This window comes from Haemaphysalis longicornis, unplaced genomic scaffold, assembly GCF_048455015.1.
Source record: "Haemaphysalis longicornis isolate Haplotype H1 unplaced genomic scaffold, Haemaphysalis longicornis Haplotype H1 scaffold_1, whole genome shotgun sequence".
NCBI lineage: Eukaryota > Metazoa > Arthropoda > Arachnida > Ixodida > Ixodidae > Haemaphysalis > Haemaphysalis longicornis.
The window spans coordinates 50,318,345-50,462,523 of record NW_027526203.1 but is presented as its reverse complement, the minus strand read 5'-3'; the positions used below and the strand labels follow the sequence as shown (position 1 = coordinate 50,462,523).

The 144,179-nt window shown below is 51.0% G+C and overlaps 1 protein-coding gene across 1 annotated transcript; it reads left to right on the top strand.

Moving 5' to 3' along the window:
* The first annotated feature begins 55,935 nt into the window (after positions 1–55,935).
* On the top strand, positions 55,936–141,922 carry LOC144176234 (serine/threonine-protein phosphatase 2A activator-like). The gene is made up of 10 exons (XM_077705201.1): positions 55,936–56,090; positions 56,154–56,236; positions 63,611–63,697; positions 69,570–69,695; positions 88,330–88,447; positions 92,985–93,084; positions 103,400–103,524; positions 115,830–115,930; positions 134,376–134,483; positions 141,757–141,922. Exons 1-10 carry the CDS (start codon positions 56,021–56,023, stop codon positions 141,838–141,840), a joined length of 1,002 nt encoding a protein of 333 aa, XP_077561327.1. The 5' UTR covers positions 55,936–56,020; the 3' UTR covers positions 141,841–141,922.
* The last annotated feature ends 2,257 nt before the right edge of the window (positions 141,923–144,179 follow it).

Below are 144,179 nucleotides of genomic sequence, written 5' to 3'. Positions count from 1 at the left end.
AAGTGACGCCAACGGCGAACGATGCCTCCTTATGTAGCCCGTTACCTGCCGTGATGCCGTCGTTGTGTCCGCCGCTGACGAATGGAAACGCCTCCTTTCGGCAACTTATCCTGGCTTGCGCGTAAGGGTCGCACCACCTTCGGCGTCCAGTGCAGCTGCGGAAAACGGCGATCTGCGGCAGGAAAAAGGCAGCGCGTGCTCAGTCGTCACTCCGGGTGTCATCGCTACCGTCAAGTGACGCAAACGGCGAACGATGCCTCCTTATGTAGCCCTTGCCTGCCGTGATGCCGTCGTTGTGTCCGCCGCTGAAGAATGGAAACGCCTCCTTTCGGCAACCTATCCTGGCTTGCGCGTACGGGTCGCACCACCTTCGGCGTCCAGTGCAGCTGCGGAAAACGGCGATCTGCGGCAGGAAAAAGGCAGCGCGTGCTCAGTCGTCACTCCGGGTGTCATCGCTACCGTCAAGTGACGCAAACGGCGAACGATGCCTCCTTATGTAGCCCTTGCCTGCCGTGATGCCGTCGTTGTGTCCGCCGCTGAAGAATGGAAACGCCTCCTTTCGGCAACCTATCCTGGCTTGCGCGTACGGGTCGCACCACCTTCGGCGTCCAGTGCAGCTGCGGAAAACGGCGATCTGCGGCAGGAAAAAGGCAGCGTGTGTTCAGTCGTCACTCCGGGTGTCGTCGCTACCGCCAAGTGACGCCAACGGCGAACGATGCCTCCTTATGTAGCCCGTTGCCTGCCGTGATGCCGTCGTTGTGTCCGCCGCTGACGAATGGAAATGCCTCCTTTCGGCAACTTATCCTGGCTTGCGCGTACGGGTCGCACCACCTTCGGCGTCCAGTGCAGCTGCGGAAAACGGCGATCTGTGGCAGGAAAAAGGCAGCGCGTGCTCAGTCGTCACTCCGGGTGTCGTCGCTACCGCCAAGTGACGCCAACAGCGAACGATGCATCCCTATCGTTGCCTGCCATGATGCCGTCGTTGTGTCCGCCGCTGACGAATGGAAACGCCTCCTTTCGGCAACTTATCCTGGCTTGCGCGTACGGGTCGCACCACCTTCGGCGTCCCGTTTAGCTGCGCAAAACGGCGATCTGCGGCAGGAAAAAGGCAGCGCGTGCTCAGTCGTCACTCCGGGGTGTCGTCGCTACCGCCAAGTGACGCCAACGGCGAACGATGCCTCCTTATGTAGCCCGCTGCCTGCCGTGATGCCGTTGTTGTGTCCGCCGCTGACGAATGGAAACGCCTCCTTTCGGCAACTTATCCTGGCTTGCGCGTACGGGTCGCACCACCTTCGGCGTCCAGTGCAGCTGCAGAAAACGGCGATCTGCGGCAGGAAAAAGGCAGCGCGTGCTCAGTCGTCACTCCGGGTGTCGTCGCTACCGCCAAGTGACGCCAATGGCGAACGATGCCTCCTTATGTAGCCCTTTGCCTGCCGTGATGCCGTCGTTGTGTCCGCCGCTGACGAATGGAAACGCCTCCTTTCGGCAACTTATCCTGGCTTGCGCGTACGGGTCGCACCACCTTCGGCGTCCAGTGCAGCTGCGGAAAACGGCGATCTGCGGCAGGAAAAGGCAGCGCGTGCTCAGTCGTCACTCCGGGTGTCGTCGCTACCGCCAAGTGACGCCAACGGCGAACGATGCCTCCTTATGTAGCCCGTTGCCAGCCGTGATGCCGTCGTTGTGTCCGCCGCTGACGAATGGAAACGCCTCCTTTCGGCAACTTATCCTGGCTTGCGCGTACGGGTCGCACCACCTTCGGCGTCCAGTGCAGCTGCGGAAAACGGCGATCTGCGGCAGGAAAAAGGCAGCGCGTGCTCAGTCGTCACTCCGGGTGTCGTCGCTACCGCCAAGTGACGCCAACGGCGAACGATGCCTCCTTATGTAGCCCTTTGCCTGCCGTGATGCCGTCGTTGTGTCCGCCGCTGACGAATGGAAACGCCTCCTTTCGGCAACTTATCCTGGCTTGCGCGTACGGGTCGCACCACCTTCGGCGTCCAGTGCAGCTGCGGAAAACGGCGATCTGCGGCAGGAAAAGGCAGCGCGTGCTCAGTCGTCACTCCGGGTGTCGTCGCTACCGCCAAGTGACGCCAACGGCGAACGATGCCTCCTTATGTAGCCCGTTGCCTGCCGTGATGCCTTGGTTGTGTCCGCCGCTGACGAATGGAAACGCCTCCTTTCGGCAACTTATCCTGGCTTGCGCGTACGGGTCGCACCACCTTCGGCGTCCAGTGCAGCTGCGGAAAACGGCGATCTGCGGCAGGAAAAAGTCAGCGCGTGCTCAGTCGTCACTCCGGGTGTCGTCGCTACTGCCAAGTGACGCCAACGGCGAACGATGCCTTCTTATGTAGCCCGTTCCCTGTCGTGATGCCGTCGTTGTGTCCGCCGCTGACGAATGGAAACGCCTCCTTTCGGCAACTTATCCTGGCTTGCGCGTACGGGTCGCACCACCTTCGGCGTCCAGTGCAGCTGCGGAAAACGGCGATCTGCGGCAGGAAAAAGGCAGCGCGTGATCAGTCGTCACTCCGGGTGTCGTCGCTACCACCAAGTGACGCCAACAGCGAACGATGCCTCCTTATGTAGCCCGTTGCCTGCCGTGATGCCGTCGTTGTGTCCGCCGCTGACGAATGGAAACGCCTCCTTTCGGCAACTTATCCTGTCTTGCGCGTACGGGTCGCACCACCTTCGGCGTCCAGTGCAGCTGCGGAAAACGGCGATCTGCGGCAGGAAAAAGGCAGCGCGTGCTCAGTCGTCACTCCGGGTGTCATCGCTACCGCCAAGTGACGCCAACGGCGAACGATGCCTCCTTATGTAGCCCGTTGCCTGCCGTGATGCCGTCGTTGTGTCCGCCGCTGACGAATGGAAACGCCTCATTTCGGCAACTTATCCTGGCTTGCACGTACGGGTCGCACCACCTTCGGCGTCCAGTGCAGCTGCGGAAAACGGCGATCTGCGGCAGGAAAAAGGCAGCGCGTGCTCAGTCGTCACTCCGGGTGTCGTCGCTACCGCCAAGTGACGCCAACGGCGAACGATGCCTCCTAATGTAGCCCTTTGCCTGCCGTGATGCCGTCGTTGTGTCCGCCGCTGACGAATGGAAACGCCTCCTTTCGGCAACTTATCCTGGCTTGCGCGTACGGGTCGCACCACCTTCGGCGTCCAGTGCAGCTGCGGAAAACGGCGATCTGCGGCAGGAAAAAGGCAGCGCGTGCTCAGTCGTCACTCCGGGTGTCGTCGCTACCGTCAAGTGACGCCAACGGCGAACGATGCCTCCTTATGTAGCCCGTTGCCTGCCGTGATGCCGTCGTCGTGTCCGCCGCTGACGAATGGAAACGCCTCCTTTCGGCAACTTATCCTGGCTTGCGCGTACGGATCGCACCACCTTCGCCGTATAGTGCAGCTGCGGAAAACGGCGATCTGCGGCAGGAAAAAGGCAGCGCGTGCTCAGTCGTCACTCCGGGTGTCGTCGCTACCGCTAAGTGACGCCAACGGCGAACGATGCCTCCTTATGTAGCCCTTTGCCTGCCGTGATGCCGTCGTTGTGTCCGCCGCTGACGAATGGAAACGCCTCCTTTCGGCAACTTATCCTGGCTTGCACGTACGGGTCGCACCACCTTCGGCGTCCAGTGCAGCTGCGGAAAACGGCGATCTGCGGCAGGAAAAAGGCAGCGCGTGCTCAGTCGTCACTCCGGGTGTCGTCGCTACCGCCAAGTGACGCCAACGGCGAACGATGCCTCCTTATGTAGCCCGTTGCCTGCCGTGATGCCGTCGTTGTGTCCGCCGCTGACGAATGGAAACGCCTCCTTTCGGCAACTTATCCTGGCTTGCGCGTACGGGTCGCACAACCTTCGGCGTCCAGTGCAGCTGCGGAAAACGGCGATCTGCGGCAGGAAAAAGTCAGCGCGTGCTCAGTCGTCACTCCGGGTGTCGTCGCTACTGCCAAGTGACGCCAACGGCGAACGATACCTTCTTATGTAGCCCGTTGCCTGTCGTGATGCCGTCGTTGTGTCCGCCGCTGACGAATGGAAACGCCTCGTTTCGGCAACTTATCCTGGCTTGCGCGTACGGGTCGCACCACCTTCGGCGTCCAGTGCAGCTGCGGAAAACGGCGATCTGCGGCAGGAAAAAGGCAGCGCGTTCTCAGTCGTCACTCCGGGTGTCATCGCTACCGCCATGTGACGCCAACGGCGAACGATGCCTCATGTAGCCCGTTGCCTGGCGTGATGCCGTCGTTGTGTCCGCCGCTGACGAATGGAAACTCCTCCTTTCGGCAACTTATCTTGGCTTGCGCGTACGGGTCGCACCACCTTCAGCGTCCACTGCAGCTGCGGAAAACGGCAATCTGCGGCAGGAAAAGGCAGCGCGTGCTCAGTCGTCACTCCGTGTGTCGTCGCTACCACCAAGTGACGCCAATGGCGAACGATGCCTCCTTATGTAGCCCGTTGCCTGCCGTGATGCCGTCGTTGTGTCCGCCGCTGACGAATGGAAACGCCTCCTTTCGGCAACTTATCCTGGCTTGCGCGTACGGGTCGCACCACCTTCGGCGTCCAGTGCAGCTGCGGAAAACGGCGATCTGCGGCAGGAAAAAGTCAGCGCGTGCTCAGTCGTCACTCCGGGTGTCGTCGCTACTGCCAAGTGACGCCAACGGCGAACGATGCCTTCTTATGTAGCCCGTTGCCTGATGCCGTCGTTGTGTCCGCCGCTGACGAATGGAAATGCCTCCTTTCGGCAACTTATCCTGGCTTGCGCGTACGGGTCGCACCACCTTCGGCGTCCAGTGCAGCTGAGGAAAAACGGCGATCTGCGGCAGAAAAAGGCAGCGCGTTCTCAGTCGTCACTCCGGGTGTCATCGCTACCGCCATGTGACGCCAACGGCGAACGATGCCTCCTTATGTAGCCCGTTGCCTGCCGTGATGCTGTCGTTGTGTCCGCCGCTGACGAATGGAAACTCCTCCTTTCGGCAACTTATCCCGGCTTGCACGTACGGGTCGCACCACCTTCGGCGTCCAGTGCAGCTGCGGAAAACGGCGATCTGCGGCAGGAAAAAGGCAGCGCGTGCTCAGTCGTCACTCCGGGTGTCGTCGCTACCGCCAAGTGACGCCAACGGCGAACGATGCCTCCTTATGTAGCCCGTTGCCTGCCGTGATGCCGTCGTTGTGTCCGCCGCTGACGAATGGAAACGCCTCCTTTCGGCAACTTATCCTGGCTTGCGCGTACGGGTCGCACAACCTTCGGCGTCCAGTGCAGCTGCGGAAAACGGCGATCTGCGGCAGGAAAAAGTCAGCGCGTGCTCAGTCGTCACTCCGGGTGTCGTCGCTACTGCCAAGTGACGCCAACGGCGAACGATACCTTCTTATGTAGCCCGTTGCCTGTCGTGATGCCGTCGTTGTGTCCGCCGCTGACGAATGGAAACGCCTCGTTTCGGCAACTTATCCTGGCTTGCGCGTACGGGTCGAACCACCTTCGGCGTCCAGTGCAGCTGCGGAAAACGGCGATCTGCGGCAGGAAAAAGGCAGCGCGTTCTCAGTCGTCACTCCGGGTGTCATCGCTACCGCCATGTGACGCCAACGGCGAACGATGCCTCCTTATGTAGCCCGTTGCCTGCCGTGATGCCGTCGTTGTGTCCGCCGCTGACGAATGGAAACTCCTCCTTTCGGCAACTTATCTTGGCTTGCGCGTACGGGTCGCACCACCTTCAGCGTCCACTGCAGCTGCGGAAAACGGCAATCTGCGGCAGGAAAAGGCAGCGCGTGCTCAGTCGTCACTCCGTGTGTCGTCGCTACCACCAAGTGACGCCAATGGCGAACGATGCCTCCTTATGTAGCCCGTTGCCTGCCGTGATGCCGTCGTTGTGTCCGCCGCTGACGAATGGAAACGCCTCCTTTCGGCAACTTATCCTGGCTTGCGCGTACGGGTCGCACCACCTTCGGCGTCCAGTGCAGCTGCGGAAAACGGCGATCTGCGGCAGGAAAAAGTCAGCGCGTGCTCAGTCGTCACTCCGGGTGTCGTCGCTACTGCCAAGTGACGCCAACGGCGAACGATGCCTTCTTATGTAGCCCGTTGCCTGATGCCGTCGTTGTGTCCGCCGCTGACGAATGGAAACGCCTCCTTTCGGCAACTTATCCTGGCTTGCGCGTACGGGTCGCACCACCTTCGGCGTCCAGTGCAGCTGAGGAAAACGGCGATCTGCGGCAGAAAAAGGCAGCGCGTTCTCAGTCGCCACTCCGGGTGTCATCGCTACCGCCATGTGACGCCAACGGCGAACGATGCCTCCTTATGTAGCCCGTTCCCTGCCGTGATGCCGTCGTTGTGTCCGCCGCTGACGAATGGAAACTCCTCCTTTCGGCAACTTATCTTGGCTTGCGCGTTCGGGTCGCATCACCTTCGGCGTCCAGTGCAGCTGCGGAAAACGGCGATCTGCGGCAGGAAAAGGCAGCGCGTGCTCAGTCGTCACTCCGGGTGTCGTCGCTACCGCCAAGTGACGCCAACGGCGAACGATGCCTCCTTATGTAGCCCGTTGCCTGCCGTGATTCCGTCGTTGTGTCCGCCGCTGACGAATGGAAACGCCTCCTTTCGGCAACTTATCCTGGCTTGCGCGTACGGGTCGCACCACCTTCGGCGTCCAGTGCAGCTGCAGAAAACGGCGATCTGCGGCAGGAAAAAGGCAGCGCGTGCTCAGTCGTCACTCCGGGTGTCGTCGCTACCGCCAAGTGACGCCAACGGCGAACGATGCCTCCTTATGTAGCCCTTTGCCTGCCGTGATGCCGTCGTTGTGTCCGCCGCTGACGAATGGAAACGCCTCCTTTCGGCAACTTATCCTGGCTTGCGCGTACGGGTCGCACCACCTTCGGCGTCCAGTGCAGCTGCGGAAAACGGCGATCTGCGGCAGGAAAAAGTCAGCGCGTGCTCAGTCGTCACTCCGGGTGTCGTCGCTACTGCCAAGTGACGCCAACGGCGAACGATGCCTTCTTATGTAGCCCGTTGCCTGATGCCGTCGTTGTGTCCGCCGCTGACGAATGGAAACGCCTCCTTTCGGCAACTTATCCTGGCTTGCGCGTACGGGTCGCACAACCTTCGGCGTCCAGTGCAGCTGCGGAAAACGGCGATCTGCGGCAGAAAAAGGCAGCGCGTGCTCAGTCGTCACTCCGGGTGTCGTCGCTACCGCCAAGTGACGCCAACGGCGAACGATGCCTCCTTATGTAGCCCGTTGCCTGCCGTGATTCCGTCGTTGTGTCCGCCGCTGACGAATGGAAACGCCTCCTTTCGGCAACTTATCCTGGCTTGCGCGTACGGGTCGCACCACCTTCGGCGTCCAGTGCAGCTGCGGAAAACGGCGATCTGCGGCAGGAAAAAGGCAGCGCGTGCTCAGTCGTCACACCGGGTGTCGTCGCTACCGCCAAGTGACGCCAACGGCGAACGATGCCTCCTTATGAAGCCCTTTGCCTGCCGTGATGCCGTCGTTGTGTCCGCCGCTGACGAATGGAAACGCCTCCTTTCGGCAACTTATCCTGGCTTGCGCGTACGGGTCGCACCACCTTCGGCGTCCAGTGCAGCTGCGGAAAACGGCGATCTGCGGCAGGAAAAAGTCAGCGCGTGCTCAGTCGTCACTCCGGGTGTCGTCGCTACTGCCAAGTGACGCCAACGGCGAACGATGCCTTCTTATGTAGCCCGTTGCCTGATGCCGTCGTTGTGTCCGCCGCTGACGAATGGAAACGCCTCCTTTCGGCAACTTATCCTGGCTTGCGCGTACGGGTCGCACCACCTTCGGCGTCCAGTGCAGCTGCGGAAAACGGCGATCTGCGGCAGGAAAAAGGCAGCGCGTGCTCAGTCGTCACTCCGGGTGTCGTCGCTACCGTCAAGTGACGCCAACGGCGAACGATGCCTCCTTATGTAGCCCGTTGCCTGCCGTGATGCCGTCGTTGTGTCCGCCGCTGACGAATGGAAACGCCTCCTTTCGGCAACTTATCCTGGCTTGCGCGTTAGGGTCGCACCACCTTCGGCGTCCAGTGCAGCTGCGGAAAACGGCGATCTGCGGCAGGAAAAGGCAGCGCGTGCTCAGTCGTCACTCCGGGTGTCGTCGCTACTGCCAAGTGACGCCAACGGCGAACGATGCCTTCTTATGTAGCCCGTTGCCTGTCGTGATGCCGTCGTTGTGTCCGCCGCTGACGAATGGAAACGCCTCCTTTCGGCAACTTATCCTGGCTTGCGCGTACGGGTCGCACCACCTTCGGCGTCCAGTGCAGCTGCGGAAAACGGCGATCTGCGGCAGGAAAAAGGCACCGCGTGCTCAGTCGTCACTCCGGGTGTCATCGCTACCGCCATGTGACGCCAACGGCGAACGATGCCTCCTTATGTAGCCCGTTGCCTGCCGTGATGCCGTCGTTGTGTCCGCCGCTGACGAATGAAAACTCCTCCTTTGGGCAACTTATCTTGGCTTGCGCGTACGCGTCGCACCACCTTCGGCGTCCAGTGCAGCTGCGGAAAACTGCGATCTGCGGCAGGAAAAGGCAGCGCGTGCTCAGTCGTCACTCCGGGTGTCGTCGCTACCGCCAAGTGACGCCAACGGCGAACCATGCCTCCTTATGTAGCCCGTTGCCTGCCGTGATGCCGTCGTTGGGTCCGCCGCTGACGAATGGAAACGCCTCCGTTCGGCAACTTATCCTGGCTTGCGCGTACGGGTCGCACCACCTTCGGCGTCCAGTGCAGCTGCGGAAAACGGCGATCTGCGGCAGGAAAAAGGCAGCGCGTGCTCAGTCGTCACTCCGGGTGGCGTCGCTACCGTCAAGTGACGCCAACGGCGAACGATGCCTCCTTATGTAGCCCGTTGCCTGCCGTGATGCCGTCGTTGTGTCCGCCGCTGACGGTTGGAAACGCCTCCTTTCGGCAACTTATCCTGGCTTGCGCGTACGGGTCGCACCACCTTAGGCGTCCAGTGCAGCTGCGGAAAACGGCGATCTGCGGCAGGAAAAAGGCAGCGCGTGATCAGTCGTCACTCCGGGTGTCGTCGCTACCGCCAAGTGACGCCAACAGCGAACGATGCCTCCTTATGTAGCCCGTTGCCTGCCGTGATGCCGTCGTTGTGTCCGCCGCTGACGAATGGAAACGCCTCCTTTCGGCAACTTATCCTGTCTTGCGCGTACGGGTCGCACCACCTTCGGCGTCCAGTGCAGCTGCGGAAAACGGCGATCTGCGGCAGGAAAAAGGCAGCGCGTGCTCAGTCGTCACTCCGGGTGTCATCGCTACCGCCAAGTGACGCCAACGGCGAACGATGCCTCCTTATGTAGCCCGTTGCCTGCCGTGATGCCGTCGTTGTGTCCGCCGCTGACGAATGGAAACGCCTCATTTCGGCAACTTATCCTGGCTTGCGCGTACGGGTCGCACCACCTTCGGCGTCCAGTGCAGCTGCGGAAAACGGCGATCTGCGGCTGGAAAAAGGCAGCGCGTGCTCAGTCGTCACTCCGGGTGTCGTCGCTACCGCCAAGTGACGCCAACGGCGAACGATGCCTCCTAATGTAGCCCTTTGCCTGCCGTGATGCCGTCGTTGTGTCCGCCGCTGACGAATGGAAACGCCTCCTTTCGGCAACTTATCCTGGCTTGCGCGTACGGGTCGCACCACCTTCGGCGTCCAGTGCAGCTGCGGAAAACGGCGATCTGCGGCAGGAAAAAGGCAGCGCGTGCTCAGTCGTCACTCCGGGTGTCGTCGCTACCGTCAAGTTACGCCAACGGCGAACGATGCCTCCTTATGTAGCCCGTTGCCTGCCGTGATGCCGTCGTTGTGTCCGCCGCAGACGAATGGAAACGCCTCCTTTCGGCAACTTATCCTGGCTTGCGCGTACGGGTCGCACCACCTTCGGCGTATAGTGCAGCTGCGGAAAACGGCGATCTGCGGCAGGAAAAAGGCAGCGCGTGCTCAGTCGTCACTCCGGGTGTCGTCGCTACCGCTAAGTGACGCCAACGGCGAACGATGCCTCCTTATGTAGCCCTTTGCCTGCCGTGATGCCGTCGTTGTGTCCGCCGCTGACGAATGGAAACGCCTCCTTTCGGCAACTTATCCTGGCTTGCACGCACGGGTCGCACCACCTTCGGCGTCCAGTGCAGCTGCGGAAAACGGCGATCTGCGGCAGGAAAAAGGCAGCGCGTGCTCAGTCGTCACTCCGGGTGTCGTCGCTACCGCCAAGTGACGCCAACGGCGAACGATGCCTCCTTATGTAGCCCGTTGCCTGCCGTGATGCCGTCGTTGTGTCCGCCGCTGACGAATGGAAACGCCTCCTTTCGGCAACTTATCCTGGCTTGCGCGTACGGGTCGCACCACCTTCGGCGTCCAGTGCAGCTGCGGAAAACGGCGATCTGCGGCAGGAAAAAGGCAGCGCGTGCTCAGTCGTCACTCCGGGTGTCGTCGCTACCGTCAAGTGACGCCAACGGCGAACGATGCCTCCTTATGTAGCCCGTTGCCTGCCGTGATGCCGTCGTTGTGTCCGCCGCTGACGAATGGAAACGCCTCCTTTCGGCAACTTATCCTGGCTTGCGCGTTAGGGTCGCACCACCTTCGGCGTCCAGTGCAGCTGCGGAAAACGGCGATCTGCGGCAGGAAAAGGCAGCGCGTGCTCAGTCGTCACTCCGGGTGTCGTCGCTACTGCCAAGTGACGCCAACGGCGAACGATGCCTTCTTATGTAGCCCGTTGCCTGTCGTGATGCCGTCGTTGTGTCCGCCGCTGACGAATGGAAACGCCTCCTTTCGGCAACTTATCCTGGCTTGCGCGTACGGGTCGCACCACCTTCGGCGTCCAGTGCAGCTGCGGAAAACGGCGATCTGCGGCAGGAAAAAGGCACCGCGTGCTCAGTCGTCACTCCGGGTGTCATCGCTACCGCCATGTGACGCCAACGGCGAACGATGCCTCCTTATGTAGCCCGTTGCCTGCCGTGATGCCGTCGTTGTGTCCGCCGCTGACGAATGAAAACTCCTCCTTTGGGCAACTTATCTTGGCTTGCGCGTACGCGTCGCACCACCTTCGGCGTCCAGTGCAGCTGCGGAAAACGGCGATCTGCGGCAGGAAAAGGCAGCGCGTGCTCAGTCGTCACTCCGGGTGTCGTCGCTACCGCCAAGTGACGCCAACGGCGAACGATGCCTCCTTATGTAGCCCGTTGCCTGCCGTGATGCCGTCGTTGGGTCCGCCGCTGACGAATGGAAACGCCTCCGTTCGGTAACTTATCCTGGCTTGCGCGTACGGGTCGCACCACCTTCGGCGTCCAGTGCAGCTGCGGAAAACGGCGATCTGCGGCAGGAAAAAGGCAGCGCGTGCTCAGTCGTCACTCCGGGTGTCGTCGCTACCGTCAAGTGACGCCAACGGCGAACGATGCCTCCTTATGTAGCCCGTTGCCTGCCGTGATGCCGTCGTTGTGTCCGCCGCTGACGGTTGGAAACGCCTCCTTTCGGCAACTTATCCTGGCTTGCGCGTACGGGTCGCACCACCTTAGGCGTCCAGTGCAGCTGCGGAAAACGGCGATCTGCGGCAGGAAAAAGGCAGCGCGTGATCAGTCGTCACTCCGGGTGTCGTCGCTACCGCCAAGTGACGCCAACAGCGAACGATGCCTCCTTATGTAGCCCGTTGCCTGCCGTGATGCCGTCGTTGTGTCCGCCGCTGACGAATGGAAACGCCTCCTTTCGGCAACTTATCCTGTCTTGCGCGTACGGGTCGCACCACCTTCGGCGTCCAGTGCAGCTGCGGAAAACGGCGATCTGCGGCAGGAAAAAGGCAGCGCGTGCTCAGTCGTCACTCCGGGTGTCATCGCTACCGCCAAGTGACGCCAACGGCGAACGATGCCTCCTTATGTAGCCCGTTGCCTGCCGTGATGCCGTCGTTGTGTCCGCCGCTGACGAATGGAAACGCCTCATTTCGGCAACTTATCCTGGCTTGCGCGTACGGGTCGCACCACCTTCGGCGTCCAGTGCAGCTGCGGAAAACGGCGATCTGCGGCAGGAAAAAGGCAGCGCGTGCTCAGTCGTCACTCCGGGTGTCGTCGCTACCGCCAAGTGACGCCAACGGCGAACGATGCCTCCTAATGTAGCCCTTTGCCTGCCGTGATGCCGTCGTTGTGTCCGCCGCTGACGAATGGAAACGCCTCCTTTCGGCAACTTATCCTGGCTTGCGCGTACGGGTCGCACCACCTTCGGCGTCCAGTGCAGCTGCGGAAAACGGCGATCTGCGGCAGGAAAAAGGCAGCGCGTGCTCAGTCGTCACTCCGGGTGTCGTCGCTACCGTCAAGTTACGCCAACGGCGAACGATGCCTCCTTATGTAGCCCGTTGCCTGCCGTGATGCCGTCGTTGTGTCCGCCGCAGACGAATGGAAACGCCTCCTTTCGGCAACTTATCCTGGCTTGCGCGTACGGGTCGCACCACCTTCGGCGTATAGTGCAGCTGCGGAAAACGGCGATCTGCGGCAGGAAAAAGGCAGCGCGTGCTCAGTCGTCACTCCGGGTGTCGTCGCTACCGCTAAGTGACGCCAACGGCGAACGATGCCTCCTTATGTAGCCCTTTGCCTGCCGTGATGCCGTCGTTGTGTCCGCCGCTGACGAATGGAAACGCCTCCTTTCGGCAACTTATCCTGGCTTGCACGCACGGGTCGCACCACCTTCGGCGTCCAGTGCAGCTGCGGAAAACGGCGATCTGCGGCAGGAAAAAGGCAGCGCGTGCTCAGTCGTCACTCCGGGTGTCGTCGCTACCGCCAAGTGACGCCAACGGCGAACGATGCCTCCTTATGTAGCCCGTTGCCTGCCGTGATGCCGTCGTTGTGTCCGCCGCTGACGAATGGAAACGCCTCCTTTCGGCAACTTATCCTGGCTTGCGCGTACGGGTCGCACAACCTTCGGCGTCCAGTGCAGCTGCGGAAAACGGCGATCTGCGGCAGGAAAAAGTCAGCGCGTGCTCAGTCGTCACTCCGGGTGTCGTCGCTACTGCCAAGTGACGCCAACAGCGAACGATACCTTCTTATGTAGCCCGTTGCCTGTCGTGATGCCGTCGTTGTGTCCGCCGCTGACGAATGGAAACGCCTCGTTTCGGCAACTTATCCTGGCTTGCGCGTACGGGTCGCACCACCTTCGGCGTCCAGTGCAGCTGCGGAAAACGGCGATCTGCGGCAGGAAAAAGGCAGCGCGTTCTCAGTCGTCACTCCGGGTGTCATCGCTACCGCCATGTGACGCCAACGGCGAACGATGCCTCCTTATGTAGCCCTTTGCCTGCCGTGATGCCGTCGTTGTGTCCGCCGCTGACGAATGGAAACTTCTCCTTTCGGCAACTTATCTTGGCTTGCGCGTACGGGTCGCACCACCTTCAGCGTCCACTGCAGCTGCGGAAAACGGCAATCTGCGGCAGGAAAAGGCAGCGCGTGCTCAGTCGTCACTCCGTGTGTCGTCGCTACCACCAAGTGACGCCAACGGCGAACGATGCCTCCTTATGTAGCCCGTTGCCTGCCGTGATGCCGTCGTTGTGTCCGCCGCTGACGAATGGAAACGCCTCCTTTCGGCAACTTATCCTGGCTTGCGCGTACGCGTCGCACCACCTTCGGCGTCCAGTGCAGCTGCGGAAAACGGCGATCTGCGGCAGGAAAAAGTCAGCGCGTGCTCAGTCGTCACTCCGGGTGTCGTCGCTACTGCCAAGTGACGCCAACGGCGAACGATGCCTTCTTATGTAGCCCGTTGCCTGATGCCGTCGTTGTGTCCGCCGCTGACGAATGGAAACGCCTCCTTTCGGCAACTTATCCTGGCTTGCGCGTACGGGTCGCACCACCTTCGGCGTCCAGTGCAGCTGCGGAAAACGGCGATCTGCGGCAGGAAAAAGGCAGCGCGTGCTCAGTCGTCACTCCGGGTGTCATCGCTACCGCCATGTGACGCCAACGGCGAACGATGCCTCCTTATGTAGCCCGTTGCCTGCCGTGATGCCGTCGTTGTGTCCGCCGCTGACGAATGGAAACGCCTCCTTTCGGCAACTTATCCTGGCTTGCGCGTACGGGTCGCACCACCTTCGGCGTCCAGTGCAGCTGCGGAAAACGGCGATCTGCGGCAGGAAAAAGGCAGCGCGTGCTCAGTCGTCACTCCGGGTGTCGTCGCTACCGTCAAGTGACGCCAACGGTGAACGATGCCTCCTTATGTAGCCCATTGCCTGCCGTGATGCCGTCGTTGCGTCCACCGCTGACGAATGGAAACGCCTCCTTTCGGCAACTTATCCTGGCTTGCGCGTACGGGTCGCACCACCTTAGGCGTCCAGTGCAGCTGCGGAAAACGGCGATCTGCGGCAGGAAAAAGTCAGCGCGTGCTCAGTCGTCACTCCGGGTGTCGTCGCTACCGCCAAGTGACGCCAACGGCGAACGATGCCTCCTTATGTAGCCCGTTGCCTGCCGTGATGCCGTCGTTGTGTCCGCCGCAGACGAATGGAAACGCCTCCTTTCGGCAACTTATCCTGGCTTGCGCGTACGGGTCGCACCACCTTCGGCGTCCAGTGCAGCTGCGGAAAACGGCGATCTGCGGCAGGAAAAAGGCAGCGCGTGCTCAGTCGTCACTCCGGGTGTCGTCGCTACCGCCAAGTGACGCCAACGGCGAACGATGCCTCCTAATGTAGCCCTTTGCCTGCCGTGATGCCGTCGTTGTGTCCGCCGCTGACGAATGGAAACGCCTCCTTTCGGCAACTTATCTTGGCTTGCGCGTACGGGTCGCACCAACTTCGGCGTCCAGTGCAGCTGCGGAAAACGGCGATCTGCGGCAGGAAAAAGGCAGCGCGTGCTCAGTCGTAACTCCGGGTGTCGTCGCTACCGTCAAGTGACGCAAACGGCGAACGATGCCTCCTTATGTAGCCCGTTGCCTGCCGTGATGCCGTCGTTGTGTCCGCCGCTGACGAATGGAAACGCCTCGTTTCGGCAACTTATCCTGGCTTGCGCGTACGGGTCGCACCACCTTCGGCGTCCAGTGCAGCTGCGGAAAACGGCGATCTGCGGCAGGAAAAAGGCAGCGCGTTCTCAGTCGTCACTCCGGGTGTCATCGCTACCGCCATGTGACGCCAACGGCGAACGATGCCTCCTTATGTAGCCCTTTGCCTGCCGTGATGCCGTCGTTGTGTCCGCCGCTGACGAATGGAAACTTCTCCTTTCGGCAACTTATCTTGGCTTGCGCGTACGGGTCGCACCACCTTCAGCGTCCACTGCAGCTGCGGAAAACGGCAATCTGCGGCAGGAAAAGGCAGCGCGTGCTCAGTCGTCACTCCGTGTGTCGTCGCTACCACCAAGTGACGCCAACGGCGAACGATGCCTCCTTATGTAGCCCGTTGCCTGCCGTGATGCCGTCGTTGTGTCCGCCGCTGACGAATGGAAACGCCTCCTTTCGGCAACTTATCCTGGCTTGCGCGTACGGGTCGCACCACCTTCGGCGTCCAGTGCAGCTGCGGAAAACGGCGATGTGCGGCAGGAAAAAGTCAGCGCGTGCTCAGTCGTCACTCCGGGTGTCGTCGCTACTGCCAAGTGACGCCAACGGCGAACGATGCCTTCTTATGTAGCCCGTTGCCTGATGCCGTCGTTGTGTCCGCCGCTGACGAATGGAAACGCCTCCTTTCGGCAACTTATCCTGGCTTGCGCGTACGGGTCGCACCACCTTCGGCGTCCAGTGCAGCTGCGGAAAACGGCGATCTGCGGCAGGAAAAAGGCAGCGCGTGCTCAGTCGTCACTCCGGGTGTCATCGCTACCGCCATGTGACGCCAACGGCGAACGATGCCTCCTTATGTAGCCCGTTGCCTGCCGTGATGCCGTCGTTGTGTCCGCCGCTGACGAATGGAAACGCCTCCTTTCGGCAACTTATCCTGGCTTGCGCGTACGGGTCGCACCACCTTCGGCGTCCAGTGCAGCTGCGGAAAACGGCGATCTGCGGCAGGAAAAAGGCAGCGCGTGCTCAGTCGTCACTCCGGGTGTCGTCGCTACCGTCAAGTGACGCCAACGGTGAACGATGCCTCCTTATGTAGCCCATTGCCTGCCGTGATGCCGTCGTTGCGTCCACCGCTGACGAATGGAAACGCCTCCTTTCGGCAACTTATCCTGGCTTGCGCGTACGGGTCGCACCACCTTAGGCGTCCAGTGCAGCTGCGGAAAACGGCGATCTGCGGCAGGAAAAAGTCAGCGCGTGCTCAGTCGTCACTCCGGGTGTCGTCGCTACCGCCAAGTGACGCCAACGGCGAACGATGCCTCCTTATGTAGCCCGTTGCCTGCCGTGATGCCGTCGTTGTGTCCGCCGCAGACGAATGGAAACGCCTCCTTTCGGCAACTTATCCTGGCTTGCGCGTACGGGTCGCACCACCTTCGGCGTCCAGTGCAGCTGCGGAAAACGGCGATCTGCGGCAGGAAAAAGGCAGCGCGTGCTCAGTCGTCACTCCGGGTGTCGTCGCTACCGCCAAGTGACGCCAACGGCGAACGATGCCTCCTAATGTAGCCCTTTGCCTGCCGTGATGCCGTCGTTGTGTCCGCCGCTGACGAATGGAAACGCCTCCTTTCGGCAACTTATCTTGGCTTGCGCGTACGGGTCGCACCAACTTCGGCGTCCAGTGCAGCTGCGGAAAACGGCGATCTGCGGCAGGAAAAAGGCAGCGCGTGCTCAGTCGTAACTCCGGGTGTCGTCGCTACCGTCAAGTGACGCAAACGGCGAACGATGCCTCCTTATGTAGCCCGTTGCCTGCCGTGATGCCGTCGTTGTGTCCGCCGCTGACGAATGGAAACGCCTCCTTTCGGCAACTTATCCTGGCTTGCGCGTACGGGTCGCACCACCTTCGGCGTCCAGTGCAGCTGCGGAAAACAGCGATCTGCGGCAGGAAAAAGGCAGCGCGTGCTCAGTCGTCACTCCGGGTGTCGTCGCTACCGCTAAGTGACGCCAACGGCGAACGATGCCTCCTCATGTAGCCCTTTGCCTGGCGTGATGCCGCCGTTGTGTCCGCCGCTGACGAATGGAAACGCCTCCTTTCGGCAACTTATCCTGGCTTGCGCGTACGGGTCGCACCACCTTCGGCGTCCAGTGCAGCTGCGGAAAACGGCGATCTGCGGCAGGAAAAAGGCAGCGCGTGCTCAGTCGTCACTCCGGGTGTCGTCGCTACCGCCAAGTGACGCCAACGGCGAACGATGCCTCCTTATGTAGCCCGTTGCCTGCCGTGATGCCGTCGTTGTGTCCGCCGCTGACGAATGGAAACGCCTCCTTTCGGCAACTTATCCTGGCTTGCGCGTACGGGTCGCACCACCTTCGGCGTCCAGTGCAGCTGCGGAAAACGGCGATCTGCGGCAGGAAAAAGGCAGCGCGTTCTCAGTCGTCACTCCGGGTGTCATCGCTACCGCCATGTGACGCCAACGGCGAACGATGCCTCCTTATGTAGCCCGTTGCCTGCCGTGATGCCGTCGTTGTGTCCGCCGCTGACGAATGGAAACTCCTCCTTTCGGCAACTTATCTTGGCTTGCGCGTACGGGTCGCACCACCTTCAGCGTCCACTGCAGCTGCGGAAAACGGCGATCTGCGGCAGGAAAAGGCAGCGCGTGCTCAGTCGTCACTCCGGGTGTCGTCGCTACCACCAAGTGACGCCAACGGCGAACGATGCCTCCTTATGTAGCCCGTTGCCTGCCGTGATGCCGTCGTTGTGTCCGCCGCTGACGAATGGAAACGCCTCCTTTCGGCAACTTATCCTGGCTTGCGCGTACGGGTCGCACCACCTTCGGCGTCCAGTGCAGCTGCGGAAAACGGCGATCTGCGGCAGGAAAAGTCAGCGCGTGCTCAGTCGTCACTCCGGGTGTCGTCGCTACTGCCAAGTGACGCCAACGGCGAACGATGCCTTCTTATGTAGCCCGTTGCCTGATGCCGTCATTGTGTCCGCCGCTGACGAATGGAAACGCCTCCTTTCGGCAACTTATCCTGGCTTGCGCGTACGGGTCGCACCACCTTCGGCGTCCAGTGCAGCTGCGGAAAACGGCGATCTGCGGCAGGAAAAAGGCAGCGCGTGCTCAGTCGTCACTCCGGGTGTCATCGCTACCGCCATGTGACGCCAACGGCGAACGATGCCTCCTTATGTAGCCCGTTGCCTGCCGTGATGCCGTCGTTGTGTCCGCCGCTGACGAATGGAAACGCCTCCTTTCGGCAACTTATCCTGGCTTGCGCGTACAGGTTGCACCACCTTCGGCGTCCAGTGCAGCTGCGGAAAACGGCGATCTGCGGCAGGAAAAAGGCAGCGCGTGCTCAGTCGTCACTCCGGGTGTCGTCGCTACCGTCAAGTGACGCCAACGGTGAACGATGCCTCCTTATGTAGCCCATTGCCTGCCGTGATGCCGTCGTTGCGTCCACCGCTGACGAATGGAAACGCCTCATTTCGGCAACTTATCCTGGCTTGTGCGTACCTGTCGCACCACCTTAGGCGTCCAGTGCAGCTGCGGAAAACGGCGTTCTGCGGCAGGAAAAAGTCAGCGCGTGCTCAGTCGTCACTCCGGGTGTCGTCGCTACCGCCAAGTGATGCCAACGGCGAACGATGCCTCCTTATGTAGCCCGTTGCCTGCCGTGATGCCGTCGTTGTGTCCGCCGCAGACGAATGGAAACGCCTCCTTTCGGCAACTTATCCTGGCTTGCGTGTACGGGTCGCACCACCTTCGGCGTCCAGTGCAGCTGCGGAAAACGGCGATCTGCGGCAGGAAAAAGTCAGCGCGTGCTCAGTCGTCACTCCGGGTGTCGTCGCTACTGCCAAGTGACGCCAACGGCGAACGATGCCTCCTTATGTAGCCCTTTCCTGTCGTGATGCCGTCGTTGTGTCCGCCGCTGACGAATGGAAACGCCTCCTTTCGGCAACTTATCCTGGCTTGCGCGTACGGGTCGCACCACCTTCGGCGTCCAGTGCAGCTGCGGAAAACGGCGATCTGCGGCAGGAAAAAGGCAGCGCGTGCTCAGTCGTCACTCCGGGTGTCGTCGCTACCGCCAAGTGATGCCAACGGCGAACGATGCCTCCTTATGTAGCCCGTTGCCTGCCGTGATGCCGTCGTTGTGTCCGCCGCTGACGAATGGAAACGCCTCCTTTCGGCAACTTATCCTGGCTTGCGCGTACGGGTCGCACCACCTTAGGCGTCCAGTGCAGCTGCGGAAAACGGCGATATGCGGCAGGAAAAAGTCAGCGCGTGCTCAGTCGTCACTCCGGGTGTCGTCTCTACTGCCAAGTGACGCCAACGGCGAACGATGCCTCCTTATGTAGCCCGTTGCCTGTCGTGATGCCGTCGTTGTGTCCGCCGCTGACGAATGGAAACGCCTCCTTTCGGCAACTTATCCTGGCTTGCGCGTACGGGTCGCACCACCTTTGGCGTCCAGTGCAGCTGCGGAAAACGGCGATCTGTGGCAGGAAAAAGGCAGCGCGTGCTCAGTCGTCACTCCGGGTGTCGTCGCTACCGTCAAGTGACGCCAACGGTGAACGATGCCTCCTTATGTAGCCCATTGCCTGCCGTGATGCCGTCGTTGCGTCCACCGCTGACGAATGGAAACGCCTCCTTTCGGCAACTTATCCTGGCTTGCGCGTACGGGTCGCACCACCTTAGGCGTCCAGTGCAGCTGCGGAAAACGGCGATCTGCGGCAGGAAAAAGTCAGCGCGTGCTCAGTCGTCACTCCGGGTGTCGTCGCTACCGCCAAGTGACGCCAACGGCGAACGATGCCTCCTTATGTAGCCCGTTGCCTGCCGTGATGCCGTCGTTGTGTCCGCCGCAGACGAATGGAAACGCCTCCTTTCGGCAACTTATCCTGGCTTGCGCGTACGGGTCGCACCACCTTCGGCGTCCAGTGCAGCTGCGGAAAACGGCGATCTGCGGCAGGAAAAAGGCAGCGCGTGCTCAGTCGTCACTCCGGGTGTCGTCGCTACCGCCAAGTGACGCCAACGGCGAACGATGCCTCCTAATCTAGCCCTTTGCCTGCCGTGATGCCGTCGTTGTGTCCGCCGCTGACGAATGGAAACGCCTCCTTTCGGCAACTTATCCTGGCTTGCACGCACGGGTCGCACCACCTTCGGCGTCCAGTGCAGCTGCGGAAAACGGCGATCTGCGGCAGGAAAAAGGCAGCGCGTGCTCAGTCGTCACTCCGGGTGTCGTCGCTACCGCCAAGTGACGCCAACGGCGAACGATGCCTCCTTATGTAGCCCGTTGCCTGCCGTGATGCCGTCGTTGTGTCCGCCGCTGACGAATGGAAACGCCTCCTTTCGGCAACTTATCCTGGCTTGCGCGTACGGGTCGCACAACCTTCGGCGTCCAGTGCAGCTGCGGAAAACGGCGATCTGCGGCAGGAAAAAGTCAGCGCGTGCTCAGTCGTCACTCCGGGTGTCGTCGCTACTGCCAAGTGACGCCAACGGCGAACGATACCTTCTTATGTAGCCCGTTGCCTGTCGTGATGCCGTCGTTGTGTCCGCCGCTGACGAATGGAAACGCCTCTTTTCGGCAACTTATCCTGGCTTGCGCGTACGGGTCGCACCACCTTCGGCGTCCAGTGCAGCTGCGGAAAACGGCGATCTGCGGCAGGAAAAAGGCAGCGCGTTCTCAGTCGTCACTCCGGGTGTCATCGCTACCGCCATGTGACGCCAACGGCGAACGATGCCTCCTTATGTAGCCCTTTGCCTGCCGTGATGCCGTCGTTGTGTCCGCCGCTGACGAATGGAAACTCCTCCTTTCGGCAACTTATCTTGGCTTGCGCGTACGGGTCGCACCACCTTCAGCGTCCACTGCAGCTGCGGAAAACGGCAATCTGCGGCAGGAAAAGGCAGCGCGTGCTCAGTCGTCACTCCGTGTGTCGTCGCTACCACCAAGTGACGCCAACGGCGAACGATGCCTCCTTATGTAGCCCGTTGCCTGCCGTGATGCCGTCGTTGTGTCCGCCGCTGACGAATGGAAACGCCTCCTTTCGGCAACTTATCCTGGCTTGCGCGTACGGGTCGCACCACCTTCGGCGTCCAGTGCAGCTGCGGAAAACGGCGATCTGCGGCAGGAAAAAGTCAGCGCGTGCTCAGTCGTCACTCCGGGTGTCGTCGCTACTGCCAAGTGACGCCAACGGCGAACGATGCCTTCTTATGTAGCCCGTTGCCTGATGCCGTCGTTGTGTCCGCCGCTGACGAATGGAAACGCCTCCTTTCGGCAACTTATCCTGGCTTGCGCGTACGGGTCGCACCACCTTCGGCGTCCAGTGCAGCTGCGGAAAACGGCGATCTGCGGCAGGAAAAAGGCAGCGCGTGCTCAGTCGTCACTCCGGGTGTCATCGCTACCGCCATGTGACGCCAACGGCGAACGATGCCTCCTTATGTAGCCCGTTGCCTGCCGTGATGCCGTCGTTGTGTCCGCCGCTGACGAATGGAAACGCCTCCTTTCGGCAACTTATCCTGGCTTGCGCGTACGGGTCGCACCACCTTCGGCGTCCAGTGCAGCTGCGGAAAACGGCGATCTGCGGCAGGAAAAAGGCAGCGCGTGCTCAGTCGTCACTCCGGGTGTCGTCGCTACCGTCAAGTGACGCCAACGGTGAACGATGCCTCCTTATGTAGCCCATTGCCTGCCGTGATGCCGTCGTTGCGTCCACCGCTGACGAATGAAAACGCCTCCTTTCGGCAACTTATCCTGGCTTGCGCGTACGGGTCGCACCACCTTAGGCGTCCAGTGCAGCTGCGGAAAACGGCGATCTGCGGCAGGAAAAAGTCAGCGCGTGCTCAGTCGTCACTCCGGGTGTCGTCGCTACCGCCAAGTGACGCCAACGGCGAACGATGCCTCCTTATGTAGCCCGTTGCCTGCCGTGATGCCGTCGTTGTGTCCGCCGCAGACGAATGGAAACGCCTCCTTTCGGCAACTTATCCTGGCTTGCGCGTACGGGTCGCACCACCTTCGGCGTCCAGTGCAGCTGCGGAAAACGGCGATCTGCGGCAGGAAAAAGGCAGCGCGTGCTCAGTCGTCACTCCGGGTGTCGTCGCTACCGCCAAGTGACGCCAACGGCGAACGATGCCTCCTAATGTAGCCCTTTGCCTGCCGTGATGCCGTCGTTGTGTCCGCCGCTGACGAATGGAAACGCCTCCTTTCGGCAACTTATCTTGGCTTGCGCGTACGGGTCGCACCAACTTCGGCGTCCAGTGCAGCTGCGGAAAACGGCGATCTGCGGCAGGAAAAAGGCAGCGCGTGCTCAGTCGTAACTCCGGGTGTCGTCGCTACCGTCAAGTGACGCAAACGGCGAACGATGCCTCCTTATGTAGCCCGTTGCCTGCCGTGATGCCGTCGTTGTGTCCGCCGCTGACGAATGGAAACGCCTCCTTTCGGCAACTTATCCTGGCTTGCGCGTACGGGTCGCACCACCTTCGGCGTCCAGTGCAGCTGCGGAAAACAGCGATCTGCGGCAGGAAAAAGGCAGCGCGTGCTCAGTCGTCACTCCGGGTGTCGTCGCTACCGCTAAGTGACGCCAACGGCGAACGATGCCTCCTTATGTAGCCCTTTGCCTGGCGTGATGCCGCCGTTGTGTCCGCCGCTGACGAATGGAAACGCCTCCTTTCGGCAACTTATCCTGGCTTGCGCGTACGGGTCGCACCACCTTCGGCGTCCAGTGCAGCTGCGGAAAACGGCGATCTGCGGCAGGAAAAAGGCAGCGCGTGCTCAGTCGTCACTCCGGGTGTCGTCGCTACCGCCAAGTGACGCCAACGGCGAACGATGCCTCCTTATGTAGCCCGTTGCCTGCCGTGATGCCGTCGTTGTGTCCGCCGCTGACGAATGGAAACGCCTCCTTTCGGCAACTTATCCTGGCTTGCGCGTACGGGTCGCACCACCTTCGGCGTCCAGTGCAGCTGCGGAAAACGGCGATCTGCGGCAGGAAAAAGGCAGCGCGTTCTCAGTCGTCACTCCGGGTGTCATCGCTACCGCCATGTGACGCCAACGGCGAACGATGCCTCCTTATGTAGCCCGTTGCCTGCCGTGATGCCGTCGTTGTGTCCGCCGCTGACGAATGGAAACTCCTCCTTTCGGCAACTTATCTTGGCTTGCGCGTACGGGTCGCACCACCTTCAGCGTCCACTGCAGCTGCGGAAAACGGCGATCTGCGGCAGGAAAAGGCAGCGCGTGCTCAGTCGTCACTCCGGGTGTCGTCGCTACCACCAAGTGACGCCAACGGCGAACGATGCCTCCTTATGTAGCCCGTTGCCTGCCGTGATGCCGTCGTTGTGTCCGCCGCTGACGAATGGAAACGCCTCCTTTCGGCAACTTATCCTGGCTTGCGCGTACGGGTCGCACCACCTTCGGCGTCCAGTGCAGCTGCGGAAAACGGCGATCTGCGGCAGGAAAAGTCAGCGCGTGCTCAGTCGTCACTCCGGGTGTCGTCGCTACTGCCAAGTGACGCCAACGGCGAACGATGCCTTCTTATGTAGCCCGTTGCCTGATGCCGTCGTTGTGTCCGCCGCTGACGAATGGAAACGCCTCCTTTCGGCAACTTATCCTGGCTTGCGCGTACGGGTCGCACCACCTTCGGCGTCCAGTGCAGCTGCGGAAAACGGCGATCTGCGGCAGGAAAAAGGCAGCGCGTGCTCAGTCGTCACTCCGGGTGTCATCGCTACCGCCATGTGACGCCAACGGCGAACGATGCCTCCTTATGTAGCCCGTTGCCTGCCGTGATGCCGTCGTTGTGTCCGCCGCTGACGAATGGAAACGCCTCCTTTCGGCAACTTATCCTGGCTTGCGCGTACGGGTTGCACCACCTTCGGCGTCCAGTGCAGCTGCGGAAAACGGCGATCTGCGGCAGGAAAAAGGCAGCGCGTGCTCAGTCGTCACTCCGGGTGTCGTCGCTACCGTCAAGTGACGCCAACGGTGAACGATGCCTCCTTATGTAGCCCATTGCCTGCCGTGATGCCGTCGTTGCGTCCACCGCTGACGAATGGAAACGCCTCATTTCGGCAACGTATCCTGGCTTGTGCGTACCTGTCGCACCACCTTAGGCGTCCAGTGCAGCTGCGGAAAACGGTGATCTGCGGCAGGAAAAAGTCAGCGCGTGCTCAGTCGTCACTCCGGGTGTCGTCGCTACCGCCAAGTGACGCCAACGGCGAACGATGCCTCCTTATGTAGCCCGTTGCCTGCCGTGATGCCGTCGTTGTGTCCGCCGCAGACGAATGGAAACGCCTCCTTTCGGCAACTTATCCTGGCTTGCGTGTACGGGTCGCACCACCTTCGGCGTCCAGTGCAGCTGCGGAAAACGGCGATCTGCGGCAGGAAAAAGTCAGCGCGTGCTCAGTCGTCACTCCGGGTGTCGTCGCTACTGCCAAGTGACGCCAACGGCGAACGATGCCTCCTTATGTAGCCCTTTCCTGTCGTGATGCCGTCGTTGTGTCCGCCGCTGACGAATGGAAACGCCTCCTTTCGGCAACTTATCCTGGCTTGCGCGTACGGGTCGCACCACCTTCGGCGTCCAGTGCAGCTGCGGAAAACGGCGATCTGCGGCAGGAAAAAGGCAGCGCGTGCTCAGTCGTCACTCCGGGTGTCGTCGCTACCGCCAAGTGATGCCAACGGCGAACGATGCCTCCTTATGTAGCCCGTTGCCTGCCGTGATGCCGTCGTTGTGTCCGCCGCTGACGAATGGAAACGCCTCCTTTCGGCAACTTATCCTGGCTTGCGCGTACGGGTCGCACCACCTTAGGCGTCCAGTGCAGCTGCGGAAAACGGCGATATGCGGCAGGAAAAAGTCAGCGCGTGCTCAGTCGTCACTCCGGGTGTCGTCTCTACTGCCAAGTGACGCCAACGGCGAACGATGCCTCCTTATGTAGCCCGTTGCCTGTCGTGATGCCGTCGTTGTGTCCGCCGCTGACGAATGGAAACGCCTCCTTTCGACAACTTATCCTGGCTTGCGCGTACGGGTCGCACCACCTTTGGCGTCCAGTGCAGCTGCGGAAAACGGCGATCTGTGGCAGGAAAAAGGCAGCGCGTGCTCAGTCGTCACTCCGGGTGTCGTCGCTACCGTCAAGTGACGCCAACGGTGAACGATGCCTCCTTATGTAGCCCATTGCCTGCCGTGATGCCGTCGTTGCGTCCACCGCTGACGAATGGAAACGCCTCCTTTCGGCAACTTATCCTGGCTTGCGCTTACGGGTCGCACCACCTTAGGCGTCCAGTGCAGCTGCGGAAAACGGCGATCTGCGGCAGGAAAAAGTCAGCGCGTGCTCAGTCGTCACTCCGGGTGTCGTCGCTACCGCCAAGTGACGCCAACGGCGAACGATGCCTCCTTATGTAGCCCGTTGCCTGCCGTGATGCCGTCGTTGTGTCCGCCGCAGACGAATGGAAACGCCTCCTTTCGGCAACTTATCCTGGCTTGCGCGTACGGGTCGCACCACCTTCGGCGTCCAGTGCAGCTGCGGAAAACGGCGATCTGCGGCAGGAAAAAGGCAGCGCGTGCTCAGTCGTCACTCCGGGTGTCGTCGCTACCGCCAAGTGACGCCAACGGCGAACGATGCCTCCTAATCTAGCCCTTTGCCTGCCGTGATGCCGTCGTTGTGTCCGCCGCTGACGAATGGAAACGCCTCCTTTCGGCAACTTATCCTGGCTTGCGCGTACGGGTCGCACCACCTTCGGCGTCCAGTGCAGCTGCGGAAAACGGCGATCTGCGGCAGGAAAAAGGCAGCGCGTGCTCAGTCGTAACTCCGGGTGTCGTCGCTACCGTCAAGTGACGCAAACGGCGAACGATGCCTCCTTATGTAGCCCGTTGCCTGCCGTGATGCCGTCGTTGTGTCCGCCGCTGACGAATGGAAACGCCTCCTTTCGGCAACTTATCCTGGCTTGCGCGTACGGGTCGCACCACCTTCGGCGTCCAGTGCAGCTGCGGAAAACAGCGATCTGCGGCAGGAAAAAGGCAGCGCGTGCTCAGTCGTCACTCCGGGTGTCGTCGCTACCGCTAAGTGACGCCAACGGCGAACGATGCCTCCTTATGTAGCCCTTTGCCTGGCGTGATGCCGCCGTTGTGTCCGCCGCTGACGAATGGAAACGCCTCCTTTCGGCAACTTATCCTGGCTTGCGCGTACGGGTCGCACCACCTTCGGCGTCCAGTGCAGCTGCGGAAAACGGCGATCTGCGGCAGGAAAAAGGCAGCGCGTGCTCAGTCGTCACTCCGGGTGTCGTCGCTACCGCCAAGTGACGCCAACGGCGAACGATGCCTCCTTATGTAGCCCGTTGCCTGCCGTGATGCCGTCGTTGTGTCCGCCGCTGACGAATGGAAACGCCTCCTTTCGGCAACTTATCCTGGCTTGCGCGTACGGGTCGCACAACCTTCGGCGTCCAGTGCAGCTGCGGAAAACGGCGATCTGCGGCAGGAAAAAGTCAGCGCGTGCTCAGTCGTCACTCCGGGTGTCGTCGCTACTGCCAAGTGACGCCAACTGCGAACGATACCTCCTTATGTAGCCCGTTGCCTGTCGTGATGCCGTCGTTGTGTCCGCCGCTGACGAATGGAAACGCCTCGTTTCGGCAACTTATCCTGGCTTGCGCGTACGGGTCGCACCACCTTCGGCGTCCAGTGCAGCTGCGGAAAACGGCGATCTGCGGCAGGAAAAAGGCAGCGCGTTCTCAGTCGTCACTCCGGGTGTCATCGCTACCGCCATGTGACGCCAACGGCGAACGATGCCTTCTTATGTAGCCCGTTGCCTGCCGTGATGCCGTCGTTGTGTCCGCCGCTGACGAATGGAAACTCCTCCTTTCGGCAACTTATCTTGGCTTGCGCGTACGGGTCGCACCACCTTCAGCGTCCACTGCAGCTGCGGAAAACGGCGATCTGCGGCAGGAAAAGGCAGCGCGTGCTCAGTCGTCACTCCGGGTGTCGTCGCTACCACCAAGTGACGCCAACGGCGAACGATGCCTCCTTATGTAGCCCGTTGCCTGCCGTGATGCCGTCGTTGTGTCCGCCGCTGACGAATGGAAACGCCTCCTTTCGGCAACTTATCCTGGCTTGCGCGTACGGGTCGCACCACCTTCGGCGTCCAGTGCAGCTGCGGAAAACGGCGATTTGCGGCAGGAAAAGTCAGCGCGTGCTCAGTCGTCACTCCGGGTGTCGTCGCTACTGCCAAGTGACGCCAACGGCGAACGATGCCTTCTTATGTAGCCCGTTGCCTGATGCCGTCGTTGTGTCCGCCGCTGACGAATGGAAACGCCTCCTTTCGGCAACTTATCCTGGCTTGCGCGTACGGGTCGCACCACCTTCGGCGTCCAGTGCAGCTGCGGAAAACGGCGATCTGCGGCAGGAAAAAGGCAGCGCGTGCTCAGTCGTCACTCCGGGTGTCATCGCTACCGCCATGTGACGCCAACGGCGAACGATGCCTCCTTATGTAGCCCGTTGCCTGCCGTGATGCCGTCGTTGTGTCCGCCGCTGACGAATGGAAACGCCTCCTTTCGGCAACTTATCCTGGCTTGCGCGTACGGGTTGCACCACCTTCGGCGTCCAGTGCAGCTGCGGAAAACGGCGATCTGCGGCAGGAAAAAGGCAGCGCGTGCTCAGTCGTCACTCCGGGTGTCGTCGCTACCGTCAAGTGACGCCAACGGTGAACGATGCCTCCTTATGTAGCCCATTGCCTGCCGTGATGCCGTCGTTGCGTCCACCGCTGACGAATGGAAACGCCTCATTTCGGCAACTTATCCTGGCTTGCGCGTACGGGTCGCACCACCTTAGGCGTCCAGTGCAGCTGCGGAAAACGGCGATCTGCGGCAGGAAAAAGTCAGCGCGTGCTCAGTCGTCACTCCGGGTGTCGTCGCTACCGCCAAGTGACGCCAACGGCGAACGATGCCTCCTTATGTAGCCCGTTGCCTGCCGTGATGCCGTCGTTGTGTCCGCCGCAGACGAATGGAAACGCCTCCTTTCGGCAACTTATCCTGGCTTGCGTGTACGGGTCGCACCACCTTCGGCGTCCAGTGCAGCTGCGGAAAACGGCGATCTGCGGCAGGAAAAAGTCAGCGCGTGCTCAGTCGTCACTCCGGGTGTCGTCGCTACTGCCAAGTGACGCCAACGGCGAACGATGCCTCCTTATGTAGCCCTTTCCTGTCGTGATGCCGTCGTTGTGTCCGCCGCTGACGAATGGAAACGCCTCTTTCGGCAACTTATCCTGGCTTGCGCGTACGGGTCGCACCACCTTCGGCGTCCAGTGCAGCTGCGGAAAACGGCGATCTGCGGCAGGAAAAAGGCAGCGCGTGCTCAGTCGTCACTCCGGGTGTCGTCGCTACCGCCAAGTGATGCCAACGGCGAACGATGCCTCCTTATGTAGCCCGTTGCCTGCCGTGATGCCGTCGTTGTGTCCGCCGCTGACGAATGGAAACGCCTCCTTTCGGCAACTTATCCTGGCTTGCGCGTACGGGTCGCACCACCTTAGGCGTCCAGTGCAGCTGCGGAAAAGGGCGATATGCGGCAGGAAAAAGTCAGCGCGTGCTCAGTCGTCACTCCGGGTGTCGTCTCTACTGCCAAGTGACGCCAACGGCGAACGATGCCTCCTTATGTAGCCCGTTGCCTGTCGTGATGCCGTCGTTGTGTCCGCCGCTGACGAATGGAAACGCCTCCTTTCGGCAACTTATCCTGGCTTGCGCGTACGGGTCGCACCACCTTTGGCGTCCAGTGCAGCTGCGGAAAACGGCGATCTGTGGCAGGAAAAAGGCAGCGCTTGCTCAGTCGTCACTCCGGGTGTCGTCGCTACCGCCAAGTGACGCCAACGGCGAACGATGCCTTCTTATGTAGCCCGTTGCCTGCCGTGATGCCGTCGTTGTGTCCGCCGCTGACGAATGGAAGCGCCTCCTTTCGGCAACTTATCCTGGCTTGCGCGTACGGGTCGCACCACCTTCGGCGTCCAGTGCAGCTGCGGAAAACGGCGATCTGCGGCAGGAAATAGGCAGCGCGTGCTCAGTCGTCACTCCGGGTGTCGTCGCTACCGCCAAGTGACGCCAACGGCGAACGATGCCTCCTTATGTAGCCCGTTGCCTGCCGTGATGCCGTCGTTGTGTCCGCCGCTGACGAATAGAAACGCCTTCTTTCGGCAACTTGTCCTGGCTTGCGCGTACGGGTCGCACCACCTTCGGCGTCCAGTGCAGCGGCGGAAAACGGCGATCTGCGGCAGGAAAAAGGCAGCGCGTGCTCAGTCGTCACTCCGGGTGTCGTCGCTACTGCCACGTGACGCCAACGGCGAACGATGTCTCCTTATGTAGCCCGTTGCCTGCCGTGATGCCGTCGTTGTGTCCGCCGCTGACGAATGGAAACGCCTCCTTTCGGCAACTTATCCTGGCTTGCGCGTACGGGTCGCACCACCTTCGGCGTCCAGTGCAGCTGCGGAAAACGGCGATCTGTGGCAGGAAAAAGGCAGCGGGTGCTCAGTCGTCACTCCGGGTGTCGTCGCTACCGCCAAGTGACGCCAACGGCGAACGATGCCTCCTTATGTAGCCCGTTGCCTGCCGTGATGCCGTCGTTGTGTCCGCCGCTGACGAATAGAAACGCCTCCTTTAGGCAACTTATCCTGGCTTGCGCGTACGGGTCGCACCACCTTCGGCGTCCAGTGCAGCTGCGGAAAACGGCGATCTGCGGCAGGAAAAGGCAGCGCGTGCTCAGTCGTCACTCCGGGTGTCGCCGCTACCGCCAAGTGACGCCAACGGCGAACGATGCCTCCTTATGTATCCCGTTGCCTGCCGTGATGCCGTTGTTGTGGCCGCCGCTGACGAATGGAAACGCCTCCTTTCGGCAACTTATCCTGGCTTGCGCGTACGGGTCGCACCACCTTCGGCGTCCAGTGCAGCTGCGGAAAACGGCGATATTCGGCAGGAAAAAGGCAGCGCGTGCTCAGTCGTCACTCCGGGTGTCGTCGCTACCGCCAAGTGACGCCAACGGCGAACGATGCCTCCTTATGTAGCCAGTTGCCTGCCGTGATGCCGTCGTTGTGTCCGCCGCTGACGAATGGAAACGCCTCCTTTCGGCAACTTATCCTGGCTTGCGCGTACGGGTCGCACCACCTTCGGCGTCCAGTGCAGCTGCGGAAAACGGCGATCTGCGGCAGGAAAAAGGCAGCGCGTGCTCAGTCGTCACTCCGGGTGTCGTCGCTACTGCTAAGTGATACTAGACATCAAGCCAATACTAGACATCAAGCCAAGAAATTAGTTTTCGAAAGCGTAAAATTATGTATAATTTATCACTGATCAGAAATTATACCAATTATAACACGGGCGTCAAACATTTTCGCAAATTAAAGCGGAATCATTATCATCATAATCATTATCATTATTAGGCCCCAAGGACGTAGTAGCCCCGGGCCCCAAAGTTTCCTGATCCGGCACTGCGCAGAGGTGATGTTTCTGCGTACCGAGTCATGTGGTCTACCGCCGTCACAATCCAGCGATAGGCAGCAGGTGTTCGCGGAAGTGGCCCATACAGATCAATGCCCACTGTATCAAACGGCGAAGGCGGACAGGGAGCTGGTTGTAGCAGACCAACTGGGGGAGATGTAGTGCGTTTCCTGTGCTGGCATTTGTCACAAGATGAAACGTATTTTGCCACGCTGGTCGACATCCCAGGCCAATAGAAACGACTGCGGATTCGGTCATACGTTTTGTCGAATCCTAGGTGTCCAGCCGACGCGTCATCGTGGAACGCCTCTAAGATGACTTCCCTGAGCTTCCGAGGTAAAACAGTTACCCGTCTACTGCCTGCAGGATGGTGGCTGTAGCGGCAGAGGGCTCCATTCACAATTTTATAGTTCCTCAGCTGTCGGCGTAGGCGGCTGTTTGGTGGTCGTACGGAGCCTTCAATTCTCTCTATTATTCGACGACAGTTACTATCGGCACGTTGCAGGGCGGATAGGTTGACTGTGTCCGAAGCCATGGCATGAGGAATGGGTGCGATGGGCAGAGCAGGCTGGGTCGATGCGGAGGCAGGGGCTGGCGATTTGGACAACGGACAACGTGAAAGGACGTCTGCATCCAAATGTTTCTTCCCGGACTTGTATGTAACGGAAAAACTGTACTGCTGTAGACGAAGAACCCAACGGCCAAGGCGTCCGGAAAGGTTCTTGAGTGTCGACAGCCAGCACAACGCGTGGTGGTCGGTAACGGCAGTGAAATGCCGGCCGTATAGGTAAGGGCGGAATTTTTGGATTGCCCAAACAACGGCGAGGCATTCCTTCTCTGTTATGCTGTAGTTTTGTTCCGCCGCCGTAAGTGAACGACTGGCATAGGCGACCACCCGCTCCTTCTGTTGAGCATCCAGTTGTAGCAAGACGGCACCGATGCCTTTCCCACTGTGTGCAGTATCGTTGGAGCGCTGTCATTAAAATGGCAAAGCACGGGGCGCGATGTGAGGGCGTCTTTGAGCACCTGAAAAGCCCGTTCACAGTCTTCTGTCCAAACGAAAGGGATGCCAAGACGGAGAAGGTTATGTAGAGGCGAAGCAACTGTTGCGAAATTTTGGATAAATCTGCGGAAGTATGATCCGAGTTCGAGAAAGCTGCGGAGGTCTTTCTGCTGTTGTGGACGGGGAAAATTTAAAACGGCCGAAATCTTCTCTGGGTCAGGTTGTATTCCGTTGTTGCTTACGACGTGTCCTAATACTTTAATAGATTTGCTGGCGAAAGTGCATTTCTTTGTGTTGATCTGCAGTCCCGCATTTGAAAGACAGCTGAGTACTTCGTCCAGACGTTGTAAGTGTTGTTCAAATGTAGTTGAGAAAACAATGATGTCGTCCAGGTAGCACAGGCAAGTTTTCCATTTAAGGCCACGAAGTACGGTGTCAATCATTCGTTCAAACATTGCAGGCGCATTACAAAGCCCAAATGGCATCACGTTGAACTCGAAAAGCCCGTCTGGGGTGGAAAAGGCCGTCTTCTCTTTGTCATCTTCTTGCATTAAGATCTGCCAATACCCGAACGCAAGTCGAGGCTCGAGAAGTATTCCGCTCCTTGGAGACTATCCAGAGCGTCGTCGATGCGAGGCATCGGATAAACATCTTTCCGAGTGGTTTTATTCAACGCCCGGTAGTCGACACAAAAGCGAACGGACCCATCCTTCTTCTCGACTAACACTACCGGTGATGACCACGAGCTCGACGATGGGCGGATAACGTCGCGCTTGAGCATTTCAGCGACCTGCTCCTCAATAATTTTTCTTTCATGTGACGACACGCGGTATGGTCGCCGGCGCACAATCGCCGAGCCTTCCGTCTCAATTCGATGGGCAGCCACAGTCGTCCGTTTGAGAGTGCTGGAACTCACGTCAAAGGATGCAACATGCTTCGCGAGTATCGTGAGCAGCTGTTCCGTTTGCTTCGTCGTAAAGTCGGGGCTGATAGTTGCAGCGATACTGGACATACCAGCCGAAGAAGCAAAGTCACGCTTTCGCGAGGAGGGTACTGGACTGGAGAGGACTGAGACAGGCTCTCTATCAATCACAGAAGCGACGGTCATGCCTTTAGGTAGTAAAATCGGCTCTCGGGTGGTGTTCACAGCGGCCAGAGCTGCAGATCCTTGGGAAAAACGGACGAGGCATGCGGACAGAGCGATTCCCCTTGAAAGCAAGCGGCTTGAAGGAGACGCTACTACATCACCTTCGAAAATGCTGCTGGAAGACACTACAAGAACTTGCTCCTCACCGGGTGGTAAAACATAGTCCGTGCGCAAGGTTAAGAGCTGCTGTCGTGAGTTCGGTGCAGGGGGAGGCTCTGTGTTGGAAATGCGAATGGCTGGTTGGCGACAGGTTATAACCCCAGAAGCTGATGAAAGGAAGTCCCATCCAAGAATTAACTGATGAGCACACTCTGGCAAAACAGCAAACTCAATATGGTGACGTTCATTCCCGATTTTAACACGTGCTGTACAAGATGCGGCAGGCTCTATGAGATTCATATTTGCACTACATAACGAAGGGCCATTGTAGGGTGTCTTCACCTTGCGTAGTCGAGCGCACAGATCACTATGCATAACAGAAATGCTGGCTCCAGTGTCCACTAACGCTTGTACAAAAATTCCTCAACGATTACAGGTAAAGTGTTCGAGGGGCGCGCCGGAGGAGTTGTGAACAGTTCGCACGATGCAGTTTCCCCTCCGTAAACTGCAGCATCTAGTTTTCCGGAAGGTGGTTGGCGTTGTTCGAAACGGGGCGAAGAGGCGAGACGAAACGACGTCCGGGCGAAGGGGAACGGCGTCTGGGATCCAGTTGACGGCGCGAACGGTCTGGAGAAAACTGAGGCGACGGGGAGCGGTCGTGAGGTGGATATCCAGGTCGTCGAGGTCCGTAGCTGTAGCGAATGTCGCGCTCGTAGGGTGCGTAGCCTCGCCGCTCATCTTGCTGGCGCCGTCGGCAAAACCGCGAGATGTGGCCGCGGATTCCACAATAGAAGCAGACCGGCCGTTCGTTACGACGGAAATCCTGAAGAGGTCGCCAGTTGTAATACGCATTCGAAGCAGGGGGCAGTGAGAAAATGGCCGTTAACTGGCCGACCATGGGCGGAGGCACAGGAATTCCAATCGGCGAGACCGGCGCATGCGAAACTACGTCCGCGTACGAGGGCGTGCCGAGAACCACTCCGGGGGCGCTTCGTGGACTACACGTCATCGACGCCAGCTCCTCTTTAATCATTCCCCGCGGATCACTGGCAGGCTTGGTGCAGCGGTCACCATGAGGACACGATGGGCCTTGCTGTTTCTGCTCCTCGTGGATAACATCGCGTATAAGGGCACGCAGCTCCGACTCATGAGGAAGAGGAGCTGATTCCTGCCTTGGCTGCAGGCGAATTGCTTTTAGCTGGTCCAAGCGCTGACAGGTGGTCCGAACATCATCCACACAAGTTGGATTTCTAAGGGCAAGCGAGTTAAATGCAAACTCTGCGATGCCTTTGAGGAGATGACGAACCTTGTCAGCCTCTGACATGTCTGGGTTAACCCGACGGCAGAGAGAGAGGACGTCTTCAATGTAAGACGAATATGTCTCGTCTGGTCGCTGCCAGCGGCAATCTAGTGTCCTCTTGGCCTCATCTGACCGAGCAGACGGTGTGCCAAATATCTGGCGGATCTTTTCAGTGAAAGAGGACCAATCGGTTATGGTGTGCTCTTGGTTAAGATACCACCTCTTCGCAACTTCATGCAGGGAAAGACCGACGTTCTCTACGTTGAACTTGTCGTCCCACCTGTTAAACTGGCAGACCCGGTTGAACTGGTCAAGCCACTCTTCGACGTCTTCCCCACGACGTCCAGCGAAGGATGGAGGGTCGCGCTGGGGGCAAGTCACCATCCATGCCGGCAAGGTAGAAGCGCCAGCATTCGGTGCGCCTTCTCGCTCCATTGGTTGGGTTGGCGGTAGCACACGGCGGCCGGAACGGAGCTCCAGGGGTGCAGCTTGGTCAGGGAGAGGTCAGGATCGAAAGAAGCAACCTCCACCACTTGTAAGGCGAGGGAAGACCCCACACAAGTCGGCAGCAGTACCAGCAGTCTGGGTTTTAATCCGCCCGTCGGTGACTCGACAGCAAGCCACTCGTGACGATGATTATCTACAGATGATGATTATAATGGGTATGCACAGATGAGAGATTGGCCCTACCAACTCACGGCGATTGGCCACAGCATATATAAGGGTCCTACAGCGAAGCAAGTGCTCATTAACGTTGAATGCACTCACCCACGCCCACATATATATATATATATATATATATATATATATATATATATATATATATATATATATTGTCACGTACAGAAAATGCGCGTTGGGGGCGTTGGTGAGCTTTACTAAACCGCTAATAGAAGAAGCAGCGGAGAAGAACGCCCTTGACCGCGAAGCACTCCAGCTGCCAGAGCAAAACAATGATGATGATCGGTTCCGGGTAGCACTCGTTCGTCGTCGTCGTCGCCTTGGCTGGGCTGTCGCAAATTAAAGGCCAACTGCACTCAGATTTTTTTTTGTACAAATAAGTAGTCTATGCTCTTAAAATCACCATGGCGAAATCCTTAGCTTCGTAATCACACAGAGCGCTAGGTACCGCCGTTCAAAGTACCTCCGAGCAGACGACGTTTGCACCTGGCGGAAAGTCGCCGTAACAAGTTCCGAGCGGCCTGTGACGGAGGTTGGGGAACCTGTCCCGTGAAGCTCGCGCTTCTCCGGCGACTTGCAGGGCGCTCCGCCGGGCGCAGGGATGCGTTCACCCGGGGTTTCTCTTCTACACCAGCGCGCTGTACCGGCGTCGCCATCAAATGTTTAAACTAACCGCATAGGCAGTAATATCCCCCATTTTTCTCAATGCAAAAAAAATTATTAGAAGCCTAAACCTATTCAGGCGCTTGCGAATGTGTTGGAGTTAGCAAAACTCTTTTTACTTGAAAATAATATTTTTACTCAAAGAAAAAAATACCGCCAAAGGAGCACTTGCCTTACATTTGTCATTCCTATTGCATTTACCACAGAAAAAAAAGATATATTATAAATTATTGACCACTTGCACTTCCGCGTCCAATATTGGCCTCATTTGGGCTGGCCCAACGCCACCTCTATCCTTTAGACATTTCCAAAAGTTTTACGACCCAAATATAGTTCTTGTACACGCGGCTATAAACATTTGTGCGACTTTTGTCTCCCTAGCTAAGTGAACCAAAATCAGCCTTTCTCGTAGTAACAAATACACGTGCACAAATATTGGCCGTCGTATTTGGGAAGTGCGAAACCTAAGCTACTTCTCTCCTAAACAATAGATTATATTTTTGCTCGATTCCCAAGTGAAGTATTTACTTTGAGCGTTAGATTTAGTTTATTTGATAGTAAAACGTTTTCAACAGTACCTGTCTCTGGTTAAAGTAGAAAACAGCGGTAGATAGGAAGTGTTTTCGTGTTTTAGTGCGTCATTTAGCTCTGGTGGCGGGCTTATAGTTTCAGATCCCTTTTATAATTCGATTCTCCATGTGCACACAGGGGAAAAATACTGGGCCGATATTCACGAAGCTGTTTGCATGTAATGTATAGTGTAAATAGGGATTTATCTCCGCCCGCGTGCGATTTGTTCCGTTCAGAGATGGCGACGTGATAGCCGAGGGGTCGGCTATAATAAAACCTGCTTTTCGATATCGTATACGAGCAAATAGCTTTGTAAATCAGGGTCCGTTTTCTACTTGCAATGCCAAAAATTGCTATTCCGGCAGTTATTATCATGGAAAAAATTACTGTCGGGCGGTCTACTTCATCTCGATTGATAGCAACGGGATGCCGGAATTGCGCCCAACTCCATTATCATGGGCAAGCGTTAGTGGAAGTTCTTCTGTGGAAATAAAAATGCGAAACGCGGCGCTACCGCGCGTATTTGAAGGCGGCTCTGAGCGGCCGCCGGCTCTGGCGCGGTCGCTTCCGTTCCCTCACGTACGTCACATCCGGCCGCCGCTATGGCCGCCTTTTCTATTCAGTTTCGGTTCCGAAAACGCGAATGTCACGAGCCGTTTGCGTCGCGCGCGTTGATGTTTGAAGCGCAGTATTTTGCATTTCGAACCCTTTTTATATGAACTGTTAGGTGACATTATTTTTACGTTGTCGAAAATTTGAGTGCAGTTGGCCTTTAAATGTTCATTCAGATGCTTGGGGGTACGTGACAGTTTAGCTCCCCTCCAAGGGAAGCATCGTCCCGATGCTAAGGCAGAAAGGAGCGGAACTTCATTAGCGACCCGTCACGTCCTCTTGAAGAATGGTTTCATGCGGACTATGTGGACGACCTCGGGCCGACGACGACGGCGCATTGTGGAAACGCTGTCCACCGGAGTAACTGCATACGTGACGTCGCTAAGTTGCTGTAGTACTCTGTAGGGCCCGAAGTAGCGCTTCATGAGCTTCTCGCATAGCCCTCTTCGTCTGATAGGGCTCCATACCCACACGTTGTCACCAGGCTGGAAAGCGGCGTGCCTGTGGCGAGCATTGTAAGTAGTAGCATCATGCAGCTGTTGTTGCCTGATTCGATGTCTTGCGAGCTGACGCGCCTCTTCCGCGCGCTGGGCGAACTCTTGCGCAGTCGTGTCGTCACCCCCACCGTCGTGAGGGAGCATATGGCATCTAACATTGTGGTTGTCTCCCGACCGTACACAAGAGCGAATGGCGTCATGCGCGTGGTTTCTTGCCTGGCGGTATTTTTTTGTAGGCAAAAGTCACGTATGGTAGAACTTGGTCCCAGCTCTTGTGTTGCTCGTCGACGTACATGTCTGCAAGTGTTTTGTTTAACCTTTCTGTCAGTCCGTCTGTCTGCGGATGGTAAGCTGTCGATTTTCGGCGGGAAGTAACTGTGAGGTTCATGACGGCGCGCACCAAATCTGCGTTGAATGCGGTACCCTGTCTAATCACAATTGCCGGAGCTCCATGGCGCAAAACAATGTTTTCGATGAAAAAGTGGGCCACGTCGAGAGCTGTGCAACGCTGGAGGGCTTTCGTTTCCGCGTATCGTGTAAGATAGTCGGTGGCTACAAGTATCCACTTGTTGTCGGCATGAGACGTAGGAAAGGGGCCCAAGAAGTCCATGCCGATTTGTTGAAACGGTGTTTCCGGTATTCGGACAGGTTGAAGTAAACCGGCTGGGCGTCCCGGTGGTGTTTTACGTCGCTGACAGTCACGGCAGGTACGGATGTATTGCTTCACTGTCGAAGGAAGTTTGGGCCAGTAGTAGCTCTGTTTAATTCGGGACATCGTACTTGCATAACGTAAGTGACCAGCGGTTGGGTCGTCGTGGCAGGCCTGTATTTCTTGTCTAAGGCTCGCGGGAATAACGAGGAGAAAGTCTCTTCCATTCGGGGCGAAGTTTCGCTTGTAGAGGATATTGTTTCTCAAAGAAAAAGACTGGAGTCCACGTATAAACAGCTTTGGCTTGTGCGTAGTTCACCCTTCCAGAAAATCGAAAAGTGGCTGCAACTCAACGTCATCTCTTTGCTGATCGGATAAAGTTGTGGCGTCGATTGAACTAAGAAACGCCGCGTCCTCATCATCTTCCGGTACAGGACAGTCGACTAGAGCTAGAGACAGGCAGTCGGCGTCAGAATGTTGTTTCCCGGCTTAAAAGGACACTGAAGTGATATGTAAACATTGCGGGATTACTAGCGCAAATTGTAGTCCGGAGTCCCCAGGCCATGTTTCGACCACTATAGGCGCGTTTACGCGATTTTATTTAGTAGAAAAAATAATTAGAAAATGCTGTCCTCCTCTCTTTACGCTCGCCCATTTTCTGTGGCGTTTTCGTGTGACGTCAGGAGGGGATGAGCTGGCAATTGGCTGTGCCACGGCTGCGCTACTGCACGGCTCCCCGGCCGACAGAGTCAGTCGGCCCAGCGTTTCGTCCACCGGCCGCCGGCGGGTCGTCGCAATCAAGGAGGTTAAAAAAATAGCTTGGTCGCAATTCGTTCGCTTAGTTGAAACGAAGCCAGGACACGTTTGTGAATGGAAGAATGTGCCTTTCTTTACTTGGTTTGTTTGTACACTGTATATCTAGCTCCAAGTCAAGGTCGCTTCACACAAGCGCTGCACAAGCGCACATGCGACGCTTCGACTGGTACGCCAGTAGGAAAATATAAGGCCTCTTGAAGGCGGGACAAGAGTCAGCGAAGTCAATATAGGTACTAAGGAAATAAATTTCACGAGGGTGCTGCTTTGGGCCTGTTGGTATGACATGACGGAATCTTGAAGCGCTAGGACACTCGCTTGTCCCTTGTGTCCTAGCGCTTCAAGATTCCGTAAGGAAATAAAATCAACTGATATTTTTACCGTACAGCGTAAAACTTGGGCGCGGGAAGCACTTTTTTGCGCTGGGCGAACAAGCACAGCGGTCAGCAGCATGACTACGCATCTGCGAACGCTTTTCCGTCTACGAAATGCAATTGCTAGACGTGAGCTACTGTGGAAACTCGGGCGACGCTTACTGCACGATCGCAGTACAACAAATAGTCACCTAAGCTGCTTAAAATGCCAAAACTAAATAAAAGTGTAAACTGGTTGTACAATATATACCCTATATTAGCAAGCCCTTCGCGTCCCGCTCCGGGGCTCAGTGGTCTGGGGCGCTAGGTATGTCACTGCATATGTTTTGCAAGTCACGAGTTCGAATCCGCGCGGGTACGTGCTTTTTTTTGTAAGTTAACTTTTTTGTTTTCCGCCGATGTTTTCTGTATTGAATTGACCTTTTTTTGGGCCGCAACGTTCATGGCTACACGAACTAGTTCACAAAACGCGCGCAGGCTGGCACTGGCGCGCTAGCGAGTTCTCGTTGGCGTGCTCTTGACATAAGCACCGACTGCTTGCAGGCAGTGGGCACAGGCCAGAATGAACAGACCCTTGGCCTGGTGCGAACACGCTTTTTACGATACAGGCATGAGGGAGGCAAGCTCCAAATATGGGGGAAAAGCGCATGACATTTGGGCGTCTGTGGGTACGCGGAGGGCGTTCATGCACTGCGTAGGTCTCGGCTGGTGAATGCTACGACTACAAGCCGTCCTGGGAGGCTTATCTTGTGCATTTTACAGCCGACAACATGGCAGAAGCGCGGTACGATGATTACTGAGATATTGAGAATGCCCATCCAACAACGCCATTGGTTATGTTTTACAGAACCGAAACCGAAACTTGTGTGATTGCTAACCTTGGGCATCGTCCAATCACGGCGCCCCTCCTCCCAACGTCACAGCCTTAGTTGGTGCGGCCGCCGCAAACCGCGCATGGTAGTTTTTCTTCTTTCGCGCTTTGTAAAATAATTACCGATTTGTCAACCGGATAAACGATGAAAAGTGTGCTAATTTGAGCCAGTCTACGCAGTGCAAGCAAAAACGGGAGCTTGACAAATTCACTTCAGTGTCCCTTTAAAGACAATTAACCGTCATAACAAATTCCTGAAGTCGAATTAAGGCTCCAGCGGGCGAGGCGACCAGTAGGGTTTTTCAAACTGGCCAACCAACAAAGAGAGTGGTGGTCGCTAACAACTCGAAATCGGCGACCGTAGAGGTACGGCCGGAATTTCAAGACCGCTCACACAACAGCCAGGCATTCCTTCTCTGTAGCTGCAGTAGTTTGACTCCGCGCGGGAGAGTGTTCGGCTTGCGTAAGCGACAACTCTCTGCGCGCCGTCTTGCCACTGAATCAGCACTGCCCCAAGGCCAACGTTGCTGGCGTCTGTATGGATTGTGGTGGCCGCATCTTCATCGAAATGGGCGAGCACAGGCGGCACTTGTAAGCGACGCCGCAGGTTCTCGAAAGCAGCCTGCTGCTCAGTGATCCAAACGAAGGCGACGTCATTGCGGGCGAGGCTTGTTAGCGGAGCCGCGATGTGGGAAAAGTTTGGGATGAAGCGCCGGTAATAGGAGCATAGGCCTAAAAATCGCCGTACGGCCTTTTTGTCGGCAGGCGTCGGCAAGTTGGACACGGCGGATACTTTGTCAGGATCGGGCTTGATGCCGGCGTGGCTGACAACGTGGCCCGTGACAACGTGACAAGGTTGCGGGGTACGACAACCCCATGCAAAGGACCCCTTCGGCCAGCCCGGAACGGCCTCGCCCTGTCCACACACCTGTCCATCGGGCTAGTCGTCGCCAACGCGGACTGTCTCCAGAGTGCGGTTACCTTGACTTCACCGCACCTAGACGTCAAGCCCCAGCACCCCAAGTAATGGCGCAACAACTCACCTCCAAGGCAACTCTCCAACAGCCGCGTACGCCGGCCATTTTTCTCGGTGAGGTATTTGAGGACGTCGAGGACTGGCTGGAGCAATTTGAGCGGGTCGCATCGTTCAACCAGTGGGACGCTCGTCAAAAGCTGCGTGAGGTCTATTACTCGCTAGAACATGGTGCAAGGACGTGGTTCGAGAACCGCGAAGAGAGGTTATCTACTTGGGAAGAATTTTGCCAGGAGCTGCTGGAGTCATTCGCCAGCACCGACCGCCGTGACCACGCTCAGCGCCTTTTGGAGCCTCGCATCCGAAAACCGAACGAGACGGTGGCGATGTTTGAAGAGGACATGGCACGCCTCTTCCGTGGAGCCGACCCTGAAATGTCAGAGCCGAAGAAACAACGGCATCTAAGCATGGCGTGAAGGAACAACTGTTCGCTGGCCTCGTACGAAATCTACCCCGCACCTCCACCAGTGTCACGTACAGAAAATGCGCGTTGGGGGTGTTGGTGAGCTTTACTAAAACGCTAATAGAAGAAGCAGCGGAGAAGAACGCTCTTGGCCGCGAAGCACTCCAGCTGCCAGAGCAAAACACTGATGATGATCGGTTCCGGGTACGTAGCACTCGTTCGTCGTCGTCGTCGCCTTGGCTGGGATGTCACAAATTAAATGCCCATTCAGATGCTTGGGGGTACGTGACAATATATATATATATATATATATATATATATATATATATCAAGGTTGCGTGCTATTCGGCTTTTTTCGAAATATTTAATAGGGCCGAATGACGTGTACTTGTCGCGTTTCTTTGATACATTGATAAATAAGCGAAAATATACGTCGAGAAAAAATCCGCCGTTTTTCCGGGAGCGGGACTCGAGCCCACATCTCCGCATAACCGGTGCGGTGCGTTCGCCATTACGCTATCCCGCAGCAGCTTCTCTCTCGACTTTAAAGCGGGAGCTCTGAGGCCGGTCAACTAGCGCCGCCCCTCGACTACCGCGGGAGACGTAGAACGTCTGCTTTCCCAGCGGCCGCCACGTAGACCGTGGTCGGAGGTCGGGGTTAGCAATTGGCATATCCGAACTGCTGGAGCCAGTGCCTCGTAATGCATGTAGCAGAACAGAAAGATACGGGACGAGGGACTCGGTAAAGATACATATCAATGTTGCAGTCGTCATTGCCAGTGCTATTCGGCTTTTTTCGAAATATTTAATAGGGCCGAATGACGTGTGCTTGTCACGTTTCTTTGATGCATTGATAAATAAGCGAAAATATATGTCGAGAATATATATATATATATATATATATATATATATATATATATATATATTAAACTCCCCGTTTTAAACTCTCCGTTTAAAAAACGGGAGTTTAAACAATTGCACAAAGTACGAATACATATTATCACACATATGAGTAAACAGTTAGCCCGGTAAAAGTAGGCATTATGTCATGCCTCACTAACACTTGTTTTCAGTCATTCATTCCTCGTACATCGATCGAATGGAACCACCTCCCCGGACCAATTTCTGGCATTCAAGATAATTAACGAGCGCTTCCGCACTAAATGTAATTCAGATGTTAGGTGTACATGTTTAGTTGTTGTTGCTGCTGCACTTTGTTTTATTTCTTTGTTGTATTGCTCCCCCTACATGAACGCCCACTCCCCTCTGTAATGCCCTTGGCCGTGAGGGTAAAATAAATAAATAAATAAATAAATAAATAAATAAACATCAAAAAGACACCTACACACACAGCTGACGCAACACACACACGTACACATACACACACAGAAAAGCTGCACCAGCAGCCACACTCCACTGCAACCTGGGCGGTTACATGGTGTAGCGGAGTGCGTTAATTGTGGAGCCCCCAGGCTGGAGGTATGCACTCAGGGCCTAGAGCACTTGGTTCCGCTCCCTGGCACTGCCTGGGGGGCAGTGTTGTACGTACGGTGTTGGATATACGCTGCAGTGTGGACATGTTGGTGGATGTACTGTGGGGTGCATGATATGCAGGAAGCTAAGGTGGGGGTGTGTAGTTGCCGCCGGGCTGCAGCCTCCTCTCGGGTGAGCTTCTGGTGCGGTGGTGTGTATAGGTTGTTGCGACGATAATTGGAACACTTTAAACAATTTTTCTGAGCGAACCGCCGCTCGGTTCGCGCTTAAACTTGCCACGAAGGTCGCAATTTGTGCTCTATTTTGTTTGATACCGGGAGCAACGAGGGTACTTGGCTGTGTATTCTGAAAATAAATAAAAACGATTTTCTCCTATTGGAAAATGGCGTCTGATTTGGACGTGAGAGCCAGCGCAAGTTGATGTTGGAACGACGGAACCACCAGCAGAGTGAAACGCATGTTTGGGATTCACGTACGGAGCCAAATGGTGCAGCATATGATCAGAAAATGCACCTACAAATGAGCTAACAGACGATCAGAAAACCCGGTTTTCGGGCTCGCACGTTCAAATGGCCGCCGTTTTCTCATAGGCGAAAATCGTTACCACGAGAAAATATTCTGCTGGTTTCTGCTGGTCCCCGTTAAGGTGGTTATGGCCAAATTCCCAGCTGGGACCAGCAGGCTGCTGGTCTTAGTTGGGACCAGCAAGCAGCTGGGACCAGCAGGCTGTTGGTCCCCATTGGGACCAGCAAGCTGTTGGTCCCAGCAGGCTGTTGGTCCCCGTTGGGACCAGCAAGCTGTTGGTCCCAGCAGGCTGTTGGTCCCCGTTGGGACCCACAGGCTTGCTGCAGCCAGTTAAAATTAGTCACTTTGTGGGCAAAATATATATCGCCAGTGGCATGTGCCTCCAGCTAGAACAGCATGATGTACACATTACACATGATGCATTCAGATGCATTTTATTTACCAGCAAATGTTGCAACTGCCATGCACACTTCCCTTGTCGTTTTTACAGCGAATTAATTTCCTGGTGTCTTGAACTCCTCTGGACAACTTATACAATGGATATTGAACAGCATTCCCATTATAAATTTATATCAGAACGGCATTCACCTTTGCACAGCAAGCGATGCAGGTAGCGTCTTTTCGTCGTCATCAGGAATTTAGTACACAGGACCATAGCCTCCCGCAACGAGTTCTTTTCTTGGAGAATCGCACGTTGCTTCTCCTCCACGTGCAATGTTGAGTACCTGCACCCTTTAGTGCATGGTTCTTTCGTTTCGGACGCCGGATGGATGTGGAAGAAGTCCTGTCATCACCAGGAAGTCCAGTAGTGATCCCATAGAATCTCTGTTCGGCACTTTGCGGAGATCACTGCGTTCCAATGACCAGTTAGATGTTCGTTAGGCAGCTGTCAGCGAACAGCAGCTGTCGCACATGTGATGTGCGACAGCTGCTGTTTGCTGAGTATACGGAGCCACTGTCCGATCAGCCACTCCAGCAATTAACACGGAACCAAGACAGAGGCGGACTGCTGTACCCTTCTGATAAGCTCGTCTATGTCTTGGACATGTCCTGCGCCTATTCATAGAAACTGCCCTGAAAGAGGAGCCCAAGCTGAAGAAGCCATTGAGGACACTTCAGGAAGCGGCTATACTTGCAATTGTTGATTCTGGCCTACTCAGCTGCCATCACAGTGAACAGCTGCACCACAAGGAGCTGGCACAGCTGATCTGCCTGAAATTTATCAGGCCACTACTTGTGAACTATACCTGTGCAGCCACCGACAAAAATGACGTGTATAAATCATTTTCAAAAAAGCCTTTTTCAAAAAAACCAGCAAGCAGCTGGGACCAGCAGGCTGTTGGTCCCCATTGGGACCAGCAAGCTGTTGGTCCCAACTGGGACCAGCAGCCTGCTGGTCCCCGTTGGGACCAGCAAGCTGTTGGTCCCAGCAGGCTGTTGGTCCCCGTTGGGACCCACAGGCTTGCTGCAGCCAGCTAGAATTAGTCACTTGGTGGGCAAAATATATATCGCCAGTGGCATGTGCCTCCAGCTAGAACAGCATGATGTACACATTACACATGATGCATTCAGATGCATTTTATTTACCAGCAAATGTTGCAACTGCCATGCACACTTCCCTTGTCGTTTTTACAGCGAATTAATTTCCTGGCGTCTTGAACTCCTCTGGACAACTTATACAATGGATATTGAACAGCATTCCTATTATAAATTTATATCAGAACGGCATTCACCTTTGCACAGCAAGCGATGCAGGTAGCGTCTTTTCGTCGTCATGAGGAATTTAGTACACAGAACCATAGCCTCCTTTATACTTTCTGTGCCTGCGACGTGCGCCGCCAGCGACCATCGGCGGTCCGCTCGCCGACTGCCACCGGCCGCCGAGTGGCGGCGCTAGTCACGTAGGGCTGGCACTTCAGCCACTTCAGGGCTGGCACTTCAGCCACCAGGGCTGGCACTTCAGTCACGTAGGGCTGCACTTCAGCCCCAGGCTAGGAAATAAGGTGGGGTGGCGCTTAGGTGGGAGAGCGGTAGCTTTTTTAGGGGGCCCCGCGCAGCTAAGGAAGACAAACTAGGAGACAAAGGGGAAGCAAGAGACGCATGCACACTCAATGCGAGGAGGCAGCCAGGCCTAGAGCTAAACGGAGAACCCACGGACGTAATTGAGAGCGTTGACAGAAGCCATTTAAGTGAAAACAATGGAGCAAACAATTCTGTAAAAGACAAAAACAGACCCCGTAAGCGGAAAGGGAAAAACAAATGCAATAAATATTTAATCAGCTACATAAATATGCAGGGAGGCAGAAAGCCAGATAAGTGGGTGGAAATTCAAAAGCAACTTGAACGGGAAGGAATAGACGTGTACGCTTTAGCCGAGACTCACCTCCGGGACCTAGAAGCCCCACCTATCATAGACAATTATGTCTGGGAAGGTTGCAACAGGACCACAGGAATGAAGAAAGGGGGAGGTGTTGGCATGCTTATTAAACAAGGGACCGACTGGCAGAGAGTGCATGAAAGTTGTAAAGAGCATCTATGGGTAAGAGGCACCATAGAGGGGAAACATACATGGTTAGGAGTGGTGTATCTGTGGACCGGAAGTAGTGCTAGGGAGGAAAATGAGGAAATGGTAAACTGTTTGAGAAGAGATATAAACGAGTTCAAAGATTCGGGCGAAATAATCATAGTTGGAGATATGAATGCCCATATAGAAGGTTTGGATGGATACACAGACCACAACGGTTCTCTAGTGATAGATCTATGCCAGGAAAACCGGCTTGTAATAGTAAACACGGAAAGCAAGTGTGATGGACAAATAACGTGGGAAAGCGGTAACAGACAGTCTAGCATAGACTACAGTTTAGTATCCGAGACAGTATACGGAAGGCTGCGGGAAATGAGGATAGATGAAAATGGAACAGACAGCTTAGGAAGCGACCACAAGTGATTTAGCTTGCACTTTGGAGGCGCAACCCGGAAAAATGCAGAAATAGGTACAATAGGAGGAAATAATTCGAATAATGAGCAGTTAAAGATCATCGCTGATAAATTGGAAGATGAAATCAATAAATACCCAGGCAAAAATTGGGATTACGACGAAATGATTGCGTTCATAAAGGGTAAGATGAATGAAGCAAAGGAACGAAACCGATGGAAAGGGAAGAGAAAGCCGAGAAGCTGGTGGAATAAGGAAATAAAAGAGGCTATTGACCAGCGAAGAAAGGCGTCGAGAGAACATATAGAAGCAAAAAGAACTGGTATGGAACCGGAGGTAGTGCAGGAGAAGTGGGAGGTCTACCGTGAAAAAAAACTAGAAGTGCAGAAAATGGTGCAAACAAAGATCAAGCAGAAAAGCGAACAATGGATGGCAGAAATACTGAAAAAGGACAAAAGCGCATCCAAGAAGTTTTGGAACCATGTAAAATCACTAAGCTCAAAAAACGATAACCATCAAAAATTCCTGATTGATGAAGAGGGGGAACATTTAGAAGGAGAGCACGCGTTGGCGCATTTTCATCGAGTGATTAGTGAGAAGTTTAGGACAATAGTGGTAGGGAAACCTGCACCGATAACATCAGCGCCACAAAAGACTGCGGAAAGGGAAATAAGTTTGAGCAACCTTGATTGGAAAAAAGCAGAACAAAAGGTTTCCCCCCAGACAGCAGTGGGCCCGGACGGAATACCAATGCAACTGATAAACCTACTTGGACCTAAAAGTAAGGATTCCTTTATGAGGGCAATAGATAAGGTGATAGAAACCAAACAAATACCAGAGGACTGGTTAGAAAGTAGGATGAATTTAATATATAAAGGCAGAGGAGACAAAGCCAGTATTGATTCATACAGACCACTCACAGTAACGTCAGTGGTGTATAGATTCGTAATGCAGGCGATAAAATCAGAAATTCAAGCATGGATGGAAGAAAATGAAATACTTGGGGAACTGCAGAATGGATTTAGACAAGACAGGCGACTGGATGACAATCTGTTCGTGATAACGCAGTGCATTGAAATTGCGAAAGCACAGAATAGACCACTATGGATTACGTTCTTGGACATTAAAGGGGCATATGACAACGTAAACAGAGAACAGCTGTGGAGGATGCTGAAACTCCAGGGATTAGATGACGAGTTAGTACAGTTCCTTTAGCAATCTATAAAGACAATTGAGTGCACCTTACTTGGATAGGACAGAAATGCGCCCAGCAGGTCAACATCCATCGGGGACTGAAACAGGGATGCCCTTTGAGCCCAATACTGTTCATGCTTTACATGGCAGGGTTAGAAAAGAAAATGGAAGAAAGTCAAGTAGGGTTTAGCCTAACCCATATGCTGCAAGGCGAAGTGGTACAACTGCATATTCCGGGAATGTTATACGCAGACGACATTGTTCTTTTAGCTGATAACCAAACCGATATGCAGCGGCTAATAAATATTTGCGGCCAGGAAGCCACTGACCTCGGATTACATTTCAGTGCAGAAAAATCAGGAATAATGGTTTTCAATGACGCTACCACCGACGTAGTGTCTATCCAGCAAGGCGAATTACCTAGAGTGAAGGAATATAAATATTTGGGAGTGTGGATAAACGAAGGGGATAACTACTTAAGTACTCACGAGGAGCAACTTAAGGTTAAAGGAAAGCGAAACGCAGCTATAATGAAGCATAGAGCACTGTGGGGGTATAACAAATATGAAGTAGTAAGAGGAATGTGGAAAGGAGTAATGGTTCCGGGTCTCACGTTTGCGAATGCTGTACTCTGCTTAAAATCAGACGTTGTATCAGGCCTTGAAGTAAACCAGAGAACGGTAGGACGTTTGGCCTTAGGCGCGCATGGAAAAACAACTAACGAAGCAGTTCAGGGAGATATGGGCTGGGCGTCGTTTGAAGTTAGAGAAGCTCAGAGTAAAATATGCTTTGAGATGAGGTTGAGGGCAATGGATCAACGAAGGTGGGCAACTAAGGTTTTTAGGTACCTATACTTGAAAAGCGTGGACACGCAGTGGTTAAGAAAGACTAGAAGGCTAACGATGAAATACGGAAAGAACAGTGGGGAATCCAAAACAGCCAAGGTAACCAAAAAAGAGACAAGGCAGATTGAAACGAATAAATGGAGGGAAAAAATGGAAGCTAAAACGTCGTTAGAGATGTACAGGGCTGAGAAGATGAACATCAGAAAGGAAAATTTCTACGATAATTCCCAGGGCAGTGCTTTGCTTTTTGAGGTTAGAGCAGGTTGCCTGCGAACTAAGAGTTTTGTGGGGAAGTATTCACAAAATGGTGGGGTATTCGTGGTCTGCGGAAAAGAAACAGAAACTATGCGGCACATCGTATTAGAATGTGAGGGTATCCATCCAAATCTACTTGAAGGGAATATTGGGCTTTCAGAAGCCCTAGGATTTAAGGGTATCACAGAGGAAGGTACCTTCAAGGCTGTCGAGGGGACGAAAAGAAGATTAGAATGCTGGTGGACGAAAAGCAGAGAGGGGAATATTGCCTAGGACAGTTACCACCTGTAACAGGAAAAAAAAAGTATTTTGTGCCTAATAAGCTTTTTGTGCCTGCCCTAAGCAGCGCTAGTATTAAACCAAAAGTGTAAAACATATGTATATTAGTCCTTTTTGGTAAGATGACATGTCATCACCCCGATACAAAGGGGAAACCAATAGAAATCAATCAATCATGGCGCCGCGCCGCCGCTGCCCCCACCGATATCTGTTCCCGCACTAGCCACTCCGAGCGGGCTGGCGTGCTGCTCCCGCAACGAGTTCTTTTCTTGGAGAATCGCACGTTGCTTCTCCTCCACGTGCAATGTTGAGTACCTGCACCCTTCAGTGCATGGTTCTTTCGTTTCGGACGCCGGATGGATGTGGAAGAAGTCCTGTCATCACCAGGAAGTCCAGTAGTGATCCCATAGAATCTCTGTTCGGCACTTTGCGGAGATCACTGCGTTCCAATGACCAGTTAGATGTTCGTTAGGCAGCTGTCAGCGAACAGCAGCTGTCGCACATGTGATGTGCGACAGCTGCTGTTTGCTGAGTATACGGAGCCACTGTCCGATCAGCCACTCCAGCAATTAACACGGAACCAAGACAGAGGCGGACTGCTGTACCCTTCTGATAAGCTCGTCTATGTCTTGGACATGTCCTGCGCCTATTCATAGAAACTGCCCTGAAGGAGGAGCCCAAGCTGAAGAAGCCATTGAGGACACTTCAGGAAGCGGCTATACTTGCAATTGTTAATTCTGGCCTACTCAGCTGCCCCCACAGTGAACAGCTGCACCACAAGGAGCTGGCACAGCTGATCTGCCTGAAATTTATCAGGCCACTACTTGTGAACTATACCTGTGCAGCCACCGACAAAAATGACGTGTATAAATCATTTTCAAAAAAGCCTTTTTGCAGAAAGTATGTAAAGCTTTAAAAAGCAGCTTTTATTTGTTGTCTCTTGTTCTTGAGAATAAAATGTTTCAGTGCTTTTTGGTTTCCACTGAATGAGTTAATTGCCTGGTCTTTCGCGCTGCTTAGCACGATGTCGCGGGTTCGATTCCCGGCCGCTTTTCTGATGGAGGCGAAAAGCAAAAAACGCCCGTGTGTACGAGATTTCGGCGCACGTTAAAGATCCCCAGGTGGTCAAAATTAATCCGGAGCCCTCCACTACAGCGCGCCTCATCGTGTCTCATTGCCTGCGTTGCGTCGGCGCGTTCAACCCTACAATCAATCAATCAGTTGCCTGGTCTTGTTTTCTGCCTACTGGGTTGCACCCCATTTCAACTTAACATGCTTTCCTGCCTGTTTCATTTGTTTCACTTAGCATGCCGCACGCTCGAGAAAAAAAAAAAAAGACGTGCGTCACGACATCCATCACGGGCTTCTCCAACAAAAAAATGCGATGCTGTTAGTAACAGCACGTTTATACCATTTATACGCACTTCAGCATTTTATTTTCCTTCTATTATAGTATTTTTTTGGGTCGTGGTAATCGTAAGCCAACTCCGCACAGTGCCCACCGCAGTCTGTGAAGGCTTCGTGCTGCTACGCATAATTTTGGTGTTCAGTGTTCATGTGTACGCAAGTGTTCATTAAATATTACTCTTACGTTTGGCACCACTTGAACCCTTTGAATAAGGGCTGTACCTCTTCCTGTATTTCCACCAGTGGAGATTTTGTTAGAAAGCACGCAACCTGCACGCAAGAGAGCTATATAACGGTGCGTTAACGGGTGCACGCTGGCACTTTTGCGCGCTCGCCATCGGCGCGCCCACGGCTCCGGCACTCTACGTAAGTGGCGCCCCCACCAAAGTGAGCGGCCGCTCTCCGCAACTCGAGCGACGGAGCCATCCTATTGTTCTCCCGGCGACGTCGCAGGCACAGAAAGTATAAAGGAGGCTATGACAGAACACACGACCTCTAACAAAGACACACGAAGCGGCGAGTCCTACGTACCACACCATGACGCCGCGACATGCGGCCGTGTTCACGCTCACAAAAGTTCGGTGGGCAAAAAAAAAAAACGTCTTCGGCAACACTCGATGACATGACGCCGACTGTTTTGATGTCGAATTTCGAGATGCTCAGTTGGCGCCGTATTCGTCCCGCGCAAGCACACGATCACCGCACACCTACAGTGCGCGCGGAGGTGGCCCCGACCGTGATGACTGGCGGCGGCGCCCGCTTGGGGCGCTGCTGTGCGAGAGGGTGCATGTGCGCGCCGTCCGCGCCAGCCCGCGCAGCGTTCCGCGTGCTCCCCAAGCGCTGCGAAGCTTCAAGTTAGCCGAGTAGCGCGAAGCGGGCGTTTACTTTTTTTCGTGTGTTTGGAGCGTTCGATACAAAACGCCATGCTATATAAGAACTACGCGAGTACTTTTACAATGCACGTATTTTGCTAAAGCTAATGTAGATAAATGTGTGGCGTAAACTTCGCCGTCTCCTCCCGCCCTCAAAAAACTTTACTTGTCAGTAACCACCCAACCGATTTTTTATTTACTTTGCTTCTGAGAGCAGAAATATCACAGGAAGTTTGAAACCCCTTACCACATGGCCTGCATTCTGCCAGAGATGAAATGAAAACAAAATAGTAATGGCAAGTATGTCAAGCAAATAACCGGACACTAAAGCAACGTTTGAGATTCTGCGCTGCGCTGATTATTCTGGGCTGGTGACGTTAGTTTGCGACACTCTCTCAATAAAAAAAAAAATAAGATAACATGTGCGGCAATATCTGAGGTGAAATAGAAAACATTATGGCAGCGACATTTAAAGCGACACCTTCGATTTGTTTAAAATGAACATGGATATTTGTAAATGTCTCCAAAGGACAGTCGTTGCCGAAGACATAATTAACAACCTACAATTCACCTATTACGGCATTAAATAACTACACAGAACATGAATTATATTTCAGAACTTCTGTCGTAATGACAATAAAAATTTCCCCGCATTTCCCCGAGGGGAAGAATGTGAAAGTGCGAATGCACGAGTTGAATTTGCGCGGTTCGGTAATGTTCGCGAAAGAGAGATCACACACACACACACACACACACACACACACACAACTACAAAGAAAGAAAGATGCATTTATTCACAGACACCTATTTGTGTTGTCGTTGTACTTGATTGCTAGAGCGGATCTCAGCTTTGAAATTTCGTGTCAGTACTCCTTTAAGCGGGTGCATTAGCCCTTCTCACGCCCGATTCCTGGCCAATCCCCCACGTGGGTATGTGCCATGGGAGCGGCCAGGCAGCGCGCGCCCATCTCCCCCCGTTGCCAAGGAAGACGAGGAGATTCCTGGCCAATCCCCCACGTGGGTACGTGCCATGTCAGCGGCCAGGCAGCGCGCGCCCATCTCCCCCCGTTGCCAAGGAAGACGAGGAGCGCGCGCACCCGCAGCTGTTGCTATGTGGACGGACGGCGGTCGCCGGAATTCAGGGTCGCTTATAAAGTGCATTCGCACTTAATATTGGCGTTCGAAATCTCAAGGCAGCTATTGTGCTTCACCAGGCAGTAAATTAAAAACATTGTTATATCTGCTACTTTAAATTGTCTTTCACAAAGGGCCTGACCAACGATATAAACCACGATTTATTACACGTTAACCAATTCCAGAAGTTTCCTCGTGATTCAACTAACCTACTTAGCAGGTAGCTCAGTGTGATGTTAAGAACTGAAGCACTGTGTTCAATGCAGCATGTAGAGGCTGGTGTAGAAGCAGCATGTAGAAGCATTCATCTATTACAAAATGAATGCTTCGAAAGGGCTGTTTAATTGTTGCATAGTGTGCATATATAGTCATAGTCATAATCATAGTCAGCTCACAGTTCATCAGTCTGAGGGGAAAACGTTGCAATCGCCCAGAACCATGCATCGCGTACAGCGGAGAAGCTAGTTTAGCTGATGGACACAGATAACAGCCGGACTGGGATTTTGAGCAGCTGCGGTCCAACAATTTCGGAACGCGCATAGCGCACAGAGAGCAGTTTCTGTTTGAAACCTGTTTTAATGCGCTGAAAAAAAAGAAAACTGGAAATAAGGTAACGCAGAGGTTTCTATGCTATATTATGCTTTCATGATAGCTTAAACAACGCCCAATTAAATACTTATACGGTATGGAATTCTCTGATTATGGAAGGACTCCGAAGGGGTGGTGGTTTGATTTTTCGTTCGGATTCAGAGGGTGGGTCGGGATGTCCTGCCCCCCCCCCTTCCCCCCCCTTTAATTTTTGGATTTATTTTCCCAAGTAGACGATGAGGTCGTAGAAAAAGTGTAGTTGATTTTTTTTCTATTGTACAATTAAATGTGTTACTTCTACCAATTATGCATTTTTGTGGAAATGCAAGGCATAACTTTTGGGTCATTCTCGCTATTTTTAATGCGTATTCGCATCGTCTTTTTCGAGCTTTTCTAGTTCAGGCCTATAATGCATATTTTTCATCTTTACATTTTTGTATAAAATTTCTATTTTTTTATTTTTTGGTTTCTCTGTATTTTGTCTGTGCAATTATCTCTATTCATGCTAAATAACGATTTAGTGTGTTAGTGCGCCCAATTACGAATTTTTGTGCAAACGCAGGGCGCTACACGGTCCCCTGTAGGGGCGGGGGGAGGGGGTGCTCGTCAGTGCTGTGCTGTGCAGTGAGTGCCTTGTTTCACGACCACTCGGGCTGGAAGCTTCTCATTGATGTAACGTTTCTCATTGATGTAACGTTTAATCCAGGCCCGCCTTCACTTGCTAGTTGCGCGCGCGCGCGTGCGTGCGTGAAAGCAATACATTACTTCAACCATTGTAGCAACTTCGTTCAAATGTCGTACACCGAAGTATCCTCGCAGTTTGCTGTTATTAAAGATTGGAACTGCTTTTCCCCAGTTCGAGGAGCCTGCAGGCACTGGACATGGACATTGCAAAAAGTATCCGTCCGAGACTGGCTGACACATATTTTCCGATAAGCTTGGGCAGTTTATTTCATATGCGAGCAACGAAGGCTGCTCTTCTGTGACAGACATGGCGAAACTTCAAATCCGTGAAAACTTTGAAGGTTCATTCCCAAATGTTTATGTTGCTGTTATATTTTTTTTTGTGCTTGTCGGTAATGAATTTCACTTGCGATGGTCATTCAGCCAGCTGAAATTGACAAAAAACCGCTTTGATCAGTGGTGACTGACAGCTGCCTCGGCGATTTGTCGCTGCTCAGCGTGGGGACAGAGATTCTTAAAAGAGTCAATGGTGAGGATATCATCAACAAACTAGCAAGTGAAACGGAAACGCTTGTAGAAACGTGCAGAACTTTTTATCTATTCCTAAAACACGAATAAAAACAGAAAGCATATGCTAATACGTACACATGCCCGATTTCAAGGTTGGATTTCGTCGAAACGCGCGTAAGGTAGAAAATTTTGTTTATTTATTTAGTCATTTAAGAGGAAAAGAGCCGCATGCAATAGGAATGTGTTTTTTTTTCTGTTATAAATATAATAGTGCGTGAAAATGTAAAATCTGTTATCTGTTTAACAGTGAACGATGTTTTATTATTAAAATATTTTTGTGATGTTCGGTATCCATCTCATTTCCTGTAAGCGCCACTTCTTCTAACAGATTTAGCTCCCCGCAGGTTCAGAATATTTTATTAATAAACCATTCAAATTAAATTTCCCGCTCAGTCGGAATATACCATATACTGCCTTAGAAGCTTAAATTTAGGTTTCTGGATGAAATCACAAAATAGCCAGGCGATTGGTAGCTTATTTACAGTAAGGATGGGCGAACAGTTTCTGAAAAAGGACTACCTGTTTACTTCGGCAGTTCTTACACGCCGCCGACCAAAGCGTGGGCTGCCGAATACGCCGCCGCGACAGAGGAGCTTGGCGGCTTTCATGCACCCTCTCGCCGAGCAGCGCCCCTTGCGGCCTCTGCGCGCAGTCATCGCAGGCGGAGCCACCCTCTCCCGTAGAGAATGCGCGCGCTCCGCACACTAGCCAGTATATTCCAGGCACTATAGCACACCGCACTTGGTAATCGTCGCCATGTTGGCTAGGAAACAACTAGCTTGGCATGGCTTCAGTTGGCTTCGCGGCCGCCTTGTTAAAAAAACGTTGCCGGTACGTTAACGAACAATCAGCGGCAAAAACACATTTATACCTTGAAGCTGCAAATTCAGGTTCCTTGTACAATTGTCAGCTTTTAGGTCCGCTCCGACTTGGCTGCTTTATGAAGGGCATAAGTGTGGGTTAGGGCATGGCCGATTTTTGCAATTGTTGGTGGGCGAGGGTCCGTTTTTCTTTCTCTTTCTCTTTGGTTAGAAAATAGAATATTCGGCGAGTATATTATGCCTAGAAATAGCTATAAAACCAGGACTCAAGGACCGAAGTGGGCACATACACAGCTCTCCAACTGTTTCGGAACCAGGCTTATATTTATTCGTTTTAAGAGCACAAAGTTGAGCTGTAGACGTCCTAGACGACCTTCGGCTAATGATTTGCAGATTCCATAGGTCCTATAGCAGAGACCATCTGGGTACCAAGAAGTCCTGGGAGGAACTGTTGGTCCCAAATGCATGCCATTATGGTCCCAACAGCAGCCCAGCTGGTCCCATCTGAAGCCTTGCTGGTCCCAATAGCAGCCCAGTTGGGACCAACTGAAGCCTTGCTGGTCCCAACTGAAGCCCTGTTGGCACCAACAGTGGCCTAGCTGGGACCAGGCACCCTATCTGGGACCAGCCCAGCTGGGACCAGCAGCAGCCCAACTGGGACCAGCAGAAACCAGCAGCGGCCCAGCTGGGACCAGCAGAAACTAGCAGAGACCAGCTAAAACCAGTTCAAATATTTTCTCTTGGGTTTTTATTTATTGTCAGGATAAACAGGTAAGTACCGTCGTTGTTCCTGGCGTCAAACAAAATAGACCACAAAATGCGACCTTCGTGGGAAGTTGGAGGGCGAACAGAGCGGCAGTTCGTTCAGGAAAATTTTTTTAAAGTGTTCCAATTACCGTCGCAACACACTGGCCACCATACATCTGGCAAGACGGTATTGTTGCTGAAGGGCACGGTACCGCTAGGCTAGTACCGCTGCTGGATGGGCTCTGGGTGACGGAGTGACTGGTGGGGTGTCCGGAGGGGTCATTCTCGGGCTGTAGCGTGTGCTCGCTCGTTTCCGTCGAGCTCTGCGTGACCTGGCGTCCATATTATTACAATAGGTTTTAGGTGAAAGGACTTTAGCTGGGTGCTAGACTTTAGGATCGCCATATCCGAAACCGAAACTGGCCGAAGTCGCCGAGCAGTGCTGCGGCGGCAACCTGGGTAAGGTGACCTGGGGTCGCTGTCCAAGCCAAGAGTAGACCACGGCAGGCGCCTTTTTTCTGTTGCTTCCTCTCGTAGCGAAGCGCTTCGTTTTCAGCGTGTGGTGCGTCCCTGTTCTGTGGGTGCGTGCGATTGCACCGGAACGCTGCGCTACGTCGTGCAACTGGTGCAACCTTGTCTAGAGACATGACCGATGATGCTGGGTCGGTAACGGAGCGTTGCGCGCGAGGCTGCTCGAGCAGTTCCGCCATGTCAGGTAAAGAGGGATGGCGCTGCTGCAACTTGTGGCGCCTGAGCGAGTGCGTTCACTGTGGCGCAGAGAACAGTGAAGAGGCCGAGTACGCGGAACCTCGGCGGATGGTCCAGGTGCCGGCAGATATGGTGAAGTGGACCAAGAGCGAGGTAGGCCCTGGGGCGCAGTCGCAGGTGGTCGGCCTGAGCCGGGGAGCGCCAACAAACGTAGCCGCCGCAACTGGCGAGACGAGCTCGTTCTCTCGTCACCGGTTCTCCCTCGTCGTCCGCGACAGCATCAGCGCAGGCTCATCGCACGTCACGAACATGGCGCAAAGGCGGCGGCCGCAGGTTGTCACCCGTACTGGCCGTCGGGTTGTCACCCGTACTGCCGCAGAGCACCCTCACTACGAAAGCATTGCTTTGGCGGCTGACCACATTCGCGCTCCGAGCTAGAATGAGGTTGCGTTGGTTGTGTGTCATCTGCACTCCTCGATTGTCCACACTCCCGGGGATTCTGATTTTGTCTCTCTCTTCAAGCCGGACATTCCAGCTTCACGTGCGGTTGCGTGTGTAGTATTCGGACTCGCTTGGTTAGCGAAGTGGCCGGGTTGCTTGCAGTGCCTGCTTTAAGCGCTAAACACAATGCTGCTATCCTTCGCGCTGTCCCTGTTTTCCGCCATGGGCAGTTAATGGGACCTGCTCTTAACACATCAAAACAGGAGCGGCAACGGCTCTACACCGCGCTGCCTCGATCATAAATCACCCCGCTGCCTTTGTGCTTTGTCCACAGAGTAAGATGAGGCTGTGTACTGTGACGTAGGAGCAGGGAGAACTGTTCGAGAGTGAATGTGCGCGTCTCCCAAGGAAAGTCGTTGCACAGCATGCTACTCACCATGTGGACTGCGTAACTGTCAAGAGGTTGTGTTGCTTCTTATGGTTTGAAGGGCAACGAAACAACGCGTACGGTGAACACAAAGCAGATGGGGCAGGCGCTAAGTTCAAACTAATTTTGCTGCACTTGACACGAGCTTTCTGCCCTGCGTAAGTGCTTGTGCTTGTGCATACCGGGTGGATGTAAGGAAGGCTGTGGGAAGAAGCCCTCAAATTGCTACGTGGATTGTGCCATCGTTGAAATCCTGCTATCTTGTGGAAGGTCTTACTTTGGCCAGACGGACCGTTGCGTTAATGATAGAGCCGGAGAACATGATTTATCTTTTAGAAATAGTCAGGGCACACATTTGCTTAATCACTGTCATGCCTGCAGTTGGGAACCATGGTTTAGAGGACTCAAGATACTGAACAGAACCAAGGACATGGCTGGGAGGACATTAGTTGAAGCGTACTGTACCAAAAAGAGAGCAAGCGAGTGTGTGAGTGAGAACGCAACAGACCTTTTCCACGACCTATATCTGCTCATGTACTTGCGGAACCACCATTTGCTGGCTTGCTCTTATCGGAATCGCTGCTTCTGACGGATGCCGTGGGCATGCCGGGCCCCACTCCAAACCTGTTATGGTTGGCATTCGGCGGCTACTGCCAAAGCGCTAAGTCATTGGACTGCCATTCCTTGGCATTGAAAAACGTACTAAACTTCGTCAACAGCACACTCAAAGGACAAATTTCGCGCATGATGTTAAAAACAGAGCATGATGTGAATGCAAAGCAAGCCCCTTAGCTATCACCCGGTTGCACCCTGGGATTAGCAGTATTGGACTACAGCATCACCGGCAATGATAGTCGAAAAAGCTACTTTTGTATTCACTGCTACTAGTGCTGCTCTTAAAGTGAAAAAGGTCCACTGCACTGTACGCTAGCGAAATTGGCTTTCTTGAAGATGTGCTGTGAACTTCTTTTAACTTTGTTATCATATATTTGTCAGTTTTACTTTTTTCCTTTCTTCTATTGGACAATCGGGAGTTAAGGCTATGTCAAGTGCAAACAAATTATTTGGAAGTTAGCGCCTGTCCGGTCTGCGCTGTGTTTACCGGCCGTCCGTGTTTTTTCGTTATGCTTGAAACCATGGGAACTGCTCACAAAGCAGCCCAGCAGGACGTTCTACTAAGTTGTGTTGCTCGTTTGCGTCTCCCAGTGCTGGCTGTGGTGCTTATTCAACCCGACACCGGTACTGTGCCAGTGACAACACAAGCGGTACTCTCGACTAGTTGCAACACAGGTTTATGCTAGTAGGCAAAATGTATGGTCACTGCACTAAAAATTAAGCAAGTTTATTACATGCCAAAATACCCACCTGTTCATCATACCTGGAAGTCTGTGGGTAGCTGGGGGGATGTGTCGAACCACGGCTGACTGCTTTCTGGAAGCAGTAGTTATCCTTTACCTGTAGCTTATCGTTTTCAAGTTTTTCACACGCTCGAGCCATGGTGTGCATTCGAATTTAAAATGCAGTCTGTGTACTATCGTGATCAGAGTTGGGGTGAACACGGAGTGCTTGTCTTTCTGTATGCGTGAAAAGCCTGGAGCCAGAAAAGCTGGGGCAACGTTTGATTGCTTGCAAAAGGGGGGAGTCAGCACAGCCAGCCAATTAGTTTCTCCAGGTTTCATCAGAGTCGGCATGTGCTTGTCAAAACATGCGGCGTTGTCTTTGTGAAAGCGGAAAAGGCCTTGGAATGATCATTGAATACCCGGATGTCTGGTTCGGTATCAAATGTTGTCTGGCAAGTGCATCTGGTATCTGATGTCAGAGATGCAGTGGGCTTGGGCTTCCAGTTAAAAAGTGGAATGGCAATTGCAGAATTTCTTTAATAATTCTCGAAGGTTTGTAGATGGCTAATGACATGCGCTTTAGGAATGTTATTGGCGGTGAATTTAGCCTCCCTGGTATTTAAGCTGAAATTGTTCTATATGCAGCACCAATACATTGCAAGACTGTTTTGCGGGTGCCTAGTGTGTGCTTTCTGCTTTGAAAGGTGGGGTTTTCATACAAACTGGGAACCACTTCAGCCCATGGGTGCAGCGATACAATGCCACCATTTGTGGCTGTCATTGATCCGAATAGATGTAGTAAGAGGAAAAGCACGACCCGGGTGCCCCGTTCTCGTGACGCTGAGCGCGAGGCAGTGGGTGCAGCTTCGTCCACCTCTTTACCACCCGCCATCGCCCCCTGCCTGCTCCCATCTTACTCTTTATTGACAACCACACCCGCCTTAGCCAAAGTGGCTAACTGGCCTTTGAATAGGGCACCTGATTTTCTTCTCAGTGATCAGGTGGAGTGGAATGTTGCCGGAGTGTTTGCATCAGCAACGAATGGCGGGAGATTCGAAGAGGCGCGCAAGCAGTGGCATGAGCGATTTTGATAAAAAGACCAAGGCGAGTGCCGAGAGCACAAGTGACATTGCCTTCTGTCACCCGACTGCAATCTACGTCGTTGCTGCTCAATGCAACCATCCTCGTCTGGCACACTTCGTCAGAGAGAACCCGCGGTAGGACGGGGATAGGCCTCTGTGCCACTTCTGGAAACGTAATAAGATCACTGCACTTCGTACACTGGGAATAAGCTAGCTGCACCGGCACCATTCCTCGTTCTTCTGGCCTGTGCACAAGAGGAAGACCTGCAGCCTCCCACTTCGCTACGTTTGCCTTGCGGTAGTGTCACAAACTCCCGCCTACAGCTCTAATTTAATTAGTAGAAATTCTTGGTATTATTATACACCATCTAGTAATTATAATATAGTGTTTTTATTAATGTGGCACAGACGCTGTGCTTGTGGCATTTTCCTTTTCTATTCCCCCTGAGAGCCTTCGAGAAATTTCTCGAACTGAGCCTCTAGCAGCACAGGACAGGAGCGGTTGGAGGTCAGTGGGAGGGGCCTTCATCCTGTAGTGGATCTGAGTAGGCTCGTGATGGTGGTGATGATGAACGTCTATTAATCATCGCTCGGCCACCAGTGTGAACCTGAGACGCAGAGGATTCACGCGCGTCAGAGTGCAAAGTAAATAACACAAAATAAATGGCCACTGCTTTGCGACCATAAAAAGGTTCGAGATTGGCCCGGAAGCCACATAGTCTTACCAGCATCAAACGGCACCGAACCTTTGAGAAGGGGAATATTCCAGCCGACAGCACTGGCCGCTTTGTGCTGTTTTTTATTCACTGTGTTAGCGCGGGTATAAAAGCAGCGCCCGCACACAGACAAACCAGTGGCGTTGGAATGTCGTGCTAAAACAACATCTGCCCGGGCGTGCGTCGTCATCAACAACCAGCATCTCGGAAGACTCCAACGCACTCCCCGGCTCTTGAATCACCGTGCTCGTCATCGGACTTCCTGGCCTACACGGAAGCAATACTTCATAGGTAGCGGAATCGCCTCCGGTCAGTGGCGCATCATCAGGCCCGGTCGGTGAATATTGTAGGACTTTTGTCTTACATATGCCTTGAACTGTTTGTTTTTTATGTTCATTTGACTCCTCTTCTCTTTAACGTTCATTGTTAATGCTCCTTGTTTGTATCTTCTGTAGCATTTAGCTCTTGCAGTTGTACTGTTTTTAGTTACCTCGTTGATGTTTCATGCTCTCGTGCCTGCACAGTTACTTGCCTGTTGAAATATAATCCTCTGCTATGTTGTTCCATTCAAGGCTTTGTCTCATCCTTTCTGCTCTTGTCGGAGAAAGCCACGCATCAGACGGCCACCCCCTCGTTACCCTGTGGATTCGGAGGGATTGTTCCCTCGCCCAAGTTGACTCCCCACATCTTCTTGACAGTGCATCCTCTTAAGGAAATGGTGCCTGGTAGCTACCGGGGTCATATTGGTATCGATCTAGCAGGGTGGCTCCATGTGCTCCTTGATGGCAGGGTTGTGCCTGGTGCTGCGCTGATCGGGCGGTAGGCAAATGGCAGTGGCGGTGGCAAACAGGAGGCCCAATTCTTGGGGGTAGGTCGGCTGCCATCCCAGTTTCTTGTGTTGCATACTTTGCTTTCGGGCTGTGCCATATTTTAAACTTCAGGGGGAGGCATCAGATTTGGAACTGGGTGCCCACTGGAGCTTGAAAACTGACAGAGTTGTTGGTCCAAGCAGGCCTGTGCAGCTGCAGTGAAATATCTGGCGTGTAGCTAGGAAGCAGTCGCTGTGAGCTACGGCATGACATAGCACGTGACTATTAAACTTCTTTTGGCATGGCGTGTGACCATTTAACTTCTTTCGGCGCTTCTTCACAAGGGCGGTTTCCTGGTCTTTAGGACTGTCACACAAGCGAGCTCAGAGGTCCATGTCAGCAGGTGGCATAACCTTGGGTTGACGAGGAAGCTCGCTCACCTTGCTCTCTTCGTGTTCACTGAGCAGCTAGACCTGTCGCGGAAGCGGATATGCCTTGCGAGCAGGAAAGGCATGGCCATCGGTTCACGAAGAGGATGACAGGAACACGTCGGCCTCATCGTCACTCTGCGTCTGTCATTTTTGTTGTTTGAAAGCAGCATGCTTTTGCCATTAGGGATGTGGGCTAACGTACGGGATAGCAGAGGACCCCGGCTAGCTTTGCTAGAGAACGCTACGCGCCGTACACTAGCCCTGCGGAATCCGAAGACTCACGCACGGGTTCGAGTACTCACATGCGGTAGACAGGCTCCGGCAATCCAAAGTAAGGCTTTATTGCCTGGCAGATACAGTGCATACACCAGACAACACGACTATCGCTCGCGGGGAGACAGTGGCTCCTGTCGCTCGCTCAAGCCGCTGGGCTCAGACCTCGATATCCGTCATCACGGTCGCGAGAGCAAGGGAGGCATCCCGAGGCGACCGATCAGGGCAGAATCTCTCGGCAGAGTCCCCGCGGACCATTCGCGCGTCCCGCAGGTCGGCTCGGGGGGAGAGGAGGTCTCCCCCGGCGCTCGAGGAGAGGGCGGCGAGGGAGAAGGCGACGACCGGTCTTCCTTCCCCCTCGCCCTCCGCACACGTTCGCGGCAAGCCGGTTCGGCGCGTCGCGCGGGGTCATGAAGAGGACACGACCTACGTGACGCGCCGGCTACCCAAAATGGCGGCACCCAGCTCGCGGAAACATGTGCAGGCGAGGCGTAAGGAAACAAGGGTCCCCACAGGGAAGACATTGAAGCCGGTACCTGGCGGGCAAATCGGGACCATTATCTGATGCTGGGCGAAGTCCTCTGCTTGCGTTGTGCATGGTTTTATGAGAGGGGACTCATTGTGAGTGGCGTTCACAGCGGAGTTGCCATGCTGCAATACAGTGGACGCACTCATGTTAGCTGCGTGTTTGTCGTTCATGGGGTTCTCGAGCTGCGCATGTCGCGTCTGAACTGTGGGGAGAGCGACAAAGTGGGTGCCTAGTGGTATGATGTTGTTGAATCAACCACTGTGGTTGTTGTCGATGTTGTTGTCGAACCAACCGCTCATGCAGAGCACGCCTCCTCACACAGTGGCGTCGCCACAAGTGTGGATGAGTAGCGCCACCCAGCGGCAGCCATGGAAGACCAGAAGCTGTGTACGCTTAAAAATCTTGAAAATACTGACTTAATAAGCGTCTCGTGTTTTTTTCAGCACAGCAAAAGCATGCAGAGGGTCATACTAAAAGTGGCTATGCACGCAGTACTGTACAAGGGTCACACAATTATTTGGCCGAGTATTGCACCAAGTGTTTGGGAGTGTACAGAGTGAAGAATTTCAAACAAAAAAATTAATGAACCCCTTCCCTCCAGAAACGGGGGTTCACGCTAAGCTTGACCTTGGTGAAAAGAAAAATGAATCCCTCCTGCGAAAATCAGACCACAAAACCATTGACCGACCACAACTAAGCCCTTTGAACTCAGCGGAAGCACTGAGCTTACCCGAATGCAATGCACGGCGGAGTGAGCCTATCCATGCCACAGCTGACGGCGAACTGGTTGACACGCCTTCTACAGAGTGCACCTGCGGTGGGGCGTAATGCACCGTGCATAGTGTGCATGTCAGGTGCACTGGGGAGTGACAGCTGCGGACGAGGAGGGAGATAGAGAGTGGGAATCCCAAGGAGCAAGGTTTTGCACGACGACACCGACAGCACAATCCGTTGTGAGGTGCACCAGCTGCAAACGAGGAGCGACAGCTGTGGGTAAGGAGGAAGGGAGAGTGGTTTTTAGACGAACGTCACTGACAGCGTAAGTCAGCCAATACAAGCTTCGCTTGAAAGTTTCCATGGTTCCGTGCAACCACCAATAGATTGACAAAAGGGAGCTTAGGTATGGTGTGCAGGTGGCTGTTTTGGCACTGAGTAAACTGGGAAGAGTATTTGCTCATGTGTACTTGTGGAAGGCAAGGGCACAGCCGAACAACCAATACCTGGTTGTTCGAAATGACAGGAAGGTGACAAGCTTCTGTTAAAGGGCGGAACACAGATTCCTTTGGCCGCAGTTCGGGCTGGTTGTAAGAACGGAAGTTTAGCCCATTGTATGCCGTGCATGTTGGCTGGGCAGATATCATCCTGAGGTTTGCACTAGCCGTAATTGTATGGCTACTTGGCCCCAAACTTCCCACTGAACCTCCCTCCCACGTGACCGGATGAGCACCTTTACTGAGCGAGTGATCCTTTTCCCCTCAGGCATACAGCGAGTACGTGGGCTTTATCCTGGCCCTCAACAAGAGCGTCCAGGGCAAGACGCTCACTGGTGACTCGATCGTTTCTCAGGTGAGCTTTCCATCACACGCCCGTCGATTGGCTAGTTTCACATCTGCTTCTGCTGGGTGGATTGAGTGTTTCAGACATGCATTGAATAAACTCTTTATTGGGTGCATTAAAACGGGCCAGTCAAAGTTGGCAAACCATCGAGGGGCACTGCAAGTTTTACCCTTCCGAGCCCTCCTGGTGTAGTGGGTAAAGTACTCTGCCTGGAATCTGGGTTGAGGTAAATTCTTTTTTTATGTATATATTATTATTGCCATTATTAAATTAGTACAAGTGTGCAAATAGTAAAGTGAATGACACGGCATCCCATTGACCTTTGAATCGAATAACAGCTTTTGAGGATTTCAAATTTTCTGAGTAAACCTCGATGTAATGAACTTCAATGTAACGAAACCCTCGACGTAACGAACCCCGGAATTTTTTGTAACCTCAAGTGTATGCTGTCACGGCAATTAGCTGGGCAAACTGGACGCAGAAAAAACGAGATGTTTAATATGCAATGAAAATAACACGCGCGACTCCACACATCACAGCGCTCCTCACTGCAGTAGCGTGAAACGATCGGGGCACAAGCACTATACACAGTTAATTTCCGCTCACTTTCCACTTGATGTTCGTTGCTGGTTGCAGCTGTAGTCACTAGGGTCCGGTAGTCGATGACCACTTGAGAGGGTTGACCCGCCGCGGTGGCTCAGTGGCTAAGGCGTTTCGCTGCTGAGCACGAGGTCGCGGGTTTGATCCCGGCCGCGGCGGCCGCTTTTCTGATGGAGGCGAAAAGCAAAAACGCCCGTGTGTACGAGATTTCGGCGCACGATAAAGATCCCCAGGTGGTCAAAATTAACCCGGAGACCTCCACTACGGCGCACCTGATCGCCTGCGTTGCGTCGGCGCGTTAAACATTTCAATCAATCAATCAATCAATCAATCAATCAATCAATCAGTAAATCAATCAAATCAATCACTTGAGACGGTTGCCGTACACGCTGCCAGAGACCAGGGTGCGTAGCCCCGGGTGCCGTGGGGACCTTGTTTCGGGTGCGCAGCCCGAGCGTTCAAGCCAGGTAGCTCCACTGGTGGTCGTCTCTGAAGCCGCCAAGGGTGCGTTGTTGCGCTCAGGATCGTTGCTGCGCTCAGGAGGCCGGCTGGGCGCCTTTCTAGGTTCGGTGCCTAGAGCTTCCGTGCAGGCGCCGCCATTCCTCGCTCTCCTCTGTCCACGCGCCTCTCTTCTTCTTTTCCTTCTTCCAGTCCCCTCCTTGAGGGGGTTGCCCATGACATTCTCCATGTCGCCTTTTTACTCTTCTTCTACTAATCTTCTTTGGGAAGTTAGTCTCGTGGGGGGATTGCTCGTGACATATGCACACCATGTATTTTCACCCTCTGCGTAACGAAGTCCCGTTTGCCGAAATTTCAATGTAACAAAGTTTCATGGGAACTAGGCACGAAATTTTAATTGTAGAAGTAGATTTGTGGAGACGCAAACGCCGAAGCGGGGTCTTAATAAAACCCGAACGGCGACATGGGCCGCCCAATGCCGCGGATGCAGCAAGCCACGGAGTCCGTGAGCGAGCTCCTTGCCTACAAACAGCGTGGCGCACATACACGGCTGACGCGCTGTTTCTGTTTCTGTTGGAGCTTAATCGTCTACGCGGGCATCAGCATGAACCGCATGGGGCGTTTTCTTCCCGCAAAAACGCGCCCCGCAAGCCACAAGCACGCTGACGCAGCCGCGGAGACTACCCGCGTGATGCCGGTAGATTCAGCGACCGCTTCGAACCACTCGCTGAAACCTGAAACGCAGCTCGAGGGGCAAACGAGAGGGGCATGAGGAAAAAAAGCGGATAACGTGGGCAAAATTTTCACTAAAACGTCATACGCACCGCTTACAAAATCGCCCACCAAATACCGTAATTACTCGATTCTAACGCGCACCCGATTTTCCTGCCAAATACCGAAAAAACTTGCACCTCCGATTGTAATGCGCACGGAACTTTGTGAGCTAGAAAAACGAATGCGAGAGAAACCGGTGATTGATTTCTCGAAGTTATCTCACTCATCTCACTCCCTGTCGCTCTCCGCTGACCACAACATCTCGTCCTTGGTGCCGTCAAGCGCGTTCGCGATCCCACACTTCTGAATGAACGTTCAACCATGGTTGATGGAATAGTGGCCAATGCCTCACACGCCCATTCCACCGGCTTCTCCAGAGGGGCACGCTTCAGCCGACCACTCGTTTTCAAAGCGTGAGAGCCGCTGCTGCCATTGCTGTTATCAAGCGCGCAAGTGGAACGATTTGGCGATTTGTGTGAATGCCGGTAGAAAAAGCCTGGGCGTCTATGCTTCCTGCGTCCGAAAAATTGTTGCTAAAAGCTTTGGCGCCATCTTGAGATGGCGATGGCGGTGGGTGGGACGAAATTTCCCCTGTTTCAGCAGTTTCGGTTTCGTATCCGATTCTAACGCGCATGCGATTTTTCGACCTATTTTTCCGGAAAAGAAGTGCGTGTTAGAATCGGGTAAATACGGTATCCTCCGCGGTGGAAAGCCTAATCGTCTATGCCGGGGCCGCCATTGCCGCATGCCGCCGCTTTGCCCTTTGTTCGAGTTCGCTCATGCTGGTTGGGTTCCATCGTTCCAGCAAGCATTTGTGAATCTTTAGGATCCTTGCGCGGGCGTTTTTTTCACGCCCACGTCCGTGATTGCGCACTGGCGGCGGCTTCTCCCAGAAAGCGTGCACCCTATGGCGGGAGCTTCGAGGCGCTCGGGGATGCCGGCTGGCCCCGCCAGAGATGATTAGGCCGCGGAGGATATTTGATGGGCGCTTTCGTAAGCGGCACGTATGACGCTTTACAGTGAAAATTTCGCCCACGTTATCTGCTTTTTTTTCTCGCATGCCCCTTTCGTTTGCCCCTTGAGTTGCGTTTCAGCAAACAGTTCGAAGCGGTCGCTGGAGCTACCCGCATCGTGCGGGTGCTCTCCGCGGCTGCGTCAGTGTGCCGGTAGCTTGTGGGGTGCGTTTTTGCGGGGAGAAAACGCTCCATGCGGTTCACACTGATGCCTGCGTAGACGATTAAGCTCCGACAAAAACAGAAACAGTGCGCCAGCCGTGCATGCGCGCCACGTTTTCGTTTGCAGGAAACGCTTCACGCGATAAACACTTCATTTTACCGTGAATTTCAATGTAGCAAAATTTCAATGGGACGAAGTAAATTACGAATTTTAGCGACTTCATTACATCGAGGTGTAACTGTATTTAGAAGTTTGAAAATACAATGAACAGTTTCAATGGACACATAAAAGTATGCATTGTTGAAAATGAGAAAGAGCCCAATTTCTTGCAATGTGTGCGAATCAGTTGTGCAGGATGTGCTACCACACTTTGGACACTTCAGATGCACTGTTGCACACATGCACCGAATTATGCTCCCTGAGCGGTGGCGGGCTTTCCTGCAACGCACCAGTGATGTGTGGCTAAACGGGGCAAGGGAAGGAATGATGGAATGGGAAAGAGTGGTGTTTGGATTTCGCGTTTCTTTTTGCGCTGTTTGACATGGGGAAGACGGTAATAACGCCACATTCATAGGAACCATGGCAAGGCGTTCTTTGATGCTGCGCATTGGCGAAGCTAGTTTGCCGATCGTGCACGTTCATTCGTTTCACACACTTGCATCAGTTTTGGTCTCTACTCTTTTTACACATTTATATCATGCATGAAAGGCACTTCATGAAACACATATTTAGTGTACTTGTGCGTGTGGTGCTAGTGTGTTTTGAAAGTGAAGTTCAGGCATTTTAGCGCATGGAAAGAACCTGCAAGCAAAGGGTGGACTCTACATCATAACCAAAATGTTCTGCAAAGCACTGACGAGGTTGCAAAAAGGTATTAATGCACTGTTTACACTTGAGACAGTGCAAAACACAGCATCGTGTTTCAGCGAAAGCCAGCTCTTCAGCATCCCGCGGGAGGGCTTTTCCAGGGGTTTTTAAGTAAGGCTGGTTTTTTTAGGCTATGCACTGCCCCAGTGTCATTGCATTGTTATCCAGGAGCCGACAGGAAAGTTTATGGAGCTGCCATTTACATTTGTTTCACAAGGAAATTATGTTACATAGTTATGCTACATTGTTATGCTACAGGGATACATAGTTATGTACTGTAATTACACTGAACCACTAAGCTCACCGAATGAAATGGTAGTTGCCCTGTGTAACAAACAATATTGTTACAAGTACAATGATGGGTAACAGTGCTTTAAGCGCAGAGGCTGCGCTTAAAAGAGTATGTGGAGAACTGCTGCGATCAGAAATGGTGGAACTCTCACTCCGGTCTTTTCAGTTCAGATTATTTTGCCCGAAGAACATACCCAGCCTGATATTGACCATTTCTGTAAATGCTCAAATCATAACTGACAATATTATTGGTTAAGCTAAAGGCAACACAATAGCTTCTTTGTGTAAAACAAACACAAACTGTTTAAATGAGCCCTTTATTTTTCTACAGGCTAGTTACCGAAGGGTGCTTGAGAAATAGCTAGATGTTTGCTTTGATTTGAAAATACTATTCGCTTCGATTCTCAAGTATTCCAACAAAATTATTACTTGTTTCTTATTCACCGTGAAAGCAAAAATCACTAGTTGCACATCCCATTTTAAAATTAGTTTTTGGTTGGAAATGTCCGTTTCGCATGCATTAAGCTTCTTTTCTAGGGTACTTGGGCAACACAGTGAAAAAAAACCCTTTGTGGAACGCCGACTGCCAGTTTCCTTCCCACACTAGGGGGTTGCAGTTCACTGCAACAAGGCGTTCAGGCCTCTAGGTGTACACCATGGGTTTTAACTCTTTCGGGACCGCTGGAAAAAGTGATGAAAAAGGGAGGTCTCGGTACAAATTTTTTATTACATAAAGCAAAGGCACCATCCTGCCTTAGCATGTACCAAAATGCAGCTAATTATAGGTTCTTTGACATACAATACCGAGTTTTACTTCAACACTGACGATAGAACCATGAAAAAAATCTGAAAGTAAGAACTTCGTGAAAAAACTACAAAAAAAGATAAAAAGCGTAAATATAAAAATATTAAAAAAGAATAAAATTATTTCAGGATATGCAAAATCTAACACAATGCTTTGTTTCTTCACCGCGAAAGTTTCATACGGCTAGTTGTAGCTGGTTTTTTGTTTTGTCTCTTTGGCACTAGGGCCATGGCTACGTCGTCGCTTAGGTACACTCCGGGCTCTCGTCTCAGCGAAAACTTGATCCGTTTCTGTGCTGGTGGCTGGAGATCACCACCATAGGTAGTTAATACCCTAGCGAACAAATATAAACCAGCCAGAACATATTTGGAGCGCACATACTTACTCCAGAGCCAATTGAAACCGAAACCAACACCCACCTGTGAGCGCGATTTGATGTTCCAGGCTGATCGACACCCGAATCCTCACTCGAGCTGAAATCCGATCTCTAAAGTCGCATTCCGACTCTTCACTGCCACTCTCATCGTTAAAATCCATAGTAGAAGGCGAAGATATGCGAGACGAGACGAGGCAGATTTCTTATCGTGCTCGCGTGAGTATGACGCCATGTTTGTTTACATTCGAAACCACTGCCCATCAGAATAAAATATCTGATGTGTTCCTGCCTGGCGATAAAAAAAGAAACTTCACAAAAGAGAAAACTCCAGTTTTCAAACTATCTGCTAGATGTCGCTAGGTGTTCCATCAAGCGAAAATTTGTATTCTGCAGGCTCGCGAAACCATCGATCATATGTGATCGATGGCCTATGGAGCGGTCCCGAAAGAGTTAAGCGCAATGAGCACAGGCATCCTGCTGTTGTTTGCCCACTGTTGGAGGTGTGCTGAAGACTGTCTCCTGGCCGAGCGCAGGTGACGTCGAAGGTGCTGGCCGTGCTGGATGAACTGGACGGCTGGGTGCGCGACATTCCGCCTGTCGACCAGCCACAGCGCTTCGGCAACTCGGCCTTCCGCACCTGGCTCAAGAAAGTGCAGCAGGTGAGGGGAGGGCTGCATGTTGGACCCACGGATACCTTCACTATTTTTGCTTCCTTTCACTCTTCTCCGCTCCTTTCAATCTTTCCTTTCACTCCTTTCACTTCATCAGTGCTGTTGCACTGTCCAAGTTGCATTTACGAAGGTCGGGGGGACTTTTGTAAGTGTGGCTGGAAAAGTGTGCAACTCGGTGCATTTCAGCAGCAGAAGTGCATTGTGGGTGCGCACTATCGCATGGAAAGTTTTTCCCGGAAAATGTGCAGAGATTGAACGGCCTGCAGCAAGTGGTAAATGACCGATTTATGCTGCTTGCTGCGTATATTACTTGTGCTCCTAATGATCTCTTCAGCTGCGACACTTACCAAACAAAGGAGTGTGTAGGACCCCGAGCCCCCAAACATAAGCTGGATCCAACCGTGGCGATGTGTTTATAGGTGGAGGGTTAGAAACCATGAACGGTGGCCGTCGGAGCCCAGGTCAAGCTCCGGCGGATGGGCTCCCTGTCTGTTTACCAGGCAGGGAGCTCCGGGACCTCTTTGACCATCAGGGTAAAGTCAAAGAAGAAAGTACCCCCGTCCCCTGCTTCTATACTATGATATATGGCATTTTCTAAACACCCCCCCAGATGTGACCGGCCCCCGAAAAGGGGCCGCACCGAAGTTTCATTCCCACCTCTTGCAACAACTGTCTTTTCAACAAACGTGAATAACTATGCTCGTTTTCTTGTGATCGAGTCAGCTGACCCAACGAGATCCGTCGCTTCACTGTTGGTATTCCTGGTCTCGAAATTTCTGCAAAGCACATTAGGTGAAAAGTATGAAGCCAAAAAGCTCAGGACAGGAGAAATCCTTGTCGAACTCAACACTAAAAAGAATCCCGCACATTTCTGGCCCAAACTCGCATCCATGACCTGGACATCAGGATCACGCCCCACCGGATCTCCTTACAGAAACAGATTCCGACCTTCTTGAAGGGGCAAAGGACCAGGGCGTCACAGCCGTGCGCCGCATCACGATGCGCAGGGACGATAAGATGATCCCCACCAAGCACATTATCCTTACCTTCGACCGATCGACACTTCCGCAATATATAAAGGCAAGCTACATCCGATGCTCTATTCGCCCGTACATACCGAACCCGCGCCGCTGCTGTAAGTGCCAACGGTTCGGGCACAGCACAACCTCTTGCCGCGGCAAAACAACCTGTGCGAAATATGCAGGAGGCCCAGAACAAGGCTTGGGGTACCCTTCGTCGGTACCCCACGTTGGGAAACCTCCCCTTGTTCAAAAGGGCAAAGGCGATGGGAAAACGTGTGCGCCGTGAGGCAAAACGAGAGAGTTGGCGCACCCCCGCACGGGGCACCTTGAGCAATCTTGGTGACGGTACTGGCGATACCGCGGACCCCGAGCCCCCAAACATAGGCTGGATCCAACCGTGGCGATGTGTTTATAGGTGGAGGGTTAGAAACCACGAACGGTGGCCATCGGAGCCTTGGTCAAGCTCCGGCCGATGGGCTCCCTGCCTGTCTACCAGGCAAAACGAGAGAGCTCCCTGCCTGTCTACCAGGCAGGGAGCTCCGGGACCTCTTTGACTAACAGGGTAAGGTCAAAGGAGAAAGTACCCCAGTCTCCCTGCTTTTATAGTATGCCCTATGGTACTTACAAAACCCCCCTCCCAAACGTGATCGGTCCCTGAAAAGGGGCTGCACCGAAGTATCTTTTCCTTCATTGCCATCTTTAACATTTCCTGAACCGGATCATTACTCTCGATTTCTTGTCATGGAATCGCTCAATCCAACCCAACCTCTTGTATCGCAGTCAGTCTTCTTTATCGCAAAATCTCTTGAAGCCATAATAGGAAAATCATATAAGTGCAAAAAACAAAGGACTGGTGAACTACTAATCGAGGTAAATGAAAAACTGCAGTCCACGAAGCTTCTAGCTCAGACTAGACTGGCTGATCTAGACATCAGGGTCACACCACATCGGAGCCTCAACAGCTCGCAAGGTGTGATATCCGAGACGGATCTCTTGGACGAAACAGATGTGGATCTCCTTGCCGGCTTGAAGGATCAGGGCGTCACTGCCGTGAGACGCATCACTATCCGCAGAGACGACAAGAAGATTCCCACCAAGCACATTATCTTGACGTTTGACCGCGCAGTTCTTCCACAACACATCAATGCAGGTTTTATCCGTTGCTCCATCCGTCCCTACATCCCGAACCCGCGGCGCTGTTTTAAGTGCCAGCGGTTCAGGCACGGTACAAACTCCTGCCGTGGCCGAACGACGTGTGCAAAATGTGCGTCGCATGACCATCCCAGTGACAACTATACATCCGACACCCTCTCTTGTGTGAACTGCGGGGGGGCGCATGCAGCCTACTTCCGCAAGTGCGAAAAATTTTAAACTGAAAAAAAGATAATCAACATCAAGGTTACTGAGAACATCACCTTCCCAGAGGTGCGGAAGAGGTTCGCCTCTTTCCCCCTGGGGAGGTATGCCGACGCAGCTCGCCGGGGGGCGGAGCGGCGTCTCGTTTCCACAGGGACCCAGTTCAGCGAGTCTGACCTGGTCCCTCCCCCGCCCCCCACCTGGGTTGCCTCTGGCAGCCCAACCCACCACCACGCCGCTTGCTGAGGCAGCAGCGGTTGTGGTGGCAACCTCTTCCGTCGGGACCGGTGCCGCTCCCGCCTCTGTCTCCCCGTCCTCCAGTGCGTTGGAGGGTACCGAGGTGATGGACACCACGGGCCCCGCATCGGTTCCCACCGCCACCGCACCGCCCCTGCCACCTCTGGCGCGCCGGGCGCCCTCAGTGGTGGCGGCTCAAACGAAGGGCTCCCGAGGGGGGGCCAAGTCCGGCGGGCCCGGTCCGTCAGGCACCCCTCGGACATCCGACGAAGAGATGGATGTCGGGCCGTTCCTGCCTGCAACGCAGCGCAAGGAACGCGTCCCGACGCCAAAGCCTCCCGACAAGCCAAAAAAGGCGAGAGGCACAGCCCCGAAAGACGACACATAAACAAACACACACACTCAGTAGCTCTCACACTAAATAATGGGAAGAGAAAACATAATTCAATGGAACTGTAGAGGCCTTCTTAAAAATCTTGACGATGTATACGAAATACTGCATGCTAATCAGCCAAGTGTAATGTGTGTTCAGGAAACACATTTGAATTCCAAGCACACAAATTTCTTGAATAGTTACGTGGTCTTCAGAAAGGACAGGGATGGCTGCACACACTCTTCTGGCGGTGTCGCCATAATTGCCCGGAAATCCTTAGCCTGCCACCCTGTCACCTTGAACACTGTCCTTGAGGCTGTAGCAATTCGAACAATATTATTTAATAGGTTGATAACGGTATGCTCAATATATATTCCTCCTGATCTTGCACTTTCCAGCTCTGACTTCGAGGCGTTGGTTGACCAGCTGCCCAAACCATACATATTAACAGGCGACCTTAATGCTCACAACTCTCTTTGGGGCTCTTTACGCACGGATGCCCGAGGTCGCCTGATAGAGAAATTCTTAACATCTTCAGGAGCATGCCTTTTCAACAATAAACAGCCTACATACCATAGCATAGGACACAACACATACTCATGTCTTGACTTGGCGATTGGCTCCGCAGTTCTCTTTCCTCTCCTCGAGTGGGGTGTGGGCACTGACCCATACGGTAGTGACCACTTCCCCACCTCACTCACATACATAGGTAAAGGCCCATGCAGTCCATCTTCCCAAAACAGGTTCAATGAAGCAAGAGCTAACTGGAATACATTTACAGAGACATCCAAACTACACCACACATCCATAGGACACCTACAGGTTGAAGAAGCTACCCAACTGCTCACGGCGCACATCCTCGACGCCGCCGAAAGGTCCATTCCCCAAGCCTCTGGTGCCCCGAGAAACCAGCGGAGGCCGTGGTGGAATGAGGACTCTAGGCGGGCGCGAGAGGCCCAGAACAAGGCGTGGGGTATCCTTCGTCGGTACCCCACGTCGGGAAACCTCCTGTTCAAACGGGTCAAGGCGTTAGGAAAACGTGTGCGCCGTGAGGCAAAACGAGAGAGTTGGCGTACATTCATAACATCAATAAACTCCTACACAGACACACGGAAAGTATGGACGAGAATACGCAAACTAAAGGGACAACAAACACACAGCCTGCCTCTGGTCAGCACTACAGGGGACACACTCGAAGACCAGGCTGACACACTCGCACAACACTTCTAACACGTGTCCAGTTCAGCACACTACACGAACACTTTCCTGAGGTATAAAGACTCTAGTGAAAAGAAGTCACTACACGACAACAACAAATCACAGACTTCTTACAACTCCCTGTTTTCACTACATGAGCTGAGGGCTGCCCTGAGCACGTGTAAACCCTCAGCTCCAGGCCCAGACAACATTACATATACAATGATACAACACCTACACGCAGACACTCTTCTAACACTCTTACACCTATATAGCAAGATATGGCTTTCGGGGCACATTCCAAACTCTTGGAAGGAGGCTATAGTTGTAGCTTTCCTGAAGGAGGGAAAGGACCCGTCATCCCCCTCAAGTTACCGTCCTATTGCCCTGACGAGCTGCCTGTGCAAGCTCTTCGAGAAGATGATAAATCGCAGGCTCGTGTACTTCCTTGAGTACAACGGTCTTCTCGAGAGCTGCCAGGCAGGCTTCAGGGTGGGGCGATCGACGAACGATCAACTGTTAGCTCTTGACTCGTACATCAAGGATGCCTTCGCGCACAAGCAGTATTGTTTAACTGTGTTTTTCGACCTGCATACGACACCGCTTGGCGTTATGGGATCCTTAGGCACCTCAAGTCATTCGGTGTTTCGGGTAACATGTTGAACGCTCTTGTCAGTTACTTGTCAGACAGAACGTTCCGAGTAAGAGTCGGTGGTGCACTCTCAAAGGTTCACGTGCAAGAAAATGGCGTGCCACAGGGTGGCGTGTTGAGCTGCACACTCTTCATAGTAAAAATGAACTCTCTTGGTAAGGCACTGCCACCTACAATCTCTTATTTCATGTATGTAGATGACGTCCAGATATCCTATAAATCATGCAATATGTAAATCTGCGAACGTCAAGTCCAGCTTGGTGTAAAGAAACTTGCCGGCTGGGCAGACAAGAATGGTTTTAAATTGAATCCTGTAAAAAGCTCCTGCGTTGTGTTCTCCAGGAAGCGCGGTGTCCATCCGGACCCAGACATTCACCTTAATGGCGTGTCGCTTCCTGTGAACAAGGAGCACAAGTTCTTAGGTGTTGTGTTTGATCACAAACTCACATTCATTCCCCACATCAAGGAACTTAAAAATAAATGTCTCAAAACAATGAATATACTTAAGGTTCTCTCCCACCAATCCTACGGTTCCGACAAAGAACTCCTGCTTCGCTTGTATACTGCGTTGGTTGGGTCTCGTTTAGACTATGGCAGTGTGGTGTATGGGTCGGCGACTAAGACAGCCTTGCGAATTCTGGACCCAGTGCTACACTTGGGGCTTCGTCTTGCTTCGGGTGCTTTTCGCGCTAGCCCTGCCGAGAGTCTTTATGTCGAGTGTGATAAGTGGAGCCTTGAGAACCAACGAACGTACATGGACTTGCTTTATGCTTTTAAAATTTCGTCGCTGAATAATCATCCGTTTTATCCTGTCTTTAACGATACAGCAACATCTGTGCTCTTTGTAAATCGCCCATCCGTTCCTCGGCCCTTTTCACTTAGAGTTAGAGAGCGAGCCTCGGATCTCAGTGCTTCGTTTTTAGATGTGTACAGGTCATCCTTTTCTAACAGTTTACCGCCTTGGCAAGTTCGCCCTGTGTCGTGCGACCTTTCTTTTATGAGACTTGACAAAAATCGTGTACCACGAGCTGCAATACTGCAGCACTTTCTGTCTTTGCAGTTTAAATACATATGTGCAGAATTTTATAGTGACGCTTCTAAAACCTCCACTATGGTGTCGTGCGCTGCTCATGGTCCAAATTTCAATGCAGCCAGAACCATGAGCGTGCACACAACAATTTTTTCAGCAGAAGCGTATGGAATTTTACTGATTGTACGACACATTCTTGAAACTCAAATTCCCAATTCCATCATCTATACAGATTCTTTGAGTGTTGTTCGCGCACTGTCATCGCAGAAGCCCCCCAAAAACCACATAGTTAATCTTGTATTCAACACTATCATGTCCGTATATGCATAAAAGCATGAGCTGGTCCTCTGCTGGGTCCCAGGACACGCAGGGATCGCTGGGAATGAGTTGGCAGACGAGAGGGCCACTGCTGCTGCACTCAGGAACACTGTAGACATTACAAAGATACCCTACACAGACCTCAAGCCACACATAAGACAACACCTGCGCAGAACATGGCAAACACACTGGGACGAAAAGACGGACAACAAACTACATGTAATAAAGCCACACTTGGGACGGTACACATCTGACTCACACAACAGACACATGGAAGTCGCCTTGGGTAGGCTACGGATAGGGCACACGCATGCAACTCACTCGTATCTGCTGACGGGATCTCCTAGGCCCCAGTGCAGCAGGTGCAGAGAGGCCCTATCCGTAGTACACATACTAATAACATGCAAGGCACTTCACACAACACGACACAAACACTTCAGAGAACTCTACAGACAACATATTCCCCTACATCCATCGTTTTTTCTAGGTGACGATGCCATTGTTTCCGTGAAACGCGTGTTTGAGTATTTGTCGGAAGTCAAGTTTTTAAACCTCATTTCCTATCACGCATCATGAAATCTGGCCCTATACACCAGCCATGCTCATTGTCGTTCTGTGATTTTACTTTTGTTTTTCCTGACTTTACGTAGTGTTTAAGGTTTCACCCCTCATATATGACTTGTTTTGGCGCTCTTTGCCCCAGTTGGCCTTGCGCCATAAACATCCAACCATCATCGAGAGTTGGCGCACCTTCCATTAATTCATACACGGACGCACACAAAGTCTGGACACATATACGCAAGCTGAAAGGACAACAGACACACAGCCTGCCCCTGGTTAGCGCAACAGGGGACACACTCGAAAACCAGGCCAACACACTTGCACAACACTTTGAACATGTGTCCAGCTCAGCACACTACACAAACACTTTCATGAAGCACAAAACGTCTGCGGAGAAGAAGTCACTGCGTGATAGCAACAAGTCGCACACTTTATACAATTCTCTTTTTTCAATTCATGAGCTGAAGGCAGCCCTGGCAACATGTAAGCCTTCAGCTCCAGGTGCAGACAAAATCACATACACCATGATACAACACCTACACTCAGACACCCTTGAAACACTTCTATATCTATACAATAACATATGGCTTTCGGGGCACATTCCTCGCTCTCTGAGGGAGGCCATAGTAGTGGCTTTCCTGAAGGAAGGGAAGGACCCTTCTTCTCCCGCTAGCTATCGGCCCATCGCCCTTACAAGCTGCCTGTGCAAGCTCCTTGAGAAGATGATAAACAGGAGACTTGTGTACTTCCTTGAGTACAACGGTCTTCTCGAGGGCTGCCAGGCAGGCTTTAGGGCGGGGCGATCTACAGAGGACCAACTTATCGCCCTTGAATCATACATAAAGGACACTTTCATTCACAAACAGTTTTGCACAACAGTGTTTTTTGACCTTGAGAAGGCATATGATATGACACCGCCTGGCGCTACGGGATCCTCAGTGACCTGAAGTCATTTGGTGTCTCAGGGAACATGATGATCATTCTTGTTAGTTATTTGTCTGAAAGAACTTTTCGTGTGAGAGTTGGTAGCGCACTCTCAAGGGTTCATGTACAAGAAAACGGCGTTCCGCAAGGTGGAGTTTTAAGCTGCACTCTTTTCATAGTTAAAATCAACTCCCTTGGGAAGGCATTGCCACGTACAATTTCTTATTCCATGTATGTAGACGACGTCCAGGTATCTTTTAAAGGGACAGACAACCGATTTTTGTCGCGTATATGTTCTCTAGCTGATATGAAAGCCAGCGTTTTATATAGCCCGGTAACCACAAGCAATTTCTAAACAAACTGGCGGAAATAATTTTAATTTGGCATCAAACTTCCTGAAATCGGCAGGGTGGCGGTTCGTAGTGTCGAAACTTGACACTACAATATGTGTCCCTGTCACGTGACCTGCAAACCTAGCAGCTACTGTAACTGCTGAAACGTTTATTTACGTATTGAAAATCTTTTAACACAAGTATTTGTACAAGGTTAAATATTATATGTATTTCTAAACATTACTTTTAAAATTCTAAAGACATGCCGCCCGCCGCCGCTGGGTTGCTCTCAGTGTGGCTAACTGAGCCACCATGCCCAGAATCAACGGCAGCGTTCAGTAAACAGACCCAGCGAAGGAGCTTTGACGATTCTGTCTGAGTCAGGGGCGTTTGTTCTGACAAAATATTTGATTTCAGTTTCCAAATACGCCAACGGCAGCTTAAAAAAAGAAAAAAAAAAAGTCGCGCCCGGGAAGAATCGAACTTCCCGCCTCCACAACGTGAAGCCAGATTCTACCTATCGTCTATCCCAACAGATGGCGCATTCGCGCAAAATAGACCCTTGCATTAAAAACAACACATAAAGGAAGAGGAAAGCCTGCGGTTCAAACTTTTTTAGCTGGGAACAAGTTTTTAAATATCGTTTTTTATTTCACATACAAACAAAAGAATGTTGCCGAGCTACTCTATGTCATGGTTGCCAGCATTAGTTTTGGGAGGGACACATATGGCTCGTAGATAAAAAAATTCGATTAAAAAAGTTCCAGACCGTTATCAGCAAAACCGTTTCTCGTCAAGGTGCTTTAAGTTGTGCCCTTGCATTTGGGATAGAGAATACATACTCGACAAAAATCAGTTGTCTGTCCCTTTAAATCATGCAATATGTCCATCTGTGAGCGTCGAAGTCCAGCTCGCTGTCAAAAAACTTGCCAGCTGGGCAGACAAGAATGGGTTTAAACTTAATCCAGAAAAAAGCACCTGTGTTGTCTTCTCCAGGAAGCGTGGGATCCATCCAGACCCAGACATTACACTTAATAGCGTTTCGCTTCCTGTGAGGAAGGAACACAAGTTTTTAGGAGTGGTGTTGGATAAAAAACTTACATTCATCCCTCACATTAAGCAATTGAAACATAAATGTCTAAAGGCTGTCAACATTCTTAAAATCTTGTCACAGCTGTCCTATGGAACGGACAAGTAACTCCTCTTACGGATTTTTACAAGCCTAGTGGGGTCCCAATTGGACTATGGAAGCGTCATTTATGGGTCTGCCACAAAAACGGCACTGAAAATGCTCGACCCAGTGCTGCATCTGGGTCTGCGCCTTGCATGTGGTGCTTTTCGCACTAGCCCAGTCGAGAGCCTCTACGCAGAGTGTGATAAATGGTCCCTATGTCACCAGAGGATTTACATGGATTTGTTGTATGCCTCGAAAATCATGGCCCTGACTAACCACCCTTTTAATTCCACCATTAATAACACATCCTCACAACAACTGTTCTTAAATTGTCCATCCATCTCTCTGCCTTTTTCACTTAGGGTAAGAGAGGAAGCCTCTGAGCATGAGGTACCCTTTTTATTAGACATTCACAAGACACCCATCACTGAGTTTATACCACCATGGAATCTGCGCCCTGTGCTCTGTCACCTGTCTGTTACGCATCTTGATAAGAACAGAGCACCCAGAATTGCGATTCAGCAGCATTTCATGTATCTGCAGGATAAATACAGGGCTGCAGAGTTTTTCAGTGATGCTTCCAAAACGTTCACTGCGGTGTCTTGTGCTGCTCATGGACCCAATTTTAAAGGAGGTAGAACCATGAATGCAAAGACAAGTATTTTTTCGGCAGAGGCATATGGCATCTTTCTGGCTGTAAATCACATAGCTGAACATACCGTATTTATTCGAATATAGGTCGACCTTTTTTTTCCGAAAATGTGCTTAAAAATTGAGGGTCGACCTATAATCGTGACCGAAGAACCTCGACCTATAGTCGTGATCAAAAATGGCGGGCGCAACGAGCGATCCGTTTCTCCGTCGCGCCCGGCGCTCCTCAATTTGAGGCGGCAGCGCGGAGCATCTAGAACAAAGACAGGCAAGAAAATAAAGGAAAAAATAACAAAACAATCAGCGTAAGAAAACCACCCACAGTCACTGCCGGCTATCGCGCATTACCTGCGGCCGAACCGGACACGAGCGAGCTTACGTACTGGCTAGAGAGCCAGATTGGCTTGGCTTGGTGTCTTTGGCTTGGCTAGGTGACTTTCGCCACCTAGCGTAGCCACCTCGTGAACGGAACGGCGTTGCCTGCTTCGCTCGCTGTCTCTACTATCTCCCGTTCTCCGTTTCATGCGTTTTCTTTGTGTTTGCTTCGTTGTGATTTCCGCACACAACGTTTTTCTCGTGCGCATTTCGCGATGTCACGTCGGACATTAAGCGGCGGGTGATCCTGTTTGCTGAGAACTTGAACAACTGCGCCGCTCAGCGAGAGTTAGTCGTTAATGAAAAGCTGATCAGGGGATGGCGGAAACAGCGGGACGAACTTTTTGCTTGTAGGGGACTGCGTCGTGCGTTTCGTGGTGGGAGGCACGATGCTCTCGAGAAAAAACTCCGGCTGCACGTGGAAGAGAAGCGTGCGAAAGGACACCGAGTGTCCTGCGAAGATATGACCAAAGCTCAACAGTTAGCGCTGCGAGGCGGGATTGGCCGTTCAGCCTTCAAAGCCAGTCGGGGGCGGGGGTGGGTAATGAACTGCGGCGCATGCGGCGCAAGTTCCGACGACGATGCATTGTGTGGCTCCGACCACGTTGTAAATAAATGGGAGTTTTAAAAAGTTTCCTCAAGTTTTTTTCTTAAAAGTATGGGTCGACCTATAATCGAATATATTATTTTTTTTTTTCGGCGACTTCAATTTTTAGGGGGTCGACCTATATTCGTGCTCGACCTATTTTCGAATAAATACGGTAATATTCCTAAATCCATCATCTATACAGATTCGCTGAGCGTCGTCCGTGCATTAACATCCGGAAAGTCATCGAAAAACCATGTAGTTAACCTTGTCTTCAAATCAATTATGCTGGCGTATTCTTCAAACCTTGGGGTGACTGTGTGTTGGGTGCCAGGCCACTCTGGCATCGGCGGAAATGAACTGGCGGATGAAATGGCTGCCGATGCTGCACTCCGAAACACAGTAAACATAACATAACTTACACAGACCTCAAGCCACACATAAGACAGCAACTCCGTAAAACTTCGCAAGCAGACTGGAGCGAACAGACAGACAACAAACTACACGTCATAAAACCACACGTGGGACAATACACTACTGACTCACATAACAGGCACATTGAAGTTACCTTAGCTAGATTACGGATAGGCCATACACATGTAACCCACTCGCACCTGCTCACGGGATCTCCAAGACCCCTGTGTAGCAGGTGTGGGGAGGGCCTATCCGTAGTCCACATACTCATACATGCAAGGCACTTGACACAGCACGACACAAACACTTCAGAGAACTCTACAGACAACATATTCCCCTACACCCATCGTTGTATATGGGTGACGATGCCATGGTTTCTGTGAAACGCGTGTTTAAGTATTTGTCAGATGTTAAGTTTTTAAACTTAATTTCCTATCATGCATAATCAAATCTGGCCCTATACACCAGCCATCACCATTATCTTTATTGATCTATGTCCAGTTTACACGTTTTCAGGGTGTCTAGCGACCGGGAAAACCGGGAAAAGTCAGGGAATTTTGAGCCGCCGGGAAAAGTCAGGAAATTGTCAGGGAATTTTTTAATCAAGTAGTACCAGTCAGGGAAAACCACTTTGGGGCCAGCCCACACAGTTTTAGAATAGGGGAAACCAGTGTTGGAGGCCCCCAAGAAGTTGCCGAACACAACACGTTCGCGCGCGACGAAAGCGTGAACCGCATGAAACGCTTTTTGGTTTTTCTGCAAGGGAAAGCGCTGCGCGTACGCCCAAGGTGCGCTGATGCCGCCGCGCAAACCACCCGCACGGTGCGTGCCGAGCGGTAGGCATTGGCAACATGGCGGCAGCAACGGCCGCGGAGTCGTGCGGTAGCTCCAACGGCCGCTTCTAACCGCTCTTTAAAATGCTACTCAAGGCACAAACGCACTTGCTTGTGCAGGAAAGGAGCCACCGCAGGCACGAAATCGTCGACGCGGCCGTGAAAATACCGCGCACGAATCGCGTGCAGAAACTCGCCGTGCGGTTCACGCAGCTGGCTTAGGTTGCTGGGTGCATTTGCGGCAGAGGGACGTCTAGGTGGTGCCCAAATCGCACGCAAAACGGGCTTTTTTTTAGCGAATTTTAAAAGGCAGTGCTTTTTGGGAGCTAATCTTGAAAGAACTTCCTTATGACATCAGGAGCCAGAATTACATAATCAAAAAGGAACATGGTTTAGCGCGAACCCAGTGAACCGCATGGGGTGTTTTCTGCTCGCGAAAACGCGCCGCGCACGTCACAGGCGCGCTGACGCTGCCGCGGAACTAGAGTTCCTTTATATATAGCTATGTATATAGCTTATATATATAGCTATATAGAGGAACTCTGCGCGGAACTGCCCGCACGCTGCGCGGGGTGCTGCCGGCGGCGGCAACATGGCGGCGGCTTCGACCGCGAAGTGGTGACGGGAGTTCGAGCGACCGCTTCTAAGCGCTCTCTATAATGCCGCACAAGGCACGCACGAAGTTGCTTGTGAGGTAAAAGAGCTTATAATGTGGGAGAAAACGGTACAATAAAACATCATCCGCGCCGCTACTGAAAGGGCCCATGCAATACCTGCCGGCGTGGTAAGCCTTAACATCTCTGGCGGAGCCAGCCGGCTGCCTCGAGAGCTTCGAAACTGCCGCCATGAGGCGCGCGGCTCCCCATTGGCGCAAGTCGTCAGGCTCCTCCCACTGCCGCGCGCGACGCGCGTCATTTTCTGAGCGAGGCAGAAGCTGCCGCGCGCGCGAATAGTCGACGCGGGCGTCAAAAAATCGCACGCGCAACGCACCATGCGGTTGACGTTGCATGTCAAGCCAGGACAATCAAGAAAAGAAGCAAAAGGTGCTTGCTGAAGCGCAACTTGAAGCTTCTATCCCGCAAGATGAAATAAACTATCTGAAGCCGTAACTGAAGGCAAGCAAACCTCAAACAACAAACTGAAATTAATCAAAGTGGATTTTGAGAATTAGGGCACTTGCAACAAATGTGTTTTTCCGTATGATAGAATGTGTTTTCTCTACGCTTTTTATATGCTTCACGGACCGTTTCCACAAAATGGCGCGTGTTGTATTGGTCAAGGAATTTCAACTAAAATGGTCATGGAAAACCTGGAAAAGTCAGGGAAATTGAATTGGGCAATTTGCTAGACACCCTGGTTTTATACCTACCCTTTGTGGTAATCACTTCTTTTCATTAAATAACTTCTCTGGCGCTCTTTGCCCTCGTCAGGCTTGCGCCATTAAACACCAACCATCATCATCAGGACTTGCATGAAAGCATGCCAACGTAAAAAATAATTAAAAAAAAAGGTTTGGGGGAAGGAGGGGGGGGGGGGAGGGGGGGGGTGAAGCGCAACGGCAGGCTCGAAACTAGTCCCGCATGGCAAAGTACCAGCTTACTGATGCAGTGACGGTTTGCAGGCAGGAGTGCTCCGTTGAAAATACAGGACAAGAAAACAGCTCACTTTGTGACCTTTTAAGTCCTGCACATGTTATTTGCTTGGTGACTGTGCCTGTGACCAATTATAGCTGGGCAAGAAGCGGCCTCGCAGTGTGCTTTCATTGAGAAATAAAGAAAACGATGTACAAAACTAGCATTCTTACCTTGTTCCATGGTTATCCGTGGTTCCTTTTTGTGTACAGCAAGTTACAAAGCAGTGTTTAGGTGTCTTGGGCAATGGTAAATGCTGACGCCGCTAACTCGGGGCTATCATGCATACCGCAGTATTCAGAGATCTGGAAATCCCCCAACATGGTGAAAATGTGCGTGGGCACCACAAGGTGGCGCCACTAAGGTTTATGACATCATCGCTCACTTCCCCTGCATGTACAATATCAGTGGGTTTACTGTTATGGCTTTTGTTAAAGGCCAACTGCAACAAAAGTTTACCTGCCCCAAATTTTGTTTCAACGTGTAGTAAAGTCTCTTGTGACCTAGTGTTAAGGTCCATACGTGGGGAGTATTTTTATTAAAACCCTTTGAAAACACGCCGCACCAGTTCACGTAGCACCTAGCGTAGTGTCGCCACAACTGTTTTCCACTGCAGCGAACTTCTGTATGTGACGTTACAGTCAGGGTCTAGTGCTGCCGTCGTCTCTCCTCAGTAGCCCAATTAAATCGGTACGAGGTTACTTTTCCTAGTTCCTCTTTGATTTTCCCGCTCCAAGTCGTATTAAGAATGGAAAGTTGGGCTAGGTGGTTAGACGATAATGGGTACATTTTACCAGCGCGAAAGACGGACCACACGAGTAAGAAAAACACAGGATGAACACTAGACATCAACTGGATTTATTAGAAATACACATACACGCTATGACAGCGGCGCACGCACAGGGGGAAAAGGAGAAAGAGAGAGAGAGAGAGACACTTATTCATCAACACGTGGGCGGGTTAGTTTTTGCTGCAGGAACCTCAGTTCTTTGGTGGTACACTCGTTGCCCTCTTGATGGATAGAATATGCCTCATAGATTTCACGTTCGCGTTGGGAGCATGCGCAGGACCTGCGCATGCGCCGTTTTTATAGTGTGTATGTGTATTTCTAATAAATCCAGTTGATGTCTAGCGTTCGTCCTGTGGTTTTCTTACTCGTGTGGTCCGTCTTTCGCGCTAGTAAAATGTACCCATTATCCAAGTCGCAGCGGCGCGGGGCAAGTATAACCCTCCTTCTCTCACTGTTTTTCTCTCTCTGCCTCTTCCCGGTGCACCCAGAGCCGCACATGTGCGACAGTGGGATAACGGTCGCCGCTGCTGCCAGAGCAACAGTGGAGCGCTAGAGGCACCATCGGGCTTGGGCACGTTTCGCAGCATAGTAGAAATATTGTGTCAGCGTTCTGAAGACCACAGAGAAGGGTATGCCCCATCATCCACAGGGAAGAATTACAGCAAGAAGTGATTTTGCTTTGTGTTAGCAAAAGGTGAGACACTCTTTCGTGAGACACTCGTTCAGTCGCATTTTCGTTACATGAATAAAGTGTGGAAGTGCGATTTCGGCTGCCGTCGTAGTGCCCGAGTAGCATGCGTCTTCACAGCTCCCTAGTATGTGGCGCGGAGGGCGCTGGGCCAGCACCAAAGCGGTGGGGAGAGGGGAGGGAATGAAAGCATCAACCCCCTCCATGGTCTGCACCTCCTTGCAGTGTTGCCATGGCAATTTTTACGACTCCAAGCTCAAGATGACGGCGACGTTGCTATGGAAATTACAACTCACTTTTTCCCACCCAGGCTCACCAAGGAGGATTAGGCACTAGTCCCAAAATTAGCCGGGATGCTGGGTTGAAGGCTAAGAGGCCGCCGACTTTACGTGTGGCCTCACGCGAGTGAGCGGCATAATTTGTGCTCCTTGCATGAATAATTGCTTTCACGCGTTTCCGAAATGCGAGAAGCTGAAGGAGCTGTGGGTTGCCGAGACAGAGAGCAAGTTTGAAGAGAGCGAGGGCTGGTTGACGCGACATGATATGCCGTCGGCGAGCGAGTATGGCAGTTGCACAATGGCCGATTTTGTGATTGCGACAGCTGAAGCAGGCTCTCAGTGGACTCTGAAATTGAGTACGCAAGACATAAGTGCGGCTGACACGAGATGGTACGCTGTTGCCGCAGCTGGTTGGGGTATGGCAGCTATGTGGTGCACTGTGTAAAAATAATTCAGTTAAAACCACATAGTCGCAAAATAAATAAAAGCCAGCCTCTGTTGGCAACATTTCGTTCACCGGTAAGATAAAAAAAAAAAACAAGAAAAAAATGGGGCTACATTGGCGGAATGGGTAAAAAAAACTGGGCCATCTCCACTAACGTGGAATCCATTAATGTGAAACACTGCAAAGCATGCAGTGTATGAATGTATTCCTGGCGCCTTGGCGTTTTTTCCCGTGGAGATGAAAAGTCTCGTTTCTTTGAAGAATGAAGCTTTCTAGCACGAGGCGTTGGAAAACGAGTGTCTTGGTGCGTTCTTTTAGTATGCATTTTTGCACACAGAGATGAAACGTTCTAGCGCGAGGCGTTCGAAAACGAGCGTCACGGTGTTTTAGTACCGGGACTACATGAAACGACGGCAGGAGATGCGGGAAGCCCAAGCCCCTAAGGGGCTTCGCCACTAAAAAAAAAGCTGCCAACATTGAGCCTCGAGTAGGGTGGCTATTTCACAGCTTTCGTTACTCCATGGCTTTTTGTATAGGTGGGTGCCATTATTTATCTAAAGATTTGGCGTGGCCATCTTGCTAACAGGAACAAAACTGCTCATGTAAACAAAAAGAATGAAATCCTAAATTGAACCTTAATAATATGCTCTGAAACCGAATTCGTAGCCGCTAGTCAGAATGTTTTTAGCTTCTCTACCACGGTAGCTGGTTTTTTTTGTTTTCTTCTAACAAATGCAGAGTGGTTCGGTCCGCACAGCCAATATGCCCTGTGCGCACGCCCCTATACCTCTCAAAACTACTGTTCGTGTACCTATTTCCGAGCTCTCATCTTCACCACGACGCCTTGCGATGCCTGTGTTTATCATACCGGATTGTAGGCACTTCTCAGCTACTTGCAGCGAACCAATGATGATTGTGCTGACTTCCCAACCCCCTTTTGCACATATTATGAAGTTTTGAAGAAACGGACCACCAGAAACACCTTGAATGCGTGCAGTCTTCTCTCAGGTGGCCGCGGGCAAATCCGGGTGACACGCCCACTCGATTCCTGGCTCAAACGTCACTTCTGGCTAGCCGTAATGGCCGCTGTTTTTCCAGTTTCGACTTGGAAAAGAGAGGTTTTATTTCTGATCTTCGTTTGCAATGCAGTGACGCATATTTGGGGCCTCCAGATCTTGCATATAGCATTTTACAAAGTAATGCTACCTGGATGCATTTAGCATTTTGCGAAGTAATGCTACCTGGAGACTGCATGAGAGCTACAATTTCATTGCAGTTGGCCTTTAAAGGGACACTGAAGTGAATTTGTCAAGCTCCCGTTTTTGCTTGCACTGCGTAGACTGGCTAAAATTAGCACACTTTTCATTGTTTATCCGGTTGACACATCTGTAATTATTTTACAAAGCGCGAAAGAAGAAAAACTACCATGCGCGGTTTGATTGGTTAGCATTCAAACAAGTTTGTTTCGGTTCTGTAAAACAACATGCTTGACATCCGACTGCATCGTTGGATGGGCATTCTCGATATCTCAGTAATCGTCGCACCGCGCTTCTGCCATGTTGTTGGCTGTAAAATGCATAACATAAGCCTCCCAGGACGGCTTGGAATCGTAGCAATCACTAGCCGAGGCCTACGCAGTGCATGAACGCCCTCCGTGTCCCCGCAGACGCTCAAATGCCATGCGCTTTTCCCCCATATTTGGAGCTTGCCTCACTCATCATGCCTGTATCGTAAAAAGCGTGTTCACACCAGCCCAAGGGTCTGTTCATTCTGGCCTGTGCCCACTGCCCGCTAGCAGTCGGTGCTTATGGCAACAGCATGCCAACGAGAACTCGCTAGCGCGCCAGTGTCAGCCTGCGTGCGTTCTGTGAACTAATTCGTGGAGCAGTGAACGTTACGGCCCAAAAAAAGGTGAACTCAGTATAGAAAACATTGGCCGAAAACGAAAAAGTCAACTTTAAAAAAAAAAAGAATGTATCCCCGAGGATTCGAACTGGTGACTTGCAAAACAGTTGCAATAACATACCTAGCGCTCCAGACCACTCGGCCACGGATGAGCGCTGCTGACCTTGGAAATATAGGGTATATAATGTATAACCATTTTACACTTTTATTTTGTTTTAGCATTTCAAGCAGCTTAGGTGACTATTTGTTGTATTGCGCTCGTGCAGTAAGCGTCCCCCAAGTTTCCACTATATCTCACGTCTAGCAATTGCATTTCTTAGACAGAAAAGCATTCATAGATGCGTAGTCGTGCTGCTGACCGCTGTGCTTGTTTGCCGAGCACAAAAAAGTGCTTCTTGCTCCCTATTTTTATGCTGTACGGTAAAAGTATTAGTTGATTTTATTCCCGTATGTAGTACCTATATTGACTTCGCTGACTCTTTTCCCGCTTTCAAGTGGCCTTGTATTTTCCTACTGGCGTACCAGTCAGTGAAGCGTCGCATGTGTGCTTGTGTGAGGCGACCTTGACTCGACTTGGAGCTAGATACAGTGTACAAACTAACAAAGTAAAGAAAGGCAGATTCTTCCAGAGAGGAGGACAGCATTTTCGAATTGAATTTTCTACTAAATAAAATCGCATAAACGCACTCAGAGTGGTCGAAACAAGTCCTAGGGACTGCGGACTACAATTTGCGCTTGTTATCCCGCAATGTTTACAAATCACTTCAGTGTCCCTTTAACATGCTGAGTAATGTAGTGAATGCGTGGCAAGCAGATTGCAAGTGGAGGGCCCCTGTGACCACCCTCGCAGGAGAGCAGGCGGCTCCTGTCGGCGGCGCTTCCTGACAAGTACCACCCGGCCCTGGTGGAGCTGGTGCCCTACTTCCAGGACAGCTTTGGCAACATGACCCGCATCGACTATGGCACTGGTACAGGGGCACGATTCTTTGGCACATCTTGTCCAGTGCAGGCCTACCGGTACTCACCTACAGGGCAGAAACTTGGAGGGGCTCACTAAAAGGGTTCAACTGAAATTGAGGATGACTCAGCGAGCAATGGAAGGGAAGATGATAGGTGTAACATTAAGGGACAAGAAGAGAGCGGAGTGGGTCAGAGAGCAAACTGGTGTTAAAGACATATTAGTAGAAATTCAGAAGAAATGGGCGTGGGCAGGGCATGTAATGCGAAGGCAAGATAACCGTTGGTCATTGAGGGTAGCAGGGTTGATCCCTAGACAAACATGCAAACCAAGTGATTGCTGCAGGTTTTAATTAATGTTTTTTCCTGTGCTTACCTGTTGTAACAGTATATATTTTTCGTTCTGTACACAACTGTTTTTTTATTTCATATTATGTAAAAAACGCGTGCAACCGGGATTGTTGCGCACTTTATGTTATTGCAAAGACTGCTGATTGTTTGTTTCACCTTTTTTTCCTTTTTGTTTTCTTTCTTTTGCCGGTGTGTTTATTGTATGCTGTACAGTGCTGAAAAATTGAACATGTTATATTGTATTTTATGTTTAGGGGCGGGAGCAAGTCAAGCTGATTCATGGCCGGGCTGGAGCGAAGGCGTGCACGCACGTTGGTATCAACACAGCGCGCGCCGCCGCTCTGGCCCGGCTGTGGATTATTGTACAGCTTTTTTTCCTTGCCTTCCCCATTTCCAAGGATGAAAAACAAAAGAAAAAGAAAGAAAAGAAATACATCGGTCGCAGTTGGCACAGGACAGGGATAACTGGGGATCCATGGGAGTGGGCGTGGATTGGCTGGTGATGATGATGGTCCAGTGCAAGAATGTGCCATTGCTGGCTGCCACTTTATTAACTCTTTCGCTACCGCCAGAAAATTGACCAATTTTTAGGGGTCCAAGAAAGCATTTTTTTTCCTGCTAAAAAAAATTGGTTAGGCACTAATTACAGGAACACAAAATGCAGATTATTTAACGGCCTTTCCAATAACACCAGTTTTTTAAATGTTTCTATATATAATAGTTGTGAAAAAAATATCAAAATCAAAATTTTTGTCAAATTGTCGAAAAAAACGATAATAAAAGAGTGGTGTTTTTCAAACCACCGGTAGTAGAAAAAAAAATAGAATATACATTTTGCAGGGCAACATTTCAAAAACACGCCCTAGAAAAAATGTCGACTTGCGCGGAACAGCTTGTCAGATATAAAAAAAATTGTTAGCACGCACGGTGCTCGTGTGATGCGGTGAAGCCCAACCTCCAATTCAAAATGTGCAATTTCGGGTGGTTCCTTCAAATAAATATGGTGTTCTGAAATTAACAGAGGCACCAATTTGCCCCCACATAACGTTAAAACATCTTGCCAATGACTGACTTTGCATTTACGGCGAGCACAATATTTGGTACAAGCACGTGATGCGGAAAAAAACATGCATGAAGTTGAAAACGGAACGCCGTGGTTGCTGCTTGTTGACGTTCACGGTCAGTTATCTCTCAAAACATAAAGGTGAGCTTTATTATCATCATCTTAGTCGCAAATGTAGCCTTGCTCGCAAAAATGAGGTACGATGCGCTATAATCGTGCCCTGCAATCTTTGGCAGAGTAGCAGTTGCGCGACGAAAAAGATCAGCACAACGAGCCTCCTCTATTGCAGCACCATCTGACAGTTTTCAAATGAAAAAAACAGTACAAAAACTTATCGGAGACTCCGTCCGAATAGACAGTTCAACTAATCAGCAACATTAGACACCCGGATATACCCTCGCATGGAAACGAAACTGGAAGGCGAACAGCTGGCAGTGTAAGGCCGGTTTGAAGCGCTGTCCTCGGCGGAACAGATATCTGGCGACTAGGTGTGATCTTTTGTCTTGCATCTGAAGCTCTTATCGCAGAAATCGGGTTGGGGGGGGGGGGAATCGGGAGCGGCGTGCTTTGTTCGAAGATCAGTTGCGGACGCTCCAGGCGCCATGGCAGGTAGCCTTGAAGTTGGGTAACTGCATAGTAGTGCTAAATATGAATTTCGCGATGCAGAAACGAGACCGAAACTGTTGTTAACTGTTCGCGAATAGTCCTGGGGTAAGTAGAACTACCACAGAACTTAAAACAATGTGCGCAAATGCAATAAAACTGCCTTAAATCATAAAGTAGCTTTGCAACCAGGCACTGCTTGACATTTTCAGCCGATTTCTGGGATTATTACTGTCAGAGCGCAAACCTGACGATTGAAAATCGTTCGCTGGTTCACCATTCACGCCCTGATGTCAGAAAAACGCTGGTGCAGAGTAATTACAAGTGTCACGCATTCTTCTTTGGTAGCAGTGACGCGCGATGACTACGCCCCTTTTCCACACCCAGGTGATTCAAAAGCGTGTCAAAAATCACGTTGCCGTTGCAAAAATTAAAACAAAAATGATTTTGAGAGGCCCTTTTCTGATCTAACTCCGAACAGCTTTACTTGTTCGAGCAACGCCTGGAACGCTATGAAAAGGCACTCCCAAAGTATCAATCAAATTGATCGATTTTGAATAGGCGCGGTAGCGAAAGATTTAAGAAGTGCGTCTCTGCAGTGCGTCAGTGTTTGGTTTTTGTAATCAGGGTCGCAGTGCGGGATTGTAAATATTAACTGGCGTCTTTCGCTACAGGTGGTTTCGTCGCCATTACATGCGTACATGCTGAAGGTCCCAGTGCTGTTAACGAAATTTTCAAAAAGCTGGCAGCAATTTGGTTTCTGTAGCAGTTTCCGCATTTGGAATTCGGTGCCACTGCGCAGTCGTCGCCCTCTGCTGCTCTTCATGGAAAGTGCCGCTTGTGGTTCTAGCTTGTCCACATCTGATCTCTGCAAGTCGGAAGATGACAGCCCACCATTTGATGTCAGCATTTCGAAATGGTCCAAAGTAGCACCAGATTTTAGGCGGCCACTTCTATCTGTGGACTCTGTGGGCATTTCTGGAAGTGCAGGTAGTAATCCAGGGTGCAACTGCTTATTCTCATCAAGTATGCGGCAGTTTCATTGCCATTTATTTAAGGAAAACCTGTACGGCACATTGGTGTAGGAGGATTTAGTTACTAAAACTAGAGTAATCTAACAAAGATTAACAAGAGAAACGTCTCAGGATCAGGGGTCTGACACCTACGTTGGTTGGACGTCACTTGGTATTTCCTACCTAGTTTGGTTTTAGCGGATCATGGTTGTAAATGCAAGTTTTTTTTATATATATTTTGGGGGGCTTTAACGTGGCAAAGGGCTATGAGGCGGGCCGTAGTGGAGGGCTCCTTTGGATTAATTCTGGCCGCCTGCAGGGGATCTTTAATGTGCACTGAAATCTCGATGCAGAAGTGTTTTCGCTTTTCGCCTCCATCTGCAAGGCGGCCGGGATTGCATCCGCTTCTTTGGGCTCAGCAGCACAACAACGCCTTAGCCCCGCAGCCACCACGGCGGGTGTAACTGCAGCATTGATCTATGAAGGTCGTGTACTGGAGCACTGCCCAGGACGATTGTGAAGCTCAGAAGCCAGACCAGCGGGCTTCACGGCAGCTCTCTTGAGCCAGGCACTGAAGTGGCCAAAGTGCCAGGACAGAGCAGGGCCTCCACCTGTGTCCTTGGTTCCAAGAGAAGCGAAGGATGCAGCTCGCGGTGTAGGCCCCTGGGCGATGACGTAGTACGCCCGAGGCTCAGTCGCCGTCACGGAGTAAGAGCAAGACTGGAGGGGAAACGAGGTGCCCTAGCGTGGCCAGATAATGTCACATGGCTATTAAAACAAGTTCTTTTAATTTTTAAGTAAACTCTGTGAAACTTGTCAGTCTTGCTGCTTTTCCCCCGCTGATTTTAAATATGCCATTATTTTTGGAGGCAGTCAAATAGTTCCCAAGATAATTAGACATAATCAGCGATTTTTGGAGGAGCAATAGACAAAACAGTGTTAGTCATGAAACTGTAATCTTTATGTTTTCCAATACTATGAGCCCTGGTGAATGGAATAAGAGAAACAGTTTTTTGATGCGCCGCTTGGAACTAATTTTACAGCTCGTTAAACTTTCCCGTTAATTCGAAATGGTTCCTTGCCACTGGTGCCACCAAAGTGCAAGGAACTCGACCTGACTAAGCGTTAGCCGCTCGTGTATGCTCACGCATTGGGAGAATACAACCGAGAACACAGCGAGTTGTCCTGGAGGTGGGACATTCTTTACAACCAGGGGCCAGAAAAGTGCCAGCTTTATTAATTTATTTCTCAGCAAATAAGGATTGTTGGTCGTCAAACAAGAACCAAGAGAGCTTTTCAGTTAAAAGAAAATGTTTAGTGCCCCTATAACAAAGCCAGTCTCGAGGGAAAGCTCTTGTTGTCTGGCATGGTATTTCTTGGACGCCTTCTGGTTCAAGTTGGAGGCCTGTCAATGTTTTGGCTCTTTTTTGTAAGTGCTACACTGCTGCTGGTGCCAAAGGGCCACATTCTGGCCCACTTCTCCGGCACATGCTAAAAAGCGTCTGTCCTGCTTGACAGGTCACGAAATGAGCTTCGCCATGTTCCTGTGCTGCCTGTTCAAGGTGGGCGCCTGGACCGAGGTGGACTCGCCAGCCGTTGTCCTGTCTGTCTTTCAGAGGTACTTCATGGCTATCATGTTTGAGCACATGCCCCTCAGTGCCAGTTATCGTGGCTGCAATGTAACGAGGCGTGGTGATGGAGAAAACGGGCGGATGGGTTTGCACTACTACTGATTCCCAGCAGGCAGCAGCTGTGCTCAGCAGACATGCTTCACAGATGAGGCTTACTGTCCTGGGCAGTACTTTGAGCACCTGTCCCCTTTGCTGTTTTATTTCTGCCCGTCATCGTGATTTTAGACACGCAGCAACTCATTTTCTTTAAGTGTGTGAGTCCAAGCAAGAAGATGACAGCATTGCCTCCGCAAAACCACCCTGACCTTGCATGGCTGAGGTGGTTGGACTGGCCCAGAATGGTGGGGCGACTCTGGCTGTGGGACGTCTGTGCAGAACACGTGTCGGGCTAGTCGGTCCTTTCCTCTCCCACAACCCCTGGAAGATTTTGTCGCCCATGGCACTGCCTGGGACGAGTAGTAGTTCGCTCGCCCAAGTGCTGGGGCGAGCTTTATCTTTAGTGGACAGCACAGTGTCATGACTGACAACTGATTTGAAAGCATGGTTTCAAGGCATTGAACCACCTGTGCGCATTTTGCTGCCATCACTTTGATACTAGTCTCAAAGGGGTGAGCATCGTGGGATAGTGAAAATGTCATCCCAAATTAGTGCAATAAAAAATTATCCGAATTAGGTTTAAGTGCCACGCACGACTTCAGGAAAAAGAAATTGATAGGACAGAGGAGCACCAACAACTACACTTTATTTCACACAGTGACACGTAGTGCCATAACACCTGAGGAAGAGTTAACCTGCATACAGAGCAAAATGGAGCAGCAGCGCAAGGCTTGCAAACAAGCATGCATGCAGCGCCTCCAACAGCAGATTAACGACCTGCAGAAAGCGGTTGGGGACACCAAGAAAAAATACGCCCAGAAGCGAGAAATGCGCGAGGAGCGTCTGAAGATGCTCAGTGCTAGCATCGTTGATGGGAAACAAAGCCAGCACGAATTGCCTGCTCAGACTGAGGGACGATGGCCTTCTTCTGGTGGGAGGCATTACCAACCTGCGCTGAGAACCTTTCACCCCTCCGACTCAACAGAACAGCACAGCGAACGGCTCGACCAAACCCCAGCAGCACAGCATCCCCCTGAACCCCAAAGCCCACAAACATGGCAGAGCACCACCAAACACCCGACATGGCGGAAATCGTTTCAAGGCCAGCTACTACGGCAGCACCAAAGCCAAGAACAACTGCTGCAACAGCACACTCAACTGCAACAACTAATGCAGCAACTTGTGCAGATGGCCACGCTGCCTTCTACAAAGAGACCTCCTCCTCTTCGCAGCGAACATGCCCATCTTGAGCCGCGAAACGACCTACGTTCGCAGTACCCAGCTCGTACACTCTTTATTCTTCCTCTGCTGCTGCACCCACGATTCATCAACATTGTACCATGTTCCCACTTTGTGGTTTCCAACTTCCTTCACGATGACTATGATTTTTTGCCCTTGGCGTGCAGTAAACAACTGCCACCGAACGGTGCTTGGGACTTAAGCCGGCGGCCGCTACCTCATTTCAAACAAAATTTAACTCATACCTACCATCATCATAGTATGGAGCGGTGTTTTCATGGTGTTTTTGAGTACTGGCACTCACTCTTTACTCTCGAATGGCACTTTTCCTTTTCGCAGAGGTGAGACAGCTGCGCATATTGCGCAGTTTTGATACGAATTTGTTTTCCTGCGCCAGGCTGCTCCAAAAGCTTGAAAATTGCAAAAATTGCGCCAAACTGCTCCAAAACAGTCTAAGAGCCAAGGATTTTAACGCTCCCGTCAGTTGTAGTGGGAAAAAATGCTTACTGACGGCATAATTTCCCAGCACCCCCAAGGTAATGCGGTTTGTAACGGTTTCATTGATCATTGAATAAAAAACCCGCATAAAATTGTCCCCGAGATAGTTTTTTCGAAAGTCACAATGTCGGGTTGGACATGTTATATTCTGGGCGTTTTTAAAGTTTTACCATCAAATACCATTGCAAAGCCCTGTAGAAACAATACTTATGTGTACTGAGGCGACAAACTAGCGCAAGTTGATGAAACAACGGCAATTTTCATAGCGCCATATCTCTGGAACGACATGACTGGGCGCCGCCATCTTGGTGTGGTGAAGATTAGAAAACATGGCCGCCAGGCGAAGCAGTTGCTCGTGGTTCAGGCAGAGTGCTCTTCGCCGATTTCTGCTGTGGTTTTGGTTATGGGGGTGGCTGGGTTTGCATTTAGTCGTTTGGTCTGTTGCGGGAAGTTGCACGACTCGAAAGATGGGAGTTCATCAGAACCGTGGTGCCCACGAATTCGCCGTGTTTCGGCCTTGAGTGTGAGGCGCGGTGCGTGCTTGAAAGGAAATTTCGGTCTCATTGCGGTTTTATAAAACGCTTAGTTATTGCTGCCTTTGACAGCAAGCTTGCGAGTGGCGGGAATGGGCCGATCGACACTGCAAAACTGGCGGTGGAGGCTACATCGCCGCAAAACGTTGAAGCAGTGTCCTATAGCGGGACGGGCTGTTATTGCACACAAGTAATGATGGGCCATCTATCTAAAGTGAAATTTAATGCCAAAAGGGAGGTGGCTGAACATACCAATTTTACTGAAATTATGATCATAGTGAACGTTTGTTTACCTTTGGGATTGAAATGGGAAGGCTGGTAGGGTGCGATGACTGTCACCTCGTTTTGCGCAACTTTGGTTGTGGCTCTACACTTGTGCGTAAAGTCGACTATGGAGTTACAAAAGTAAATATTTCGGCATTCACATGATATTAAAAATTCCTTACGATTGCTTAGTTCTGCATTTTGTTCAATGTTTTGCAATATATTTTCAACGGAACTCTAAGCTCTCTATGCATTGAGCCAAAAAATTTAAAAATGGTTTGTAAAAAGGTTGTGAAGTTCGTACGTCGCGGTACTCTGGTAGAAAAAACTTTATTGAAAGGCTGTTTCACTGTTATGTATGTCAAAATGGATTAAAAAGGGCACTTGTCCGATCCGAGTAGCCAAAAATTTGATTTTTAGGCTCCTAAGGTGACATAATAAATGTCGTTCTTCTTCTCCAAATCAAGGTTCTTCTGCTCCAAAATCGAGATTTTGCTGCTCCAAAAACTGCTCCCAAATCTGATTCAGCTGTCTCACCCCTGTTTGCGGAAAACTCTAGCTGGCTTGCATATTTGTCTGCATGCAGGTTTCACGGTGTTTCAGGGAAGACTACAAGGAATTTCTCAAATTTGTTTTCGGAGGTAAAATTGTTTTTCTTGCAGAGGCCATGGCAGATGCAATAAAACGAGTTCCAATGGCTATTCAGGGCAACAGTTACTGGTGCTTGTTAATTAAATCTTTAATTATTGCACTTAAACGTGTGATTGTAATGTGGAAATTGTAGAGGATCATCAGTCAACTTGATATCCAGTGTTAGATTTCCGAAAATGTAATTGCCTGCAGACCTCTGGTCTCAGTACTTGGGTCCTCCGGACGCGCGCATCTGGAGCTCGGCAGCTGCAAAGCGCCGCAAAGCCATGCCCACGTAGGGACGTCACTCTATGAATGCCACCCTACTTTCCGTTCGAGGCAAGATAAAGCCACGGCTGGGCAAGAGCACATACACTCGCCCACTCTAGCCCGGCCATGATAAGGCGCGGCATGCATGTGATGTGGGCAGTTCTGATTGACGTCGACATGTGGGCATGGCCTAGTGGCAGCTTCTCATGACAGGCAATGAAAAGCTTTGATTCACAGTCATGCTGTTATGCTTGGCAGATGACACCAAGCTCTGCCCACACACCCTCAGAAGTGTTTTCAATAGGCGTAGTTGTACACGTCAGTGAAAAGGGTTACATGACGAAAAACATGGTGGTCAAGTGGTACCAGCTAGTGTGGCTTCTGAGGCAGATGGGGGGGTCCCTCAGAAAAGACGCTCCAAACCACCTTGTTTTGGATTCAGTTCGAAGCCACCTTACGGCCAAGGTGAAGGCGGAGCTGTGGAAGGAGAACACGGACATGCTCATGATTCCTGGCAGCTTCCCTGCAATTGCATACCTGCCAGGGTTCCCGAATTATCTGGGAGACTCCCGGATTTTGATGGTTTTGTACGTTTGTACGGTCGAAACAAAAATCTCCCAAATACACACCCGTTTTTGGCTAAACCTTTCTCCCAGACTAGCCACATTGCGCTGGAGCTACCTGAAAACCCAATCGCATCCTACACCACTGAACATCGTAATAACTTGTGAAGCATAGTTCGCAATGCGCACAAGTTGAACTGGTCAGTACCACAGAAACGCTGAATGCGAGAAGACTTTCAGCACGGTAAAACAAAATTGACCCAGTTCCGAGCATCAAGTTCTCGCACAATCCGAGCTTAGTCGCGTTCTTTTGGCGAAGTGTAGCAGGAACGAACATTGTTATGCTCGGCAAAAGGCGACGTCAGCCGCATCGAAGATTTACCAGTTGACCAGTCGTGTAGCTCGTTAGTAGTTTGGACGAAACAGTGCAGCTCCTACTCTGTTGTAACTAAATTAGAAATGCATGTAAATGTAAATCATTGATGATGATGATGGTTCGTGCTTAACCCTTTGAGGGTCGAATTTTTTTTTTAAAAACTTTCCCTGGTGGTTAAATTAGTTTATTGCGGATTTGCAATGTACAAAATGTCTGAAGTCAGGATTAAATGGTAAAAAATTATCAGGAACAGTATTTTGGGGTCAGCATCACTTAGAACTGAAAAAATTGGCCGCGTATCTGCTCCTTTCGTTGCAAATGCCGTCAAAAGACGATAGTCTTTATCGGCTTTTGCGAAGTAAATGCCTCCCTTCTCTTTACCGCTCACCTCTCATGTTGTTCCTCTTGTGTCGCGCTCCTCCCAAGGTAAAGACGCCAAATGTTTGCTTAAATCATTCTAAATTTCCCGCGTTCCAGTGCTCCAAATTGGGCGTCTCGATGCGAACGCTGCCGTACGGCGAAGACGCATGTTAATCGATGCGCCCTACCTACTTCAACGTTTATAGAACCGCGTTTCCCTACTCCACGTGCGTTGCAAGCAGAACGTGGAACCTATATAGTGGAACCTTGCGTAGCTGTTGCCGGTTGCTTTCTTAAAATGGCGCAAGAAGCTATAGTGGCTCGGGCGACAGCAGGCGACGGCGGAGTGAATTCTTTTTCTGCAATTGATGAAGTATTTAATTTCGCAAAAGTGAAGCATGTTTGAATTTTTATAAAGGAACGATGCAAATATCACTTCTGCATTGATTTGTTGTCTCGTATTTGCGTAATGTCTTGTTCTTTAACAATGTTGAGAAGTATGAACATTACACCGGACATAGACGGGTAGATTTAGCTGTGACTATATAAGACTATTACGCAGGCATTGTTTTGCTTTGGCCGGGTGGCTGAATTGAGTCACAGACAGACAGACGGACAGACATACAGACAGACCAAAATTTCTGGGTTTAAGGGGACGTGCTCCTCCAAACAACTTTTTTTTTAATAATGAAGTTAGGAGGCTGAAATTTTCACAGCTTGTAGAGATTGAGCTCCTCTGGTCATATATGTAATCAGATTTTGAATAGCTGCTCCGGATAAATTGTTACGCAGCATGACTTTCAGAAAAATGGCTTTTTTGTGCACACTTTTTTTTATAGTAAAAATTTTTTCTGAAACTTTTAAAATAGCCTAGGTGGTTCCTTATGAACTGCAGAGTGCACAAATCTACCTGAAAAAGCCTTATCATCATTTTCCTTACCACGAAAAAAAAATGACTGGTAGTGTGCCTTTTTTTGTTCTGTATATTTTTGTTTTATGACCGTCAGAAATATCTAAGGACACAAATTGCATAATGAACAAGATTTGTGCACTCTACGTGTTATAATGAACATCTGTGCAAAATTTCATCCTGATACGACAACTTTAAGTGGGAAAATAAGTGTGCACAAACTCAGAAAACGGACAAAAACAACAAGCTGAGAAAAACGCAATTGAAAGTTTATTTCTTCGGCAGATTCAGAAACTCTTGCTCGAACAACATGAAATTTGGTGGGGATACAGTCTGAAATGTCCACATTGAGGTACTAAAACTAGAATGCTCCTGCTGCATAAGTTGCACCCTCACGGTTTTTGCTGGGGTAGTCCTTGGTATGGGACCGTTTCACCAGGCTGCGGCAATGGGGCTAACCTTAGCAGTCAGCTTGGCACACATCTGCCTGATCCTCCGATGGTCACTTGCATTGCTTAGTCTGACCAGTTCTTCTGAAGGGAAGATTCCCAGTTCTTGGAGAACTTGCTCAAAGCTTGTGTGGCCCCTGTTGAACCACAACCCTGCGAGGGCAGTGGCAGTCTCCACTACAGTGAACTGCAGGTTGTACGATAGCGTCCTGTGCCAGATGCACAGTGCTGCTTCCGTCTCCATGGCATGGGATGAGCAGTCGACATTTTTTTCACACACAAGAGGCATGAAAGGCTTGCCACACTTCCTCCTCTTGCTAATCAAGCTTTTGGTGGCGGCTACAAGTACAAGTAGTTTGACAGCACCTCAAAATCCAGGCAGGGACCAGTGTCAAGAGAAATGGCAGTGCCAACACTGTTGTGGCTCGTGTCTTTGCTTCTGCCAAGTACCATCAAAAATCACACTGAGGTCAGTCTGACCAGCTTGCAATGCAGTTACTTGCCTTGCTTCAGCAAGGTTGTCAGAGACGCCTTTTGAGGCCGCAACATGAACTTTTGGCAGTGTTGTAGAACTTCTTTTGATGCTGTGGTTTTGGTAGACCAAGAATGGCACAAAACCTGCACAGCTGATCGTGTCCGATGCCAACCGCGCGTGCAGAGAGTACCGCTTTCACATTGACGGCGAAACTATAACGGGACTTCCCCTGCAGAGTTCTGGTTTGCGGCCTCCGCGACCGACGGCGGCAGCGCGCTGCGACGAGTGAACAGAAAAAATCACTCCCGCAGCCACTCCCGCAGGGCACTTCTCGTTTTTGCACTTCAGTTCCAGTACCGATGCGAGGCCCTTCCGCTTGTTCGCAACCTCAACTACGACGAGTTCGCACTTCCCGCACGTCGCGCGCACGGCGCCACTCAAGGTCAGTCAGAGCGCCGACGTCACAGATAACTGCACCGCTCCCGTGGCTGGCTGTCTCCTCACCTTGGAAGGCTGCCGACTGCTTCTCCGATGCGCTTATAAAGCCGATATCTTCGCTGATAAAATCAGCCCCGCCTGGTAGAGCCGCGCTTGCAACGCTTGAAGGCCCGGCGCCGTTAGGCCTCACGGTGCCGGTCGTGCCGGCATTGGCCGTGGTCGTCACAATGCTGCGCCGCTTGCGCTTTCCTTTGTACCGGCATGAAGTACGTTGCTTCCGGCGACAAAAGTCACGCTTCTCCTCACCGTTGACGATTAAAAACACTTGATAAGGAAATAGAAAAGATAGCGCGAAGTAGCGAACGGAACGATGCGGGCGATGGCGGCTCACAAGCGGCAAGAGCCAATGGCGGTCCTGCTTTCGCGTCACGTGATTTAAATGCCCAGTGGGAGCTCGCAAAACAAGCGGGAAGAAACATTTTTTTTATTTTTTTTACGCGGAGATACGAAGCTGGCGAGCGGCTCAGTCGAGAGAAGAAGGCTTGATCTACCTCTCTCAAGTGACCGAAATGGCGGCGAGCCACGCTGCCGTGCGGAATAAATTCTCAAACCTGGCTGAAATTTGGCTTGATTGCGCGATTTCTTGGGTCACCGCGAGTCATTCAGACACATTTTTCACTAAGTTCTTGTTCGTATTTCGTTTTCATTTTTTTACCCATGAAAGAAGGATAGTCAAAGATGCTAATGCAAGGGAAAACAAAAAATCGGTATATTTCGAAAAAATCGCGTTTTTTCGACCCGCGTGTCCCCTTAAGTAGCCCAAGAAAGACTATCGTCTTTAAAATGTTCAATGGTATTTCAGAGTGTGGTATTCCTTGAAACACGGGTCTACGGACAGTGCCTTACCGCAGTCTGCATGCATAAAGCGCATGTCCGAAAATGAGCTGTCTTCTTCCCAAGAAAGACTGTCTTCCGATTCATACTCGGTGAAAGGAGCAAACTCAGAGTCAGAAGAGTCATCGCAGTTGGTGTCATCAGAGCGGGCAGTTCGTTGGGCCATATCGCCGCTTTGCCGTGCATCTGAAGAACTCGAAGGCAACCCAGTAAACGAGGAGAGCGAGAATAACTCATGCGCGCCGGTGATAAACAAGCTAATAGCAGCGCCAATGTAGATAGAAATCAACTTCCGCCGCCCCCGCAACGGAGTCTCCGATTAGGTTATTTCAGTTCCAAGCAAGGAGGGCAAGAATACCTAGTGAGCGTGGGTAATAAACAAGATAATAGCAGCGCCAATATAGATCGAAATCAACTTCCGCCGCTCCTGATAGCGAGCGCCGATCAAGTTTCACGCGCCTCCGATGCGATCACGTGGCGAAACTGAAACCACGAAACGCGTTGACACATACAGACGCCGTAACGCACCGAAGCCAGAGAGTTCTGTTTTTCACCGCAAGAAGGTAGCACAATCAAATTTCAAATACTTCTTGTAAGTCCCAGGAGGTGGCAGCACCTCCCAGAGAGCATGCATCGTTAATATGGCGCGAAATTTGAAACGGATGCTCGAAATCGTACCCGTACGGCAAAAACCTTGCGGGACGGAAAACCGCCGCAGTACACGTACGGCAAAAACCCTCAAAGTGTTAATGGCGCAAGGCCGACTAAGGGCAAAGAGCGCCAGATAAGAAGTTACTGAATTTTGATGAGACCGTACATACTAAAACATGTGACTAAAAGTAAAAGTGATGCAAAACAAAAGACAATGGAGATGGCTGGTGTATAGGGCCAGGATGATTACACGTGATATGACAAGAGCTGCAGAAACTTTGCCTCAGCAAAAAACTTAAAAACAACACGTTGACTAGAAAACATTGGTTCATCGGATAAAAAGTATGATGGGTGCAGTGGAATGTGTCGTCTATATAATTAGGGGAAATGTTTGTGTCGTGTTGTGTCAAGTGCCTTGCATGTGATTAGTATGTGGACTACGGATAGGTCCCTTCCACACCTGCTACACGTGGGTCGCAAAGATCCAGTGAGCAGGTGGGAGTGTATTGCATGTGTGTGGCCTATCCACAGCCTGGCCAGGGCGACTTCAGTGTATTTGTTGTGTGAGTCAGTTGTGTAGCGTCCCAATTGTGGTTTGATTACATGTAGTTTGTTGTCTGTCTGTTGATTTCAGTGCAATTGCCATGTGTTACGAAGCTGTCGTCTGATGTGTGTCCTTAGGGAGGTGTAAGGTACTGTTGTGATGTCAACTGTAGTCACGAGAGCATCATCACCAGCCATTTGATCGGCGGCCTCATTGCGAGGGATTCTACAGTGTCCTGGTACCCAGCATATAGTTATTTGAAGATTTGAGGCATATGCAGTTATTGGCAGCTTGAAAAGAGCATTGATCACATAGTTTTTAGATGACCTTCCTTATGACAGTGCCTGTACAACACTTAGGGAATCTGTGTACACGATGGACTTAAGAATTTTCCATTCTGTTGCTACTCATTTTTGTATGCCTCCCTCCCCCTCCCCCTTCTCGCCCCCCCCCCCCCCCCCCCCCCCGGGACAGATCTCCCTAATGCCATCTCGGCGAACCTGGCAGGTATGCAATTGTGATTCCTTTCAACCTCTGGATATCAGTGCGAACAAGCCCTGCAAGGACGTGCTTTGCTGCGAATACGCCAACAGGGCGTGTGAAAAGAGCCTCCCTGATGGCTGTGTGCAGTAGGGTGCTGCTCTCAGCGTGGGCGGCTGTTCCTAACGACGTTGTGGTGCGGTCGACAACAGCGGCGACAACAGCACCACTAGCAAGGACAACGACAGAAGTGGGGACGAGTAGTGTAGCCACTAGGCAATAAATTTTCGTTTTGGAACTTAAAACTCTTCCACCAGTACGTCGTTTCCGTTTTTTTTTTTTTTTTTTTTCGACTTGGGGGGGGGGGGGGTGTCAGTTTACATTTACAATCATGTAAATTCAGTACTGTAGCACATCGAGGTTTTCCAAGATGTTTTAGCAGCCAAAAGAAGACAGTTGAATGTGACTGTTGACTCCCTGGCCACCTGGGGGTCTGCTTGTTGTTGTTGTACAGCCTCTGATAAGGGAGATGGTACGTGCCACAGAGGATGGTATAAGTGAACATGCTCTTTTACTTTGCCTGGTTCCAAAGTAATGCCAAATGGGGAAGCTGTGCTGTTCCTTGGCCGCAGGTACCTGGAGTTGGTGCGTCACTTGCAGCTGGAGTACCGCATGGAGCCTGCAGGGAGCCACGGGGTGTGGAGCCTCGACGATTACCAGTTCCTGCCCTTCGTCTGGGGCAGCGGGCAGCTCGTGGGTAAGCATACAGGCTTGATAGCGATCACTTTTGTTACCGTACAATTCCACATCAGCGTGTATTGGCAAGGTTTAGATAATATTGTCACAAAACCAAGAACGAGGCAATGGAAGTTTATTGACGGGAGCTTGTGCTACACAATAAACTAGAAGAAAAACACAAATGTCAAACAAGCAGCCAAGAAATGGCAGCGAACAGAATGCCATGGCGTTTGCTGTGCATGTATTTATCTAGGACCGCTCGCCTTTGTAGAAACATCCGTTTGTATCGAGAACTTTGTAGACCAAACAAGGACAGTCCAGGTCAAACATGACACCCTTTCCCTGTCAAGAAGTAGTTTGTGGAATTATCCCCCTCTAGTAGTTCATCGACCCAATGCTAAAACAAAGCAGTTTGCAAAACAATAGAAAGTCTTTTAGCTAATTGCTGGAGGCGAACCATATGTGCAACCCCAGGCTGCGCTGCTCGTTGTGTTTGGCTGTCACCGTCGGGGACAACCTCGTAGATAACTTGTCCAACTTGTTGAATTTTGTATGGTCTGAAATATCACATGTTGAAAGCTGCGCCTGTTGTTAGTTCATTATTTACAGAATTAAGGGGGCACATGGGTCTTTGTGGCCGAAAAACGTTAAAAAAAATCGTTGTCTGAAAAATGGCATTTTCTGCATCCACGGCCATTTTTATGTCAGCCTGCAGATTTGCTCATCAAGGGGCACCGTATTTTATTGTAAATAGCATTTTAAAGTGCACTCAGCAGTTCAGATTGCGCAGAATTCAATGGTAAAAGGGCACTTTTCTTGCAACGCAAACTTGGCGTTTTGTTGATGGATATCTCGGCACTCGGAGTAAGTATGACTGCAATTTTTTTGCTCCTGATACCTAAATATGTGTAGAATACAATGTCGGAAACAAATTTTCAAGTGGAGGCCCTGGAAAATTATTCTTGTGTTCAATTGACACCACCGTGTAACCATTCTTGGCAGATGGGGGAGTGAAGATCAGCGTGTTGTAAAATGGCCAAAAATCAGTAAATCAAAAAAGTTTTTCCTACGTTGTATTCTTTAGTCATTTGTCTGCCTAGCCACGTGGGAATCACCATTCTGTATTGAGTGGTTATTTTGTAGTTGGTACCCAAAATAATGGCAATTAATTCTTAATTATCTAAAAAAATAATGAACTTGAAAAAATCTAATTGCAGATCTCAAATCAGCACAAGAAACTCCCAAATGCTGTGTAGTTTCACTAAAGGAGTACTGACACGAAATTTCTCACTTTCAGTTTTCAGGCTGTAAGGAATACCTATTGGCCGAGTAATTACGAAAATCGAACCGAAAGCCGTCAGCCGCCAACACAGAATTAATTATAGCCCGTTTATTGCAACCAGTTTTAAATTTGGTCGCCGCGCGGGAAAATGGCCGTTCGAAGGCCAGCCTTACGTCACGGTCTCACCCGTGACATCAGCGACGTTCGTCGCATCGTCTGCTACGATTGCACATGGTCCGTACTCGCCCGCACAGTCGACATGTTGTCTGAATCGTCAGACTCGGATGAGTCGCTGCCACCCGACAGACAGAACAACTTTATTTAGCCAGGCGATTAGGCCGGCGATGTCTTCGCCGGCGTCCGTTTTTTAATATCACTGCGGCTCGAACCGGCGCAGACCGTGATAGCAACAGCTTGTCGCCACTCTTCTAATCAATCTGATCGCGAAAAAGAAGTTCCACATGCGAGAAAGTAGATGTTAGTGTGCATAGAGTTAATACTACTGACTCTAGAGGAAAAGCTGCCCGGCCAGCCCGTGCATTGAAACCGTGCTACACCCGGGCGCTGACATAATGCCACCCTCACAGCGTTGCCCGCTGCCTTTTTGCCTACTAGAGTTGGCGGCAGTAGTCGGTATTCACCTAGTAACCAACGCATTCCGTCATGGCAGCCACCGTTGCTTGCATGGTTGCTTGTGAGTGCGCCGTGAAAACTTTGCTGTGCAGAAACGTTGTGTGAAGTTTTTCCTGTGGTAGGTAGCGAACTTTTGTGCCATGCTGTCGCGTTGGATGCAGTTTTGCACTCTTCGCAACTGAGAAGGGTAGCGCGTAGATTAGCGGGTACTTCGTACGCTCGGAGAGGTAGCTTTTGAGGGTGCGTCAGTGGAGTTCAGTCGTCGCTTCGGAGTTGAGCGGACGTGTTTTTTCGTGCTCCTGTGCTTCGGAGGGGCTTCATTTCGGCGGCCCGTTGCAAGCGCGGGCCGTTGGATGTCGCCCGGCTTTCGCTCTGCTGGTGTGGGCAGTCGAGTGCCAGCTCCCGTCCCCTCAGTACCCGTATGGTCCCTAGAAATATGTGCTAGTCTGCCGTCCGCCGGCCGCGAAGGGGGCTCCTTCGTGATGCATGCAGCGGTGGCGCTGCAGTCAATCGGAGCGCGGTGGCCGGCCGGCGCGATGGGCAGCGGCGGACGGCGCTCTGCCGTGCCGCTGCAGCCTTCGTAAGTTCTGCCCTATTTCTGGGCGGGTTCAGCCCATTTTAACTGCCCCTTTTCGAACCCTATCCGTTTCTGTCGACAAAACAAAGTAGCCAAATAAGTTGGTTCTTACCAGTACGAAGAGTTTTAACCGTAGCGTGAAGTGACAGCAGTACGTTTTCGCGTATTATGAAGGATCGAGCCTTGTAAAAACCGCGGAATCGTGTCGCTACGCTCGCCCCCGAGTATGTATCGAACCCATTTCGACACATACACGGGGACTTCGGGAACACTGCCGGCACGGCACCGTTTTCCAGCTTGGAAGCATCATGTGGGACTTCAGCTACATTACCAAGCAAACAACCGTTCTTTGTGAATACCCCCGCCGTTGTTAACTGATGGATTAGTCAGCACGTGAAAATGTGTGTGGTGTGTCGGCGCTCCGCTTTTTTGTATGGCTCTTTGGAACCGTCTTCCTTTGCAAGTTTCCCAAGATGTTATCGCCTGTACGTGTATGTAAAAAAGCAGCTGGAACCGGTGCCTTCTGACCTTTCGCATCGTTGATCTGGAGGCGCTTAAGCGCACGTCTTCGCGGCCCCCTCAGTTACGTTCAGTCAACTTGGAATCTGTTAAATGTAAATGCCGAATAAAAAAACAAGATGTGTGCACATAAATACGAAGTTTTATCACCTTCAGTCATCAGATACAGTGATTTCTCCATAACTCGAACTCGGATATCTCGAAATATCGGTTACGTCGAAACCTTTTTTTGCCGTGCATATATCTGCCATAGGCGACATCTTCCACCCTTTGTCTCGAAACGTCTTTTCGGGGATCACGGATATCTCGAAATGTTGACAAAGAGGATGCAATGCAACATCCGCTGCAGGCATCTCATAAGCTCTCGGTTAAAGCATAGCTCCCATTACGCGCCGAACACCATCGCGAACGGCAAATTTGCGCGGGGTACGCACTGTGCGCGGCCGATGTCCCGTTAGCGGAGTGCTGTCCAACGCTTACATCGTTGATATAGCTGGGGAAGACGCTTCTGATCATGTGGACAAAGACGTGTCTAAGAAGTGCCAAAAACGGCAGGAACAAGAAAAACATGCTTTGCCTGTTTCACAGAAAGATAGAATATAGCGTTGGCTACCAACAGTTGATGCGGCATTGAGAAGCTCGAGAACACTTTTTTGGGACCAGATGCGAAGGCGAAACAGGCGAGCATCACGCAGTTCTTTTTCCGCAATACCTAAAAAAATTGTTTTTTTTCTGCAAATTATTTTGCCTGTATTCCGGAAGCGTCCCTGTCCATTGGAGCATTTGTTACCAGCACTAGCTCTTATTCCAGTGATCTGGCCATACATTTTTGGCATTTCGCTTAACCCAACACTGCGCTTACCTCGAGATTTTCAGAAATTTGGGTACTATCAAACCTCTTTTGCGTGCCTGTAATTTTCGTGAATACCACGATTTGAAACATTTGCCAGCATTGGGTACGTGAAACTGATTTTTAATAACACCCGGCTGCAAATCAGTAACTTCGCTTGCATTCCTCAATGCACACGTTCTTTTTGATCACCCACACACTCGGGGTGAATTGCGAGACGTACGCGGGGAAATCAAAACAGCAGAATATTTGTGTTATGGCCAATCATTATATTCGCGGCTGTTTGAAACCAAGGAGTAAAAATATTGAGGTTTATTTATACTATCATGACCATATATACCTTGCTTTATCCCCCCTGCCCCCGCACTCTGCCCAAAGTATTTACGAACAAGTTTTTGCTGGCACAACATTTTACTCAAGCTTTCGCTTTTCTTCTTGTCAGCCTACCAGCCGGCTGCATGCTTGTCACCGTCAATGACGTTCGGGAATGACCCGGTAGTTTCGATGTGGAACAAACGCAGATTATGGTGCCGCAGGGAGCTCTTTTTGAACGGTATCTCACTGTCTGAACATTGCGTAAAAAAATCATACACCCCTCTGTCTGACGACGAAGATGGTTGAATGCGAAGCTTTCTTGTGAGCGATTCGCTGTCGTCTGAGTTTTGACATTGACTCATTGAGCTTTGACTTTGAGTCGCACGCATTTTGGACTTATGATCGCGCCGGATTTGACATCGACCCTTTGCCGTTTGATTTCACGCGAAGAAAGCTTCGTGTTCAACCATCGTTGCAGAGTGGAGGAGTGGATAATTTTTCTGACTAATTACATGTGCACGTCCATGCACTCCTCTCCAAATCCAAACTGCTTTGACCATGTTGGAATTGCGCAATGAGATAGACGTCGGCTTTATAACGCGATGGAGTCAGCTTCGATTCTGACCACGGGAAGCGTTTTTTTCCCCTCTCCACTTTACTCACAAACATCACTGTCGTCAGAGACAGTTGGCTTTCTTGCAGTGCTTTTTCGAGGCGACATAGGCCATCAGTGAGACATAGAAAGCTTCACTTTAATAATGGTTCTAGCTGTGGTGGTGAAACGGCTACGCTGGTTGCTGCGGTTTCATCCTTCGGTCTCACTCGCGAAATTCAGCGGCCTTAGCCCAATTCACGAAAAACTCGGGGCGTGAAAGTAAAAGGTCTTATAGTACTATCGTACCTTCAATTGTGAGCTGATGTACTTCGTACCATTTGATTTCACCGCTCTAAGTGGCCGACAAACCACGATGCGCGCTCGCGCTCCGCGGCAGTAGCGCGTCACAGGCCGGCCTGCGGCCGCTCTCGCTCTGGCTGCTCGGGCGCTCCGATTGCTCGCAGCGCCCTTTGGGCAGCGCTGTGCGTGCATCAGCGGCGCGGACACGCCTTCCCATCGAGAAAGCGCGTGGACGGCAGACTAGCAAATATTTCTAGGGACCATAGTACCCGTCTCCAAAGCCGTCGGAACCGCCACAGACTTCGCTCTTTGTCGCACCAAGCTCGCCTCCGCGCTTCACCGTTCCTTTCGAGGTTTCTCGTCTGCCGGACGCAGCGTTACGCCAGCCAACAGTGTTCGTGGTGTGTTGTGTGCGACGGAATCGACCACAGTGGAACTACTCTTCTCTACTCTTTCCTCACCTTTCTAATCTTTACTTTTCTCTCTCCTGTCCTATTTCCCCTACTATGCTTGCTTCCGGGCTGTGTTAAATGCAGGTGAGCTCCCATGAGAGCTTAATAATATCCCCAGTCCATTTATTTTCCTTCTTTCTTTAAAAAGAAATCACTTCCCCCTGATTGATTTTTTCCCCGGTGGCTTCTCCCGTATTCGCGCATGCGCTGTTTCTGTATGTATCATTTTGTGTGTGGTAAAAGAGTTCAGTTGATATGCAGCGCTAGTCCTGTGTAGTCTTTTCTTAGTTGTCCCGTCTGTACAGCGCTATTTTAACATGTTTCACACGCCTCCCCCCCCCCTGTATGCGTCAGCTGATTGTTTTCCCAATTTATTGAGGTGCTCTCTACAACTACAGTGGAATCTCGGTCATACGAATCTCAAGGGGCGGCAAAAATATTCGTATCACCCGAAAATTCGTATCATCAGAAAACGAGAAAAAATGGAATAGTGCCGCGCATATGTAACAGGCGGCGGCAACAAGGCGTCGGCTGTTGCCGTGAAGAGGTGCAAGTAGCTTCAGCGACCGCTTGTAACTTTTTGTTAAAACGCAGCTCAAGGTGTAAACTAAATTGCTCATGCGGGAAAGAGCTCACAAAGTGGGAGAAAACTGCGCTATAAAATATCATCCGCGCCAAATATGCGCCGCAGAGGTGGCCCAGCTGCGAGCGCTTCGAAATCGCCGCCATGAGGCACACGTCTCCCCATTGGCGCAAGACATGAGGCTCCTCCCACTGCCGTTCACGGCAACGTTGGGGGCAACCGAGGCTGAGCCGGCTGAGCAGGATGTGCACGCCCGGTCGGGGCTAGGGCGGCGGCGCGCGCGGTGTCGATACCAACGCGCGCACGCCGCCGCTCTAACCATGCCGTGGGCAGAGGTACCACCCCAGCAGAGGCTGGCGCCGGGGTGCCGTCCCGAATCGTAAACGCGGGAGTCGAAAGAACGCGTACTCACCTTCGAAGCGACGTGCGCACGCGAACCGCATTGCCCCCGCGACCATCGCCTCCTGTAAAAAATACAGGAGGCGATGCCGCGACAGATGCTACCTCGCTCGGAAAATGACGCCCGACGCGCGCGGCAGTGGGAGGAGCCTGCCGACTTGCGCCAATGGCGAGGTGCGCTCTTCATGGCGGCAGTTTTTCCGGTGGCCCCGCCGGAGATGTTTAGGCCTAACACCCCAGCAGATATTGAACGGGCGCTTTCACTAGCGGCGCGGACAACGTTTTATAGTATCGTTTTCACTTACATTATTGAGCTCCTTCACCGCTCAAGCAACTTCGTGCGTGCCTTGAGTGATATTTTAGAGAGCGCTCAGAAGCGGTCGCTCGAGCTCCCGACACCACTTCGCGGCCGAAGCCGCCGCCATGTTGCCACCGCCGGCCGCGGCGCGTGCAGATGGTTATGCGGCAGGGTCAGCACGCCTGTGGCGTGCGCGGCGCGTTTTCGCGAGCAAAAAACGCTCCATGCGGTTCACGCTCAATGCTTTTGTGCCCGCGCGCAACCACGGCCGCACTAACACTCCCGCCTCCCGTCCACACTGCAGTCGTCTGCTCGCGGCTCGCGTGTTCGTATCACCCGCACCGGAGTGGTAAATGCGTACGGATCATCCGAATTTTTTTACATTGCATACAATGCATTTTCGCCGGGGAATTTTAAAAATTCGTATCACAACGAAATTCGTATGAACCGAATTCGTATCACCGAGATTCCACTGTACTTGCTTTCCTAGCGAATGGAAGTTCGAACTGGACAACGCTTCCAAGAAGTGCATGTAAATGGAAATCGTATTTGTGACTGCACTTTATGCTAAACAAACACGCTTTCTGTGCCTGTGCCTGTGCCTGTGCCTGTATACGAGGCCCCTGCAGCACGTGTGTCCACTTTTTCCTCCAGTTGAAATTCTTTTAGGTAGTGGCCCTTGCATTAGCTTAGATTTAATAACCATGAAATACCCAAGCTTAATATTACTATGTTATGTGCATCATAAAACTCACTCGAGAGATTTTCCCTTTTTCTAGGTACGCTTAGAAGATTTGTCATTGATTGTATGCTTGGGAACGTCACACAAGATACATGATTAATGTTGTCAGGTAACATTAGATCGCAATTAATCTATTTAATAGCAGCTTAAACAAAATCTCAACAAAAGCAAACCAGAGACTAGAAGATATCATGTAGAACACGCATTGAACGTCACACAAGATACATGATTAATGTTGTCAGGTAACATTAGATCGCAATTAATCTATTTAATAGCAGCTTAAACAAAATCTCAACAAAAGCAAACCAGAGACTAGAAGATATCTAGTAGAACACGCATTCCCATTCTGGGTTTGTGGAACTATAGCTTTAAGTACTTCCAACTACAAAGAAAGTACTGCGAGTGTTCATTAGTCGCTGCAGGGCTCTTTACCTTTTAAAATTTCATGCCCCCTCTCCCAGAATAGAGAAAGAGGAAAATTGTGTGAGGAACTAACTATTTCCAGCAAAGCTATGGCAGGTTTAAAGCCAATAAACAGGCAGGGTTATAAGCAAAAAACCTTTTTGAAGAAAAAACAGTTTTATGATAAAAAAAACCTAAGCACCGGGAAGAGGAGAAGAGCGAAATAAACAAATACAAGCAGAGGCAGCATAAAAGAGCAAAAAATGAACAAAGCAAATGCAATTCTACGAGGCAGTTAGTCACGAAAGCTTGCCACGAAGGAGCAGACACTTCAGGAGAAATTTCAAAAAATTAGAAATTATGTACCCTATTTACATTATGTACACAGAAAATCAGACATATTTCAGTGGTTTTAGACAAGATGGAGCTGAAGTAGCCAAATCAGTTCTTGCCTTGAAGAAGCAGATTGAAGTGATTAAGAGAGAAAAACAGTCACAGGTGCTGTATGGGTGTTACCAGCATGCAGCATCCTTCGTTTGCCCATTTTGTCATTTTGCCTGCTTGTTTTATGCCTATCTTTTTTTCGCCCATGGTGCTGTCTTTGTACTGGCCATTTCCACGCCATGTTTTTTTTCTCCCTAATGTTTTATCCTTTATTTTATGCCAGTCCTTTCCTTTCAAGTTTCCTGTTCCCATTTCCACATGTAGCACAGACAGCTGAACAGTTCTTCTCTTTCCTTGGTTAACCTCCCTAGCTTTCTTCTACAGTTTCTTCCTTTCTTTGAAGTCGCACATTAGGTCATCTTAGCCTTGCTCTTACCATCACAAACTTCCCTAGAGGTGTGGAGGTATTACTGGTGGTGAAATAAAATTTCTTGGATGAGAATTGCTTGTACATATGACCCTCTTGCTTTTTCTGTGTTTATTTTTGCTTGTTCTGGCAGCCAAAGAGTAATGTACGCATGAAAAGTAACTTGTGCGCAAGATTTTATTGGGCTCAGCTTGCACAAATAACTTCTCACGCCTCAAACAAAACCGGTGGAAGGATGAGAAGGCAAGGCTGGCAATGTCAAAGTTATTTTTTTCGTTGTCGGAATTGCGACACGGAGTATGCTCTATGGTGTGAAGCACATGATACACGGGCTGATGGCATTGTGATGGCCCATTATTTTTGATGAAAATAAGAATGTTGATTACCACAATCTGAATGAGCATTAGCCAGAACTTTCATAATCAGCTACAGCATTACTGGAACCCAGCTTCGGTAATGCAACTTCGTCATCATCCTTGTTGCTGTGAGCACGCTGGAATGGAAGCGTGGAAATTCCACAAGGTCTGGTGTGACACCTTTGTGGCCACCGGTTTGATGTTGGCATAAATGAGAAGGCTGTGCTACACATATCGAATTCCTTCCTTCTATCGTGTATCGCATTCCTTCCTTTTATCTGGTGCATACAGCTGAAGAACGTCTCCAGGTGGCCCTGGCTGAACCGATACGTGCAGATGTAACTGTCGCAAATAATAAAATTGAGAGTTCAATTTATTGTCGGCTTTCTTAATGAATGCCATATGCAATGCACATTAAGTGTCTGAATACTCTATATTAGCAATTGATAGTCTCATGCTAGGCAGTCTGATTCACCTGCTATAGTTATGTTTGGCAGCTGTTGTAAAATTAACCACTATGATTGAACTAATGAATGACAATAACAAGTTATAGGTACACTCACATTAATTTACTTTTCAAGGGAGACGTATATCCTTCGTCGACTTCGCCTTGCACAACATACATGACGGTCCCATCGCGACCCAAGAAAGCGCATATGTGTGTTACCTCAACATGCCTCCTAGGCGGTTTCTGCTGACAGACAGATTTCCGGCCGAACCCTCAGGCATTTCAGGCAAAACCGCCTGCAGGCGGGGTGGTCCTGATAATTGGGCGTGAACAGAAGTGGCCGTTTCCGTTCATTGGCGAAGGCACCCAGGGAAGGACAGAATAATTTTTCTTAACGCCCCACCGCACGGGTGCCCATCTCACATGAATGAAGTTTACTCCTCCTCCAACTCCTCTGTGCAGTTATATACATGGGCCATTTGAGAGCAGAGGTGCAAGTATATGCAATTAAACAGCGTCGCTGATCCGCCGAGTTTAAGAAATGTGTCATGCAAAGAATCAAATATATTCTCGAAAATTTCAGATTGCGTGTTTCAGCAATCAAAGGAGCATGCACCAATCGCACACACCCATACAGGAGATTTCTGCACCTACATTCGGGATTACCTTTCGGCTTCGCCTTGTCCTCCTCTAGACAACGACCTTATTGTGCAAGTAAAGTTACCATTATTATTATTAGTTGGGGGTTGTTTTATCTCTGACTCAAGTAAAACACCGTTCAGTGAAAGTATAACAGCGCCCGTACACAAGACCCTAGTCATACGCTAGGCATGGTAAAATGTTTCGTACATTTGTTTGTTTTTAATTTACGAATCATATACGATCAAAAGGAGCCAATCTGCCCAGAAATGTTTCGCGTAACATGATATGACCGGCTGACAGCGAGTTAAAATTGGCAGCAGCCACTACGGACATGTAGAGAAGGTGTCCTTGAAGATAGGCGACAGCGGCTTTATTCCGTATCGGCGGCAGTCTTCGCAAGCTTGTCTTCGCAAGCAACGAAGTGACACAGCAGACACTAAGGCGTGTTAGAGTGAACCTTTGTAAATTACCCCCACATGACTGACGCTCCACACAATATACCGAAACTGAATTTGGCGCCTCAGCCCGACGTCCTCTATTTGCTTAATATTTCATTTATTTTTGTTGTTCAAGCATGAATGCTTCAATAAAACTAATAAAAAGCATACAAACCTATAAAAAAACACAGTTATTGCCATAAAAGTTTCCTAATTTTAGCTTAGGGCCCTAAATTTGTGCCTCATTTTCAAGAAAAATTGTTAGCCATATCTTCAACTACTGATCTGGCAACTACAGCGTGGCATCATGGCGGCATCTGTGTTTAGACACATGTTTGAGCCAGCTTTACCCGCCTGTTAGTGTGTTGAAAAATTGTGCTAGGGGTTGTTATCAGCGCTGAATTTAAAAGTGGCGTTCAAATATTTGCCGTGATATTAAGCCTACGCTGACCGGCAGAGGAGGTTCGGCGCTACGACCCAGCACTGCCGGCACCGCGGTGCAGCGAGCGGCCGAAAGATGGCGCCACCTGCGCGCTAGAATCAAAACAGGCCGCGGCAGATGTCTTGGTCACTGATCGCTGGAACGGAAATTATCGCCAAAATAAAGCTCCATATGCGAAAAAGGGGATGATAGTGGTGAAAAGTTGTGTAAGGGATGGTCATTCGCAATTCTACAGATACCAGCGATCAAATAGTCGCCACGATACTAAGCCTAAAGTTCCCAACACCCAAGGTGACCCGAGCACCGAGCCCGCTGGCTTGGGCGACTGCTCTTGCGGCCGCCGCCGCGCACAAACTCAGTCTACGTTTAGCGCTGCATGTCGTCGCGTGGAAAATAATGCATCTTGGCATCGTCGTCGATTAGCTCGGACAGGCTTCCACGAGCAGTACTTCACATTCCGCGCGCTTGCCATAGCACAACTTGGGGGAGCTCGGCGACGCGCACTGCCGCGTCGCCGCGGTGCCCGTCGACACCGCGCGGTGCCGGCACCGCGCAGTTTTCGGCACCAGTGCAAGGGAACACCATGCTCCGGCCACGAACTGAAGAGCAAAGACATCGAACACGCAAAGTTTACAAGCATTTCTCACACAGCTACGCCCACGTCTCCTGCCCAAACGAATACCACCGACAACAGCAGCGCAGAATATCGTTTCCGGTTCCGAAAACGACTATATGACGTCACCCTGAACCGGCCAGACACGCAGGCCGATGTTTCGTCACGCCGAAAGCGATTTCGCTAGTGCTGCCGATTTGTTGAAGCTCGCGACCGGTACAATCAAAATCGATTTTAGATGTGATTCCGGCCTCGGATCGCTGCAAAAATTTCTGTGAGGCATCTGTACGTAAACTACTGAAGCCAATTATATCATTTTTTTAGGTGTCAAAATTTGGTGTCAGTACTCCTTTAAGAGTGGTTAGTAAATTAAAAAAATAGCTCTAAGGCCAGTCTGCCCCCTTGGAACAATCTGAAAGGACGGGGACACAAGAACGGAGTACACAGGATGGTGCTGGACTAGTTCGTTATTAATTTGCATACCCCGACGGCCTGCCTGGACTACACTAAAAAAGGAACACGGGTGGGTATAATTGCACAACATGACCCCCCCACCAAACGCTACTCGAGTACAGCCTGATGTGAGTGTGCCCCTTCTGAGGTTGGCCCTTCCCTCTGGTTCCCGCAGACCACCCGACGATTGAGCCCAAGGCATTCACGCAACTGGACGTTGCGGAAAAACTCTCCAAGGACTACATGTTCATGGGCTGCATAGAGTTCATCAGCAAGGTGGGTTACCTTTTTGCGAACAGATTGTGTTGTTTTGGGCCCTGCTGTGGAGCACCTCGACACGCAGGGCTCGTACGAAATTACTGTAAAAAGTGGAATATAGGTCGAGATTTTTTACCTAAAAATTTGTTGAAAAGTCACCCCTCAACTTATATAGCGTTCACTGGCATACCGTATTTACTCGCATAATCCTCGCACTTTTTTTTCGGAAAAGTCAATGCAAAGTTAGGGGTGCAAGAATTATGCGAAAAAAAAAAAAAAAAATTCGGTGCACAGTGTTGCCAATTTGCCTTATGCCAATCCCGCTAAATGTAGCGGTCGTTTTTTGTATAGGTACCTCAGTGTTGCCAACGACAGCTATTTCTTTTTATTTTATTATTTACAACGTAAACAGTCTCCCGTCGATCAGCGATCATGAAATTGCCGCCTTTGCTTTCTGGCGCGCGCCCTATCTCGTCGTCGTATGTGCGTGCCCTACTCCAGTAACGCACGTTGAAGTCGGTGACGCCGAAGTGCCTGCCTGCGGCACGGTTGCCGTGTTCGATCGCGTACACTTTCGCTTTCAATTTGAAAGCGGCAGTGTAGCTGGCGTTCCTCCCCATGGCGAAGCGGCACCAAGCACAAAACAATTAGATCGAAAAGTTCTCAAAACGGCAGCGAGCTATCCACCACTGACGCGAGTGACTCACTGACTGCTGCCGCTCAACGGCGGGACCACGACGGCGACACGACACGACAGCGGGCTGCGCGAACACCGTCTAGTTGCGCACACGCGAAACATGCGCGAAACCGGCTCAAGTACAGTGTGAGTAGCGTGTTAGGGCGCCTGTTAGGGAGTAGCCATGCAGGTTCTTAGGGCGCCTGGATGGCCTTGGATACACAGCGCGCTCCTCCGAACGGAGAGGCGGCGGGGGAGGGCGTGCGTTGGAGAGCGCGTGCACCATGCGGGTTTCGCGAGCGGGCAACTTTCGCCGCTGCAAAGTTGGGGGTGCGAGGATTATGCGAGGAACCGAAAAATCCCAGTTTTGGTGGCTCACATTAGGGGTGCGAGGATTACGCGAGTAAATACGGTAATTCTAGTGGTCATCTGGTGACTGGGCAGCCCATCGAGCCCATCCAATCCCCCGAAGGCACCATTGCCACCATCATCAATCGGACGTGACGCCACCTTTGTTTTGTTGCTTCTCATACTGTCATCGAATGTGTGCGTGCTATTTTCTTTTTCTCAAAATGAGTTTAGGCACGTGGTGCCAGTTCACAGCAGCACTTAAAAGAAAAGTTGGGGGTTTTCCAAGGCCAACGACATGTCCACCTTGCGCCAGTTCGGTATCACCAAAAGAAGTGTCGGTACTGGTGTTAGCTGAAGGGGAAGCTCTCGATCAGGATGTCTAGCGACCGGGAAAACCGGGAAAAGTCAGGGAATTTTGAGCCACCAAGAAAAGTCAGGAAATTGTCAGGAAATTTTTCAATCGAGTAGTACCAGTCAGGGAAAACCACTTCGGGGCCTGCCCACACAGTTATAGAATAGGGGAAACCAGTGTTGGAGGCCCCCAAGAAAAGTTACCTAACGCTGCTCGTTCGCGCGCGACGAAAGCGTGAACCGCATGAAACGTTTTCTGGTTTTTCTGCAAGCGAAAACGCGCCGCGCACGCTGACGCTGCCGCGGAAACCACCCGCACGGTGGGTGCCGAGCGGCTGGCGCCGGCAACATGGCGGCGGTACCGGCCGCGGAGTAGTGCCTTAGCTCCAACGACCTCTTCTAAACGCTCTTTAAAATGCTACTCAAGGCACAAACGCCCTTGCTTGTGCAGGAAAGGAGCCACTGCAGGCACGAAATTGTCGACGCGGCCGTGAAAATACCGCGTACGAATCGCGTGCAGAAACTCGCCGTGCGGTTCACGCAGCTCGCCGCTGGGTTTCTCTCCCACTTGCGCAGAAGGACGATGTGGGTGGTGCCCAAATCGCACGCACAGCACGCTTTTTTTTTTCAGCGAATCTTAAAGGGACACTGAAGTGATATGTAAACATTGCGGGATTACTAGCGCAAATTGTAGTCCGGAGTCCCCAGGCCATGTTTCGACCACTCTAGGCGCGTTTACGCGATTTTATTTAGTAGAAAAACTAATTAGAAAATGCTGTCCTCCTCTCTTTACGCTCGCCCATTTTCTGTGGCGTTTTCGTGTGACGTCAGGAGGGGATGAGCTGGCAATTGGCTGCGCCACGGCTGCGCTACTGCACGGCTCCCCGGCCGACAGAGTCAGTCGGCCCAGCGTTTCGTCCGCCGGCCGCCGGCGGGTCGTCGCAATCAAGGAGGTTAAAAAAAAATTGCTTGGTCGCAATTCGTTCGCTTAGTTGAAACGAAGCCAGGACACGTTTGTGAATGGAAGAATGTGCCTTTCTTTACTTGGTTTGTTTGTACACTGTATCTAGCTCCAAGTCAAGGTCGCTTCACACAAGCGCTGCACAAGCGCACATGCGACACATGCGACGCTTTGCTGACTGGTACGCCAGTAGGAAAATATAAGGCCTCTTGAAGGCGGGAGAAGAGTCAGCGAAGTCAATATAGGTACTAAGGAAATAAAATCAACTGATATTTTTACCGTACAGCGTAAAACTAGGGCGCGGGAAGCACTTTTTTGCGCTGGGCGAACAAGCACAGCGGTCAGCAGCACGACTACACATCTGCGAACGCTTTTCAATCACGAAATGCAATTGCTAGACGTGAGCTACTGTGGAAACTCGGGCGACGCTTACTGCACGATCGCAGTACAACAAATAGTCACCTAAGCTGATTGAAATGCCAAAACTAAACAAAAGTGTAAACCGGTTGTACAATATATACCCTATATTAGCAAGGCCTTCGCGACCCGCTCCGTGGCTCAGTGGTATGGGGCGCTAGGTATGTCACCGCAAATGTTTTGCAAGTCACGAGTTCGAATCCCCGCGGGTACGTGCTTTTTTTTTTTGTAAGTTAACTTTTTTGTTTTCCGCCGATGTTTTCTATATTGAGTTCACCTTTTTTTGGGCCGCAACGTTCATGGCTACACGAACTAGTTCACAAAACGCGCGCAGGCTGGCACTGGCGCGCTAGCGAGTTCTCGTTGGCGTGCTGTTGCCATAAGCACCGACTGCTTGCAGGCAGTGGGCACAGGCCAGAATGAACAGACCCTTGGCCTGGCGCGAACACGCTTTTTACGATACAGGCATGAGGGAGGCAAGCTCCAAATATGGGGGAAAAGCGCATGACATTTGGGCGTCTGCGGGTACGCGGAGGGCGTTCATGCACTGCGTAGGTCTCGGCTAGTGAATGCTACGACTACAAGCCGTCCTGGGAGGCTTATCTTGTGCATTTTACAGCCGACGACATGGCAGAAGCGCGGTACGATGATTACTGGGATATTGAGAATGCCCATCCAACAACGCCATTAGTTATGTTTTACAGAACCGAAACCGAAACCGAAACTTGTGTGATTGCTAACCTTGGGCATCGTCCAATCACGGCGCCCCTCCTCCCAACGTCACAGCCTTAGTTGGTGCGGCCGCCGCAAACCGCGCATGGTAGTTTTTCTTCTTTCGCGCTTTGTAAAATAATTACCGATTTGTCAACCGGATAAACGATGAAAAGTGTGCTAATTTGAGCCAGTCTACGCAGTGCAAGCAAAAACGGGAGCTTGACAAATTCACTTCAGTGTCCCTTTAAAAGGCAGCGCTTTTTGGGAGCTAATCTTGAAAGAACTTTCTTATGACATCAGGAGCCAGAATCACATACAATTTTAAAAGGCGGCGCTTTTTGGGAACTAATCTTGAAAGAACTTCTTTCTTTTGACATCAGGAGCCAGAATTGCATAATCAAAAAGGAACATGACATGGTTTAGTGTGAACTGCATGGGGCGTTTTCTGCTCGCGAAAACGCGCCGCGCACGCCACAGGCGTGCTGACGCTGCCGTGGAACCACTCGCACGCTGCGCGCGCTGCTGCCGGCGGCGGCGGCTTCGACTGCAAAGTTGGTGACGGGACTCGAGCAACGGCTTCTAAGCGCTCTCTAAAATGCCGCACAAGGCACGCACGAAGTTGCTTGTGAGGTAAAGAAGCTTATAATGTAGGGGAAAACGGTACTATAAAACATCATGCGCGCCGCTAGTGAAAGCCCCCATGCAATACCTGCCGGGGGTGGTAAGCCTAAACATCTCTGGCGGAGCCAGGCGGCTGTCTCGAGAGCTTCGAAACTGCCGCCATGAGGCGCGCGGCTCCCCATTGGCGCAAGTCGTCAGGCTCCTCCCACTGCCGCGCCCGACGCGTTCTGAGCGGGGCAGAAGCTGCCGCGCGCGCGAATCGTCGACGCGGGCGTCAAAAAATCGCACGTGCAACGCCGATGCGCCCGAATCGCGTGCAAAAACGCACCATGCGGTTCACGTGGCATGTCGAGCCAGGAAAATCACGAAAAAAAGCAAAAGGTGCTCGCTGAAGCGCAACTTGAAGCTTCTATCCTGCAAGATGAAATAAACTCTCTGAAGACGTAACTGAACGCAAGCAAACCTCAAAATGTACAAACAAACTGAAGTTAATCCTAGTGCACTTTGAGAATTAGGGCACTTGCAACAAATGTGTTTTTCCCCATGATAGAATGTGTTTTCTCTACGCTTTTAAATGCAGAGCATTTCAGTAACTCACGATGTCACCTGCGTTGACGTCCGTGTAGTCCGCACCATCGTTGTCCGCCCTTCCCCCCTACACTATATAAAAAAAATACTTTCCGGCGCCTGGTTTCGATCCCTCGACCCTGCGAGCGGAACGCAATGTACAGGTCCGCGCAGAAGTAAACGGAGCACGGGAGCGGTGGCCGAACTGCATCGCTGCGCCGCGTATGGGCACCGACGGGAACCATGGAGCGCCGGTCAAAGAGTGTGTTCGCACTGCCCCCGCCGCCCTATCTGATATGTTTAATCGCCGCTCTGGTGGCGTGTCATGCTAGGCGAGGCGGTCTTTAAAAGGCAGCGCTGGGCTATAGAGGGGCGCTGGTTGCATTTCCGTTCGCAGGCATCAGCGGTGACCGAATCCGCTGCTCATGAGCTGGACGAAGCTGCGCGCGCCCGCAAACGTGCTTTGTTGGGCGCTGTAAAGGGCGGCATAAAATTGGAGGCCGCTGCATAGCATGTCGTTGCGATGTAATTAATTGTAAGCCGGCAACAAAATTGACATGTACTAGAAAGCACATTCACAGACATTTTCCTTGTTCGACAAAAAAATCTTGCTTACGAGATTTCTTCTTTAATTTTGGGTTTGTCCAAAGTTATTGCTGCTGGTCAGTCCTGGTGTGTTCTGAAGAAAGGAAAATAGAAAATGCCCATGCGGTAGAAATTCTGTATTAGAGAACACCGTAAAGAATAGGTACAATCGTACAATCGTTGCCTGCTATTACAGCGGGCCTCATACGGCGCATATTTTGTTGTCGCGTTAACCCTTGCACTTCCATTGACGAGGATAGCCGTGATAAGATTTTGTATCAAATTACCTGATTAACAAGATGGTCGCCATCGGCCATGACGACCAAACTCGTCATTGGTCATTTTGTGGCCTTGACGGCGCTTTTGTGCAACACATTGAGGTCGTGCGGTGAAGCCATCTTTCAATTCAATGCGGAGTTTTATTTAAACCTGCAACACTTTCTTAAATAATATAAGGTGCTCGTTAAAAATAACAACGTCGGTTTTAGTGCGACAACAAAATATGCGCCGTATGAGGCCCGCTGTAATAGCGGGCAACGATTGTACCGATCTTTTACGGTGTTCTCTAATACAGAATTTCCACCGCATGGACATTTTTTTATTTTCCTTTCTTCAGAACACACCAGGACGGACCGGCTGCAATAACTTGGGACAAAACCAAAATTAAATAAGAAATCTCGTAAGCTAGATTTTTTTCCAAACAAGGAAAATGTCTGTGAATGTGCTTTCTATATAGTACCTGGTAATTTTGTTGCCGGCTTACAATTAATTATATCGCAATGACATGCTGTGCCAAACCGCAGCGGCCTCCAATTTTATGCCACCCTTTACGGCGCGCAACAAGGCACGTTTGCGGGCGCGCGAAGCTTCATCCAGCTCATGAGCAGCGGATTCGGTCGCCGCTGATGCCTGCGAGCGCCAATGCAACCAGCGCCGCTCTATAGCCCAGCGCTGCCTTTTGAAGACCGTCTCGCCGAGCATGACACGCCAGCAGAGCGGCGATTAAACATATCAGATAGGGCGGCGGGGGCAGTGTGAACACACTCTTTGACCGGCGCTCCATGGTTCCCGTCGGTGCCCATACGCGGCGCAGCGATGCAGTTCGGCCACAAAGCCGACACAGAATGGGGGGCTACGAACGCGCCTTATATCCGTGACTCATTCAAACTACGTCAAGAAGCTGCTGATACAATGCATTCACTACCACCAACTCCCCAAACACTAAACGTTAACGCAATACACCCACCCCCTATGCGACGCATTTACTCGAGTCCCCCTCGCGGGGAGATGGGCCCAATTTTTATGTGCTTCACGGACCATTTCCACAGAATGGCGCCTGTATATAAGTCAGGGAATTTTGTTTAAAATGGTCATGGAAAACCTGGAAAAGTCAGGGAAATTGAATTAGGCAATTTGCTAGACACCCTGTCGATATGCAATGCTCAGAAGACCTCGTTTTATGGGCGCTGCGCTGTGCACCTGTGCTGATGTACAAAGTGGTGACTTTTGTCCGCAAACGTCATGCGACGTCTCTACGAATGAATACCCCAAGGTGTTTGCTGGCCTCCCCCAAACAGACTGGCTCTCGGTACGATCTGCACATGAGTGCTCCATGCTTTGCGCTCGCTTCACGATGGAATGGTGTTGTGAGTGTAAGAAGTGCTGCATAAGCAATTCTGTGGGCTGCACCGAGTACGCCTTCTGTGTGGGCGACAGCTAGCGAGGAGCAGTCTTCCAACGACATTTCAGACAACCCTAATGAGTAATCTGAGACGAAACAAGTTATAGGTTGTTGTGTAGCGATGTTGTGTAGCGAATTATTTTTTTGTGTATTTTTCGGCTGCGAGGTAAGGGGGTCGACCTATATTCCGCATTATACGGTCTTGCCAGTCAACGTGGGGTCTGCTCAGTTTGCTGTCAGCACGGCAGTTGTAGGCATTTGATCGGCTTTAACGTTTTATCGCCAGTGAAAACTACAAAATCAGTACAGTACAAAATCAGTACAAAATAAGAATAGTGTGGAAAATTGCAAAGTGCGCACATAAAATTAATTACAAAAGGAGAAATAATCTTTATTTTAGTACTAGACGGATCATGTTGCTGTTGCAAACAAGGTTACTGGCAGAAAAAACAAAAAAAAAACGAGGAGACATGCGATGCCACTAGTTTTTTGTGTTCTCTCTTTGTCCTCCTTTTTTCCTTTTTTTGTGCTAGTCATTTAAGGGGTGAATAGTACAGCCAGAGACAACGGGCAGAAAGATGCACACGGACAGAGGGCTAACTTTCAACTACAGTTAAGCCGCGTTACAAGAGACACTGTTACTAGGCACTTGGTTATGACAGACATTTTAAAACAGTTTGGTTGGTTTTCCTATGTTCACTATGCTAGCAACATACAGGAGATGCTCAGTTACTGATAACAACTTTTTTTACCTTCCTAGAGTAAATTCTTGACGATTTAGAAGAGACATGATGGCAGGGGGGGCCTTATATGGAAGACCTTGTGGAAAGTGCCTTGAAGATAAAGCCCGCATCTGAGAGACCGCAGAGGTTCCAGGATCTTTTAAAGAGTTTGTGCCTGCATATGTGGACCTTATGCGGTCTGAGGAACTTACAGGCCATGTGATCCTTGCACAAGTAAATGGTGCCAGAGAGGATCGACCAGAGGAGGAGGAGGTGCAGAGACTGTCAGCAGTCAAGGTTCCCTAGCATCCAAGAGCTGTGCTTTAGCTGTACTGTGAGCAGCAAGAAGCCTTGCAAAGTGGAGCGCCTCTGCCTGTAAACAATTTGCAGCCACCAAAACTGCAGGGAATGACTTCTTTAGCCATACTGAGCAATTTCCTGGCGATCTGTTAAATATGCCTTGGATGCTGGTGTACAATAAAGTGATCCACGGTGCTTTTAGACTTTTTGGTTACAAGAGACCTTAGCTGTAAGAGACATGTTTCCTGAATTCTTTGAGTGTCTCTTGTAATGAGGTTTTACTGTTCAGTCGAACCTCGTTATTGCTAATAAGTATCGGGGCAGCAAATTAGTTCGTTACTGTAGAATCTCGTTACAACGAACTTGAAAAACCATTATTTCCATGTCGGTAATGTAACACAACAACAACAATTACGTACCTTTGCTGCAGGTGCGAGTGTTGATGCGCAAATAACAAGCAAAAACGCTGGGCACAGTCTGATTACAATTTATTGCTTAAAGAAATCTGTTATCTTCTTCTGGCGAGTAGACGACAGACGCTGAAGGACGAACGACTCCACATCCTCGCCCTTCTTGTGAACGTCATCGGGAACATCTTCGCAGTGCCCGAGGAATAAACGGATCTTCTCGATCGAAACAAGAGCATCAGAGCTAGAAACAGTCGCTTCCTCTTCGTGCGTTGATACGGTGTCGGCATCTTCCGCATCATCTTCATCATCGCACTGTTCTTGCCCACGCACTTGGTTGACGATATCTTCGGTGGTGAGCTCCGCGGATGTAGCCGCCGCGCTGTCGCAGTCAACGTAATCGTCGAAGGTCACCGCGGTGTCAAAGGGGAGCTTCTCCGTAAGCTCATCCCAAAGTTCTGGGTTGAGCTCCTCTCTGTCCTCGCTCTCTTGTGGTACAGGTGAAGTCTTGAAAAGGCCGGCCCTTCGCCAGCAGTTGCTGATGGTGCTTGCCTTCACGCTCCACCACGACCCCGTGAGCATTTCTGCCGCTTGACGAATGTTGACTTCTGTGGGCAGCTTGAGTCGGATGTTAATCAGGAGGCGCTGCACAAGACGCTTCCGAAATTCGGCTTTCACACATCTGATGATGCCCTGGTCCAAAGGTTGGAGCAAAGAAGTGCAATTGGGAGGCAGAAATTCAAGTTTCACATTGCTCAATCGCACGTTCACCACATGCGCCGAACAATTATCAGCGATGAGAAGGATTTTTCTTCCTTTCTTCTTCATTGCGTCGTTGAGTTGCAGCGGCCACTGGGTGAACATCCACGCTTTCTTGTTGGCTCTGTAGTCGCAAGGCAACGAGACAACGTTTTTCAAGCAGCGTGGCTTAACGGACTTGCCAACGGACTTGAGCTTTTCTGTGCCCGTGGAGTTGCAACAGAACAGAACTGATACACGGAGACTCGATTTTTTTCCACCCTTGCACTTCTCCCCTTTAAAGTTCATAGTTTTATCAGGCAATAGCCGATAAAAGCACGCCGTTTCGTCGGCGTTAAAGACGTCGTCTGGAGAGAAAGCCTCGACGATTTCTTGGAAGTTGTCGTTCCGCCAGGTTACTGCACTCTCGGTGTCTGCTGCCTTCTCTTCGCCACAAGCAACTTGCCACGCAATGCCATTCCTCTGACGGAAGCGATAAAGCCATCCGGCACTTGCATCAAAGCCGGAGATGTCCAAGACGAATGCAAACTGTCGCGCCTTCTCCTGAATTAGAGGGCCTGTCAAAGGCACATCGTGTTGCCTAGCGTCCTTAAACCACGTGAGGACGGCGTCGTCAACCTCCTGGAAGTCGCCCAGCTGCAGGCGTTTTCTTGAGGGTGCCAGCTGAGACTCTCGATGCAGCTTCATGATCTTGTCGCGATCTTTGAGTATTGTCGCAACTGTTGATGGCGCGATATCACGCTCCCTGCACAAGTCGACTTGCTTTTTTCCATTGCTCAGCTCCGTCAGAATGTCCACTTTTTCTTTGAGCGAAAACTGGCGCCGCTTCTGTTTAACACGGGGTCCAGAAGAACTCATTGTCGGCCAACAGAATGCACAACACAATCACGGCGCAGATACTTTGCAGCTCCAGCTGACATCTACAAACGTGCTCACACTAGGCCTACCTATGACGTAGTGAACGCACTCATCAGGCCGGTAGTGACGCCGCTCGCAATGATGCCGATGCTGCTTGGACTGTATCCGTTGAAACGGGTTTCCCCAGCTCTTACCTTTTGTTGCTGATGATGATGGTAGGTGAAAGCTTCAAAGATTTGAAACCGAAAGTTCAGTGGAAGTTCGTAATAACGAAGCGTAATAACGATCGCGAGTAAAAATTACCTACGTTATTCTGAAATATTCGGTATTCTGAAATTCGTAGTACTGAAATTTTTTTACATATAGAGTATAGACGTTTTGGCGGGGATTTTCAAAAAATTCGTAAATCTGAAAAATTCGTTAATTTGATGTTCGTAGTAACGAGATTTTACTGTAATCCAATATTCGTTGTAACAGTAGAGGTAAAAATCAGCTCTAACAAATCGAAAATCTGGCTTGTGCGAGAATACGTGATACAAAAATGCATTTTTTTAGGCTTCCAATGCACCATAAACAAGGTAACCCTTACCTTTCTCCTTGTTGCACTTTTAACTTCAATGAACTGGAGCATGTGAAATTACAACAGAGCAAAGTGCACCTCACAAAAGAGGCGTGCGTCCTTATTTATTTGATGAAGGATGTGATCCTTGTCTGGTGGCTACTCACAGCACTGAGCAGGATGATGTTTTCCACAGTCTTCATGAACAAAATGGCCTTTATACTTCAGCAGTTTAAGATGACGGGGGTTTTTTTCATGTAGCTTCTCAGACTCCTGGTAAAATATTTTTTGCTACATCCAGTATCGCACATGGCTCTCACGGTTTCAGTTTCGTTATAAATGAGTAAGAGTCATTGAAATAAAGCATGACCGACCAAAGTTTGTACTTAGTTCGCTATAGCCGATAATTCGCTATATCAGTGTTTGTTTTAACGAGGTTCAGCTGCACTGGTTTATTGAAAAGACCACATATAAATAACATGAAGGCACATGAAACGACGAGCCTCCCCTTTTAGGGGCGCGGCCTTCCAAATACGCAGTCTCTGTTGTTGGTAGTGCAATCGACAGTTGTACCATATTCACTTGAATATAAGGTGATTTTTTTTTTTTTCAAAATTTGTAGTTTCGAACTTATCAGTGTTTGAAGTGGGCACTCATAATGGTTCCTTGCCACAGGTGCCTCCAAGGTTTAATGAGCTGTAAAATTAGTTCCAAGCAACGCATAAAAAAACTGATTGTCTTATTGCACTCACCAGGGTTCATAGTGTTGGAAAATGTAGAGATTACAGTTATATGACCAACACAGTTTTGTCTTGTTCCTCCAAAAATGGTTAGTTACCTCTAATTACCTCAGGAACTCATTGACCAACTAAAAAAATAATGCCATATTTGAAATCAGTGGAGGAAAAGCAGCAAGGCTGACAAGTGTTTCACAGAGCTTACTCAAAAATTAAAGTTTTTGTAAGAGCAGTGTCCCCCCTTGAAAAAAAAATATTTTAATTAGTCTTCATGAAACTTCGGCATCACGGAGGTCCGCCTTCGCAAGGAAAACCTGGCCCTCTTCATGTACTCCTGCACCCAGCCCCGGCTGGCATTGGACTTGGGAGCGGGGATTGCCGCGTTCTTTCGTGATTTCCACACCTTCATCCATCCGCACAATGTCGGCAGTAATGCCCCAATCACGGCCTCTTCTCTCTTTGCAACCGTTGCAAATTTTATACTTTTTATTCTGAAACCCCTTTGTTACATTTCCAGCAGTGTTGTTGGGTTCTTTTGGAAGCTTGGAAATGGTCGAAAGGCGGAGACCAAAACTGTCACACCAAAATCGCCATATTGCCATATTGCTATACAGTTACACCTCGATGTAACGAATTCGGTAAAATTCATAATTTACTTTGCTACATTGAAATTTCGCTACATTGAAATTCGCGGTTATAATGAATTGTTCATCCCGTAGAGCGTTTCCTGCAAAAGAAAACATGGCGTGCATACACGGTTGGCGCACTGTTTGTTTCTGTCGGAGCTTAATCGTCTACCCGGGCATCAGAGTGAACCGCATGGAGGGTTTTCTCCCCGCAAAAACGCGCCCCGCAAGCCACAGGCGTGCTGACACAGCCACGGAGACCACTCACGCGATGTGGGTAGCTCCAGCGACCGCTTAATTTTTTTACAGCTCGCTGAAAGGCAACTCGAGGGGCAAACGAGAAAAAAAGCGGGTAAAGTGGGCGAAATTTTCACAGTAAAACGTCATACGCGCCGCTTGTGAAAGCACCCATCAAGTATCCTCCGCGGTGGTAAGCCTAATCGTCTGGCCAGCATGCATCCCCGAGCACTTCGAAGCTCCTGCGATAGATTGTAGGCGGACCAGTTGGTACATAACTGAGTCACAAACAGCGCAGGAACGAGACGATAGGAAGATCACACAAACACGGCGCTGAATTAACAACTGAAGTTTATTGTCGCGTACAGGCAATAAATAGGAAAAGACAGAAAACACGTGATATACAAATCTAGGAATGACAAATACAAAAAACAAAAAAAAATAAAAGATTACAATATCTGCTATCTGCTCTGGTAAGATGACAGTTTTGGAATCCGAAGACAGATTTGAGAATGGGAAGAACATGTTTTTGTTACAGAGAAATATTGCAGTTGCACTACTGACCGTTCATTTCATAACACATGGCCAAACTTCAAATCCAGTTTTCTCAGTTTCATATTTTTTGTCGCTTACCTCAGTCTTACGCAGCTTTTTGGAAAATTCTTTTTGCTTCATAAGGTCAATCTTAGTACCATTTCTTTCAGTACAACCTGAGGCACCCGATGACATTCTTTGTTTTTCTATTTAGGCCATGCATAAATAATGACTTGCAGTTATTTTGATGAGCCAAAATATCGAATGCTGCCATCTTTTATACTTGACATATTTTTGGGGGATGCCATGACTTTAGAGAAAAACGAAAAATGTCATTGGGTATGAGAACTCTCTGGCTATTAATTCATGTAATAAAGAGCTACAAAATGCAATGCGAAAGTTCATTAAAGCTGCATAAGAAATTACCTAATTACGGTTTAAACTTGTATCACAACTTTCAAACTAACAGCAGCAGCTCAAATATAATTGCATATTTGAAATGTACAGAGAAAAATACATTTTTGGGCAAATTTTCACAAGTTTCTACCCATAAATAAAAAAGTTTTAAGACATCCTCCCCCCTTAAAACATTTAAGTTCTCAGTGAATAAAGCATCGTTTGCTGCCGAACAAGCGCTTCGGGACCTGTAAAAGACTGAATATTTTGAATAAAAAAAACTCGTTATCTTGTCTGCATGGCCCCTTTAGGGTTGATTAGCGCAGCCAGAGTGATAACTTCCAATTACTTGTTTTGCTAAAAAGAGCACGTATTGAAAACATGAAGACACATGAAACAACAAGCCCCTCTTTTAGGGCCGTGGGCTTCCAAATACGCAGTCTCTTTTGTGGTAACGCAATTGATGCTTGGCTAATACCATATTCACTTGAATATAAGACGAGATTTTTTTTCTAATCTGCAGTCTCGAAGTCATACCCCGCCTTATATTCGAAACTGAGTACTACAGTTAAACCTCGATGTAACGAACTTCAATGTAACGAAACCCTCGATGTAACGAACCACAGACCTTTTTGTAACCTCAAGTGTATGCACACCATGTATTTTCGCCCACTGTATAACGAAGTCCCGTTTGCCGGAATTTCAATGTAATGAAGTTTCATGGAGAACTAGGCACGAAATTTTAGTTGTAGAAGTAGATTTTGGGAGACGCAAGTGCCAAAATGTGATCTCAGTAAAACGCGAACTGCAACACGGGCTGCCCAATGTCGCGTATGCAGTGAGCCGCGGAGTCTGTGAGCGAGCCCCTTGCCTGCAAACTGCGTGGCGTGCATACACGGCTGGCGCACTGTTTGTTTCTGTCGGAGCCTAATCGTCTACGCGGGCATCAGCATAAACCACATGGAGGGTTTTCTCCCCGCAAAAACGCACCCCATGAGCCACAGGCGCGCTGACGCAGCCGTGGAGACCACCCACACGATGTGGGTAGCTCCAGCGACCGCTTAATTTTTTTACAGCCCGCTGAAACGCAACTCGAGGGGCATGCGAGAAAAAAAGCGGATAAAGTGGGCGAAATTTTCACAGTAAAACGTCATATGCGCCGCTTGTGAAATCGCCCACCAAATATCCTCCGCGATCTAAGCCTAATCGCCTCTGACGGGGTAGCTGCCACCGCATGCCGCTGCTTTGCCCTTCGTTCAAGTTCGCTCATGCTTGTTGGGTTTCATCGTTCCAGCAAGCATTTGTGAATGTTTATGCGCCTTGCGCGCGTTTTTTTCACACTCGCGTCCGCGATTGCGCACCGACTGCGGCTTGTGCCTCAGCCAGGAAGTGACTCGCTCTGCACGCAGCAGTGGGAGGAGCCTGACCAGTTTCGCCAATGGGGAGGCGCGCACCCTATGGCAGGACTGAGTCACAAACAGCGCAGGAACGAGACGATAGGAAGATCACACAAACACGGCGCTGAATTAACAACTGAAGTTTATTGTCGCGTACAGGCAATAAATAGGAAACGACAGAAAACACGTGATAGTATACAAATCTAGGAATGACAAATACAAAAAAAAAAAAACAAAAGATACAAAAAAGATTACAATATTTGCTATGATGCAGTGATCTGTACTACTGCTATACTTGCAGCAACCAGCAAAATTTATACCGCAGCTTCCACACAATCTCTCCTAGCTACCAAGAAATTCGATTTGTTTCCCAGTAAGGGCGACGGAGGGTGTGCTGATGCAATCCTGCTTACGGTTGTATATTTCCCATGCTTCTCTGATCTCCTGCCGTAGCTAGAAAAGATTACAATAGTATCTTACCAGAGGCCAAGCAACGTACACCATCAGAAATTCAGCAAAATTTATCGACTTCAAATCGGTTGGCATCTTGCTGGCGTTGCGAAATCTGGCATTGTGAAAAGTGCAACAGTCCTACGTAAACTGGCATCATTTATTACAGTGCACTTTGATACCCAGAATATTGGGTACAGCGGAGGAGATGGGGTGAAACTTGCTTCAGATGCCCCCTTTTTTTTTTCTTGGGTGAGGCTATTTTAGTCGTGGTTTTCGCGCAGGAAGTTTGAGAGGATACAGAGGTGGGATACTGCGTTCTCGGCAAATACTTTGATTTCGCAACACTGAAGTTTTAAGGGGGAGGGGGGCGGAAGGGGGGGCTTTCACAAGTTGCAGAAGGCTTGCTGTACCACTCCAATGTGTGACGACCGTCCCCTGGTCATCCACATGCCATCAAACATCACATCAATGTTGTTTGGCGGCTGAGCAAGGTCCTTGTACAAGCCTTTGATGACACACACACTGTCACCTTCAGAGGCTGCTGCACTGTCCTCGCAAACCTGAACCACTTTTCGCAAGTGCGCTTGGAACGTCTTGTGGTGTAGGCCTCTGTGGGATAAGTTCATCCCAGCACAAAAATCTGACAGAGCAGACATCCCCTTTCCGATGCTTTGAATACTTTTCAAAGTTGTTATGTTCACCTGAAAAGGAGTGATGCTGCCAGATCCTTCGGTCCTTGGTGACAAAAAACGCTCCACACGATGTTCGTAAACCGAGCACATCACCTTGAGCCTCACAGCGAGTCCGTACTGCCTGTCAGCCGTCTCGAATCCAGTGCCGCCAGCCCGCAGTTGCCACACTCAACGTGCGGAAAAAGGTCTTTCAGCATTGCCATATCCACTAAGACAAAATCTGTGCCGGATTCTACCTCCGAGTGCTCCAGATCCACCTCAAGCAGGTCGAATTTCCACTGCATTGGTGATTTGGTCTTCATGCCGCGTTTGATCTCGTCTACGCGTTCTGTAAGCGCGACGATCTCCTCTGTCGTGTAATACTTTGTGTCAAGTCGACAAGATGTGCTTGGACCGGGTCTGGATTCCCGAGGTAGTTCGTCAGGCAATGGGACAGGCGACCCACTTCGAGGCGGCGAACAATTTTTATCCGGCTGATTCAAGCGGCCCAAAGTTGCACCAGGCGGGCGGACGATGCTTTCGCTTCCCGCACGCATGGCGGGTCGTCCTCTTGAACGTCTCCTGACATCAGTCACGAAAATGTGCGATGAAAGAATCTGAAGAAGCCGCGAAAATGTCTAGCCAAACTGCTCTAAGTGAGCGCTGCGCCAAAACAGCGGACTCCGTCAGACGCGCGTAGCAGACGCCGTGATGGTGAAAAAAAAAAAAAAAAAATGACGTAGAAGTTGCGCCGACCAATGGGAGGTGTCAGACGACTGCGCGCGCCGCTCCAGCCAATCGGCGGCCGAGAAGGCGCCTTCGGAAAACTGGCAAGGGCGGTCAATCTGCTCAAGCGATGCTATTTTGAGATGTCGCAAAATGCGCACAAAGAAACAAGCTTCAAAACAAGGTTAAGATGGCGGCGATCGGTCCGCTCCTTCGTCTGCGGCACGCGCGGGAATTTAAAACAACTTTTGCCCCATTCGGGGAATTTCGTGGCCCCCGAGGCTTTTCAAAACATGATTTTACAGTATTTCCCAGTGGAATTTAACGTTGACATTTTGAAGGCGGGTGCTTGAGGTACAATTATTCCGAAAATTGGATTTTCTCAAAATCGACATTTTGGCCATTTCTGACCATTCTGAGACCCACGTCCCCCCTTATGTCAAAATTTCAATTCTCCCGCTAAATCGTGTGTTGTCATGACATCGAAAATGACATATTAAAAGCAGGGCCTTAAAACTGAACATACCCTGCTGACCTGGGCTCCTACCATCTTGTTTCTCGCCCGCTTTCATAGGTGGTGCTGAAATACTGCTGAAAAGCCAGTGTTTGGTTATCATGTTTATCACCCACTTTCATGGATGGCGCTGCAATACTGCTGACGTGCCAGTGTTCGCACTGCCAGACTTCACCTGCTGTCTTTTTATTACGGTTCATGCTAAAACTTTAGCTAAGGCTTGAAAATGTGGTCACGTAAGCAACTGTGCCGCTTGTTCATAAGTTCATAAGTGTTGTTAAAGACAAGTCTAGCGCGTCCGATGGCTGTGTTAGCAGTGTCAGCCAGCAAAGTGCCACACTAACTGCTTTGATGTTTATGTGTTCGTTCATAACTGTAATTGTTCACCCCACGATTCTCACTGCTATAAAATGAATGTGCCCTACATTTAAATGAAGATAACTCGTTCGCCAAGCTTAAAAGCCCTGCCTAATTTTTGTTTGCTTTTGCTGGCCTCAGCCAATCGCGCAACTGGGCATATGACGTCATAGGTTCTGTTGCAGGAAATGAGCTAGTGGGTCACATGGCCATTTCCTTTTTGCCCTAATTATGTAGCTTAGTTGAGCGAAGCGTACGTTAAAAGTGTTGCCAGTATGATTCTAACGAGGCAATCTTTTGAATGAACCAAACTTGTGTTTTGTCTGCATGGCCCCTTTAAGTATGATCGACCAATTAGCCCAACATAGAGCCCTATCAGAGGTGGCAACCACGTTGTCTATTTGAAAGCACCAAATACCTGAAATTTTCCTGTTTTTTCTTCTTTGTATTCCTGGGATTGTAATAGCGCCATGGCTGACATTTGAGCAGCAGCCATGTGAGCAGCACTGCTGCTCAAATGGCTGATTTACTTTCATTGGGTGGAGGCCCTGTAGTATTTCCAGAAGTTGTTTCACTTCAGCGTCCCCAGTGACTAAATGAACTATTTCGGGGTGGAAGCTTGCGCAGTGAGCCCCCACATGATCGGCTCGTGAACAGCAACTGCATGACACAAAGAGCAAGCGCTGTCCCTGCTTCTAAGCCACCAAGTCAGAAAGATTGATTTGGCAAGCCCACATTTTGCTTTTCTTTCCATCTTCTGAACCAGTTATGTGAACAAGAATGTCTGTTTTAAAAGAAGGGAGACGCAGGCTGCACTTTAGGTGTTCTTTGCAACTGTTTAGGTTTGCCTGCAGTTGTTGAGCAAGCCCCACAGTGCTTGAGATGGTCCACGATTCAGTCTCCCCTACCAGAGAGATTTAGTGCCTACATTGTGGTGTGCTCTTGCGCATTGTCGGATGCCAATGGAGGAGATTCTCGAGAGGTGATCACTCGACGTGTAGACCTTGTGTTCGGAGCTCTCACTTTGCGCTTCGCTTATCAGTCCAACATGTGAGGACTTTCTGCTGACCTGCACGACTTGGGCTGGTTGGCACATAATCGTAGCAATGAAAACTGCAGCGCAGTGGACGGGACACCAGAAGAAAGAGACGTCCAGTAGTTCTTGATAGTGACATTAGAGGAGTGACATCTGTAACTCTCTCTGTTGATTGCCATGCTCTCCGGTGAAGCGCCCATGTACCTTGGACGTAGAGCTGTCCAGCCGATGACAGGTGCTGCTCTCTCAGGTGAAGACGGGGCCGTTCCACGAGCACTCGAACCAGCTGTGGAACATCAGCGGAGTGGGCACGTGGGCCAAGGTCAACGCGGGACTCATCAAGATGTACAAGGCCGAGGTGAGGACATCTCAAGGGCTGCAATCTGGCGGGGGTCGTTCTAGCCCTTTGATGGCCAATGTTGCTCAGAAGCAACAACTCAAACAGTATTTTTTTTCTCTTGCCCTTTGTGGTTTTTTTCGACATTTAACCCCATATATCGACAGACAAAGGATACTGAACCTTCAAAAATTGAACAAGAAAGGGCTGCACGTATTTCCGTGGGCTAAGAAAAATATTGTTGATGCGTGTCAACTCTCACCGAGCCCCGGGGGCTCAATAGGCTCGTGACAGGTAACCGAAATTGTGCGATTTCGTTCTTACTACAAATGATAGCAATACAAACTTTGCATTATTGTCTTCACTAGAACCATAAATGATGCTGATCGCGTTAGCTCTCTTGTTCAAGTGATATGTGGGCAGCCAGTGCCCAGTGTTTCCCAGTGCCCAGTGTGTCCTAGTGTCCGTCCTAATGAACCAGATTTCTTTCTGACTTCAAATTTGTGATGTGGGAAGTTTATTTATAGTTCATAAAATTTTTCACAATCTCAAGAAAAAAATTAGTTTTGGGTATCAAAGGGTTAAGGGTGGCACACTGGCTGAATGCCATTGTGCCACCTTATTCCCACTCATTCATGTATGCACAAGATTCCTAATAAAGGCACAGCTTCGGAAAAACACAGGAGTGCCTGTTTTGTATTAAAGCCAACGGTTATGAGCCAAGTACTCACAAAACTCCACTACTTTGAAGTATGGGCTTCAAACGGGACTTCAAACACGTGCAGTTTGAATTCTCTATATTCCTTCGCTTACTGGGCTTCGATTTGGCCAGTGTGTGAGCATCTTGTGAAAATCGTTAATCCCATTGTGGAGCCGCTGCAGATGTTGTAGGTCAGATTGGCTTTCTCTCTTTTTATCAACACCATTCACGAAAGAGGTGATGCTGCAAAATGGTCTTGCTTTGGAATGAACAGTCAGAAAGCACAACCAAACGTTCGTTATATCATGCTGTATGCGGGTGGTTGCCCTGATTGTGTGGCTCAGAGCACTCTGATGTGGAGGCCACCTCCAGTTCGAGCAAGAGACACTGCTTCCTAACCGAATGCTTTACCCGATTTCGGAGCAGTGGGTGGCCGTGGTACAGTGTACCGGAAGATTTAGGTGTGTCGTCGGGAGGGGGGGGGGGGGGGGGGGGGGGGGGGGGGGCGAGACAAAGCAATGGAAAGCGCGGGTCCTTTTTCTGATTGTAGTGTTTAACGTGCCGACGCAACGCAGGCGATGAGGCGTGCCGTAGTGGAGGGCTCCGGAATAATTTTGACCACCTGGGGATCTTTAACGTGCGCCGAAATCTCGTACACACGGGTGTTTTTGCTTTTCGCCTCCATCAGAAAAGCAGCCGCCGCGGCCGGGAATCGAACCCGCGAGCGGGTCCTTTTTGCCACAACACAATTGTATGGAGCGCAGGCAATCCCCAGAGAACTCCTGTTGCAGCCAGCACCACCAGGTTTGAAACTGGATTTATTTAAGGTGTTTCATAGAACTTTATTCCATAGAATTGAGCAGTGAGGCTATTTAAGGCAACAAATAAAATTAAATTTAACCCTTTTACTGTCGGGCGTTTCTGGTCGTGACGCACCCCCGTCGTTGGCTTGGGTTCCGGAATATCAGGGAATGAGCACAGTGATTTATTTGACTACGGTAGGATCCGGAACGTAATGCGTCAAAAGGAAAGAGCATGGGTGAGAAATCACCTTTCCAGGTAGTTTCAGCTTGTCGTGCACGCTTCCAGGACGACAACCCCACCATTTCAACGTCACAATCTGACGCTGTGGAATTCACACCCTTTCCTCAGATGAGAAACTCTCAGGATGCGAATCCGAGCTTGGCTCGTATTCGGATCGGAATCGGAAGAACCACCGCTCCTGTCTGCAGTCGAAGGCCCTGCGTGGTCAGCCATCCGAAAGTAACCGCACGCATGGAAGGAGCACTTTCAGCAGCCCACGCAACGCACAGAAATGACGCGTTGCCAAATCATAAAGAGATAAACGGGGGATACAGCATTGATAGAACAACCTCGTTTGCTGCTGATAGCAGCAAGTGAGGGGGCGGCGAGCGAGCGAAAGCCGCGATAGTCATGTTTCAGTCTATTGGAGAGGCGACGGCGCGCTGGGCTAACCTAGCGCTCCATAGCAGACACGGGAACATAATAATAATAACAACAAAAAAACACCTAGAACCCCGTTGTGGATGGGACAACAGCCCTTGGACCCGTACGGGATTGCAATCATGCCGTATGGTCACTCATCCCGACAGGTAACAGCGCGTGGAGCGGCTATGCCCACCAGCAATGAAGGGTGGGCGCGGTTGCTCCATGGTCTTTAATATACCGTGAGGAAAGAACTTGCGAGTTAAAATACGAGCTTCTAGAAAAAATCAACAGATGGTGCAAACAGTCCAGGTGCACCAGCTTTGCACTATGGTGCGAATTTTTGAACGCACAATGGAGAGCGTATCGGTACGTCACTGACACTGCAGAGGTCTTGAAATGCGAAAACATACCGGTACGTCAGTCACAGCAAAAGGGTTAACAGACAAGACTTGTGAAACCATATGGTGAGCAGCGGCCTTAAGTAGCGCTGCTCACCGTAGGAGCCCCTCAGCAGGACTTTTCATCGTAGAATGGACCTTGCCAACCAGCCAACCACGGATGACGTAGCGTTCTCTTCGAGTCCACCATGACCACGGCACCAGTGCCACCTTCGCGCGGCCGTGAAAGGGGCCTACTACTGGTGCCAATAGGCCAAAGTGCGCCCGTGGTGTCATTTCAATAGGGTCTAAGCGCGTTACGAACAGCCCACTGGGCATATGGAATTTTACAATTCCCAATTCCATCATCTATACATCTTCCTTGAGTGTTGTTCGTGCACTGTCATTCCACAATCCCATTAAAAAAAAACCATATAGTCAATGTCGTTTTCAACACCATTATATAGGGCCGTATTATGAGTCCCTCCTCCACTCCATTTGCCCCCTCCACTCGGCTGAGAAGAGGATTCCGGCAACGCTTATGCATGGGGAAATCGATTTCAAGGCTCTCCTCCTCTGGAGGCTCGAGTGGAGGAAGGACTCAGAGTACCAGTGTTAGTCTGTCTATGCACAAAAGCATGCTGGGATGGCTGGCAATTAGTTTGCAGATGATAGGGCCGCTGCTACTGCACTCAGAAACACTGTAGACGTAACAGTACCGTATACAGACCTCAAGCCACACATAAGACAGCACTTGCGTAAAACGTGGCAAGCACACTGGAGTGAACAGACAGACAACAAACTACATGTAATAAAGCCACAGTCGGGACCATATGCCACTGACACATGCAACAGACACACTGAAGTGGCCTTAGCAAGATTATGGATGGTCCACACACATGTAGCACACTCCCTCCCACCTGCCCACTGGATCACCACGACCTATGTGCAGCGGGTGTGGAGAGGGCCTATCGTAATCCACATACGCAATTACTGCAAGGCATTTGGCACAACACGTCTCAAACAGTTTCCACAACTATACACACAACATATTCCACAACACCCATCATACTTCTAAGGGAAGGGCCCATGTTTTCAATCAAACGCGTTTTTGAGTTTCTTACCGACGTAAAATTTTTACATCTCATTTCTCATCATGTATCTTGACAACCTGGCCCTTTACACCAGTCATCTTCATTGCCTCGTGTTTTACTTCCTTTATTTTTACTGAAATGCTTTACTTTTACTTTCACGTCACTCTCTTGAAATGACTTTCCATTGGTGCTCGTTGCCTTCAGTCGTCCTTGTGCAATTAAAATTCAGACATCATCATCATCAACAATCTGCTGGGCCACCAAGAGTTGTCAGGCTTACCACTGAGGCAGCTCTCATAAGGGGCCCAAATGGTGATTTGTGCTGCCATTTTCAGTCGAATAATCGGCTCATTTCATGCATGTGTAATGTTGTTTGGGGCTGGCAGTTCATTTTGGGGAGCGGCAACAAGTGGTAGCTGGAGCTACCTGACTCCATGTTTCTGCAGCTGTGTCAGTGCATTTGTTCTATTTGCGGCTCGTTTTCACGTGACAAGCAAAACTACTGCGCCCGAATAAAGACTCCGATGACAAACAGCTGGCTAGGCGTCGGTGCAGTGGCCGTCCCACGACCGCCACGGCTGTCGCTGTCATGTGACCACTCGCCTCCAGATCTCAGTGGTGCTCCCGTTTCACAGTCAGAGCAGTCGGAGGTTGATGCTTTAAGGTGACCAATTGAACATACTTCGATTTTGACCGCCCGAATACTGCATCATACAGGCACGGGTATAGACCGTATTTTAGTTTAACTTCGTTCCCAGCCAATTTATTTACTTGTAGCCCGAAGTGCACACCAAAAAGAAGAAATGCTTTTTTTTTTTCTTTGGTAGCACAGCATACACATCTGGTGGCATGCTCGGCAAAAAAGTTCCAAAGCCGGCCTCATGCGATAAGGCAGTCAAAATACAGGTTGTAGGCTACGTGGCACTCTGAAAAAAAAAAAAAATTGTGTGTAAGTACAGACATGCATTGCTGGAATAATGTTAAAGGAAAGAAAACGGAATGCAGTAACTCTTTTTTGTGTTGAAGGTCGATTGGCAGGTGCACCAATGCAATCGCTGCCACTCTTATCCCACACTGATTAGGCGTCATGGCAAACAGGGCCCCTGCCAAGTGCCTTTTGTGTGTACTGTACACCTCGAGCTTCGTGATCGCTGTGCCGCCTGCTGCCGTTTTTCTGCGGCACTTACGGGATGAGCGGTGCGTGGCTCATAGGGGCTCATTGGTTCTTCGTCTTCATTCTTTTCGTTCTTCGTTCTCAATGTCTTAGTTCTTTTTCTCTTCCTTTTGCCTTTCCGTACCCTCAACAACGTATTATTGTGATGTCTGTAAGCAAATAGTACATTGAGGGCACTTAAAAAATAGCTGCGTCTTGGTAGAGGGCTCGAATGCCAACAAGAGCTACCTGGGAATGCAGTTCTGCGTGCTTCTTGGCCGCTGTTACGGGCGTTGGCGACGGCAGCAGCATATCACCACTGTCAGCTCCGAATATGATAGGCATAAGTGCATTCTATTGTCGCCTCGTTTAGACGTGATACTGGCACAATGAGGTTGGTTTCATTTTGCAGCGCGCACAATGAATGTGGCTTTGCAGGGATGTGATTACCCAGTACGTAGCTTTTAAGGGAATGAAAAAACGCAGTGCAGTTTCGGAAATGCTAAAGACATCGGTTTATACTTAACCCGGAAAGGACTCACAAGGCTGACTACCGTAAAATCCCGAGCAAGCGCCCCCCCTGTGGTAACAGATAATTTGAGGAATTTTCGAGGGGGGCCCTTGCTCGGTTGTCGACCGAAATTCATAATGGCGGCATATTATCCCGAGCTAGCGCCCCCCCCCCCCCCCCCCCCCCTCCCCCAATACCTATCCCGTGAAAGTTTTTACGGTAGCGGACCGGAACTCAATATGGACGCAAAACACTCGCTGAGACACTCGCGTTGTGCCTTTCCTTTTCCATAGCTGCGCTGTGGCAGGGTTTCAAAGTTCTTGTCCCATTCGCGCACTCTCTTCCGGTCGATCCCGAAATGCCGCGCAGTCGCGTGCACGTTTCTGCCGGTTTGTCGATGCCATTCTACAACCTCAACCTTTTTTTTCACTGTGTACGAATGCATCCTTCTCACTTACGTCTCGCACACGTGGGACGGTCCACATGTTTTTCGATAATGGCAAATGGCGACTGACAGCAGCTATGCTGGCTCCGGCTGGCTCACGTTTCGGCCAGCTTCGGCTTCGGCCGTGTGCTGGCTACGCATGGGGAAGGGATACTGCACGTGACATACGTAAGCACAAACAGTTTATTTTTCCAAAAAATTGCATCATTCTATAATTTAACATGCAAATATTTAGCAAAAAAAGAAAAGAAAATACTAAACAACTAGGTAAGAGGTTTTGTGAAAATGGGTGAAGCGCCGGACAAGGTTAAAAAAAGACAGGGGGCGCTTGCTCGGGATTTGGCGCAAATTTCAAATCACTCGAGTATGGAGGGGGGGCGCTTGTCCGGGTAGGGGCGCTTGCTCGGGATTTTACGGTAGGTGTGAAATTTACTGCTATTTTGCAAGATATGGGGAGAAGGGACGCTTAACTATCGTTGTGGACAAATGTGGTGCGAAATCAAGAAATGAACGTTTAGTAATCACACACACCAGCTGTGCATTCACTTTTTGTTCTTGGTATTCAGTGAACAGCTGATCACTCGGTGGACGCATTTTTTGAAGTATACAGGTGGGCAGTTCACAGGCGATAAAAGGTATCGTTGGAAGAGCGTGCTACCTGATCAGGCCATTTGATTTCAGCTTGTGCTAGATTCTGCAGGCTCCCTGTGTCATATGACAATGCTTTGAAGCAGCGTTTAGTTGCGGACGCGGGTTACTCTACAAGCCCATCTCTGCACTGCTCACGGAGAATATATGTAGCAGATGGATGTTTGCGGGCACACCTCGCAACAAGACGACCCAGAAATAAATTTTTTGTCGTGTGCTGATTGCAGAGTATAATGTTGCATTATCCATCGTTCTTTTTCGTAAAATGTTTGCAAAATTTATGCCACATTGGCTTGTCCAGGGTAGTGATAAATATCTGAGGTATGATATTCGCAAGCATAGCTTGTGTGTCTTCAAATATGAGTGCTTCCCTAGGTTATGTAAACACACAGAACTGATTTACATCGTAGTATATAGCTGTAGCATGACCAGCTGTGGAAGTGCTGCTTACTGTTAGTAAATTTCATGGCAGTCGAATTACAATGAGCTCTATGCATATGCCAGTTTCGCGACGCTGGCCTGTGACACATACCTGGTGCTTATACAGACCAAATGTACTACACTAAGATAGTGTCAGAAACATGTACTCCCTCGTAAATACACTGCATTGGCGGGCAGAGTGACTGCTCCACATAAATATGTATTTCCATTGCATACAAACGGTAAATCTCAGTCGTGAACGTGCTGCAATAGCTGCGGCTACAGTGGGGAGAGCCTTCCGTGGCTGCTTTTGAAACGGCCCACTAGGGGGATTTCAGTGGCACCCCTGCAGGCAGCGCTCGAGGCGTATAGGCAGGCCCGGCAAGCAGCACGGAGCACTCTGGCGGGTGACACGATACCTGTGAATGTGAGGTGGCTGTCTGGGAGCGCGTCTCGTGCCAGCCCCCCACCCCTTTCTCTGTGCTCTGTGTGCGCAGGTGCTGGGCAAGTTTCCGGTGGTCCAGCACGTGCTCTTTGGCAACCTGCTGCCCTTCCGGCCTCTGGTGGCGCCCTCCAAGTAGCCCCTCGTTCCTGGGACACTGGTGTACAATTGTGGTGGCGACGATGATCGGGACAGTAATAAAATTCCTTGTTTCCTCTGCACTCGAGGGAATTCAGACGGCCTGTGCAGTTCAGTAATTTGTGCATTCTTACACCACCTTTTAACAGCACAGCTGCTTTTAGTTCCCCCATTGAGCGTTACCAGAACACTCAGCCCAGCCGAGCGAACGTGAGTGTGTGCCCCGTGAAGAGCGCCCGGCGCAGCTAGCTCAACCTTTCGTGGAGTCATATTCAACGTGCTATTCTCTTCGCCAGTTTACGTGCGTTCACACTGGAAGTGGGGGAGCACGGACACCAACTTCACAAAGCCGGTTACTGCCAGTTCTAGCGTGTGCTAACGCGATGCTCTTTGGTAGGATGTGAAAGGCTGCGGACAAAACGATCTAGGCCTGCCACTGATGGAGAACTTTCTGCGGCAAGTTCGGGAATCCATGCGAGGTGCAACAGCGGGGCCTCCGACGAAGGAAGAGGGGCCGCCAGCTCTGCTGCTTCTCCAGCCTTGCACCCCTAGTGCAAGCTGCGCCAACTGTTTTCCCATTTGTGAATGAACAGGCAGGAAATCAGGTTCATGATATTCTGTCAGACTTCAGTGTCAAACTACTTCGTCACGTGAAGCTAGTCACCGTGACATGTTCCCGCCAAAAGCACGTATGCCCAGTCACGACTTGGCCTAGTAAGAGCAATTCTTCAGCACCTACCTGCGAGAGCTCTGAGCCACGTAACCTCCTCCGTTCTCTTTGAGCCACGGACGACAAGTGTTAAGGTGGAGCTTGTCCGTGGTGTCGCAGGCGAGTAAAAGCTCAAAACAGCTGGTGCGGCAACAGACCTTTCACCTCCTCTACTCTGTGCGTACGTGCCGCGGCCATGGAAAGACCAAAGAAAGTCCAGATGCCCAAAGAAAATCGGCTTACCCGGAAGAGCGCACAAGCTCTCCTGTTGACTCCAGCCTTGCACCACTTGCGTGAGCTGAGCACAGGAGACGCATCACCACAGAGATGCAAGAAATAGTCAAACATTCGCCATGAGCTCACACATCAATGAGCGCAATAAAAAACCAGGTAGAAAGCTGCCAGGAACAGATAATGACCACAGTCTTCTTGGCCCTTCAAGCGCCCTACCCCACAATGCAGCTTTGTCCAACGCCCGAAAAGTTGTCGTGGACATGATGAAGGAGCTTTATTGGCCCCACTGTTGCACCAGCGAGGAACAAGCTTGCTCGCTACACCCTTCTGCGTCTGGGCGGTCATACCAACAGTTCCCCCTATCTCCAAGAATTGTTCCTTCACCTTTGGTCACCTCACTGCCTATTAATTATTCATCCACGCCTGCGTCATTAATTCTCCTCGCTTTCCTTCATTATAACAGGAAGCAAATTTGAACAGGCTGGCGGCAGGCCAAAGCATGCATTCTCGTTACATTTGTCCACTTTACTCATTGGAAGGGCACAAGTGGCACCCCCCTTCCCTTACCGGAGGGCCTTTGCCACGCCACTGTCTCAGCACATCTGACCTTCATGGAAAAAGGCGCTTATGTCGAGGAACTGAAGGCATCCCTCTTCAGGTAACTCAAAGGTGAATTTGAGTCTTTTCTAAGTAGAAAACTGTGCACACTACTAAGAAGAAGAAGACCGGACGGGCGTCTTATCCCGTCTTTATTTGCAGTTTTTGTACTTAAAAGATGCAGCACCAACTGGCCCAAAACATGCTGTACTGAATTTGAGCCCTTTGCCAAATGACAAGAACTTGGTTCACAAGCTTTTCCCAATCCTCAGTCTGCACATGGTTTAAATAATCAAGTAATCAGCTACATATCTAAAGATGTTTAAAATCTTAAGATTGCATGCTGTGTCAAGGCACACTGAAATATGCCTGTTGTAAAAGGATAAAAACAGATCGCTTAAAATTTGGCAATGGTTGGGGCTTAGGCAAGTTGGTGCATAATTAAAATTGGGGTAATGGATACACGTGAACCTATGCGAACCCCCTCCTCCTGAAGGACGGGTGTTTTAAAGGCAGCTGTTGTAGAGGACAGGTAAAATCTTAATTCCCTAAAACTGTCGATGTTTACAACCAGTAGAATTTTGAGAGGCAACAGGGCCAAAGTCATTGATGCTTTCAGTGAGAGGACAAAAGGTTCACTTCGTGGAGTTTAGTAGAACAGGTCTACAACATCAATGGAATTAGCGTAAAGCGGCTGGTGAGGACGCTCGTACTCGGTAATAAAGTTCTATACACTTTCCGAGTTAGGCACAAGGTAAGGGTTATCCACCTTAAAGAGCCATGAGGACAAAATACAAGTT

Coding starts and splice junctions, on each gene's coding strand:
- LOC144176234 (XM_077705201.1), top strand. CDS start 56,021: ATGACCGATGATGCTGGGTCGGTAACGGAGCGTTGCGCGCGAGGCTGC. Junction 63,698..69,569: donor GTGACTCGATCGTTTCTCAG/GTGAGCTTTCCA, acceptor GGCCGAGCGCAG/GTGACGTCGAAGGTGCTGGC. Junction 69,696..88,329: donor GGCTCAAGAAAGTGCAGCAG/GTGAGGGGAGGG, acceptor CCACCCTCGCAG/GAGAGCAGGCGGCTCCTGTC.